We start from the raw sequence: 144,179 nt of genomic DNA, 5'->3' as shown, positions 1-144,179 counted from the left end.
GTTTCAGGTTGGAGACATTTTAGAAATATATAAAAGACTTGATTGACTTGAAAAGTGTAGTTTTTTTGGTTTTTTGTTTGTTTGTTTGTTTGTTTTCATTTTCCTGGATCTTTTCTCCTCTGCATTGGGGGGCTCCTACCTCTTTTCTTATTCTGAGGAATATCAAAAACATTAAATTGAGAAGAATAATCTAGGTATTTTCATTGGAATCACTTTGAATGTGCATCTTGCTTTTGATAATATGGACATTTTGATGATATTGACTCTGCCTATTCAGGAACATGGTAAATTTTTCCATCTTTTGAATTCATCTTCTGTTTCTTTTTTTAATGTTTTGTAATTTTCTTCATAGAAATCTTCCACATCTTTGGTTAAGTTTATTTCCAGGTATTTCATTTTCTTCTCTGTTATTTTGAATGGTACCATGCTGGTTGGTTCTTTTTCCATGTTGGTGTTGTCTGTGCACACTACGGCTGTTGATTTCTGTTCATTGATTTTGTACCCTGCCACTTTACTGAACTCTCACATAAGTTCTAGCAGTCTCTTTACTGAGTCTTTTGGTTCTCCTATGTATAGAAGCATATTATTTACAAACAGAGATAGCTTGGCTTCCTCATTTCCAATTTGAATTCCTTTGATTTTTTTTTTCCTTGTCTAATAGCACTTGAAAGTACTTCCATTACCACGTTAAATAGTAGTGCCAATAGTGGATATCCTTATCTGGTTCCAGATCTTAGTACAAAAGCTTCCATTCTTTCCCCATTCAGTGTGATGCTGGTATTGGGTTTTTCATACATTGCTTTGATTTTGTTGTTGATTGTTCCTTCTATGCCAACTTTATTTAGATTTTTTTAGCATGAAATGATGCTGAAATTTTATCAAAAGCTTTTTCTGCATCTGTTGAAAGTATCATATGATTCTTGTGTTCTTTCTTTCTCTTCCTTTTTTTAATGCAATGTATCACGTTTATAGAGTTATAAATGTTCAACTTTCCCTTCATGCTTGGAGAGAATCCCACCTGGTCTGGATGAATAATCTGTCTGATGTATTTTTATATTCTGTATGCTAGTGAAGATCTTAATGTCAATATTCATCAAAGATATCAGTCTGTAGTTTTGATTCTCTGTTGATTATCTGGTTTTGGTATTAAGGTGACATTGGCCTCATTGAACAAGTTTGGAAGGATTAGAAAGAATTGAGGCCAGCTCTGCTTGGAATGACTTGTGAAATTCAGCCATAAAAACCATTTGGGCCTTGGGGCTTTTTGTTTGGAGGGCTTTAATTACTGATTTGATATCTGCCTCTTTTATAAGTTTGTTTAGGTTTTCCATTGCGTCATGACTTGATAGCTATTGGGAGTACAGGAACCTATCCATTTAATGGATGTCTTCTAATTTTTTGGCATATGTTTGTTACCAATTCTAATTATTCTCTGTATGGCTACAGTGTCTGTTGTATGTTCCCTTTTTCATCTTTGATACTGTTAATTCTTCTCTTGCTTTTTGTCAGTTGGACCAGTGGAATGTCTATTTTGTTTATTTTCTCAAACAACCAACTTTTTGATTCATTGATTTTGTGTGTTGTTCCTTTGTGATCTATTTGGTTTATTTTTTTCTCTTATTTTAATTATTTCTTGTTTTGGGGGTTATTTTGCTATCATTTTTCTTGTTCCTTCTGTTGTGTACTTAGCTCATTTATCTGGTGTCTTTCTTGTTTATGTAGGTGCCAATTGCAATAAATTTACCTCTTAACACTGCTTTCGCAGTATCCCACAAGTTTTGGTATACTGTGTCTGTGTTTTCATTGGTTTTCGATTTCAAGAAATTTTTTGATTAATTTCTTCTCTGACATACCCGCCCCCAAAAAGACAAAGAAATCTTTTTAAAAAGTCTAAAAAAAAAATAGTACCTAGGGCCCGGCGGCGTGGCCTAGCAGCTAAAGTCCTCACCTTGAACACCCCGAGATCCCATATGGATGCCGGTTCTTATCCTGGCAGCTCCACTTCCCATCCAATTCCCTGCTTGTGGCCTGGGAAAGCAGTCAAGGATGGCCCAAAGCCTTGGGACCCTGCACCCATGTGGGATACCCGGAAGAAGTTCCTGGATCCTGGTTTCAGATCGGCATAGCATCGGCTGTTGCTCTCACTTGGGGAGTAAATCATTGGATGGAAGATCTTCCTCTCTGTCTCTCCTCCTCTCTGTATATCTGACTTTCCAATAAACAAATAAATCTTTAAAAAAAAAATTAGAACCTAAAGGCCAGAACATTTACTAACAAATGTAAAGCTATCAAAGTGGCTGGAGGCAAATGCAACTGAACCTTGCCCCTCTCACTCTCAGAACATTGGAATGCTGAACACAGATTATTAATCAATGCTTATGCTGTTGTGACGCAGGAACAAGTGTTCCTCATTTTGCAAAACAGTGGGACCAGGAAGACAGAATTGCAGTTGTCCACAATGACGCTCTGGAGTAAAATTTTGATAGTGTTAGCAAACCTTCACTTCACTGTGGTTGTTACAGTAATCCAGTAAAAAGCCTTTAAATAATCGTAACTGCACGTTACTGCATGTTCTCAATCATGGGAAAAACTGCAACACACATTGAAAGACACACACACATACATAGACAGAACTTCTAAACATCTCAAAATGATAGTGCACGTGAGGAACACAAAAAAACAAAGGAAATTGTGACTTAAATTAGAATACGACAGAGCTGCTGTTCTTGCACAGCAGCACCTTAGTAAAAGTTTATAATCATTCTATGATCTTAGAGCTTAGTGCCATGAGAGAGTTATGTTTCTCAACTCTTCAGTCTATTCATATTATTTTTTAAAAGATTTATCTATATTGCAAAATCAGGTATACAGAGAGGTAGAGAGACAGGAAGATCTTTCATCTTATGATTCACTCCCAAAGTGATCACAAAGGGCAGAGCTGTGCCAATCCAAAGGCAGGAGCCAGGAGTTTCTTCCTGGTTTCCCATGTGGGTGCAGGATCCCAAGGTGTTGTGTTGTCCCCGACTGCTTTTCCAGGCCACAAGCATGTAGCTGGATGGGAATCAGGCTGCCAGGGTTCGAACTGGCATCCATATGGGATCCCAGTGTGTTCAAGGCAAGGACTCTAACTGCTACGCCACTGGGCCAGGCCCTACTCATATTCTTACTCATTTTTTTGTGAAGTGTTCTGTGAATTCTTCCAATCCAATATATCAGAAGACATTGCTGGTGTTATTCTAGCCATGTAGAAACCAAGGGAAAGACCATTCGTATGCAATGGTATCCAAGCAAAAGAATAAGAGCTACCCACAGGGAAATCTGACCCCATGGTGTAACTGAACACAAGATTCTTACAACAATATTAAGCCCTTAGCATTAAGTTGCTCTCTGCCAAGTTCAAATCATAGATTAACTAATTTAGACTGTCAAGATCACATGATTGCTATCAAAAATACTCAACCTTGGGGTCAGTGTTGATGCTCCAGCTCCTCCACTTCTGATCCAGCCCCCTTGTCACTGCCTGGGAAAAGAAGCATAGGAAGGCCCAGGTGGTGCACCACCACTTCTATGTGACAGACTTCGAGGAAGCTCCTGACTCCTGGTTTTGGTCTCTCTTAGCCACGGCCCTTGTGGTCATTATGGGAGCAAAACAGTGGATGGAAGATCTTGTCTCTCACCTCGTTCTCCCTTTTCGCTCTCCATATCTGCCTCTCTGTAACTCTATGAAATAAGTATATCTGTCATTTAGTGGGAGAGAAGCCATAAACAATATACAGACTAGTAAGCATGGCTGTGATCCAACAGGACTTTATGATACCAAAGTTCGAATCTCAAATGATGTTCATGCATCATGAAATAGTATTCTGTGTGCTTCAATTTTTCCTACTCATTTAAAAACACAAGAACAGTTCTTAACTCACAGAACATCAAAAATTGGCAGTGACTCAATTTGGCCCATAAACCACAGTTTGCCAACTGCAGACTTAAAGGAATACAACACAGAATCTATAGTAATTATTGTCTGTGATGTAACTTTTTCAATTTATACTTCAACAGTTCCAAACAATTTTAAGCCCATTTGTGTTCAAGGCAGTCATAACTACTTTAATGATGTGGTCTGTTCGTTTTCTGGGATTGAGATCTGGTGGATAAGTCTCCCTCTGACTTTGGAGTTGCTATGAAATGATAAAATGCATAACAGAGGATAAGTTGGAGGTCTCCTCAAAGATCTACCTGGATGTCATCTCTTTCTGTTCAGCCTCTCTTAAAAGAACCCATTTAATGACAGGATAAATTAAATTAGGTTATTGCAAGCAGGAGTTACCACATTACAGGTATTTGAATTGGTCAGCAGGATATTAATTACTCATACACACTTCAACATAAAGAACTATTACATGGAACTCTAAATAGCAATCTAAAATGTTAAAATGTAAGTCATCATCTTATTTTAGTTTTATGTATTTCTTTCTCACCACTGACTCATAAGTGGAAGTGAAATGTATCTTTAGAATCTCTTGTATGTTCTTTGACCTTTGAAATGTGGGCTGTAAATGTTTCTATTCAGATTTGAAATTCTGCCAGGCACATTACTCACTGCAGATATAAAGGTGAATAAGGCACTCCTCCTCTCCTTGAGTTGGCCAGAATCTACATGCAAGACAGACACACCTTGTATTCATATCAATATCAAACGAGCCACAACTCACTGCTGGAAATATCTCCTTATCCTCTATCCTTTTCAGGTAAAGCCAAACCTTGTCCCTATATCCTCAGCATTTCCAAAGTGATCAATGAATTCCTTCTCTCTGTATCGCTTAATCACATGAATTTCTTAATCTCATGAATTCCTAAAACCCATGTTACATGGGGATTCAGGTGGACAATGTCCCACAGGACCTATGACTGGCTATAAAGTGAAGATCTTTTAACACGCACCTCCCATATCCACCCTCAGCACCAAACTAACACCCTGGTCTAGGAGGAATGAATTCTTACAGGAGCTGTTAGAAAACAAGGAGATATTATCCAGTGACAGTTTTCACAAATTGTCTAATTATGTAAATAGATTACAGTCTGGCATATGTAACTCATCAAGCATAAGGTGAATTTGAAAGATTCCAATTGAAAACATACTTAGAACTGAAACGTAAAAACAAAGGAGAAGCTCCAGGGAATTAGAGTTCTAGATATTTCTGAGTAACAACTGTATTGCAAGAGTGTTGTCAATTCAGCCGCCATTGAAGGTTCCCAGTAAGACTACAACGACTCCAAAAATGACATAGTTAGCTGTTTTTTTGCAATGAAAGTGCACAATGAGAACCTTTACACAGAAAATTCTGAACTAAAAATGGAAACAATCCATTATTTTCTAAGTCAGTTTTGGGAGGCAGCAGATGATGGTTCAAGCAGTTGAGATCCCACCACCTACGTGCAGGACCTTGGCTTGAGTTGCTGCTGCCCCACTCAACCCAGGTTCAGGTTCTGCTTTTGAGGGAATTCAGGGAGTGAAACAACAGATACTAGTTTACTTTCTCTGAATGAATCAGATGACACAGTATCACAAGTATTGGTATGGTTTATCCTTACAAATGTAACTCAAGATTAAGACAAATACACACAGTGAAATTTCACATGCTAATTTCAAGCTGTTCACATCTTTGACATATTGGTGTTTCACGTCATTTATCAATACTTATATGTGTCACAAGGTGATTGAGGAAGAAATCGCCTTAGCAGTATTAATAAGCTTTAGATTCTGAGCTTGCGTGATCTCTGAAGGAGTATTCATTCTATCTTCTATACTGCTTGGTATGTCTTAGTCATTATCTTATATTATTACTTTTCTTTATTAGTATATCTGAAATGTATACGTATTTTTATATTATTTCCATCTATCTTCTAAATAAGTAAATGGGGCTAAAAGATTGAATGTAGATTCAAAGATTTTAAATTGTTGCTGTATTTTTAAGCCAGAGATGCTGCCTAGGAACAGAACTGCTCTTACCACTTGCCTTTAAATTACAATGTTCATTTTTTTTTTCTTCACCTTTGATACTTAAAATCAGAGACAAATAAGGACGCACAAGTTTTATAGCTTTTCTCCCTACTTGCAATTACTGCAGAAAGAGACATACTTTCTAATGGGCTCCAAATGCCCCTTCTAAATTGTTTGTTCCAGCTGATCCTCCAGAATTAAGGGCATAGGAATCTAAAAGACCAAAAATTCTCTCTGCACTTTCTGGGTCCAAGCCGAACCTCTTCCTCTAATCTTTATTCCCTCACTTTCTTCCTTCCCCACCCCTCCTCTCTTCCTCCTCCTCACCCCTTCCTTTCTCTCCCTAACTCCTTACCATCTTGCTTTACATTCTCTCATTTTCTTGGGTTAGAAAAGAGAATGAAGAAATAAGCTGGGAACCCTGCTCTCACTGCGTCCTCTCCCAAGGTTTAGACATTAGCTCCCCTGCCTGGAATTTCACTGATGAATCTCTAAGAACAAGCTGCCTTTTGGATGCTTCCTGTAAGCATAAAGTCATTATCTAACCCAAAAGTGGAATCAATTCACTTTTACTCTACAGGAGTGAAAATTATTGTTTTCCCTCTCAAATATCTTAAAAGTGATGACTTTCCCCACTACAGTTTATACAAGTTATGCTTTCTTATTTTCATTCTATCTGGTTAAAATTGATTGTGTTTCAGAGGGTCATTTGGTCATTAGCAGGCTATAGCTTCAGAAGTTAATTGTATAACAAATTGCATTATAAAACAAGCCATAAACCTAATTAGTACTACTGGGGATGTAGGAATGTATAATTGCCTCATCAGATACTATTTTTCTGTGTTGATAATAGGCAGGTAACATATATTTTACCATTCTTCGCAATAAAAAAAGTCATTGGGTCAGTGTCTTACCACATTTGTTTATTATATATTTGTCAGTTAATTTAAGGAGATAGTTTATTCAGTTGGTTTTACAATCATGTTAAAATAATGAAGCTGTGTTTGCAACATTGGAAAAACTCACAGAATGTAAATATTGAAAACCAAGGCTTTATGAAGTTAAGTAGGGCATATTTAAATGATATACAATTATACTCTTATTAAAATGTTTTAAAGATAATATTTGCTGACAAGGCAGCATATATAGAAAATACCATTAAATAAAAGGCAAAAATGAAGCATGATATCTTTTATATTCAAATATAGCAATAATAGGAAGCCTGGAAGAATATACTAATAAGATGAAAATAACAGTAATTGACCTTGGACTATGCACAATAAAAATGGCTTTCATTTTCAGCATTTTACTTATCTATAACATTCAATAAGTCCATAAACACCATGTGTCATAAACTATTAAATTAAAATATTAAAGAAAAAATAAGCTTACTAATTTTTTTAAGATTTATTTATTTGTATTACAAAGTCAGATATACAGAGAGGAGGAGATACAGAGAGGAACATCTTCTGTCCAATGATTCACTCCCCAAGTGAACACAATGGCCAGTGCTGTGCCAATCCCAAGCCAGGAGCCGGGAACTTCCTACGGGTCTCCCACGTGGGTGCAGGGTCCCAAGGCTTTGAGCCGTCCTCAACTGCTTTCCCAGGTCACAAGCAGGGAATTGGATGGGAAGTGGAGCTGCTGGGATTAGAACCGGCATCCATATGGGATCCCAGCACGTCCAAGGTGAAGACTTTAGCCGCTAGGCCACGCCACCGGGCAAGCTTACTAATTTTAAATCTACTCAATTTAAAATGCAAAATGAGATTCAAATTAAGAAAAAAAAATCACTTTTTCACACTTCAGGAAAAAAATACAAAGTATTTACTACAGTAGATTCACAAAAAAATTATGATGGCCAAATAAAATCAAAATCTCAAGAAAATTTTGCATCAATCTTCTGCAAAAATGCTATCTACAGTGTAAACCAAACTAAAGACAAGACTAAGACAAATTAGTTGAACCAACCAACCACTAATTCAAAAATAAGACATAATCCATGTGTCTTACCAACTGTACAGATAAAGTGCATCCAAAGAATTCTATAAATTTGGAGTCTTGCTAACAGTCAGATTAGATATCTGGGCATAGCCAAAAGAAAGCTGGAGCTTCAAGCCTGAGAAGGAAGAATGCACTATCTCTTGGTGTCAAATTATCTTTGATGTATTTTCACTTATCTAAAGAGTACCTGGCTTTAGACAATATACTTTGATGAATGTGTAAAAGATATTTATTTAAAAATATTTTCAATCCACTCAGTTGTGTAATTCCCACTGAAAAGCTAAGAGGAATTTCTTTAAAATAGTGACTTGATGTCAAAAGAGAGGTTTAACTTTTTAAGTGTGTGTGTGTGTGTGTGTGTGTGTGTGTGTGTGTTTCAAAGGTAATTTATACAGAGACGAGAGACATGGAGAGAGAGAGAAGTCTTTCATCCACTAGTTCATTCCCCAGATGGCTGAAAAAGCCAGAGCCGAGCTGATCCAAAGTTGGGATTCAAGAGCTTCTTCCCAGTGTTTCACATGAATATAGGGGCCCATTGACCTGGATCATTCTTCATTGCTTTTCCAGGTAATAAGCAGAGAGATGGATCAGATGTAGAGCAGCCAGTAAACAAACTGGTGCCAGGTGAGATGTTGGCACTAGCTTTGGAATTCTATCAACAGGAAGGCTTTCACCAGATACAGATCTTAGATTTTGCACCTGTAGAACTGTGAAAAACACTAAATTATCCTCTTGTTTATACAGTCAGCCAGTGTCAGATCATTCATTATAGCAATAAAAACAAACCAATACAGTGATTTTTTGGAACCATTTACAAAGACCTTAGGTCATGCAGACTATATGGATGAGCCAACTAAACTCTAAATCAGAGTGTATCTGTTCTCTTAACCTACCTTCTAGCTGACAATGCAGTTTGTGGGGAAAGCAGAGAAAATAGACATCCTCAAACTGCTGGGAAGATAAGATATATATATGATTGCTGAAAACATTTCTGAGTCCTTTGGGTCCTTCGATTGTTCTGTGTCATCCAAGGACTCCTCCAGGACTCTCATAGCACTGGTAACAAAGTGTTCCTGTTTTGTCTTTACAGATTCTGTTAGCCTTCACCCCAGTGACTGGGCACACCCTGTGCCATCTCTGTTCCATGCCAGTGTCTTCAGGCCTGCCCCCTACCTCGTTCACATGGCATACACCATAATGCCTTCCCCATAACAAGCACATGCTCTGTACCCCCTCTATACCTCATTCTGTGGCAAGCAAAAGGTGCCTTAGCTCATACTGTGCACATGACAAATCAAAAGAAAAGCATGCATTAATTTTCAAGCTGGATCAAAAAAAAAATAACCTTCTCAGTCTACTCCACTGGCCTCATGTGGCAGCACATAGTTCAAGACACATAGATACCCTGTCAATGTCTTTCAAAGTTCTGCTTTTAGCCATAATTAATAAAAGGGACTAGATTCACTCTCTCATATGAAATACCACCCACAGAAATGGGCAGGACAAAATCAATGCCTTATATACAATGACAACACAGGCCTGTAAGTTTTAGGAAATTATAAAGAATTTAGGTGAGCCCTGAAATTCCAATAGTTCAGTACCAGGACAGTTTCTAGACTGTAGCACAAAGACAGTGCCAGGGTTAGAATATGTCCACTTCAAAAATTAAAGTGTTGAAACTTAATGAACTACACGACAGTTAGAAGGTGAAGTTCTGAAAAAGTGATTGGGCCCTGAAGGCTCCTTCCTCAAGAATGTGATGAAAGCACCTGCAAAAGAGACTCGGCTCTACATTCAGCACATCTGTCTTTCCACCTGCCACCAAGCATGTGAGAACATAGACTTTTCCTCCCAAGAGGAGGCCAGAGGTCCCCATGTCGATACTAAAAGCAACCCTCACCAGAAAACCAAACTGACTAGCGGCTTTATCTGGGATCTCCCAGTCACCATTACTGTGAGAAAACAAATTGCTAATTCTCACAAATTGCTCAACCTTGGGTGTTTATTATAGTAACACAAAGCTGACTGAAAGGAGCACCAGGAGACGTCTGCTGATCTCAAACGGAAGGGAGGAACTGAGGGTTCAAGGAGGCCAACGTACCTATAGTTCACAGGACAGAGATCATCCTAGGGAGGAGCTACACACGCCAGCACAGGCTTCCCACTGACCCTGCAGCTGAGTGCTGATCAGCATGTGCTCAAGAGAAGTTCTTCTGCAAAACAAGCAGAATTAACCCCTGGCACTCCTCGGAAGCTGGGAGCAGCTCACGTGCTCAAAAGTTAGGAGGGAAAACCTTGTAATTCAAGGGACATTGAATACTCCAGAGATTACGGCCTTACAAATAAGGCAATATCTTCCTTAGAAAATATTGTCCCATCTAACAAATCTTAGAAGAAAAAAAGAGGAAAGTTTAAGTAATTTAACAACATCCTAGAATGAAATTCAAGAATTTATCCGGTAATACAAAGTATGCCTCCTTTGACAAGCTAAGATTCAGATGCATGCCATCAAAACCCAGCAGACATGGGAAGAGCAGAGCTTATGAGAAGAATCCAAGAGAAAAATCACTCAAGATCCAGAAATTCACAGAACAAGACAGTAAAAACACGGCAGCAGTGAGGATATACCAAAGTCACACTGTTGCCTTCTTTTTCTTCTTCATTCTCTGAGTGCTAATCTTTAGATGTCATCTCTATTATCATCTCAGGCTGGTAGTATGTCAAAACTCCACGCAGTTTTGACTCCAAATACCATCCACGTGCTGTCCTTATAGGGAATATCACTTTACACTATTGTGTGGTTAAATGGTTAATCCCTGTGTCTATCGCTCTCCCAAACGCCATGATGATGCAAGTCATGTTGGGCTTTGTTCACTACTATCTGGTGTCTAGAGAGAGTTGACATCTGACAAAAGGGGAGCAGAGAAGGAAACGCTGAAGAGACAATCTGTGTATCGTGAGAAGCATTTAAACTCTGAAGCTCTGTACATATCAGAAAATAAATCCAAAATTGCAGGCAGCTTCAAATGTGTCACCTCAAATATCTAAATCTTAATACTTCAAACTAGGGACAGCTGTTTCTAAAAAAAGAAAATATATGTCAACAGGCCTTTTGATGTGCAAAGCCAGCAAGCTTCCCCTCTCAGACACTCCTTCTATTGAGAAAAATATGATGTTTTCACTCTTCTTTGGATGCAGGATTCAAGAGACAGGTAAAATTAGCTCTGGTTCTATAGCAGTTATGTCTACTATCTAACGCTACAAGAGAAAACTGAGACTTAAAGAAAAGAGCCAATGGTATGAAATGCCAGTACTCCCCATAGTAATGACTTGCTCTGGAAGCTTTCTGAAATATTAGATGTACTTACCTGCACTAGCCAAGCAGAAATGTCCATATTTTATGGACTATCAAAAGACAGAGTTCTGACTACTACTTTTTGAAACTTGGTTCCAGCTGATTTGGCTTCAATTTTTTACATCAGCTGTTTACTCTCAAGAAGTACAATTGTCATTTCCTTTTCTGATTTTAATTGGGACTTTAAATGGTGAACTAGAAAGGGCTACTGTTTGCAGCCATGAAAATTTGACCAGCTGTATCCCTAAATATATAATGGAGTAGATAGCTACAGTCACAGAATTTCACTACAGACAAGGAGGCTTAATTGTTCTAGGGCAAAATGAGGCAGGGCCAGTTTCTGGCTTACATTCTCCTTCATTATGTTATTGCTCCAATGAAAGAGAAATCTATTGACTCTCTTATTTATTTGAAAAGTAAAGTTACAGAGAGACACAAAGTAGAGATCCTCCATCTGCTGGTTCACTCCCCAAATGGCCAGAACAGCTGAGGCTGAGCCAGACCAAAGCCCAGAGCCTGAAACTCCACCCAGACCTTCCACAAGGACGGCAGGCACACAGGGAACTTCTGCTTTCTTGGTTGCTGTGCCACAATGCTGTCCCTGACAAAGATAATGCGAATAGGCCCGATTATTATTAAATATGTATTTTATGGAAATCATCAAATGTTTTATCAGTGACTGAATATTCAATTTGGATGAGCTTAATTAACTTTAATGTACATTTTCTTTTAAATACAATGACTTCCAAGGGTGAGTTTGCTGCTTGAAATATGTGGTTAACAAAAAGATTCAAATGTCTAAACGTTTAAACATTAAGCATTTGAACTTGAACTGAGAAATGTGTTTAAATTATTCAGAGGTGATAAATAGTCTATGTAGTTTAAAATGGTGACTCTGACTTTTTATGAGTTCAGTCACTTTGATCTACCAAGAAATTAAAGACCTCCCCAAGTAACCGAGATGGGTCAGCCTCCACCCCATTCCAAATTAGAAAAATGATAGAGATACCTGCTACGTGAAAAAATAAAGTGTGTTCTGATGTAGGTTGGATAAAATCTTTGTATTAGTTAGAGAACTTGCTCCGCTAAAATAACAAGTATTATAATATCACTTATACCCACCGGTGTTGACTTAAATATGTTGCAAGATCGTATATAATGACAAGGATACTAAGGAACACACGCAGCAATGGAATGTTAAGGGAGCTGTATTCTGTCTAACACCATTTTTAGCATTCCACTCAGCATATAAGATTTGAGAATAAGAATGTCAGAAATTAAGCATATCTGTGTATGTGTGTGACACACGTGTGATGCCAATGTGTCCCTCTAGAATCACCTTTTGCAGTGCCATAGGAATCTGGGAGAAGGTTTAATAAGAAAAGAATCACCATTGAGGCCAGCATTGTGTCACAGTGGGTAAAATTCATTACCTTGTGAGCTGGCACGATGGCTCAATGGCTAAACCCTCACCTTGCAAGTGCAAGGATTCTATATGGGCATAGATGCTTGACTTGGCCTCTCCACTTCCCATCCAGCTCCCTGCTTGTGGCCTGGGAGAGTAGTAGATGATGGTCCAAGGCCTTAGGACCTTGCAATCATGTGAGAAATATGAAAGAAGCTACTGCCTCCTGGCTTCTGATCAGCTCAGCTCTGGCTGTTGCAATCATTTGAGAAGGGAACCAACGGGGAGACCTCTATCTGTGTCTCTCCTTCTCTCTGTAAAGCTGAATCACTCCCAAAAGGTCACAAATGGTCAAAGCTGAACCATGTCAAAGCCAGGAGCCAGGAACTCCATGTGGGTCTCCCACAGGTACCTTGTAGTTGGATGTGAAATGTAGCAGCTGGGACTTGCACTTGTTCCCATATAGGACGCTGGTGTCAGCACTCCAGACAGTGGCGTATCCTGATTTGCCACATACTTATCTCTGTCTTCCTTCCTTCATTCCTTCTTTCTCTCCTTCCTTCCTTCTTCTTTCATTATTTCTTCCTGCTTTCCTCCCCCTTTATTCTTTTCTTTTAACTTTTGATACAACATGCTTTTAATTTCCATTGTAGTCAAAACTCAATGTTCCACTAAATAAGGAGTTCACCAAGTAAAAAACTAAAAATATTGTGGTTCAGGAGACATGTAGCAAGATCTGTAAACAATACTTGCATGAAAAATGTCAGCTTAAATCATATACAGTAAATTTTGAAGTAATAATCAAAGATCATTAAGAATTTCATACTTGCCAGTGTTGTGGCTTAGGGAGTAATGCCAGGGCTTGTGACATCAGCACACACTGTGTATAGTTTGTGTCCAGATGTTCCACTTCTAATCCAGCTTGCCGTTCATGCCTCTGGGAAAGGTGCTGAAGATGGCTCAAATGCTTGTGCCCCTGCACCCATGAGGGCGGCATAAATGAAGCTCCAGGTTCCTGCCTCCAGCCTGGGCCAACCACAGCCATTGCAGCATCTGAGGAGTGAACCAATGGATGAAACATCTTTATTCTCAGTTCTGCTTTCTCTGAAACTGGTTTTCAAGAAGGAAGGAAGGAAAGGAAAAAGGGAAGAAGGAAGAAAGGAAAAGCCTGCCTCGTAATATATATATATAAATATATCCTTAAAAATTTTAATTTATATCCCGCCTTCTAATGTGCACTAGGCTAATGGAATTACAAACACAAAATGGATTTTGTTGAAAAATGATTCATTGTGATATCATGATCAGACTTGTGGAATGTTTTTATTTTTTCATTCCCAGAAATAAGAGAACTGAAAGCCTGAGCTTCCCTCATAGATGTGATTGTTGGGGGTTAGTACATTCCGTGAAGTCTTCCAAAATGAGTAGGATCCTGTCTCATACTGCATTGAAACAGTTGTTTTTAATCTCCAGTTTGGGAGAGATAAGGAAGTCAATTCTTTAACCTGAGAAAACTACCTTTAACCTTTTGGGGTTTGTCCAATTTTTACCTCTTGTCACATTACTGAAAGACAACCCACTCAATAGCCATGCAAACCTGCATGTGTTAACTACTAACTTTGGTCCTTAACTTCCTTATTTATAAAACAGAAAAGATAATCATAATGCATACTTCATAAGGTATTACAGCTAGTTACAAGCTATTTTTGTAAAGATTTATTTTCATTGGAAAGGCAGATACGCAGAGAGAAGGAGATGCAAGTTAATTTTTTAATGGCTACCATACATACTAAGGTTTCTGTGTTTTCTAAATAAAAACTAAAGTGATAACATATCCAGAGGAATAAATTTAATTTTTTAGAATACTTGTAGTTGTCTTTCTCTCAGAGAATATTCAAACATAAAACATGGCCTTCTTAGTTGAAAATCAACATTTTTGTTTTTAGAAGTATTTTTGAGTGTGTTCACAGCATCATAAGATTCATAGCTCATAGCTCTTCTTCTTCTACTTTATACTTTTCCAATAGTGTTGTCAGGGGAGGAATCATACTCATCTTGGCTTGCAAAGGCAACAGAGGATCTACCAAAACTTTGGTATCTGATAAATGTTGTTTAAATTAATGAGCATTCAATTCTCTGTTGGTAATTTTTCTGAGATTTTCGGTTTGGTCAAACATCCCCTCTTCCAGACATTCCTAGTTAGTGCAGCTTCCGGTGACAATGGCAAGTAACCACAAAGTTATTGTGGGCGAACTCATGTGGCCATGACAAAGGGTGCCTGGAAGGGGCAGAGGCCAAGTTTCCAGAAAGCTTACCACTAACTCCTACACACTTCCATTAAATATTTTTAAATTAAGTTTTTATAAATGAAGTATCCCTCCGTTTGTGTTGCCATAAGCAAGTGTTTTGACTCATTCCCCACTATATCTCCCAAAAGATCATTTATAGCTTAACTGGAATTTTAAGCCAATTTGTCCAAAAAAAAAAAAGACAGTTTTCTAAAGAAGATCTGTCTAGGGAAATTCTATGTTCAAGAAAAAAAAATCATTTAGCGAAGACTTATTGAATGACCAGGAAAATGATGTCTTGTCCAGAGTCAAGTCATTTTCTATAAATCACATGAAGTATATTTTTAAAATGTTAGCATTGCTTTCAAAATATTTCCTGATATGTCTTGAATCCTTATGGGGGTACTGTGTTTGGCATATGGATATTCAATGAGTTTTAGTAATTAATATTGCCATCTTTGATATCCTCCAGTCTTCATCTCTCCAACTTCTATCATCATATACTTTCTCAGGCTCTCCACACCCATCCATCCACTAAGGGTTTTGTGGTGCTGTTCTTGATCATTTTCTCAGACCAGTGAATGGACGTAAGCAGCAAAACTGCCCCAGGAGCTTTGCTTGGCCTAAAGGTTGTTTCTTTCTCATGATTTCTTAGTCAATTCCTTTCTTTTTTTCTTCTTGACATCTTTCCTATTCTCAAAGATGTCATGCTGTTGGAGGAGACTTTTTTAAAAAGATTTGTTTATGTTACTTGGAAAGTCAGAGATATGGGGAGAGAGAAACAGAGACAGGAAGAGAGAATCTTCTGCCTGTGGGTTCACTTTCCAAATGGTTACGAGAAACACCTTGCTTCAAATGCATTTTGTACTAGTAGCTTGTGCTCCCTGCAAGGAAACTAAATCAGATGACGACCGTAAAATTTTGTTCCTTATTGAGCACTGTTCTGTTCATCCCCCAGCAGAAATTCTCTTCCATAAATAATGCTTGTGCCATATTTTTGCCCATATGGAGGCTCACTAATTCCCCTGTGAGACCAGGATATTCCTGTCAATGCGGAATAATGATAGCACTTAGCACTTTCTGGAGATATGGGTAAGCTAGGTGGCATTCACAGAGTTCCACAGTTAGCAGATACAGCTAGTATTATGGCAATTGGATCCTACAAAGCCAAAGTCTCCACATCCAGAAGACACACAGAATGGTCCGGAAGGGATATTTAATGAGGCCATTTCCCTGCGTTAGGAGATCTTCACTTCCACCCACTTCCTAATTCAAAGGGTGGTTAGTCAAGACGGGGAGGTTAGGCTTTAATGCCAACAACCTGAGTTTGAAACACTGTTCCATTTGCACCAAGCTACATGACTTTAATCACTTCACCTACCTGAATTCCAGTTTCCTCATTTATTAAAAAAAAATGGATCACATGGTTGTAAAAAATGTGCAGATGTAAAGAATATGTTATAGAACCTAGCATAGTATCAATCACATACAGTTATCAAAATGGTTTGCTATCTTTCCTCTTTGCCACTGTGCCTGATTTATACTCAATGTGGAATCCGCTAGCACAGATTATTTGTTCACAAAAATAAATGACACTTCCTATGTGTAGAGACAGTCATCTAATGCTATTTAATGACAATCAACTCTTGCATGTTGTAAATCCCTGTGTTAATATTATATTTAACTTTAAACATGGACAGTCTCTTGCTGCAGTGCTGAAAGGACTAAGAAGAACATGATGCTATTTATGAATCAGTCTTAATAGCCAGACACATTCGATGTAAAAGACAGGTCAAAATAACCAGGTTACTGCTGTGGGCATGCTGAGAGACGAAAATTCTGACTCACTATTACTATTTTAAAACATGAAATATTGAAAGTTTTCAGCAATATTAGTTCCAACAGCTCTTCCTTACAGTGCAGGAGACAAGTTTTTCCTGCCAAGACTCAGGCAATTTCTCTGAAATGTGCCGCTTTGGTGTATAATGATGCTGTGCACAGGAATCACATGGCAGCCACAATAAAATACTTAGTCTGGTGACTTTCCTGAAATTGTTTTCTTTAAAAAATCACTTAAGGATTGTTGCTGCTGAGAGATCTAGAGAGCAAGTTCAAGAAACAAAATGGAAATTCCCATCATCTGTATAAGGTCAGAGAGTTTTATTTAAACATGATGATGTGTAACAAGGAAACATTTAGAACATATTCATTTCCAAAAAGTGGCTCTTTCCAGTGAGCTTTTGGGTCAAATGCTCCGCTTGCCTGTTTGTAGTTAACTGTGTTATATTCACAGAAATCCCCCCAGAGAGCCACCTGCATCAAAGGGAGAATCTCATAAAGAGCAAACACAAAAATGCCAAAGTTAAAAGGTGCCTAAGAATCAGCACAATCAAGAGGAATAAAAAATACATTCTGTACAAGCTTTTCAAGCACCTTTAACATGGTTTTGAGAAGGAAAATTGAAGGGAGACGTGGTTTAAAATATACACCAGGAACAATTTTTAAGGACCACTGTTAATGACTGATTTTTTTTCATCAGCATCAGTATCCCAGATAATTTTCTTTAGGAAACTTTCCAATCTTGAAGTCCAAGATAATGTCTATCAGGGCTAAGGGCAAGGACTGACTGTGAAATAATCCCTGTGATTCCCACCAACAACCTGTAGTGAGTCTGGTTCGTGCAAAGCTTTTCATCTTCTGATCCAACACTCTGTGATGGCCTGAGAAAAGCTACAGAAAATGGCCCAAGTGTTTGGGAGACCCAGAAGGAGGGACTGGCTCCTGGCTTTGGCCTTCCATCAGGGAGTGACCCAGCAAATGAACGATCTCTCTCTCTCTCTCTCTCTCTCTCTCTCTCTCTCTCTCTCTCTCTCTCTCTCTTTCTCCCTCTCTCTCTCTCTCCCTCTTGTTCTCACTCTCTCTTCCTCTGTAACTCTGACTTTCAAATAAACAAATGAATCTTCGGTGACAATGGCCTACTCTTAGCAATCTAACAACACCTATTGGCATGGCTGTAGGGAAAAGGATACCCTACCCCACTGTTGAAGGGAGTGTAGACTTGGGAAGCTGCTGTAGAAGTCGGCATGGAGAGTGATAAGACAACTGAAAATTCAGCTTCTATATGACTTGGCAATCCCAGGAGTTCTAGGAATGTTCCCAAATAAATTGAAACATACATATGAGAAAGCAACGTGCAACCATAAATGTACAGCAGTACAATCCACAACAAAGAAGACATGGAAGCAATAGAGATTCCATCCAAAGAGGAATGGATAAAGAAGCTGTGCCACATCGACTCAGCCATTAAAAAGACTGAAATTCTACCATCTGCAACAAAATGGGCCCAACTAGAGATCCTTATGTTCAGTGAAAGCCAATCCCAAAAAGACAAATATCATCTATTATCTGTGATATAAGACAACCTTCATACTAAACATCACATGTGTGTGTGAACAAGTATATACATAGAGTCTCATAGATGAGCTCTATAATGAAAACTCGCATAGCAGGAAGTGAGGCCGTGCTGCAGTGAGGCCGACTCTACTCCTGAACGAAGGAGGACCGCCGGTGAAACAGTTCCGCACGCTTGGACCATATGATGCTACTTTGTCTGTACCCGCAATGCCATGATGCACTTAAACAGAAGAATGGCAATGTCGTAGCAGTTACTGAAAGACTAGATTACTATAGCATGGGAGAAAGTAGTGGCAGGAAAGGGAGGAATCTTCATACCTACAAAAATGTACAATGGAAATTAATTTTTTTAAATAATTTTAAGATTTTAATTGGTAAGGTGGAAATACAGAAAGGAGAGAAAGAGAGGAATATCTTCTCTCCGACACTTCACTCCCAAAGCGGCCGCAATGGTTGGAGCTGAGCCAATCCAAAGCCAGGAGCCTCCTCCAGGTCTCCCACACGGGTGCAGGGTCCCAAGTCTTTGGGCGTCCTTGACTGCATTCCCAGGCCACAGGCAGGGAGCTGGATGGAAAGCAGGGTTGCCGGAATTAGAACTGGCACCCATATGGGATCTCGGCACATTCAAGGCAAGGACCTTAGCCCACCATGCTATTGCACTGGACCCTAAAATAATTTTTAAAAGAAAAAACTAAGGGAAAAATAGAAAATTGATAAAAGTTTCAAGGGGAGAACAATTGTTTTTCATTTGTGATAAATTTTTATTTTTTTCCATCTTTCCCAGATTCCATATAGTTTGTAAATACAATTATAGTAACATAATTATATTCCCTTGCATCCAACCTTTTTCTTTCTGTTTTTTTCCTTTTGTTTCTTTTTTCCTTTTTCAGTAAGGAAAGTTTAATTGCTCCACCTCACCATCAATCATAGTAAGCCTCCTCATATTATTTATAAATCAACTCTATTATTGTGGATGCTCAGAATTATGGAGAAAATAAGCAGGCTTATTCTTTTAGTAAAAACTAAAACAGACATGCACAGTCCTCATAAAATTCGTTTCACTATGTATTTATAAATATAGCACTATAAAAGAAGCACTGTTACATCCCAAAATTCATTTTCATAGTAGAGAAAACAAGAATATAAATAAGAAAGCATAGATTCCTTGTCAATCAATGTAAACAGTTATTTTAATTTTTTTTTAATTTGAAAGGCAGAGCAACAGAGAAAGGAGGAGAGATAGAGAGATTTTTTATATGCTGGTTCACTCCCCCAAACACCTGCAACAGACAGAGCTGAGCCAGAAGCCAGGAACTCCTTTCTGGTCTCCCTTAACAAGGGTTGGGATCCAAGCAGTTGTGCTGTCCTCTGCTGTTTTCCAGGCACATTAGCAGGAAGCAGAGAAGCATCCAGAACACCCACCAGCATTCTGACATGGGATACCGACATTATAAGTGGCAGTTTAGGCTACTCCACCACAACATTGGCCCCACGCTCTTTAGTGTGAAACGGGCTGCTCTGCTGAGAACCTATGACATCTTAGTGACTTCTCACCCCAACTAGCACTCATAACACACAGAACTCACTGTGCACGCAGCAAAGCAGCACTAATCCAGCCTTGCTGTGCTCGTCTCATTATAGACACTGTATTGTTTCCTCATTGTCTACTTTCCACAAGATTTAGATGACATCACGGAGGCAAATTAAACTTTGAGCCATTTTATTGCAAGGATATTATAACAACTGACATTTAAAAATCTAGTTCAGTGACACGACTAGGAATAGTCAATAGACATTTTGAATGTCTGTCTCCTACAAGAGCAGTCCCAGACCTTACACAATGTTCTATTCCATGTGACATTGGGATGGTACAAAAAAACAGTGACAAATGCAAATAAATATATTTGAAACACTTGATGATCACATATTTCTGGAATGTGATGTGTTGATGAAAATAAGATGTGGAAGGAGTCATAGGATTTCTCGAACCTGGGTATTACATCCATTTATCGATTTGCCCATAGAAAAGGAGTGTTATGGAAAATCCAAATTGTATAAAGAGTCTTCTCTCATCTTTATCAAGATAAAAGACATTTATTGGGTATGTGGAAATATATTGTCATAAATATGTTGGAATTTTGTTTCTCTGCCTCATATGCTGGATTGATTTAATCTGTAAATCTAGAAGAGAAAGCCAAAGGAGGAGTTGCTGAGCTGTGTGAAATTTATGTGGTAGGGGCAGAGAAATAAAGCACTTGCTTAAATTTCTGAAAACCATTAAGATTGTAAACCAGAAAACCAAATATATCGATACAAAGCTTAATGCTAAAATCTCTCTTTCTCTAAAACTGTTAATTTTCATCTTAGCTGTTGAAGCAAGGCTTATTGTTACAAGGTTTGATCCTGTACAAGGCCCTCTGCGTGTGTATTATTTATTTAACTTACACCAACACTGGTTTTTCTCATGATCAGATTTATAGCCTAAACCTTTCCAGACACAAATAATGTCTATTATCACAAATATTTTATCTGATAGAAGCAGAACAAAATCAGTCCCTTGTTTTCTAAGTTCTTGCACAAAAACCCACAAGTGAACCAAAAAAAAAAAACAAGCTTATACTGCCACCTAGTGGACCATCTGAATTTTTACCTAGAACATTTGCTGCAGCAAGTCGTGACTAGCATTCTAAAAGGTATTTTTCCCCCTTAAATTGCTGGTATACTCTAGTCCAAAGCAGCTAATGATTAAAAAAAAACTTTTAAAATAAGCTGCACACAGCTATTATATGTACCAAGTCTTTGGCCAGGTGACCACAGGACGTCTTTTTGTTAGCTACCAAACCTTTATTACACATCTCCAATATGTAATAATCAACACATTATTATATAAGTATTATATAAGTAATTGTTATTATATAAGTAATTGTCACATTACTTTGAGGATAAGTTATCAAACAATAATTATGTAGAACACTACTTGATTTATTAGCAACCAAATATCAGTTATGACTAGTTAAGTCTGGTATAAAAAGTCAGAATTCCGGTTACAGTTGGTACCAAACTTGTCTCTTAAGATGAAATATATTCATGCTAAATCTTTTTTTAAAAAAGAGTTATTTATTTCTATTGGAAACATAGATGTACAGAGAGAAGCAGAGACAGAGAGAAAGATCTTCAGTCTGTTGGTTCACTCCACAAGTGGCCACAATGACCAGAGCTGAGCCAATCTGAAGCCAGGAGCCAGGAGCTTCTTCTAGGTTTCCCATGTGGGTGCAGAGTCCTAAGGCTTCGGGCTGTCCTTGGCCACTTTACCAGGCCATAAGCAGGGAGCTGCATGGGTAGTTGAGCAATTTGAACATGAACCAGAGCCCATATGGGAACCCAGTGCATGCAAGGCAAGGACTTTAGCCACTAGGCTATCATGCCAGGCTCCATGCTAAATCTTAAGTAATTTCCTACTCTAAGTCCATTTCCTCTTCCGTAAAGTAGAATTGCTATGAGGATGAAATAAACTAAAATATTATAAATTGTCACAGTGATCAGTAGTAAATTCTACTCTTCTGAAATTTAAAATGTGACATAATGTACCATTATCAATAAAATCAAATATTTGTAGTTCCCTCATATACGTACAGTACTATGTTCTCTGCTAGAGCTAAAAAGCAATGAAGGCCATCTTTAAACTGGATTAGGACCTGCAAAATAGAAAAAGGAGGGAAGCTCTTGCTCCCAGGGGTGTGTGTACAAGACCAACTAGTTCCAATTTTCCTTATTTTAAGTTTGAGTGCTGGAGCATTTCAACATCAGTAATTCTATGGATCCAATTTTTAAAAGACAGGCTAAAGCGTTTAGCAAATTTGTGAAATTCTCTTTGCTATCCTTAAAGAAAGAAATACATATTAAGCTAGCCTTCTACTATACAAAAAAAAATCGAGCGTGATCAATTCATTTAAGATCCCTAGGGATTGATTATTGAGATGAATAATTAGGCTAGTGATTAAGACGCCCATGTCTGCTATCAGAATACCTGGATTCAATGCCTGGTTCTGGCTCCAGTTTTCTGCTAATGCACACCCCGGGAGACCATGGTGATGGTTCAAGCGACTGTGTTCCTGCCACCAAGTGCGAGGCTTGCACTGAGCTTCCACCACCCAGCTCCAGGCTAGTCCAGGAGTGGCTGATACTCGAAAAGTGACTCCGAAAAAAGAAATAGTTATCATGTCACTTTGTGTCAGAAATAAAGGGAGAAGCAAAGAGCAAAGGAAGGAAGGAAGGGAAGAAGGATGAAAAAACCTGACAGGAATAAGAAGGGGAGAAACAAGACGGCAGAAAAAGGTAAGGATGCATTGAAACAGATGGAGACTCACAAGCCAGGGTGAAGCAGAGAGGTTGTGGTCCTGGGAAGCAAGAGGACAAGCTGACAGCAGAGCGACACCTGGAGACAGGGAGGCAGCAGGGAGAGCCGAGGGGTGTTGCAGTGACTAGATACCCCAACAGTGCTCAGTGGTCAGTGATAGGAGCTCCCCCAGGGGCCAAGTGGGAAGGGGACTCTCCCAGGAGTGCAGGAGGTGAACCCAGGCATAGAACTGCCCATCCTGCTGCTTTGCTACATTTGACCATGAGCATTGTGGCAGAGCCCCAGCAGGTGAGTGCAGCTCAGACCCCAACCAGTGCCTCATTGGTTGTCATTTTGTGTACTGGGGAAAAGGTTGTGGGGCTGGAGGGACAACAGTGAGCTGTATGTGCACTAAGTCAGGCGCAAGCTCATTTGTGGCTCAGTGCACTGCCCCCACAGGGAAAACGGTACCAACCTGGCATCCAAACAAGTCCAGATAGCCCTCACACCCAACAGCCAGCAGGTTCCAACGACACCGGCACCGCTGGTTCAGGACAGCTGTTGTCTCCCTAATCCTGCTCAGACCAGGCATTGGAGAAAGGCTGTGCAGGCAACAGTCCGGTCGCATCACAGGATTACAGGGGGTGGGCGGGGTGAGCCAGGAGCTGGGACTACAGAAACGATGATGGACGCCTCGCCCAAGAGCTAGGGACTGAAATCCACTGCAGAGAGTGGCACAGGTAACTGCAATTGAAGAACCTGGCACTGAATGTAATCAGTAAAATCGATCCGTACGTAGACCTCTGGGCAAGGCAGATTAGAAACTGGCGCTAAGCAGAGGAATCTGCTAACCAGATTTGCAAGAACAAAGAGACAGAGGCACCATAAATACTACCGCTGCCTCCCCCACAAAGGGGCAAAAGCCTTTGCCAACCTCAGAGTAAACTGAGAAAGACATTGAGAAAATGGGAGATAAAGAATTTTTAAAAATGTGTTATAAAGCTTCTTAACAACAGTGAGAAGAATATACAGAAGTCCAAGGCACTTAAGGAATGTTATACAGGAAATAGCAACAATGAATCCAATGAAAGCTGATATATTAGAAATGAAGGACACAATGGAGCAAATCAAAAATCCAGAGCAAAGCCTCAATAATAGAACAAGTCAGGCAAAAGAAAACCTCAGAATCGGAAGACATTTTCTTCAGCAATGGGGAAACAATTTAAAAGCTGGAAGTGGAACAGAGTCAAGTGAAAAAAGTATTCAAAAATTAAGGGACACTACTGAAAGGTCAAGTATCAAAGTTAAGGGAGTTCCAGAAGGCACAGAAAGAGAAGCTAGATCTTAAAATGTGTTCAGTGAAATAATAAAGGAAAACTTCCTTAATTTGGAGAAAGAATTGGGAAACAGGAGGGGCACAAAACTGCCAACAGGGTGGACCAAAAGTCATCTTGACCAGGACACGTGATAACCACGCTGTCTTCAGTGGAACACAGGGAAAAGATCCTTAAATACGCATGTGGAAGAAATCAATCTCAAAAAAAGTTCCATTCAACAAGAAGAGCTCACCTTGGTAGATTCTTATTCTGTGGGGTTTTTTTAATCTCTAATTTTACTTGTTTTTTCTATGTTGCTTTTCTTTGCTAGTTTGGCCAAAATGTTCTTTTATTCATCTTCTTAAAAAGGACTCCTGTTGCAATTTGTAGTTTTTAACTTCAAATTTATTTATTTTGCTGTGATTTTTATTATTCATTGCTTCCAGTTGATTTTCCATTTTAATAAGTCCTTGATGCATTATTAGAACACTTATTTGAGATATTTCTTGTTTTCATAAGCACCGTATATCATGAATGTCCCCCCTCCCAATACTGTGCTTAGCTATATGACTCACTTCTTCCCTCATAACATCTTATACTATCATCGTGGTTTTTTTAAATCTAACAATATTGCACTGTTTCTCCTCTTGCTGTGATTCCTTTGATGTGTAATAGTTTGAAGATAGTAACTCAGAATTTTGAAGCACACATGTTTTTTATGCCTGCATTTCTTTTTAGGATCAATTCCACCACAGTTGAGCCATCTCACCTTTTTCTTTAAGAGTTATTTATTTTTATTGAAAAGGCAGATTTACAGAGAAGGAGAAAAAAAAGATCTGCCATCATGATTTCACTCCCCAAATGCCACAATGCCAGCCATAAGCCAATGCAAAGCCAGAAGCCAGGAGCTTCGTCCTGGTCTCCCATGTGGACACAGGATCCCAGGGCTTGGGCCATCCTCCATTGCTTTCCCAGGCGATGAGCAATGAACCGGATGGGAAGTTGAGTAGCCATGATATGAATCAGCACACATTTGGGATCCTGGCACCTGTGCAGCATAGATTCAATGGAGCCATCACACCAGACCTTACCTGAGCCATTTTTAATATGAAAGTAAAAGTGAATTTTCTCTTTGGAGTAGTGCATACACTGAAACAGGGAGCTCTCTAGAACACATCTAAAGCATCTTTCTATTTCTTTCGACCACTGAGATCACGTCTCCTCCTCACAGAGAGTTGTGCTGTACCAATATGAGGAATATATGATTAGAACTAATTTGGAGGGAGATAGGATGGAATTGGGTCCAAGACCCCTATTATCCTGTGGAAACAAGTGAATGCCAACAGCTTTTGGCATTCTGAAAATAGTTTTTGGGTGTCTGTATGATGCTTTTATAATTCAAGTGCTCTCACACCAATCTAAATATGAGTAGAAAAATGCACATGTCACTAAAGTTAAACACATACTGGAATTTTTATTGTGGTTTGGTTTTATGAGAAGCTCTGGATAATTCTGTAAAATAGTATTGCCATTCTCTCAGGTAACATAAGAAATGGTGCCATGCAATGGACAACATCCCCCAATACTATCATAGCATGCTCAGATGACACTGTAGTTACATAATATTTCTTGCAATGTCACATGACTACCCACAGTAGAAGTTGCTCATTGGTAGTTTATGCTGCTGGGTGGTCTGAACAAGGACCTCTCCCACACCTCCAGAATCAGCTCCAGAGACTTACAAGGAGTCAGGAACAGGAAGAATGACTTTGGGGAGGACTCACTTGGAGAAGGAGGAATTGAAAAATTGAAATGGCCAAAATAAAAGATAGGAAACTGTTAGGGACTGGAAGAAACTTGTTTTCTGAGTTAAATTTAGCAAAACACAACACCTGACTTTGTAGTTTAATTTGAAAAGAACACAACTGTAAATTGTAACTTTTAAAATATCTGTATGAGAGACTTGTGCAAAAATATTATTATGAGGTATCTCCACTTACAAAAAATTATATCCTCATGATCCCCAAGATAATATTTTAATTTTTATTTTTTCTGTTCTGAAAATTGTGTTGGTGAGAGTAATGGATCCACTGGGATGCATTTGTTTTGTAAAAGTCAAGGTTGAAATTATACCAGTGACCAAGGCAGACCTTGGATGCTACTTAGGTTTTAATTGAAGGAATTATACTGAAGCTTTTAATTAGACCTGTAGAGGGGGAAAAAATGCAATATCTTTTCCTCACCTATTACAAGGTTTATTGTTGACATCTTCGCAATAGAACAAAAATTAACAAGAGTAAATTCATTTAACCAAATCTTTTTGTGACATAGGAGCCTTTAGAAATGCAAATTCATGACTCAGGAGAAACTGCTTATTCTTACGATTAGGTTCGATGAAAACTGCGCAGTCACGTAGAAGTATGATTGGACAAAAAGAACATAATCCAACGGTAATACACAAGGAAAAACTTGGCAGCCTGTTTGTTCAGGTTGTTTTACGAGGCTGTGTTTTCATTCTTCTCTGTGGATAGGACGGGATCTAATCCATAGCATTCTCACATCTGAAGATGGAGAGTTATTTTAATGGCTTCAAAGTAGAAAGGTAAGGAAAGGTCTGTGATCTTTGTGCTTATGCCATATTTGGAGGTATTGCATTCTGAACCCTGAAATAATCTTTTTGAAATATTGAATTTTTAAAGTTTTTAAATTATTCGAAACAACCACCTAAAACTTGTGCAGGAACAAATTGTGAAATAATGCAGTCTGGTCAGCTTAACTTGAACTGGTTAAGAGATAGTTTCTATTTGTGTTACTGAAGATCTATGCCAACCCAATCATAAGTATAACAAATTTTATTAATCATGGAAGAGGTGGGCGCTGCCCAGGTGGCAAAAGCCTGGTATTTATCTTGTCCTATCCATCAATAATCGAACAAAAGAGCTTTATTTGGGGGGTCTTAAGCATTCTAATTCCAGTTATGTAGACTCTGATGATGAAAAGAGTGTTCTGAAGAGAGAGCAGGGCGCAGGGGTGTAAGGAGGTATACATTATATTGAAAGAATTGTGATTGGTGCCAGCATGCATCAAGGCCTATGAGTTAACATCTGACTGGTGAAGGTGTAGTTACAGCTACAGGCAAGTCTGAGCCAGCCACGGTGTAGGCCATGAGGTGACCGCTAGTCTCCATTTAGAATATTTTCTCTCTGGTTAAAGTGATTCCAACTTGGGTAGAATTTTCCATAATTCAAAGTCCTGGATTATAAGTTCATTTATATCATTCACCATCAGAAGTTTCTCTCTTGGCTCTTTTTCTGTGTTTTTGCTTCTTCCCTTTTCTCCAAAGTCCTTTTCAATAGCAGAAGAATACATCCCCTCTCTCCATTCATAGCTGCTTCTTCCTTCCTCCGAAGTCCCGAGCTGACGACTCCAGCATTCATGAATGTGATTCCTGTATAGAAATGGCTCACTGAAGAAACGCTGGACCAAATATTACAATAATACTTTCTGCTGTACATTGGGATTCTGTTTAAAGAAAGCAATGATTTTGAAAATCATTGGCATGGCAAATACAACTCCCCCAAAGTGCATCTCTCTTCATCTTTAACAAGCATAGGAGGCATCTTATGCCCACTTTACAGATGATGGTTCTAAGGTAATAAAACATCAGGCAATTTCCTCAAGATGAGTCTGTGGGTAAAACCTGTAAAAGTGTCAGTTCTGTGGCCTCCTGAAGAGGCCTCCACAAGACCGTCTATGCAAACAAAATCAACATAAGTTTTCTGAGCATCGATATTGCAATTTTAAATTTGATATATCCTGTGTCATTTCTTAAAAATCTTTCTCCTTACCAAGACGATGTGTTCTTCCAGGTCCTTCAAAATCTATATGCATCTCCCCTCGGTACCCAAGATTAATAGCAAATCACCACACTTCATGCTTTCAGGATTCATATATAGTTGTGTGAATGACAGGGTAAAACCACCTTCTGTAGCTCTTAGGATAATTTAGTGAACAGAGTAAATTGATCTTGGTCCATGATCATTAACATCCAACTCCAGAGGACTTCGACACTAACCATCTAATTTCATATTTCATCAAATTTTATCAACCTGTCACCAAAAAAGTGAATCCTAATTATCTAGTAACAACTTCTCTGTGATAATCTCACTTATGTTCACACAAAGGCCATCTGTATTGGGTTATGTTAATTTACTTCAACATCTTTCCTTAGCATGCAATCCACAGAGTTAGAGTGAGACGCCTAGATTATCACACTGTGATTATCAAAATAATGCTTATGCTTTCTCTAACTAGTATGCTGTTACCAGCCAGAGGACATGTAACACAGTTGATGGAAAATAAATATGTGTTGAGCAAAAATATGAATTAACACAGAAAAGCCACAACTAGCTATAGATTTCAACATTATCACCCTGAGATACTAATAAGTATTGATTAATAATAACTAATCATTTGTTAATCTATCATTAATGATTAAATTTAAAAGTCCACCAGAAGCCAGCCAAAATCTTTGATCAGCCTTTGCAGGAGAGGAATAAATATTTCTTTGAGTAACTTTCTTAAAACAAATAACAACAATAACAAAACCCTCACAACATCTAGCTCTTAATCTGGTCACTTCTCCCAGGTTAAATTTTTAATTTTAACTGTATCTTAAAATTTTACCTCTAGGCTTCCTGTACGTGAATGTTTGTCAGTAAGTCTCTCTCTTAGGGAGATTTTAGTTATGTATTTTCTCCTTCATTCAACAGGGCAACTAACAACAGCTTGGCCACTGAGATGGACCATAACATTCATGCAAATGAGATGTCAAAAACTTATCCTTTACATCCACCTTTTAAAAACTCTCTATTTATTTGTTTCCATTTTGTTTGAAAGGCACAGAGAGACTGAGAGAGACAGAGATCAAACACCTATAAACCCACTCCCCAAATCCCTATAACAGCCAGGGCTGGACTCCGCTAAGCCTGAAACCCGACACTCGTGTCTCCCACATGGATAACAGGGTTTCAAACACTGGAGCCATCACCCGCTGTCTTCCCAGAGTGTACCTTAGCTGGTTGGAAGCAGTGCCAAATCCCAAACCACAAATTCAGACTGGGGATGCTGCACCAGATGCCCATGCTTCTATCTCATTTTCTGCTAAAATGAAAATATAAAGGAAATATCAAGTAGGCATTCATACATGCCATCTACAGCACATGCAGTAAAGCATACTCTCCAATGTCACTGCCTTCCTCCACCAGGGTGGCCAGCTCTTTCCATGGGTCTCTGAGATAGCACTCCTCTCTGAAGACAACTCAGGACAAAGCAGCCGTAGTAGGATTCTGGCCCTGATCTTGCTTATCAAGGGGTTCAATACTAGAAGAGTTTACAACCCTGGTGCAAGGATCAATTCTGCTTGCCAGCACTTCTGTGGGGAAGGCACGTGCTACCCTCTTCTTTCGCACAGAGATAACCTCTCAGTCAGCCTCATCCCTACTTCCATTTTTTTTAAGCACAGATGGAGGCCAATTGTTCTGCTGCCTCATCTCATCACAGAGTCTGCAAATACAGCACTCTAATAGGCAACACCGAGAGCAAACATTCGGATACACTCAGAGAAGGCGAATTCACAATAGCTAATTAACAACTTGTGGCCATTGGCAGAGACGAATGAGCTCAAGAGCAGGACCTTGTGGCAGGATGAAGATCTGATTGCCTTTGAAAAAGAAAGAAAGAAAATTGTTAAGAGTCTGCAAGGAAAAAAGTGTTGCATTATATGGCCTCAGTGGCCCATTACAGCAGCTCAAGACATATGGGCAACACATCAGCGCTCAAACAACTGGTCTCCAAATGTGTCCTCTTGGTAGAAACTGTGACTCAGAAAACTTCAGCTTTATGTACATCTTTGAAAATAGATTCATGTTATCATCTTAAAGTGGAACATCAGAAACGTATCAATTTTATGTCTCTCACTTACGTAGAGTTCAAAGTAGTGCAACAGTCCTGTTTCTCTGCTGTAAAAAAATTAATACAGGGTGACCCTGAGGTTTCCCTACATGAAGTAAACTTGAAGGCTAGGGGTTTAAATTTGGCTCATGAACTAGATATTCTTGTTAACTAATCATTTTGTCGAGTTGGAAATGCCTGCTTTTGGAAGATAAACTACTGCAACAGTTCAGCATGAACACTAAAATATGTCAAAAATCTGTCATTTTCAATGACAATAAAAATCACATTGAGAAGAGACTCTGCTTCTGGGTTTGCAGACAAGGTTTGCGATATAGCACATGAAACAGATCTGTGGAATTCATCAAAGAAAACCGGATATGCAGTGATAAAAGAAGAGTCATTGAAAATCATTGTTTTATTAGATGTTAATCAAAAAAGCTTCAGACCCCTGTACTGGTAGTAAAAGTATCCATTGTTTACTTTAATTTTTAAACTGTACTTATTCATTTTAAATGCAGAGAAAAGGAGAGAGATCAAGAAGCAGAGAGAGACAGACCTTGCACCTGTTAGCTCACTCTCCGGAGAGTTGCAGCAGTCAGGACTTCGGCCAGAAAGGGGCCAGGGACTCCATCCTGCTCTCCCACATGGGTGGACAGAGGCCCAGGTGCCTGGACCATTCTCAGCTGTTTTCTCCCAAGAATTAGAATGGAGCTGGTTCCAAAGCAAAACAGCCAGGACTTGTCTTGGCACTTAGATATGAGGTGCAGGTGTCACAAGCAGTAGTTTGTATCTCTGCATCACAATGCCAGCTCCTGGCTGCTTTATACTTTTTTAACACCACATATGAGAGTGGTGTGGTGGTTAAGACACCATGCTGAACACTCACACCCCATCTGGGAGTACCTGAGTTCAAGTCTCGGTTCCACTCCTAATTCCAGCTTCCTGCCAGTGTACACCCAAGAAGGTAGCAGGTGATGTCTCATGGGTTAAGTCCCAGCCACACATGTGGGAGACTCAGGATGAGTTATGGGCTCCTGGGTTTGGCTTTACCCAGCCCAGGTACTGCAAGCATGTGGAGAGTCAATCAACAGAGCTTTCTGTCCCTATCTCTTTTGCTTTCAAATGAAAAAAAAAATGAATGAAAAGGCAAAAGATTCTCTCTGTAAATGTGCAGTTTTCTGTTGAATCTGCTTTAATCTTTTAAGATAATGAATTAAATGTGGTGTTTTCGTATAGGTATTTGCTAGACAGTTCTAAACCAGGTATGGGAACCAGAAGACCTATATGCCAGGTCAACAGAAATGGCAAAGTTACCCCAATCTGATTTCTAAAAGCTCTTTCTCTCTTTTCAAAACTGAAATGCTTTCCCACTTGCAGCAAACTTGAATCTTTTTTAAATCTAATTAAATAAGAGAAAGGTGAGATGGCTATATTTTAGTGAATAAGGCTCTTAAACAGAATTCTATCTCTAATAACGTCCTTAGCTCAGTTCCTTCATCTCTTTAACAATGTTCTATTACCAAAGAATGGCAATCAGATTAAAAAAAAAAAAAAGCAAAAAACTGGAGAGGGAATTGAAATAGCTGCACTAAGGCAATAGGATTTTTAAACAGTAGAAAGGAATCACCTGGGAAATATTATATCCTTGTCAGAATCTTGGGATCACAAAGGAAGTTATATAAAAGAGCCTATAGAGACACGTGGATAAAGAATTGGAATAACATATGGTGAGTGCATGCGAGGAATCACTTGGTGTCTCAAATAACTACTGTCATTTTATGTACACAGGCAGAAAAAAAAGTAACAAGAGATTGGCTGATATGCAAAATGCCTTTATTACAAAGTTATAATATTTGGCAAACCACTTAATTACCTTTCTGGTATTGGGTTTGAGTATTTTACTTCAAAAATATTCTTCTGCTTTCTTAAATCTTTGGTGTAAAGAGAAACCGAAGAAAAAGAAAAGACAAGTAGAAATCAACAAACTAGATTAGTAACAATACAAAAATGAACAAGATCCAGTCTGTATGCCAAGGAATTTATATTTACAATGAGGAGAAAACATTACAGATGGAGACAAATTAATCATCCTAAAGACTAACAAGATATGTAAGTAAAAACAATAAAGGAGGATAACAAGTATGTCTCTTGAGGGATGCCAAAATTCTCACGGTGTTTTAGCAGTAATAGCAATTTACAAAGAAAAATGCAGATGTGGCTGTCCAGGCTGGGAGAACCATCCTAAAGCCTGCATCTGCAGGACGAGGCTGTCAAACAGAAAGGGTGTGAGGCACATTAAAAACGCTAACAAAGGAGAGGTTGCAAACGCCACAAGCAATCCTAGCTGCGCCAGTGACTTTTCCTACTTTCACATGAATCACAGTCACCTCGAGCAGAGCACATTGTTCAAGCACAGAGCACCGCACTCAAGGGTTCAATTTCTGTGAGTCTCGCTGGAGGCCCAAAAGTCAGCTTTGCAAACTAGTTTCCAGGAAATGTTGATTCTCCTCAGAAAGAAACGCCCCTGGAAAACACCCCTGGAATCCCAGGAGCAGAGATGAAAGCAAAGTCTATGGGAAAGATACCCTTCTCATTGTCTTCAAGTGAGAGCGATGGAATATGGGTAACAACAACAAAAACAAGAAAGAAAATACAATTTGCAACGAAGTGATCCCAACTAGAAACCATTATGCTCAATGAAATAAGACAATCCCAAAATTACAATTATTTTTTAGACACTGGAGTAGTTTAGAAAATAGAAAGCTTGGATTAGATTTACGATAAACCATTGTTTCTTAGTAAAAAGAGTGGCCCTCAATGGGGGAAAATAAACCTAGCTGTAATCAGAAACTGCAGGAGAGCTTGGAGGAAAAAAAAAGTGGACAAATAAAGTGTGACTGTACTCTTAAGATATATGGCAAGGAGAAAGAACTTAATGGAATGGTTGGATTAGAAGTACGGCTCCTGTGGCTCCATTGGTCTTGCAGCTCCTCTGGGCTAAGGAATCCGCTGTAAGACTGCCTGGGCCTCCGCAGTGCCCTTCATTTCCAGGCATTACCACAAAGAAGCCTGCACCAGGACTCACAATCCCTCCTCCTCCTCCCTCGGACTTGGGAACCGTCTTTGTATTCCCGAGGCACATTTGTTCCTTTATATTTTTTCAAGACACTCTATCTCTGTCTTCAAGTTACACCCCATCCTTTTCCTGTTTCCTTCAAATCCTCTACATTCTCTGAAGGCTGAGGCTTTGCAGAAATAAAAGGCAGAATGATTTATAAGCCAGTTCCACTTTTGGTCCTGCCTTTAAATTGCTTAAGATGAGAGATGGACAAAAAGAAAGCCAAAAATATGGTGGAAAGAGTAGAAATACACACACACACACACACACACACACCATATGCCAAGCACAAATACCACACATTTTACAGCTATCAACTCATTTCATCCCCCATCCAGTCATAGACAATAGTATTATCCCCATGTTATAACTAAGAAAACAGAAATGTGTCCCATGTTTATTAAAACAGTCCATGGTAGAGCTAAGAATTTAGCTAAAAATCTCACTCCAAAGTTTAATTAATGACTCTACTAACTTCCACCAAATGATGATGTTTCCAGATATTGAATGACACAGACCTTTATATACAGTAAATGAAATGTCAAAAGCCTCAGCAAGATCATTATTCCTTTTATTTATATTAATAAAAATCTTAAAGAAATGAATTAGTTTTGGTTCTCAAGAAAATAACGTACAAAATAAAATGTAATATGACATCACGGATGGGTATTTGGCTCCAGGATTCAAATGCCGCTTGCAATGCACACATCTCATTTAGGAGTAAATGGGTTCAAGTCCTGCCTCTGCTTCTGATGTTAGCCTTCTGTCAAAGCACATCCTGAGAGGCAGCAGGTGTTGCTGAAGCACTTGAGTCCCTGTCCATTGAGAGACCTGGATTCATTTCTAGGCTCCTTGCTTCTGCCTGGCCCAGCCCTGAAAAACAAATAAAGGATAGATCATTTTCTCTCTCAGTCTCTATCTTATTCTCTCTCTCTCTCTCTCTCTCTGTCTCTGTCTCTGTTTCAAATAAATTAACTAAATAAAAATAAAAAACAAATATAATATCAGCAGTTTTTTAAATAATTATCTTAAACATTTTGGTGGTTAGGTATTTACATCTCTCTAAAAATAGGTAGGGCATTGCCTCTAACTAGAAAATAATGAACAATAATTCCCACCTGTTGAGATCTTGGGATTCCTTGTTGAGTCCCACACAGTCACCCAGTCAGTGCTCAGTGGGCCAGATGGCACACAAGAGGCAAACAAACTCTGCTGGGAAAGAAGGCTTTAAACCCAGAAACATGATTATTTTGAGACATGAGTGCTATTTAATTTTAGAGACACTATAAACTTTGCTATGGATTCACAGTGTAGGAGGACAGTCTGTTAGCTTCTTCAAAAGTTAGAAGACATTGGGAAAGCAGAGTATGATGGTCTCAGAGAAAAAAATTGAAAATATACATCATTCTTTTCAACCAGCAGTGCTAGAACAACTGTACATCTACATGGAAAAATAAAATAAAATAACGTACATACAAATCATATATCCATCACAAAATAATTGAAAATATCATAGAATAAAAAGAAAGAAAATTTTAAAATTTCTAGAGAGTAACATAGGAGAAAATATATATGACCTGGCAATGACTTTTTATGCAGGCTGTCAAAGGCAGGATCTATGAAAGAATTGGTAAGCTAATCTCAAAGATTTTTATTCTGTGAAAAATATTGTCAAGAGGATCAAAAGTTAAGCCATAGACCTAGAGAGGATGCTTACAAAGCACATATCCAATAAAGATCTGTTGTACCAATTTAGGAATTATTCTTAAAATTCAAAACTATGAAAGCAAAGAAGTGAATAAAAAATAGGCAAAAAAAAAAAAAAACTTTTCGGTGTCATACAAGTAAAAGAGATTTTATAGAGTAGAACAGTTTATACCTGAGGCCGAGGATAGTGGAATGGAGCTGGTGGTTGGAGCAAAGGTGGTTGGAAAGGAGCACTATGGCCTGTATAGTAGGTTAAGCCACCACCTCTAACCAACATCAAATATGAGTACTGGTTCAAGTACCTACGGCTCTATTTCCAATACAGATTCTTGCTCATGTGCTTAACAAAACAGCATACGATAGTTTGATTCCTCAGGCACCTGCATTTATGTGAGAGGCCCAGAAGGACTACATGGCTTCTGACTCAGTTCTGGCCCAGCCCCGGCATTGTGGCTTCTTGGGAGTGAACCTGTACACAGAGATTCTCTGTCCTTCCCTGTCTCTGTGTAACTCTGACTTCCAAATAAGTTTTTAAAACTAAAAAGGAGGAATAACTTTCTTAAAGTTTTAATTATTCATTGATTTGACTGCTTATGAAGGACTATATAATTGTAATAATATGGGGAAAATCAGTCGAGACATGGGAATGTATGTGGGGGCAGGAAAACCTTATGGAATTGTGCTATATAATTCAAAAATTTTAAAAATGTAAGGAAAAAAAAGAAAGGTATAAAGACAGACACGGAAAGATCTTCTATCTGCTGGTTGATTTCCCAGTGGCCACAGCAGCTAGAGCTAAGCTAGGCTCAGCTGTTCTATACAGGTGGAACCCGATCTCCCACATAGCTGAAGGAACTGAAGTACTTGATGCCATTATCCACTGCTTCTCAGGCACATTGGCAGGAAATAGATTTAAAGCAGAGTAGTCAAGAGTCAAACTGGCACTCCCATATGAGATGCAGGCAGATGTCCCAAGCAGAGCCTTGACGGGCTGTACCGTAATGCCAATCCCAGGATATAATGCTTAATGTTCTATATCACAATAGGGTAATTGAGAGCAAAACTACCTCAGAGAGGATTTTTTATGTGCTGAATACAAGGAAACTATTTTAAATGTTTGAATTACCCTATTCTGGTCATTACACAATGTATACATGTATTAAAACATGCCATAGTCAATGAACATATACACTTAGGTGTCAATTAGAAATAACATATGTATATTTTTAGATGAACCAAAATGCCCAGATTGTATATAACGAGGAAATGCAAATTAAAATAGCATTGAGATATAGTATATGCCTATTAGAATGCCTCAAATTCAACACACTGATAACAACAAATGTTTAAAAATATGTGGATCCAGAAAGAATTGTGCAGCCACTTAAGAAGACAATTATCTTTTTTCAACAAACTGAAAACATTTTTACCATAAAATCCAGCAATTTTGCTTCTTGGCATTCAGTGAATGCAGTTCAAACTATTGCCATCTAAGAACTTACACACATGTGTTTATAAGAGCTTTATTAATGATTGTTCAAACCTGACAGCAACCAAATGCCTTTCAGTAGGTTTCTGGATAAATAAACTGTGAAATGGCCATATAAAGGGATACTATTCGGTGCTAAAAGGAAATAAGTCATCAAGCATAAAAAGACATGGAAAAATTTCAATGCATACATGAAGTTAAATAAATCAATCTGGAAATGCTTTATGCTGTATGATTCCAAATATATGTCATTTTGGAAGAGTCAAAATCAAGGAAACAGTACAAGATCAGCTCTTGACAAGGCGTAGGTGAGAGAGGGTGATGAGTGAAAGCATAGAAGATATCTAAGATGATGAAAATATCCTTTGTAATGCTGTAGTGAAAAATGCATGCCATGTGTACATACATTTACTCACAGAATGTAAAACATGGAGAGTAACTTTTACTGTAAACTAATGATGATATACCGAAGGAGACTCATCAGTTGTATACATACTACTTTGATGAAGGATGTTAATAGTCAAGGAGCTGCACATGATGCGGGGCAAAGTATGTATGTACGTATGTATTGAAATGCAAAGTGATGGAAAAAGAATGACCCAAACAGCTGGGCTTGGTCCAAACTGAAGACATGCAGCACAAATTTTGTCTTGATTTCTCAAATGGGTGACAGAGGTCCAAGTAATTAAGCCGCCTTTAAAGGGAATAATTTTGCTATCCCTCTAAAACAGCTCTTTAAAAAACTAAACTGTTTGGGTTTTTTTTAGCATTATCTTCATTGGAAAGACAGATTGATAGAGAGGAGGAGAAGCAGAAAGATAGTCCATCTTCTGGTTTATTTCATTTAAGGAATAAACAAGCAATGGCCTGAGCTGAGCTAATCCAAAGCCGGGAACCAGGGGCCTCTTCTGGGTCTCCCACATGGGTACAAGGTCTCAACAACTTGTGCCATCCTCTGCTGCTTTTCCACGTCATAAGAAAGGAGCTTGGACAGAAGTGGAGCAGCTGGGATACAAACTAGTGTCCATATGGGATTCCAGCAGTGCCTGGGTGTGAAGGATTAGGCTATTGTGCCACCATGTCAGCCCCACCAAAGGGGCTGACACAGTAACCAGATTTTTATAAAGAAAGCTTATCCCTTTTGATTAGTAATTCTGAATATTTAACTCTGACGATCTTTGATGTGTCAACTTGCTAGACTACAGTTTCTAAAACTTAAGCAAGTGTTGCTGTGACTGTGATTATGTCTGTAATCAGTTTACTCCAAGGCGGTTTTCTGAGATAGCCTGAGTGAATCTGAAGGGCTTGAATGCAGTCAGCCATGCCGGAAGGGATGCCGCCTGTGAACAGCAGTGTCAGCCTGTGCCCCCAGTGTTACGCTGCCTTTCCTGATCCCCTTCCTGCAGATGTCACACGCACCCAGTCCGCCGTCCACTCAAACCAGCCAGTTCCTTGCAATAAATCTCTTCAAACACTAGAGTGCTTGAACTCTAAAATTCTAACTAGAGGAAATAACCAGAATTGTGAAGGAGCTCCGTGTAGTATGATTCTCCATTAGAGCATTTATATAACAACTTAAGTATCCAATGTTACAACATTAACCACAGTTATTGAGGAATCGTCATTTGATGGCTCTTAAGGTTATGCTTATGTTTCTGTGTTTAATTCTAAGTTTAAAATATCTGGGATATAAACTGTCTGGAGAGTTCATAGTTACGACTCTAATGTCTCTCTCTCTTGCTTTCTCTCTCTCTCTTTCTCTCTCTCTCACACACACACTCACCAAAAAAAAAAAAAAAAATCATAGAACAAAACATGTATTAGGAGAGGTTATCTTGGGGAAATGTAACTGTTTATTATACGTTACAAATAAGTCAAACTTCATCTTTTTAAAGATTTATTTTTATTTGAAAGGCAAATTTACAGAGCACAGAGAGACAGAGCTCTTCTATCTGCTGATCACGCGCTCCCCAAATGGCCTAAACAGCTGGAGCTGGGCAGGACTAAAGCCAGGAGTCGGGAGCTTCTTCCGGGGCTACTACAGGGATGAAGGGACACAGAGACTTGGAGCATCTTCCGCTACTTCCCCAGGCATATTGGCAGGGAGCTGGACCAGAAATGAAGCATCCAGAACTCAAACTGGCACCCATATGGGATGTCAGTGCTCCCAGAGGCTCAATCTGCATTTGGGGAAATGAATCAGCAAATGACAACATGCTTTCTCACTCTCTTTCATATAAAAAAAAAATCCACAGCTTCTGTTAGTACTGCACATTCTTTGAGAGCACTCCCAAAGACATATAACTTTAAGACATCTGCTTTTAAATTCATTGCTAATCTTTTTTTCAAAGAAACTTCAAGGTTAAAGATTTTACATAGTGAGAATGTATCTCTACATAATGTCTAAACATAAATAATTCTGTAATTATAATTATATAAAAGCATATAATTTATATATTTATAATTTATGTATTTATAAGTACATAAACTAAATAGAAATCATATATCAATATATAATTATATTCTATTATATATACAATTATATTACATTATATTGTAACTGTAATAATTACAATATATAGTATAATTATAATGTAATACATTGTGATGATGTATAATACATTGTAATTATCATAATCATATACAAACATATATACAACTTTATAAACATAAGTTGTCTATTGATATATTATTATGTAATTAGATTATATAGAAATATATAATTTTATATAATTATGTATCATATGATTATGGCAAGCAAGTTTATTGAGCTACTCCAGAATAAGGACACAAATAAAATGAAGCTAAATATCACTATAAAGGGACATATGATTATTCTATTTTTATTTGGATCTAATGCCTAATTACTTGCCTTTATTCAAGCTATATATTGTAATACTTAGAGTGACTACTAAATGCTTGATATTAGCAGTACAATAACTCAGATAAATGAATACATAAAAACAAAAAAAGACAGTTAATATGATTCTGCTTGGTAGTAGCAGTAGTTATAATAGGCATATATTTTGAAACATATGTATCTTATTCTATGCAAAAAATGTTTTTCACCACCCCTTTCTCTTTCATTACAACCCATTTGTGTTCTGACAAGTCTTTGCTTATTATCGAAATATATTTCCCTCCTTTTCTAAGCTGCCTTTGATTATCAAGAGATCTTGTCAGAAATTTAGCTAGAGACAGGGAGAATAAGGACTACTTAACTTCAATCAGTGTAAGATGTTCATAAGCAAGGTACAAAATGAACTTTCTAACCTGCAGAATTTGTCCAAAAGATTAAAAACTAAATAATACTTTTTAGTTCTAGCTGCCACATTGCTTTTTTTGATAGCCACACCTTAAAGCAAATACTTCAACAACAGAAACCATTGCATTTAACAAGAATTATACTGTATCACTTTCCATATCCATGCATATGTTTATTGTCGAAGTATATCTACATATGCATTGCAATATTGAATATCCAATAGCTCTAACTGACAAACATGTATTTTAAAATCACAAGAACTTGGATGTCAGATATAGGACTGCTGTTTTATATTCGAATAATGAATTTTGTTTGTGTCTCCAGATCATGGAGTGCACGGGTTCTCAGAAATGCAAGGGGTGAAGCTGGGAAGATTTTGAGATCATGCAGCAGGGTTTGGGCTAGTCGTGCCCTGAAATGCATCTGTGCTGCTCCCTCCACCCCCCCCCTCCCCCAGCGCTCTGGGAGGGCACCAGCTCCTTTGAAGAAACATCCTGGGAAGGTGCACTCTACCCAGCACCCTTGACTCTATAAAATCGTCATTATGATTTCATACCGATTCTGGAAGAAGTCAATAAACAATGGCAATGTGCTGTGGGCCCATGAGCTAGTTAGAGAAAACATGCAGTGATCATGAAGGGTTGATGACAATTCTGGATCCTCTTCTTGAAGCCATCTGTTTCTGTTTATACTCAGTGGTTCATCTGTTATTCATTCAGGAAAGTTTATTAGTGGCCTGACATACTCAAACAGTTGGATATTTGAAACAATATAAAAAGTTAATAACATATTCAATGGTTAGCCAAGATTGAGGGACAATTTCTTATTATGTATATAATATTTATGTTATATATACGTGTGTTATACAAACATATACATACACACACACATAATAGCTATAATAACAATCACCTTACTAATTGTGGACAATTTTTTGTGTTGGATTTTACTATCAATAATAATGTTAGTGACTATTCAATTCTTGACCAGATTTCTTGTGTTCTAAAGGCATCAGTACAGTGTTTTATAATAAACATGGGTCTTTACCCTGGAGCATCAGGTAGACCCACTCATATGTAAATCATTATTATTATGTTAAAGCAATAAAGTTATTAAATAGAATGAAACATTCACATGAATTTCTGAAACAAAACAATTATACAACTTTAGGCCATATACCCTTAAGGATTTAGTGCCACACTCAGACTCTTTTTAATCACTTTTCATTTGTTCATACATTCTAAAATGGAACACCAGAAGAACAATGCATGAAAATCAAAAATTAGCAAATTGAATTTTATTAAGATAAAATGCTTTGCCCTTTCAAAATGACATTAAGAAAATTAAATAACAAGCTAAAAACTGGAAGAAAATATGCATAAATACTTACATCAGCCAAAAGGCGCATATCACAAATACATAACAATTTAATAATAAAACAAATCAAAATGTGGCAAAAAATATTTACAGACTCTTTAAAAAGGAAATAAACATTTGTTTCTTTACTTGAAAGACGGGGATACGGAAAGAAACAGGGAGAAGGGAGGGACCAAGAGATCTTCCCTCTGTTGGTTCACTGCTCAGGTGGCCACAGTGGCCGAGGCTGGGTCAGGCGGAAGCCAGGAATCCCATGCATCAAGTACCTGGGCCGTCTTCTGCTGTTTTACCAGATCATTAGCAGGGAGGCGAATTGCAACTGGAGCAGCTTGGACACAAATGAGTGCCCATAATGAATGCTGGCATCACATGCAATGGCTTTACCTGTTACAGCACAATGCCAGCCTCTGATACTCTTCAGAAATGAATAGCCTGATAGCAACTTAGCATTAATATGCAATGAAAATGTGCTCAAGATCACTAGTCATCAGAGAAATACAAATTGATACTACAATGTAAAAACACTAGTTACAGAATGTGATTAAAGTTTAAAAGACCAACCAAATTTTAAAATTTAAAAGAACTGATGAGCATTATGGTCTGAACATGTCTCCCCAACATTCATATGTTAATCTTAATCACCAAAGTGATAAAAATTAGAGTTAGGTCCCTGGGGATGTGGTCAGACCCTGAGGGTTCCACTCTTGTGAGAGGGATTAATGACTATAAAGTTGAGGAAGTGTCCTAGTCCCTTCAGACCTGCCGTCTCTTGTGTTATGTGAAGAAACAACCAGATGCACCTGAGAGAAGCAAAGAGCAAATCTTCACCAGGTACAAGGTTTCTGCACATGATGTTGGACTTCTGGGGTACTGAACTATGAGAAATAAATTTCTATTATTAAGTCCATTCTGTATTTAATAGATCAACACAAACAAACACCAAATGGCACTGAGAAGCAGGGTTCTACCATAACTGATACCTAAACATGTGGAAATGGCTGTGGAACTTGGTAATGAAAGTCTGAAAGCATCTGAGGTTCATGCCAAAGAAAGCCTGCATTACTGTGAATGCGGCTTTAGTAGCAATTCTGGCAAAAGCTAGAGGGGCTGTACAGGGACCCTGAATCTTCTTTGGAGCTTATCTGAGTGCTTAGAATGTTAGCAGAAAAATGGATAGGAAAAGGCAATTCTGATGAGACTTAATAAAAAGTGGGGTATGAGGAACACTGGAGTAGAGGTCATCCCTATTTCAGAAATGGCAAGGAACTTATTAACTACAGCTCTGCCCAGTGATTTGTGGGTGCCATAATGTGAGAGTGACAAAGTCAAATGTTTGGTGGAAAAAATATCTGGTGGCACTGAGGGTGTTGTTTAGTTTCTCTTGATTGTTTATAGTGAGATTATACAAAAGAGGTAACAGGGATAATGCTTGGATAACAGTTAAGGTGCCAGTGTGTTTCATCATAGTGTCTAGACTCTGTACTAGACGTGGGATTCAACTTACTTAGGATCTGTTTGCTCTTTCTTGTTTATTCTTTCCTCACTTTTCGGTGAGAATGTTTATCCTAAGCGTCTGCTACCACTGTATTTTGGAATCACATGACTTGTTTAGCTTTATAGGTTTGCACTGGAGTCTACTTGATGAGGTCACATTTAGATAAGATTCTGGACTTTAGACCTTTGAGTTGGTGCTGGAAGCAATCAAGATTTCTGAGGTTATTAAATTTGAACAAATGTATTTTGCAGGTGATAACGACAAGGGTTTTGGAGCACCAATATAAAATAGAGTGCTATTGTCTGAGTGAGTCTCCTAACTGTTCATGTGTTGAAACTCAATTGCTAGTAAAATAATACTAAGAAGGGAGAGCTATAGGAGCTGTTCAGGTCGTGAAGGATCCACTTTGTGATGGGATTAATTTATTCTACCCATTCCTTTTCCTTAGCCATGTAAGGATATAGTATTTGACCCTTTTGCTCTTCTACCTTTATGGACTCTTTAGAAAAACATATAAACAGGGCCCGGAATGATAGCAAAATGGCTAAAGCGTAAAGCCTTGAATGTGCCGGAATCCCATATGGGTGCCGGTTCTAATCCCAGCAGCCCTGCTTCCCATGAAGCCCCCTGCCTGTGGCCTGGGAAAGCAGTCCAGGACAGCCCAAAGCCTTGGGACCCTGCACCCACGTGAGAGACTGAAAGAGCTCCTGGCTTCGGATCAGCTCAGGCCCAGCTGTTGCGGCCACTTGGGGAGTGAATCATCGGACGGAAGATCTTCCTCTCTGTTTCTCCTCCTCTCTGTATATCTGACTTTCCAATAAAAATAAACAAATCTTTTAAAAAAACATATAAACAAACATTGCTCATACCTACACTGTCATGTCACACATAAAGAACAGAAAGCTGGAGTTGAGACTACAACTGAAGGACTTTATTATTGTAAAATACAGGGGACAACAGGGAGGGGGAAGGTTGTGGGCAGAAAAGAGAGGAAAATGGAAGAAACCCTAACCATACCTGTGTGAGGATGTGGCATCATGGCACCAGCTTTTGAGCAGAGAGAAATCCTAGTCAGGCGCTGAGTCTGCTAACACCTGAACACTGGACTTCCCCCACTTCAGAACTGTGAAAATAAATTTCTATTATTTACAAATTGCCCAACAGAAAGCATTTTGTTATAGCTGCAAGAACAAACCAAAGCTATGAGAATAGAGAGCAGCCAGGCTCTAAGGTGCTACTGAAGGAACTGTATTGCCGTTTCGGAAAACAATTTTGCAGTTTCTTTAAAAATTAAATATAAATCTATCCACTTAAATTGCACTAAAACTTAAATAAAACTATGTTAAAGAGGCAACCAACAGAATGAGAGAAAGTCTTTGCACACTGTACAACAGACAGGGACTAACATCCAGTACATGCAAAGAGCGCCAGAAACACAGCAAACCAAACCAGTTAAGAAATGGGCAAAGCAAATGAGCAGATATTTTTCAAAGGAACAAAATCAAATAGCTAAGAAACATGAGAAAATGCTCAGGCCTTCTAGCAATTAAAGAAATACAAATAAAAACAACATTGAGATTCCATTAACAACAAGAGCTACCTACAGGTACTCTACCACACAGCTAGTGGGGTTGCAGACTTGTGCAGCCACCATGGAGTTAGTATGGAGGGTGTAAAGATAATTCATCTACTATATAACTGACCAATCCCACTCCTGGCAATATATCCAAAAGTCATACCTGTATCCCTAAATTCTTAGCAGCACAATCCACAATAGCAATGACCTGAAACAATCCAGATGCCCATCAAAATATAATTGGGTAAAGAAACGGTGGTATATCTACCCTGTGCTATAGCTACTCAGCCATTAAGAAAACAAAAGAAACTACAATTTACAACGAAGTGGTCCCAATTAGAAACCATTATGCTCGGTGAAGTAAGACAATCACAAAATTACAAGTATAATAAATTTTCTGATATAAGACAACTTTTACCCCAAATATAAAATAAGCATATACTTAGGTAAGCAAGTACATAATTGTAATCTCATTCATGAATAGTGTCATGGAGACCAGAATGTTGGGAATCAAAGAACTGCAATATGCATCTCTTCTGAAAAAAAGTAGGTCCCCAATAAAACGATTAAATTTACCATGGCAACAAAACACTAGACTTTCCACCAGTGCTCATACCTACACTGTCATGACACACATAAAGAACAGAATGCTGGAGTTGAAACTACAACTATATTATTGTAAAATACAGGGGACAATAGGGATAGAGGAGGTTGTGGGCAAAATGATAGGAAAATGGAAACCCTAACCATACAAAATTATAAAATGAAAACTAAGAATTCAAAGTTTTAAAAACCCATCTAGGATAGTGGATATGTCAAGTAACTGGGCCAATACAATAAATGTAAGTTTCCTATATGTTGTAGGTTTGTACTTTTCTCATTTACAAATAAATGGCCATATTTAAAATGTTTTTAAAAAGTTATCTTGAGGGCCCAGCACAGTAGCCTAGCGGCTAAGATCCTTGCCTTGCATGTACCAGAGTCCCCTATGGGTGCAGGTTAATACCCAGCAGCCTTTGCGTCCTATCCAGCTCCTTGCTTGTGGCATGGGAAAGCAGTAGAGAACAGCTCAAAGCTTTGGGACCCTGCACCAAAGTGGGAGACCTGGAAGAGGCTCCTGGCTTCTGGCTTCGGATCAGATTGCTCCAGCAATTGTGGCCACCTGGGGAGTGAATCAGTGAATGAAAGATCTTCCTCCCTATCTCTCCTCCTATCTGTATATCTGACTTTGCAATAAAAAATAAATCTTTTTTAAAAAGTAATCTTGTGCAAAGATTTGTATACTAATATTCATAAAAGTTTCATTTCTAATAAAATTTAGTTCTAATAATCAAATGTTATCAAAGTTAAAGAATAAATAAATTATGGGACATCCATTTGTGAAATATTATTGGAAAGCAAAACAGTATTGTCCCATGAATCAACCGGTGTAAATCTCAACATCATTTTGAGTACACACTACATGATTTCATTCATATACATTTCTAGAAAACAGAAAATTAGTGCAGTAATAGGAAACATACTATTGATTGCCTGGAGCATGAAAAATGGATCTGACGTAGTAGCCTAGTGCTTTAAATCCTCACCTTGCATGCACCAGGATTCCATGTGGGCTCTGCTTCTAATCCCAGCTGCCACTTTCCCATCCAGCTCCCTACTTGTGGCCTGGGAAAACAGTCGAGGACGGCCCAAAGCCTTGGGACCCTACACCCAGGTGAAATACACAGAGGAGGGACCAGGTTCCTGGCTTCAGATTAGCTCAGCTCCGGCTATTAAGGCCACTTGGGGAGTGCAGCAGATGGAAGATCTTCCTCTCTGTTTCTCCTCCTCTTTGTATACCTGATTTTCCAATAAAAAAAAGTAAAATAAATCTCCTGAAAAAAAGCATGAAAATATGCAAGGAATCACAATTGTGGTTATGGAACCAAAACTGATCAGACTTTATACTTTAAATATCTAAAGTTGGATTATACCTAATGAAGTCATTTTTTAAAAGACTGCAAATTTAAATTCTATTGACTGAAAGAACTATAGTGCTATTTACAGGAATAAGGGGTAGGGATAGGGACAGGAGAACACTCAGTTTTCTTGGTGGAAAATTTATTTCCTATTATAAACATTATGCTTTGAGATTGATTGGTATACTCTGTTTCGGTATTGAAATATTGCATTCTACTTCATAAAATATGCAAGTATTGTAAGAGCTTAAAGTATACAATAATTTTCAAAAGCAAATTTTATAAAATATTAAAACATTTTTGAATTGGAGGTGGACATCTTCGGCATATGAAGAGAAATCCGAATCCAGAGATTTTGAAAGACTTCAGAATCTAGGCGAAGCACTTGGCACCATTCTTTGCAGAGGTTTAAAAAACATGCACAGCCGAGTGAACTTATCAGAGAGGAATTTGCAAAGATAAGTACAAATACTGGAATGTACAGTTAAGTGGGGAAAGGAAACATAGTTGTCAAGAAATTGGCACATATATAAGATCAATGGGAAAAATAAGGATAGCACATTATGTCCTGGGAGCCGTGGGGTGAGTAGGAGGCACAGAGAGCCCACGTCAGCGACACAAACCGGATGTCAGGGAAGATGAGAACGGACCAGCAGACAGCGTGTTTGCTGCTAGAAAGCCAGCAACAGTTCCCCTAGGAAATTTTTAAACAGATAAAAAGCCATTCCAAAATACAGTTAATCTCAATATTATTTATAACCCTCCCCCCCAAAAAACAAACAGTAGCAAGGTCTGAGAAGAAATATCCTTAATACATAAGGGAGGGAATAAATGGTGCCATATTTCACCATGGAATATTTTATAGCACTTAAAACATTAAGAATTTTTCATGAGATGGGATGTTAAGGTGACAAATAGGAGTATGAACCCTATGTGTGTATGTGCAAATATGAGCATGTATATTCCTGGTGTGTGTGTGTGTGTGTGTGTGTGTGTGTGCACTCACAAGTTTGCATGTGTACTCTGCATTTAATAGCACATAGAAGGGCCCATGGTAGCCTAGTGGATAAAGTCCTCTCCTTGCAAGTGCTGGGATCCCAGATGGATGCTGGTTTGTGTTCCACAGGATCTGCTCCCCATCCAGCTCCCTGTTTGTGGCCTGGGAAAGCAATGGAGGACAGTACAAGGCCTTGCATCCTTGCACCCGTGTGGAAGACCCTGAAGAAGCCCCTGGCTCCTGACTTTGGACCGGCTCATCTCTGGCTGTTGCAGCCACTTGGAGGGTGAAATCATCGGATGAGAAATCTTCCTCTCTGTCGCTCCTTCTCTCTGTATATTTACTTTTCCAATAAAAATGAATAATCTTTTAAAAAAGGAAATAATACACAGAAGAGTGAATGTGAAGGGGAAAAGAGAAAATAATACTAATGTCTGCTATTAATCATCAGCTTTCAGATGACTGTTTCATGCATCTTGATTTTTCTGTAATAAATGTTACAAAGACCTTATCTTCTTAATATACCATTAAGTCATTATTTCTAATACAAACATTTGACAGAACCACAGTTATCTAAAGTTGGTTTGATAATTTTGATCATTTTGATTTGATCATTTTCAGTCAGCAAAATGTGTTACAGCAAAGAAGTTTTTTGAAAAATATGTATAAAATATGACTTCTCACACTCGAGAGTCACTGGTAGGACACAGTTACAGGCTTTTAGAATGCGATTCTGTATAAGGCAATTCCCCATGTTGTGAATTATTTATAGACATGATCTGAACAACTACACTTTCATTACTGCTGGATAGGAAGTTTTCCTTATTTCCTTGTGATCAATAGGTCTCCAAATGCTGGCATGTCCAATTATTTCCTTCTTTTCAGAATATTTGTTATACTAGGTCAGATTTTAGTGGAATGAGCATTTTAAGCTTACAATGCAGGTGGGATCACCTCATGTTAACTTTGTGTATCTAAGAGCCATTTCTCAATGTGTAATAACCTTGACACACTACTTATCTCCTTTCCCAGAACCCAACACTTCTTCGTAGTGCCCTTCCACGAATCCAGGACTTTCACGGTTGCCTATACAAACTCAGAGAGGAATTATTCAGATCTTTCACTGGACCGTGCTCTCAACACCCTCTCTTAGATGCAACCAAATTCCAATAGACACAAGAAATGGACAATTAACTGTCGGTTTATGTTGTAAGCATATAGAAGACTATCTTTAGCCAAACAAAACATGCAAGGCTACAATGGTAAATCCCTACCACATTGTCTCATTAAATTTCTTCATAGCATTTCTTCACAACATTTATCAATATTTGGAATTAGCGGTGATTTTTCCATTATATTCCAATAAATAGTACTATGAGATTTAATGCTCATTTACGTATGAGACGTAGACTTTTTCTAACTAATCTTCTCCAGGTACTGAAACCCCAACACATAAAAAAAATATACTCCTAAAAATTACACTCTAAAAAATGTCTAAACCTATAAATGCTGCTAAACACTGACTTGTTTTAGGGTTGTTTTTTTTTTTTGCATAATTTTCAATCTTTTTTTGCAAATTTTTCTCAGCAATACATTAACTGTTACTTCGTCATGTGTTAATGCAGTTCCTGCCTTTCCCGAAAGGACTATAAAGCTGCAAGGCTTTTAGATTTAAGACATGAATATAAATATTCGTCCCAGGTGTTTCTAAATCACCTTCCACAATCTCAAACAACGCAATGCTTGAATAGCTCTGACAAAATGTTCTAAATTGTACTCTGTGTTTGTACCAAGTTATGTTACATTCAGAATAAATGTATAAAATAAAGCAAAGCCTGCTGACATATTTATTTTCTGGATAGTTCGGTCATATGAACTTTATAATCGTATTTGAAAATCCAGCTGCAAAAATGTACGCATACCAGATAAATGACCATTGAGTATTTGCCAAACCACAAAACTGAAGTCTATATGGTAAAGAAAAATTCTACCAATGTCATTGAAGTTCATTCTTTTATATTAAAAACCCCAATTAACCACCTAATTTTTGTCAGTATCAAGATACCAATCTTTTTCGTACTCATTAGAAAAGATGTTACATTTTTCTGAAAATATGCCCTAAGTATGATTTATTTTCTTTTAAAAAAAAAGTCTTAAGTGTTTCTATAAAAACAAATGTCATCTGTGCCCAATGTAATTGGTTTTCCATTTTCAGTATATTCAAAGAACTCTGTCCTCCGCTGGAAATGTAGACTAAATGTCCTACTTACCGTTAGCACACAGGTTAGTTAGAATGAACTGTCTCCATGTGTTCCAGACCTCAGTTCCGGGAAGGAAGTATGTTCAATTATCAGCATTATACCCCCTCAAGCAGGAACAAAATTGAGTTGATTACTCTAAAATGCATTGCTTGCTCCAGAGTCTATGGATACATTCAATCTGAAGGCTCACTGTGATTTCATATGTCCTTGAACAAACATCCGAACCAGAAGAGTCCCTAGTCATGATTAATGCATACCTTGCTTGCTATCTTTGGCAGTTCAAATGGGAAGTATATAAAATATCTGCTGCTCTGAGTCACAAACCATTCAGAAGGCTGCTTTCCTCTTTAGCCATGCTCATTAAAACATTAAAATAAACGTTATTTGATGAAAATGATACGAAAAAAAAACTGTATGCTAGCAACTGAGGAATAAGAATGGAGCCAACACATAGAGGCCTATCACATGTGGCCCATAGAAATGCATTTTACAAGATGTCGTTGATGTAATTAACAGAAGACATGTAGCATTTTGTCAGTGTTTCAAATTCAAATAAGTGAATGCTAACCCTATTCTTTCCCCCTTGTTTCCAATGCCACTGCTCCCCTTACTTTATTTAAAGGATTTAACTTAGAATATATCATCAACACAGGCAAAGGGATTTTTAGGTACCAGGAGCTTACTGTCTTCATGTTTGCATCCAACTTTACCTTACCCAGGATTTTCCTATTGGTTTCAGTGCTTGAACATAGGTTAATTCCTCCCTCCCTTGGCAAATGTTTATCTTTTTCATCATAATGAATTATAACATATGACATATGTGTAGACTAGTACTTTTATAATGAATTTTTCTCATATAGAAAATCGGTGAGTTTCTGGACTAAGTGGATGAACTCCACTAAAACATCAGAGTAAAGCAAGACTGGGAAGCTATGGAGTTCAAGAATAAAAAAAAAAAAATCAATGCAGGAGAGAGACTAGGGGAAACTCAATAGTGAAAGGAATGGAAGCTTGAGAGCTGCCAAGACTGGAACAAGAGTTCTCCGTGTGAAATTATTCTTACAATAAAGTACAGTGCAAACGTATTTTCAGGATAAGAAACTAGGAATTCTAGCAGTGCCACAGTGATATTTCTTCTTCTTCCGTAATACATAGTCCACGCACAATGCCTAGACTAAACTAAGGGAACAAAAAAGTCTATATTTTACTGAGAAATATCAGAATACTTTAAAATGTTTATGGGAAAACAGAATTTAAAAGAACAAAGCTTTCCCCTAGTGGAAAAAATTCTGACCTTTAAGCATTTTTTAATTTATAACATGCATTTCCCACAACTTTTTAAAATACCTATGCATGTAGGTCCTAGCACAAATTACTAAAATGCCCAGTATTTTTCCTATGTGGTAAGAAGCTATGAGGATAAGAAATATATGTAAGAGTCTTACATTAATTAAAAAAATACAACAATCAAATAGAGTGATTTATGTACTAAATTAGCAGAGACTTAACCACAAAAATATTCCATTGTGATCAATATACATCTAAAGAAAAACTCATAAAAGAGTATGATTTTTATGGATATAAATTCACCAACAGAAAATAAGTGCCTTAACCATTATGTGACCTAAACATCTATCATCATATGTTAATACATATCATAAAACATTTATATAGAGAAATGCTTATTGTGGCAATTTTTATACTAAGAAACTTTACAGCCAGGAAAATACACAATAGTGAAATGATTCAAAAATTATGATTCTATGGGTGGCACACTGAAAATAAAATTTTTGTTAAACTTCTAGGAGACAATATTGTGTAGCTATTGAATTCCTAATATTGTATCTAAAACCACATTTAATAGTGTGGAAATTGGTCATGTTTCCCTTAAAAGAAATAAAAACTACATTATAACATCCACTTACAATAATCTTACAACCCATATAAGAGCCACTTACATAGAGAGAAAAGCTAAAAATAAGTTACACCAAATTGTTAACAAAGATTATTTCTGGAACAACTTGCTCTTCACACTTTACAAATGTTTTCAAATGAAGATGAGCATGTTACTTTGAATATATTGACATTGCTTGCATTACAAATTATAAACATTTTCATAATAAAAATTTTAAATGTTGTACATTCTTAGTTGTTTTAACAGAAATATGAGAGCTGAAATTATAATAAGTATTCTTATCTTAAAAATGTGGGTTTACATTTTCTTTTCCAAATTCATCTCTAAAAAATACAACCAGACAGTTCAGTAGTCTATTTTTACCATAAATCTATCTTGAGTAAGAATGATGATAACCTGAGGGTTACATATTCATTAGTTAAAAAAAGAAAAAAACCTGAATCAGAGAACAGCAAATTCAAACAGTCTTATCCTTTCTCTAAAGCTAAAAAAAAAGTCTTGGACTACCTTTTGAACTTTTTCCTTTGGTTTCTCAGAACATAACATTTCTAGTTCTCTAAGTAAACCACGTTCTTAAAGCTATAAAGTGTGAGAACTTTGTTCTGGAAGCAAAACATTATCGCTAAACTACCAAATATATTTTAGCATTGACTATTTTATAACTTCTATGGCTTTGAAGATATATCAAAACAATGTTAAAACATATGTCTCCTTTGGTTTTTACAACTTAAAATAACTAAAACTATACTAAGAGGAGAAAGGCTAACAACTTGTGAAAATACTTAATGACTAACTCGTGGTAAAATGTGTGAATTTTTTTTATGTGTGTGTGTTTTAGCAAAGTGCTGCCCTGTAATATTTTCCCTAGTCATTCTGATTCATCTTCCTAATAAAATGAGAAGGTAGATCAGCATAACTCTGTACCTTAGACCTGGATGCTAATGGTTTGTTGTAACATTCTCTGTGTAAACTTAGATTAAAAATATTTCAGTTTACATTACTAAATTATGGTTTTCGACTGGAAAAGTTAAAAGTGATTGTTATACCTCTTTATTTTCAGGAGAAACAAAGTAAAAGACAATTCTAGCATGAGCGTTGTGGCATGGTAAGTTAAGCTGCCACTTCTAATGCTGGCATTTTCCTGACAGAGTGCTGGTTAGAGACCCAACTTTTGTCAGATCCAGCATTGAGAAGGCACAGAAAAGTGGCTTTAGAGTTCCTGATGTGGTTCCTGGCTCCTGGCTCCGGCCTGACCCAGTTGTGGCTATTACAGGTATTTGAAAGTTAATCAGTGGATGAAAACTCTCTCCACTACCTCCCTTTCAAATAAATAAATAAATAAATAAATGTTAAAAAAAAAAAAAACTAATTTTCTAACCCTCAATTCTCTGGCTAAAATGAACCAGGTGACACGGCTTTGAAAAGAAGTCCAAAACTGAAAAGGAAAGACAGAGATGATCCCATTAGATATCAGAGACCATAGTAGGTAGTGTGAAAAATAATGCTATTTACCTTGAGTCTCCCTTTCCCTCCAGACATGCTAATGGTTCCTTAACAAATGCCCATGCTTCTACACTCAGCTTTAAGGTTTACTTATTTGAAAGGCAGAGTTACAGACAGAAAGAGAATCTTCTATCCACTGGTTCACTCCATTAATGGCCACAATGGCTGGACTGGGGATGGAGCTAGCAGAAGCCAGGAGTCTGAAATTCCTCCCAGGTACCCGTATGGTTGACAGGGGCCCAAGTACTTGGGCCAGCTTCCGCTGCTCTTCCAATCACATTGCAGGGAGTTGATTTGGAAGTGAGCATCCAGAACTGGGACCAGCATTCATAGAGGATGCTGGTGCTACAGATAGTACCTTAACTTACTCTTCCACAATGCTGGGCCCCTTCTCATCCTTTTCTAATTCCCTCTAAATGCCAGTAGAGCAATCTATACGAAGTGAAATTGTCTCCACCAAAGCATACCACTGTCACAAGGCCAATGCTAACCTAAGAAGCAAGACTACATTCTCAGTATCATTCCTCAGCGTGCACTGTGAACCGTGTCTAACAGAATCGCAAGGTCAGCGGCTGTCTAAAACGTGAGCCATCTCTTCCACACTTACACGCTGGCTTCCACACTGGTGTTCGCGCACAGGTATGACTACAATACACTTCCTCATCAGATTGATGAACCAATAAATTCCCTTCTCTGTTTAAGCTAACTCAAAATTTCTGCCACCTATTTGGCAACAGACGCAGATTGTTATATATGCCGAGTATCTGTCAGCCAAAAATATTTTCAGAGCTGCTGTCAGTGAAAAAACAGTTCATAAGATTGTTCTCTTTTTAACCTGCAATTGAAGCATTTAAAGTAAAAACCACTTTCCTTTTATAATTTATGCATTCATAAAACTATATCCCCATCCAAGTGTTATAATTGTTTCTACCGATGATTCTGCAATTTCATATAATCATCCGAAAATAGTTTAGAAATGTATACCAAGTTTGCAGGTGCATTGTTATTGCTGCTCATGGATCTTGTTTTCATTTCTATTTTCATATTTATGTCTTTAATCCACCTGAAACTGCGAATAACATAAAACAAGACTCTAAAAGTCATTTTTCTGCATATGAACAATTCCCAGAACCATTTGCCGAATAATCCACCCTTTCTCTAATTAGCAATACAATATTCATCATGTATCATTTATTTATGAGAATGTTGATTTATTTGCAATGCAGAGAGAGAGGTGGGGGAGGGGGGCATAATTTATTCCCAAAATGCCCACCCGGGCCAGGAAACGGCCAGGTTGGAGCCAGTGGAGTCTGAAAGCGTCTCCTTTGTGGGTGGCAGAGATTCAGCCACTTGAGCCATCAACAGGGACGGTCGTTTTAACACCCAACACCAGACACATCAGAGAGATGATGGTGCTTTAGTTCAATGTACCTGCAGCGCACTCAGCATGTAGGACAACCATCTGGTGGTCTTGGGAACAATAAACTGGAGAGGGTGGAAGGCAGACTTTTTAAGATCTATTTACTTAATTTTTCTGTTGGAAAGGCAGCTCGGCAGAAAGATCTTCCATCTGCTGGTTCACTCCCCATGTGGCCACAACAACTGGAGCAAAGCCCATCTGAAGCCAGTAGATTCTTCCGGGTCTCCCAGGAAGTTGCAGGGTCCCAAGACTGGCCCAACCTCTACTGCTTTCCCAGGCCACGAGAAGGCAGTTGGATGGAAATGCAGCAGCCAGGATATGAATCAGGGCCCATATGGGATCCCAGCACACGCAAGGTAAAGATTTAGCTTTTGGGCTACCCCGTCGGGCTGAAGGCAGACTTTCAATTATTAGAGTGTGGGGCACCCCTGTTCCAGTAAAATGACTTGATTTTTCTAATTGTGCGTAGAACTAAAATCCTTCAGGATTGAATATTTGATTCTTCCTGTTAAGGCAGGGTCATTTGGCTATAACCTTATGCATGGAAGTAGACTGGAAAGGAAATTTTGTGATTAGGCCATTTGAGGCCTTCCCAATTCTACCAGGTGTCAAAGCAGCAGAGAGTACTGAACCATTACATTTGGCTTTACATCATAGATAGCTACTAAAATATTGATGAGATCAAGTGTTGGGTAGGGCACAGCAATAGAAATCTCCATACATTGATAATTACTAAAGCAAAATTACTTTTTACTTTGGAAAAAGTTTGGCAGTTGGTCATAAAGGTATACATATCACCAACTGACCCAGCCTCCTCACTCCAAGAAATTTACCCAGAAGAGTGAAAATGTGTATTCAAAATCTATTTTTCTTTTTTTTTTTTTAATTGTTGCTTACATTGTATTATGTAGTACAGTTTTATAGGCGCTGGGGATTCCCCCCACCCCTCCCATACCCCTCCCCCCATGGTGGATTCCTCCACCTTGTTGCATAACCATAGTTCAAGTTCAGTTGAGATTCATTGCTTGCAAACACATGCCTAGCATAAAGTTCAGCGTCTTATTGTCCAGATAAGTTCAGTGGCCTCTTGGGGACAAAATCTATTTTTCAAAACATCTAATTTTCACTTGAATGGAACAGCAACAGCATGAAAAGGATAGGAGTAAGAGGGGAGAGAAACAGGGATAGACAGAAAACTTTTATTCTGCACTGACTCCCTCTGCCCCCAGTGGCCACAACAGCCAAGCCTGGGCCAAGATGAAGCCAGGAGCCCGGGGTCTCAGAGGCCCAAGCATTTAGAACACCTTCCATGATCATCTCAAGCAAGCTGGCAGGAAGTTGAAAATAAAGCATAACAGCTGGAACTTGTACTGGTGCTGAAATATGGGATATTGGCATCACCAGCAGCTGCCTAACTTGCCACATGGCAACACTGCTTCTTTCCAAAGTCTTGTATTCCCTCTTTGTTTTATGCAAGATAGATAAACAGAGAAAGACTGACAGAAAACACCAAGATTTCCCATCTGCTGGTTTAGTCCCCAAAAGCCCAGAAGCTGGGAACTCGTCCAGGTCTCCTGTGTGAGAGGCAAGGACCCAGGAGCTACTGGAGTTATCTCCTGACGGTTTTAAGAGTGCCCAGTAGCAGGAAACTGCAAGCAGGGGCAGAAACAGGATTAGAATGCAGGGTTGCCGGAATCCCGAAGGGTATCTTAACTGCTTCACCAAAAGCCCGTCGCCAAAGCCTTGTATTCCAGGGTTCAAGCCGCTTTTATTCATGATACCCCCAAGCTAGAAATGACCAACCCAAGAAGCAATAAATTGTGGCATAGTAACACAACGCAGTACTACTCACACACACACACACACACACACACACACAAAACCCGACTGCATCCAACAGCAGATATGACTCTCATAAGCACTATACTACATGGAAACCAGACACAAAAAACTAAACACATGTTAATATTAAATTCTGCAAATGGTGGGGTTAAAATGACAGGCTGCAAGCCAGCACTTCTGGAGGCCAAGGACAGAGGAAGACAATTGACTAAAAAGACCATCCTCCATATCTTCAAAATGTCATGGGCTCATGAATCTATACCTCAAACTGGTGACTTTTATTCTGTGTGTTATACCACAATAAAGGTGAGAAAAAAAGTGAGGGAAAACAATCCCTGAAGGCCTCAGGTTCCTAACATTAGCAATTGCTGCTACTTCAGGCAGTGCAGCACTCTAAATTTGTTCCCCTGTATTTTGTTAATTCCATGTGATTACCATGATAAATACTTATTGGATTTTCTCTAATATTTGATGGTTTGTTGCAGGAGGGTTATTTTTTACATTTAGTAGTATCTTTTCTACTAAGTTGCGGCAACCGAAATATCATTTTCTCTTTAAAAATCACTGTATTAAATAAGGTCTAGGTGTATATTTGAGAAACATTTTAAAACTGCAGCTCATGATGTTTTTAATTGAGAAAAACTTACCATATTTAGGACCTAAGAATACCAACACATTAAATATCTAGAGACCATTTATTAAGTTTCCAACATGAGAACTAATACTAAAATATATAGTCTGCTTTTTGATTACCAGATAAATGCATAACATCTGGAATTAAATGTAACATAACATCTGATATTAATTTAAGATGCTGAATTTAGAAATCAGTAATAGCTTTCCACAAAAGTTGAATTGTATAATAACATCAGGGCTTGGGAGGAAACTAAAATGCTTGTTTGTCAAGACACAGAATGACTCACGAACATCCTAAGCGTCCCTTTCTCTTGGAAGCCCTCAACCACTGATCAGCCACATGCATCACTGCTTCCCAATCACAGTTACTGTTACTCAGTCCTCATCTCTGCCCAGCCGTATCTGAGAACAGTGCCACACCCGACTTGTTCTCTGGGGTTCAGTGCCTGGCGCAGTGACGGGACTAAGCTGAACATCTCACTCAACTTTTACAAGCACATTAACACACTGAGCTACTCACTTTCGGATGGTCTGTTAAGAACTTACGGCCATCCTTCTATCAATACATTTTCTTCCCATTAAAAAAAATACAGCATCACTGACCTGGCCCCAGTTTTCAGGTTGATAAAACCTTACTTAGGAAAGCCTTCATTATAATTCATTTGGTATTCATCCGACCAATAAGCACTAGTAATATTATTTTAATAAATAAACACAGGTAAGCCACTAGGGAAGGAAGATATAAACCAAAAATCAAGTCCAATGTAGATTAAAATTACATAATTAATGGTGATGAGATAGGAAGAGAATTGAGAGTATAAAAAAAGCACCAGAGCAATCCGGAGCAGCACATCGCATGACTTCTGCTGTTTGAGAAAAATCCTTCCAGGAAATGGACAGTATTTTCAAGGAAAAGAAGAAATTTTTTTTTTTTTAAGATTTTTATTTTTTTTTTATTGGAAAGGCGGATATACAGAGAGGAGAGACAGAGAGGAAGATCTTCCGTCCGATGATTCACTCCCCAAGTGAGCGCAACGGCAGATACTATGCCGATCCGAAGCCAGGAGCCTCTTCCAGGTCTCCCACACGGGTGCAGGGTCCCAAAGCTTTGGGCCGTCCTCGACTGCTTTCCCAGGCCACAGGCAGGGAGCTGGAAGGGAAGCGGGGCTGCCGGGATCAGAACCGGCGCCCATATGGGATCCCGGGCGTGCGAGGCGAGGACCTTTAACCACTTGCGCCACCGCGCCGAGCCCAGAAGAAATTTTTAGATGGAATTCATTCTATTTAAAAGATACTGTGCAAAAAAAAAAACCAGACTAAGAGTTTCTTACGTGGCTAGATTCCTGTACAATTGTTAGAGGTGATCTGGGAAGGTAGGCAAGACTTCAGTAAGTCTTCTGTCAAGTGTATGCAGCTTGGGGTTCACACGGCAGGAAGAATAAACACATTTTTAGCAGTAATATAGTATCATCCAAGAACATTTTAAAAAGCACCCTTTAGGGCCTGGTGTGGTAGCCTAGGGGCAAAAGTCCTCCCCTTGCATGTGCCAGGACCAAATATGGGCACCAGTTCTAATCCTGGCTGATTCACTTCCCATCCAGCTCCCTGCCTGTGGCCTGGGAAAGCGTGGAGGACAGCCCAAACTCTTGGGACCCTGCACCCACATGGGAGACCCAGAAAAAGTTCCTGGCTCCTTGCTTCGGATCAGCTCAGTTCCAACCGCTGTGGCCACTTGCGTAGTGAACCAGTGAACAGATCTTTGTCTCTCCTTCTCTCTGTATATCTACCTTTCCGATAAAAATAAACCTTTTTTTTTTAAAGCACCCTTTAGTTATATACTGTGGATACTCCGAAGGAAGCAAGTTGTAAGGAAGGAAATAAGTGCTAAAGTAGAGACTGAGAATATTTTGAAAACAAAAACAATTGATGAGAAAGGGCATAAACAGAGGAAATGGCAAAAGCTAGGTAACGCATGCTAACTAACAGGATTCGGGCAGGGGGTTAGCAGCAGCAGTTACCTCTGGCTGAGAGAGGGACAGAATGCTTCCACCACAAAACACGCCGCTGTGGCCTAAGGATTACTTTGGGCCAAAGGCACTTACAAACAGAAAATGTAAAAGGCACCCTATAAGGCCAGTGCTGTGGCATAGCAAGTTAATCCTCCACCTGCAGCACGGGAATCCTGTAAGGGTACCAGTTCAAGTCCTGGATGCTCAACTCCGGATCCAGCTCCCTGCGAATGCACTTGACAAAGCAGTGGAAGATGACCTGGGTCCTTGAAGCCACATGGGAGACTCAAATAAAGCCCCTGGCTTCTGGCTCTGTCCTGTCTTAGACCCAGCTGATGTAGTCATCTGAGCAATGAACCAGCAGATAAAGTCCTCCCTCTGCCTTTCCCTGTCTTTAATTCTGCCTTTCAAAGAAATAAATAAATCTTGAAAGAGACTTTCAAGTAGAGAACAAACATTTTGTCACCAGAGGGAAGAGTACAGGCCGATCAAAATCGGTGCTGTCCTTGTTAAAACAATCCCTAGCTTCCTTCAGCCTCCCTGTACATCTTGCTTACTCCCCACAATTTCCTGTCTGTGTTCAACCACCAGATAAACATTTAGGTTTGTTTTTTCCAAACATTCATTTACTTGAAAGACAGTGACAAAGAACGTCCATTCTCTGGTTCGTTCCCAAATGCCTGCGATGGCCAGGGCAGGGTCTGGAACTCCAGCCAAGCCCGTCACGGGGGTGCTAGGGGCCCATGTGCTTGAGCTGTCTTCCACCGCTTTCCCACACACAGCGGCAGGGAGCTGGGTGACGAGAGCAGCGACTGGGTCACGCGGCATGCAGGCATCCCAGGGCAGCGCAACTACTCCACACGACCACCACACTAACTTCATTGTTACTTCTGTCATTCACCTGGGAGTTTTACCCTCAATGATCCTTTCTTTCTTTCTCCTCAGTAAATAAAGATTCTTCAGAAAGTTCATGGAAATGCGCATTGTGGAAAAAGTGTGTGCATTTACAGGTTTTTAAGTCTTTTGGAAATGACGGCTCTCCCTCTCTCCTCCCTCATAATCCTTTCATATTAATTATGGTTAAAAATATAAGTTGTGTAAATGAGGGAGCTCCTGGAGAACAAGTCAATAATTCTGCTGCATTCCCAAAAATATCTCAAAAATATCTCTCTCGGGATTTGAACACTAAATGAGCTGAAGAGCTCTATCAAATTAATTAACTCCACTCCAAGTACAAAACAGCACCGCTAAAAGGATGGACCTACAAGCTCGGACCTAGTCCAAAATATTTAGCCTTCTCATCGCTCTAACTCCCAAGGCTTTCCAACTTTCCTGCCTGAATGAAATTGTGATTCTCTTTTTAAAAACCTATCTTTAATACAAAATTTAAACCCGCTGAATAATCCCTCTGTTCTTAATTTTAAAACACTGCATTTAACATTTTACAGTTTAGTATTAAAAAACAAAAGAAAATGAATGTTTTATTAGTGACTGAGTGGACTTCAAAAGGAAAAAAACATACAGGCTCCACTCCTACAAGTCTTAGAAATAAATGGAAATCATGGTAAAGTCAACATGGAATTTTTTTAAATGTCCTAATAAGAAAAAAAAGTTTGCACACTCTCATGACGCTGCTACTCAGTACTGTAGTGATTTTCCAGAATTTTTTTTGAGCAGTACAAAATATATGTCATTTTCATTACGTATGTTAACACTTAAGTGATAGAAAAAGGAAAGTTTTAATTTTGTGCTTTAAAGTTCCTCCAATCTCCTGCTACATCTGTCAGTTTCAAAGGAAGGGACTAGACAAACCCGGGGACCGTTAAAAATAAATAAAATTAAAGCTATGAAGTTACCTGAACTCCGAAAGGGCTGCAGTCTATAAAACTGACAAGGTTCTTTAGTCTGTAACGTTTCCCCGGTGCCTATCAGTTATATAAAGCCGTGAGTAATAAACGGCAGGAAACACAGCTCCAGAGCCTCTAAAGTCTCATTTTTAAGGAATATGCTGTATGTTGAAGACGTCACATTCAAAACGGTAAAAAACAAACTACTCTTTCCAACTTCACAGTCCTTCGCGCTTTGCCTCCAATGTTCATGCTGTTAATGTTAAATTTTTTTCCATCTTTTCTTAGCAATTTCCCCCTGCATCTTTTACAGTGTTCTGTTACGATCTCAATCCATTCTGACTCAGATAATAATACAGCCAGGACAACACCCTCTAGCTGGTATATAACATTTTACATCCAGCTGATGCAAGAATTACGTGACAGAGTTAGTGAAAATTCCAGTCAAGTAAGGATCAATTATTCCGCTACAGATCACCTCTGGCTTCCCTGCCTGACCTATTCAAGGTTTTCAAGCTAATTTACTGTCACAAATTACAAAATTAGCTGAAAAAATTTTTGTACGGTTTCTAGAAGACAGAATAATCAGAATAATCTAAAAGACAGAATAATTTGGCCATCCCTCCAATGACTTTAATCAAATCAAACTTGCTTTATTTTTACAAAGACTATCTTGTCAAAATAGCACAGGGTAATTCTTGGTAAGTATAAATGTGTGTGTGTGTGTGTGTGTGTAGTATTTTGAGTGATTTTATTCCCTTCCCTTTTAAAGTTACAGATGCAAGAAAATGTGGATTTTAATTTTCCACTTTGCAACATACATATGAAATGCTTTATTTCCAATAAATTAGTATTGCTGGCAATGTAAATTACACTAGAAATGTTTAAAAATCACATTTTACATATATTTACACTAGATAGAGAGGGAGAAAGAGACAAAGAGACTTACCTTATCTTCTTTCTTCTATAATAAAACTTCAAAAAAATGTTTTCAAGATGTGCAATATGTTTCACAGGAAATCACTTTACCAGAAGAGAGAAAAACTGGCATGTGAACCACCAGGTGGCGCTATCATCCTATGCCAGCCCTGGAGCTAACACTGGCAGTTCTGCCACTGTATCCTCTTGAAGTTTCCACATATGTATTTCTCTGATATTTTGAAATCAAAGCTAAAAGGATTCATTAATTTTGGAACTATTTAATGAAACTTTTAAATCCACGATTCTATCATTCTGTTTGCCAACGCAAAGTCCAATTTCTGAACATCTATTAGCATACCAAAAATGCTTTCCTAACAGTTAATACTTCTCATAATTGTAACTTAAAGCTTTACACTTGTCATTGAAAACTTACATAATATATATTATAAATAAAAGAATAAATAGGGTAGAATCGATGACTTATACACTAAAAAAATCTTTCCTTATAATAATAAAATACTCAGCAGATTTTTCACAGTGAGATCTTCCAATCTACTTTGAAATACAAGAAAAAAAAAATCACATCCTTAACTTTCTGAGTTAACTGGAAAAAAAAAAGTTACTGCCGTTTACTGAGCATAAAATGCTATATTTTGTTTTATTTAATTTTCAGTGAACATTTTTAACTTCTCATTACAACTTATTCGCAGTACAGATGGCAAGACAGTACGCATGAGAGCCTCCTGGGTACAATATGCAAGTCTGTTGGAGTGTTTCCAACAGGATGTAAACCACGGTCCTCAAGCCTGTACTTTAAAAAACATATTACTTAGCACACCGCCAACAAATGTCAACATAAAAATACAGGGCTGTAATGATTTCACTCTGTAAAAGAAATGTACCAGGGTGTAAGCTTTTTCTAAGAAAGGTGAGACAGAAAATAGCAATGTAATCACAGCTCAAAAAAAGTGAAACTATTTATTCATTAAGAAATGAAGAAACTCTAAGAAAAGGAACTCAAATTATTAATCAAACAGTATATTAAAAATTTAAAGGGAATTCTTAAATATACAACATGTACAACAGCAAAATTTTAAAAGTTCATGCAGAAAATACTATAGCTAGTGATTTGGGCATTTCAGCAACTCTGCAGTCTCTTCAAACCTGAAACAGAATAAATGAATACTGTATCAAGAAAATAATCATACTGAATCATAAGATCTGTTGCTGAAATTATATTCTTGGATATCTTATTTGTGGGTAAAATTATGATTACTAAACATAAGCACAGTATGGCCAGGGAGGAGGACCAATGAAAGCCAAACCCAAGTTTTTAATTCTTGCAGTGCAAAGTATTTTAGCATGTTTAAAACTTCAAAGAAAGATACTGTAATTTTTGAAAGTTTGTGTAACAGTCTTAAGTGATTTTATTTTGGGCTTCCTTTGAGTCTCTCTTTTAAAAATCATGTACAATGTTATTTGTCCTAGATAAAAATATCACTTTTAGTACTATCAATAACTCAGTGAAAAGACAAGCAATGTTTTAATAATACTGAAAATTTCTTCAAATCACCCATCTACATTATTTGACATTTTGATATACCAATTATGAAATTCTACAATAGTCCTGATTAACTATCAACCAACATATCTTTGCACTCTTTAATTCACAATTAATTCCATTAACAATATTTTACATCACTTGTTGGAAATCAAACCAGTGACTCATCTTACAAACATATAACTGTAGGTGGATTTATTATGCACTGGAGTCCTAAAGGAAATTCCACACGTGAGTGAGAGCCCTTTCAGGTCTGAAACACACATGCGCATTTTATATATGCTGCAATCCAACACAATTCCCTGCAGAGAAATGAAGTTCTGTTGCCCCTTTCTGTTACTTACATTTTTTTCATCCTTTCCATTTTCTGGATTGTTGTTTCCTTTAATTTAAAAAGCAACAAATTTAGGAGATTTCTTAAAGTAAACCATCATCAAAGATGGACCATGAATACAAAAATAGTCTGAAACATTGCATTAATTACTGTTCACTTATCACTAACGATTTCCAAGAGATTAAAATTTATACAGTTGTGCTATTTCTCTGGCCAATGTGCGGACAGCTAAAACCAACACTTGCTTATTTTCCTGACCTCAGAGAGGAAGTTATCTCAGCAGCTGACCTTTTCTTACCTCTGGGAAGTCTTTTAAACCGCAGTAGGTCACAGTAGAGGCTCTGGGAGTCGAATCTGATGATGCTGTACTGTAGCCAGAGGACAGAGGGACATGTGCTTGCCCCTCCATCTTATTCTTTTTATCTGTGAAGAAATGGTTAGGTTAGCTTTTCCATTCACAGCAATGACAACCACCTAAAACTTGTTCACAAATGGAAGAAAAGTATTATTTTAATATGACTACTAACATACATAAAGCATGAGATTCTGGCACTTTTTAAAGAGACCACAAAAACATTATAAAAAGCCTCATAATTGTTAGATAACAATCACTGAATAAATAGGAAAGGCAATAAGGTGGATATATTCAAATAATAAATGTCAATTAATTTGTCATGATGCTTTTATTTAGTAATGTTTAAACATTTCACAATTGGTTTAACTATTGTTCTATGGCAAATGGCAGCTATTATTAGAACTGCCTATGTAAGCATTTTCAAAGGAAACAGCCCTTTCTAAGTTGCCACATATAGAAAGAAAAAACAAAAACAAAATTTAAAACCCACACAGACTTATCTAAGGAAATGAAAGCCACATTTTAGGTATCCTGGTATACTAATTTAACAAAATGACAGTCCACCTTGCCTGTTAGATACAGGACCTCATGCATAAGATGCGTTCTTGTCAAATTGCTCTAAGTTCTACACTTCAGTTAGAGTAACGAAGAAAAGAAGACTGAATTTTCTTGCTCACACTTTGTATCTAAGCACTGGATTTAAAAAAAAATATATAGCCATTCTCTCAAAGGAAAGTGGTTTTGTCATCACATTCATTTGATTCACATATACTTGATTCATTGGAATATTTCTCATTTTCTGCATGTTTCAAAAATCTGTGAAATACAGGATTTGATAAGCATTTTCAAGGCAGGAAAAACCTAAGTTGTTCTTTGCGAGTTATAACTTTTAGATGTAGAAAAATTACCATTTGAAAATTTGACAAGTTTGATTTTTACTAATATGGCTAAAAACTGATAAAAGGTATTAAATATAGAGGGAAAAAAAAAGAGAAGTGGCAGATAAAACAAGGTATACAGGGGCCAGTCGTGTCTCAACCAGCTAATCCTCTGCCTCAAAGTGCTAGCATCCGATTTGGGCACCGGTTCGTGTGGTGGCTGCTCCACTCCCATCCAGCTTACTCAATTTCACTCAACTAGGGAACAAAGTAAAAGAGCACAGCAAGAAGCTCATGAAAAAGTGGAATTAAGCTATATGTTTAAGACTGTTCGAAATCCATGCATGGCTGTATCATAATTTATACTTCCATGAACCTTTTTTAAAGACCCCTCATTTTAATACACATGGACTGAACCAATAGAAAATTTATCCCAAGGAGCCACACACTGTCTTCTGTCTAGTTTTCTTTCCATCTGCTCCATGCCTGTTTTTCTGTACAGGACTGTTTTCTTTCCTTTATTATTAGCGTGATTTTGAGCAATCCGATTGGTCAATCTCAAGCCTGAACATTCAAGTCAAAATATCAAAAGGCCAAGTTTTGCCAATCCTAGGCATTCAGAGTTGTTTTTCCCAGTGTGTAAATATCTGAGCCTTACTACCACCAGACACTGGATATAGGAACAGAGGCATACTGTTCCTCTGCTGGGCAGACCATAAGACAAAGCCTTTTCTCTCCAGGCTCTTGGGGTTGACCTTTGTTGAACACACGCATGAATGATACATAGAAAAAAGTCAACATCCTATCAATTTCTCAATTTGCAATCCGTAGTAAGTTTAGTACATGAGGCAACACCTCAAATACTTCAAATAAGTCACTGAAAGTGTTTCATGTACAATACCAACACGTACACTATGACAAACCATCAGAGCCAGTTTCCTGAATTCAAATCTACTGCAGCAACACCAACAGCCCATTTTGGAGTGCCGGTTTGTGTCCCATTGGTTCCACTTTTATTCATCTCCTTGCCAAAGGACCTGCAAAAGCAGTGCAAAATAGCCCAAGTGCTTGGAACCCTGCCATGCACGCAGGAGACCTGAATGGTGCTGCACACTCCTGGCTTTGAACTGGCCCAAGCCCAGACTGTTTTGGTCATGTACGGGGTGACTCAGCAGACAGATTTCTGTCTTTCCATCTTGTCACTCTGTGTTTCAAATGAAATATACATATATATATATATATATACATATATATAATTTACTATACTGTTCAATAACTGAGTGAAGTTGATATTATTGCTTAATCTCATTGTTCCTTCTTTCCTCATTTGTAACACAGGGATAACAATAGTACTTACCACTCGTGGTTGCTGTGAGAACAAAATGAGTTAACACAGCAGTTAGAACAGTGCCAGATACACAGTGAGTACTATACTGCATTGTTATTATTACTGCTGCAATGCAAGTAAAACCTGAAAAATTTAATGATGTTCAGTGTCCACAGATATTTAACTTCATGGTGAATCCTCAATTGGACATATGATTTAATGTACATGGGACAAACTGTAGCCCTTTTCTTTCACAAAAATGCAAGAATCCAAAGAACAAAAACTGGTTCACTCTCAAAACAGCCTCAATGTTGGGCTGGGCCAGGATGAAACCAGGTTTTCCAGATGGTGGCAGGGGCCCACGAACTTGTGCCATCCTCACCGCTTTCCTACCCCAAAAAGTAGGGAGCTAAATTAAAAGTGAAGCAGTTGGAATTCAAACTGGCACCTGTACACGATACTGGAGCTGCACATGGCAGCAGCCAGTCCTGCAAGTCAGCAATTTGGAACTGCAGAAATTATTCACCTTAAATAAAACACAAACTCATTCCTTACCAAGCCTTGGCTTTAGTAATCTGTAGGTTCAACATTTTCTTTGCACTAGGAGGAAAGTAACTTACTTCTAAAAATAAAGTCTTGAGTATCAAAACAACCAAGTACCTTTACAAACGTTTTTTAATAACGTTGCATTTTGTATCCCATACTAGTGCCATTAAGAACTTACCAGGATTCATTAGCATCATGCTACTGGTAGAAGCATGGTCCTCATTTACTTCATTAAGGTCTATGTAGTTATCATTCTGGAATAATACAGTTAAATATTTAGAATGATATAAAAAAAATCTTATTTCCTGTGCTTATCACCAAGAAAAACAAAAACATTTAAATATTTTACTCATGTAGTCAATGCAGTAATACATACAAAAATTAGTATGTATAAGAAATATTTTTATGATACTAATACACTACCTACTGTGCTAATGAGGCACATTAAGAAATAATCCATTAAATATAGAAACAGACAATAGACTTCCTGAAACCAACATTTTCACTCTCCAGTAGGACAGACCACAAATAGAAATTCTGAATGCATGAAACACATTTCCAAAATTTGAATAAGATAATAGCGAATTTATTATTTTTATGAATTAAGAATAGATTGAAGGAAATGAATAATAAGTGAAAGGAAGGGTCGTTATTTTGATTGTTTTTCCCTTCTGCAAAATTTTCACTTTTCCACTTTGTGAAAATAGATGCCATTTGTATTTTTAAAAACATACATAATAATAGGGGCAGATATCCAGTCTTGCATTGAAGACACTAATTAAGACATTCAGTTCCCAAGTCAGTACCTGGGTTTGAACCTCGGCTTTGTTCCTGCTTTTAGCTTCCTGCTAATCTAGACCCTCAGACACAGAGGTCTCCCAAGCAACTGGGATCCTGCCACATTCCTATGAGATCAGATTCCCTGCTCCCAGCTTCACATGTCAGGCACTGCCTACACAGGACACTGGGGGAGTGAGTGAAATGATGGGGCTTTCTCAATCTGTGTGTGTGTGTGTGTGTGTGTGTGTGTGTGTGTGTGTGTGTGTGTGTGTGTGTCTTTACCTGTCAAATAAATATACAAATACTTAGTAAATCATATAAAAATCAAAATAAGCAAAATCAAACATATTCCTATTTCACTTGGCGTGCTACCAAGCAGTATCAACAGCTCTAAAATCTCAATCTATAACAGTACATAAATATTCTTATATGTAAGAAAATATCTTTTAAATATGGAAGCAGAGAGTAAGTTGTTTGAATCTACCAACCTCACTCGCTGAGAAGACTATCTTTTCAGGCTACTTTATTTGATGAACAGAAAATACTCATAAAACAATCTATATTTATACAAGATTCCATTCTAACAAAATATTTCCTACCCAATTATTCTCAATATTGGTATTCCCAAGAGAATAAAAAGAAATGTTTTATTTTATATTATATAAATGTCAAGGAAAGAAAAATACCTTTTTTGATAAAAGCATTTCTGTTTCCAGAAGAGTGACACGACTTAGGAGGTTAATCCAGGTCTTTTCATTTACCATTACTTTTCCTTTCATTTTTTCTTCTAAATAGTCTAACCTGTTCTCCAAGAAAGTAAGTTTCTTAAGCTTTTCTTGGCATTCAGCAAGCATAGTCTGTAGTACAGTAATCTCAGGAGTAATATTTATATCCTAAAATTATCAGAGAGATTAGAAATATTATTACACAAACCAAAACTCTAAAATCAATGTGTACTGTGTTATTTCGAACTGGGGGCGTCAGGATGAGAAGTGCTGTCCGAGGAGGAGGACTGCCTGCACCCCTAAACCAGTTCATCTGTATAGCGCACAGTCATCATGTCTCCATTTCTTCAACAAAGACACAACAAGTGGTAACAGAATTACCTACTTCACACTGCTTTATAGAGTAATTTAAAGCATGCTTTTTAATAATTCTAGGTAATACAATAAAATTGCCATTAACTAGATTCTTGTAATACCAGCCAGCACAAAGCTAAGACCAAAATGATATTCATTTAACAGTGAGATTGCTCAATGGGCCTTCCAACAGCTAGCTGGGCTTTTTATAAATGCACAGGACTCACAAGACAGTGAGAGGCTAGGAAAAGAAGGTTTAGTAGAAACAGTGTAGGTCTGACATAGAAGTATTAGAGTCCAACTAAATAAGGAATAGCACAAATCACATTCTGATAAGAAAGGATAACATGAAAGGCTGTGAAGTACTAATCCTTTTCATTCCCTGTTCAGGATGGGTGGTAGCGAACATTCACTACACACAGCCATTTATTTGCCAATTACTGCTGGTAACTTATCCAATGCCTTAGACAAAAGCAGCAAATGGTATCTTCTCAACTATATTAAGTAAGACTCACTGATTCTTTTGTAATAACATAGATAATACATCATGGCTAGTGTCTCTAAAGGCTAGAAATATTCCAAAGACTCTATGATGAAATAATCATGTATATCAAAGTAAGTCCAAATTCTTACTTGCTGCTCAGCCTTGACTTCAGGGTCCTTTGCTTCAGGAATGTCTATTTCAGTAATATTTACATCATTCACATCAAATGTTTCTTTAACCTCTGTCACTGTACTTGATGTATCTTCAGGAATTTCAACATTATCTTCGTCATACAGATGACGGATCACCACCACTTTTTTCTGCATAGAGGAAAAAAAAATGTATCAAGTACTCAAATGCCTTCATGTTTTTATTTTAAAGACACACAGAAATTTTGAAAAGGAGCATCGGGGCCAGGCCAGACCAAAACCAGGAGCCAGGTGCTTTACTCATTTCTGTTGTTGGCAGTCCAAGAACTTGGGGCATCTCCTGCTGCTTTTCCCAATGCATGAGCCAGGAGGAGGATGGGAAGAGGAGCAGGCAGAATTGCAACTAGAAATCATATGGGATTTCTGCATTGAAGGCAATAGTTTAATGTATTATGTCGCAATGCCAGCCCCCATAAACTATTAATAGTAAAACCACTTATATATTACTATAGCTTGTGGTTATGATTTTAAAACATTTTTTTAAAGATTTCTTTTATTTTTATTGGAAAGGCGGATATACAGAGAGGAGAGACAGAGAGGAAGATCTTCCGTCTGATGATTCACTCCCCAAGTGAGCGCAACAGCCCATGCTATGCCGGTCCGAAGCCAGGAGCCTCTTCCAGGTCTCCACGTGGGTGCAGGGTCCCAAAGCTTTGGGCCGTCCTTGACTGCTTTCCCAGGCCACAGGCAGGGAGCTGGAAGGGAAGTGGGGCTGCTGGGATAGAACCGGCGCCCATATGGGATCCCGGGTGTGCAAGGCGGGGACCTTAACCACTGCGCCACAGCACTGGGCCCCTAAAACATTTTTATATTTTAAAAAATATTGCTTTATTTGTTTAACGATGTCTGAGATTTGTTTCAAAATACTCTAGTCTATAAAGGAAAAGATGTAGGCAAAAGTGGTTGTAATGAAGGTGAAATCAGATCAGCAGAGCTGATAAATTGCTCAATATGCATGTAAGATTTTTTAAATGAAATATTTTATAATCAAAAGTTATTTTTAAAAAAAATTGGGTCATAATTCACATATAGATCATCAAGAACAGGCTTTATGAGTAGCACTCATTATAATTTTTCTTTATTAAACAAACCACAACATATTAGACCTTCAACTAACAATTAAACTTAACAATAACAAGAGGAAAGTCATGGGGAAAAGGTACTAGACTGTTTAATTAGGTACTAATCCTAATAAGCTGTGAACTTATATAAGTCTCTTCTGCTTATTTCCTTTTGTAGAAGCAGTATGCATACACAGTTTCTAGAAAAAAAAAATGACTTGTTTATTTGTAAGATAGTTAAACAAGGTGGGAGAAGACACAGAAGGAAATCGTCAGTCTATTGATTCATTTTCTAAAATGTCCGCAACAGCCAGAACTGGGCCACCTCAAAGGCAAAATCTGGGAGCTTCTTCCTGTTCTCCCACGTGGGAGATATGAACCCAAGCAGTGGACCATCCTCTGCTGCCTTCCCAGGTACATTAGCAAAGAGCTAGATTAGAAGTGGAGCAACCAGAACTCGAGCTGGTGCCCACATGAGATGCTGGCATTGCAGGCACAATGCTGATTCTGCATAATTACATCCTAATTATTCAGTATTTCATTCTTTAATCTTAAAGTATTTTCCTCAGATGGAAGACAGCTGAAATACATTTATCATTATAAAATAACATTTGGCTCAAACCACTCTGGGAGTTGAAAAATCTGTACCTATAACTTTACTAGACCCATTTAACCACAGGTGCTCAGAGCACACAAAAGAAGTAGAGAAGATATCTATGAACAGATGATATTCAAAACATTAACCCAAAATGAGATTCCACATTTAGGAACTAGCAGTCATTATGTAACTTATATTACTGACTATGGCAATATGAACATATATAAATGGAGCATCGTTAGCTTACTACTAATAGTATACTCCTCACATGTCCCAAGGCTTAGAACACCAGATATATATTAGGAATAAATATAGATGACTTTAGAATAATCTTAAATTACCACTATTTTAGCTGGGAAATGAGCCAAAATTAGAAATCATAAACAAAAAGAGAAAGCTTATTCAATTTCAAAATTCTATTTTCTTCTTAGAACTTTATGAATGTTCCCCAAAATCTATGTAGTATATACTATTAGAAATCTCAATATGTTAATGTCTGGCTAGAAAGTTTTACCACTTACTAGAGTGAAATTATATATTGGATTAACTAAATAGATAACTTTAAAAAATATGTAATTCACATTCACTTTTACATTCATACCTTTCCTGATGTCAGAATCTTGCCAGTAACATCAACACCAACAGGTTCTTCAGATGTTTTCTCACTGCTTGAAGAAGGTTCTGACTTAAAAACAATTTTCTCCCTTTGTTGCGATGGAGTCTAAAAAAAAAGTTGCTAGACATAGTTTTGAGTAAAAGCATCATGTGTATTTAAATATTTGATTATCATCAAATATTTTGAGATATAATGCGTAAATAATGAAGCTATCTTTTAAAAAAAAGATTTACTTGTTTTTTATTGGAATGTCAGATTTACAGAGAGAGACAGAAAGAATCATCCATCTGCTGTTTCACTTCCTGAAGCCGAGCCAATCTGAAGTCAGGAGTCAGGAGTTTCTTCTGGGTCTTCATGAGGGTGCAGGGTCCCAAGGCTTTGGGTCATGCTTGGCTACTTTCCCAGGCCACAGGCAATGAAATGGATGGGAAATGGAGCAGTCGGGATACGATCTGGTGCCCACATGGGATCCAGATGTGTGTAAGGGGAGGACTTTAGCCACTAAGCTACCGTGCTGGGCTGGAAGTTATCTTTTAAAAAAAAAAATGATTTAGTTTTATTAAAAGAGACAGGGAAAGAGTCAGTGAAAGAAAGAGATCATCCATTTGCATTCACTCTCCAAATGCCTGTTATCTCTTCAGGACTGGGCCAGGCTAAAATCCAGTGCTTAGTACTCAACCTAAGGGAGCAGGGACCCACGAACTTGAATTTACCTGCTGCTTCCCACGGTGAAATCAGAAACTGAGCCAAGACTTGAACCCAGAATCCTGATACAGAATGCAGGTGACTTACATGGCATCCTAACCACAACACCAAATATCCTCCCAAGTGGTAATTTTTAAAAACTAACAAGTAGTAAAAATTTACTAGGTTTGAACTGTTAGTTTAGGACTGGCATTCTGAAGTCATAGTTACATAAAGTTAAGTAACTAGATCAACATCAATCTTTGTAAGATTATCCAAACATGAATAATTCAGCAATTGTACTATGCAAATAATTTACAATCTAGGGCACTGATTTTACACACACACACAAATAATAAGTTAGCAAAAACCTATCCATTTTGGGCCCAGTGTGGCAACATAGTGACTAAAGTCCTCACTTTGCATGCCTGGGTAAGATACCATATGGGCACCCGTCATGTCCCAGCTGCTCCACTTCCCTTCCAGCTCCCTGTCTGCAGCCTGGGAAAGATGAGGAAAGTCCAAAGCCTTGGGACCCTGCACCCATGTGGGAGACCTGGAAGAAGCTCCCAGCTCCTGGCTTTGAATCAGCTCAGCTCTGGGCATTGCAGTCACTTGGGGAGTGAATCAGCAGGCGGAAGATCTTCCTCTGTCTCCCCTCCCATCTACATATATGACTTTGCAATAAAAATAAAACTTTAAAAAACAAACCATTATGTCTTTCCCTTCTCTCTATTGTAACTGTCTTTCAAATAAAGAAAATAAATATCTAAAAAAAATTCATAAAAGTACCTTCTGCTGACCACTCAACTCCTTGTGCTTTTTCATAACAAAATTCAAAATATCACAAGTTATTTGGATTTTCCATTCAGCAAATCCACACTGGATGAATTGCTTTTTTGTCAGAATTGGTTTATAGTTAAATTGATCACGAAGAAGCTGTAATGAGGAAAGGGACAGATGTAATAATTAGGAGCATTTTCTTCCTAAAATCCAGGACAATAAGTAGTCGTCTGGTCAGGAGGGCAATGGCTACCTTTGAGAGGAGAATCGAGCCATTAGCTAAAGGACAGTGCTGGTTTGAGACATAACCAGGTAGGAGAGGTATCCAGGTAGAAACAAGGAGCTAGGGACGTTCCACAGAAGAGACAGCTGTCCAGAGAGACGAAAACATAATAGTCAATGATCACAGAAAAATCTAATATCCTCAGTTACTAGAAAAACTCATTTGCTCTGCAAAATATGCCATGTGTTCAGAAAAATCATAATTTATTCTTCCTGCATTACATGAATTTTAGACAAGTCAGTCAGCTCCTCAATCACTTCTCACTTGAAAACAGAAACACTAGCTTCTGCTGGTTTCAGAACTTTCCTGTTTCTAACCCTGTAATTTCTGAGCAGTGCCTCTTCAACTTCCACAGACACTTTCTACGATTAGAGGTAAAATACAGGAATATCTAATACAGAAACCACATTGAACAGTCTCTCTCAACACACGTACTTAGATTAGATAAGTAGTCTTTATCATTTAAAAAAAGAAAATGGTACAAATTAATATTGCTTTCCTGAACTATACCATTTTAAAGACAAAGACTCTTCTTTCCCTACATTGTCACAAATCCCATATTTTAGTGATATCCCTATCCCTATTTTTAAGAAAAAGAGTTTATATATGTATATATATGAATGTGTCAAAATGATAAAAACTCTAAATGTTAAAGACACAGTTATGAAAAAAGCTGTAGTTCACAGCAAAAATTGATGATTTTTTAAAAATTAAATAAAATTACATTCAATACTCACATACACACACATACATACATACATGCGAACCACAAATGGTAGACAAATGACAGTCTGAGACCTCAACCAACACAATACCTCAAAGTTTCAGTTACTTCTTAAAACGTAGTTAACTCATAACTCAATGAACTACAATTTGCATTAAATCTAATCACATTTATTCCCAATTTCTATCAACATACCGAATTTACTACATTTGATAGAAAAGGAACAAATGACAGCCATTGACAAATATTTACCAGCTATTTTTAGAGTAAGAAACACTCAGTACACAAAGCTGAACTGCATCTTGATTTCAACAGGATCACATTTAAATGGCATAACAGCATATGAACACACTCTGTTGATTTACCTCTGCTGCATTATAGTCACGCACTGCACAAGGCTGTACTGATGAAGACCATATATGTGATAGATTGCATATATGATGAAAGTCTCAAAAGATAGTAATGAAGCAGAAAAATGTCTGTTGCCTCTTATTTCCACTGTATCATTTTTACGGTTAGACACTTTGTTTTATAAATGCTATAGTACTGAGTCCAGTAACATGTTATACAGGTGTGCAGCCTAGAAGCAAACAAATATACTATACAGCCCAGGCTGGTCATACTTAAAGCTCCTAGGTTTACATAAGCACACTGCATCATGTGTACCCAATGAGAAAACGGCCAATGATCCATTTCTCAAAAATGTTAAGTAACGTATAACTATATATAAGGAGTGATTACTAAAACATTATCTTTTTAAAATCACAGTAACTTCTAAAATATTTGTGTCATAAACTCCAAATACCTTATAGACAGTGTCTACAAAGCGCACGTCATTCTTTGCTATGAGTTCTACATTGGAATCCACCAGGAGTTCTGTTACATAAGGTGAGTACGAGGTAAGAGAATAGCTGATGATGGGCAAAGAAGCTGCTGCATCTCCTTTTATTAAACTGTGAGGGAAAAAGAAAAAGACTTACTAAGTATAATTCCACAAAGCTGGAACATGAAGGAAGTACTGGAAATAACATAACTTACAACTAAGCACTACAGCTATAGTAACTAGGAGATACACGACCTTCTAGATTTCATCTCCCACCCAGAAGCCAGCCTAATCAAATTATGAAATACTGTTGCATATCTGTTCTACGACTTCTCATAATTCTCTAACACCAACAGTCTATTTACCATAATATTAACAATATTAACTGATTTTCTAAAGTTTAACCTCTCATCTTTTAATAAAACAAATGCTTTGCTTTTCAAAAAACTGCTCTCTCTGTTGTTTTCCAGCACATATTGGTAGAGGTAAAAATAACACATTTACATTACACATGAGCAAAGCCAGGATGGAAAAAGCACGTATTGTCACGAAGGTAAGTCATCAATTCCAAGTGTCTTTCACTTACATTTAAAGGCTGCACCTTCTTTGCTAAATGGGTTTCTTGCATTGGAAACGTATCTGCATCATTTCTATTGAACTACTATTAATGTTTCCGGAAGCACTGGCACAGCTCAAGCCTTCAAGGAAGCCCTTGTGATCTTTCCAATCCATAGTTCTCTCTCAGGGGACTCAATATGTGTTGTTTCACACTTTGTTTGAAAGCTTTACTTTTATTTACTTGAAATTAGTTACAGGAAAAGGAGGAGCCACACACACAAAAGGAAACAACCTACATATGGGCTTCAGTGCAGGGGCACGGTACGTGCACACATATGTACATGACAGGTAGAAGAAAATGCGAGTCTTTGTGGAAGAAGCAGTAGACCCAGCAGATGATACTCCATTACAGAATACTCTGAACTCGACTGTTCTTGATGGTATTTGAGTATCATTAGAAAATTAGATGTTTAAACACCATACTCAGAAAACAGGAGAATATTGGCTACTGCAAGCTATTCAAAACATCTTGTTAAAATGTGCAACAAAAAGCATATTGTTAAACCTTAAAATGTGTTAAAAAGTAGTAAGCAGAAAACGTGGCTGCCTAAACTATGTAAATCTTTATAAGTTCTACATAATCAAGATGTTCATGTTTTGGGGAAATAGGACAATTAGCTTATACAACAGGGTACATTTGTTTCCCTCCTTCTGCTTTTCATGTATAATCTCGTAAATAATAATAACAAGAAATAAATTTTGTCCTTACTGTGTGAATTATCCTTCTATCTTTAGCGCTCTCTTGAGGGCACTTCTTCCTAGTGTATTATTAGATTAACTCACGCTTACATGTAAAGACTATTATTTGAGGATTTACTTGGGAGTTGGTTTATTACTTTCACTCTACTTGAATGTAACCTACACATGTCCCTTCTAAGTCATTCATTTAATAAATGTTTCATCAGCTCTTAATATGTGCCAGGCACAACTTTCGATTTGGGAATAATGTTTACATGTATAAATAGCCAATCAATTGAATATCTTTGAAAGGGTAGTAATTTTTTTTAAAAAGAATTATTTATTTATTGGAAAGTCAGATATACAGAGGAGGAGGAGAGACAGAGAGGAAGATCTTCTATCCAATGATTCACTCCCCAAGTGAGCACAACGGATGGTGCTGTGCTGGTCCGAAGCCAGGAGCCAGGAACTTCTTCCAGGTCTCCCATGCAGGTGGCAGGGTCCTAAAGCTTTGGGCTATCCTTGACTGCTTTCCCAGGCCACAAGCAGGTAGTTGTTTGGGAAGTGGAGCTGCCAGGATTAGAACCAGCGCCCATATGGGATCCCGGGGTGTTCAAGGCAAGGACTTTCTTGGTAGGCCATGCCGCTGGGCCCAAGGGTAGTAATTTATATAACTAATGAAAGCAATTTTGTATCCAGTTTAAAAGTTATACAAAGATGGTGCCTTGTATCAATATATGCTATGCTTTTATGAAATTGTTTTACATCTCTTTAGTTGAAATAGTTCATTGATTCATATTTAGAAACAAACTCCTATAATTCCCTCTTTCACAAATAGCTGAATCATTTCAAAGTAAACTTAAGTATGACCTAAATAAAACCTGTATTTTTCTCTATGTACTTTTCTTATGTCAAATGTTATTTTAAACCATTAACAAAAATTTTGATGTTATAACTTACCCTGCAGAATCCACCTCATTTGGATAATTTAGTGTGCGTAACACTTGCTCTAGGTTCCGTAAGCTTCTTTTTAAGTCACCTGGTGCCATTTTAACATTGGATGCAGCTCCAACTCTTTAAATATTCTAGCTTTTCACCTAAAAATAAAAATCCATAAAACTGATATGTTCATGTATTTTCTTATTTTTGTGAGATCTACTTATTTGAAAGGTATCTACACAGTGAGCAAGAGAAAGACAGCAAGGGAGAGAATCATCCATCTAGTGGTTTACACTTCCTAAACGGCTGCAGTGGCCATTCTCTTAGGCCTTTCCCCTAAATTATATTTTCTACTGGCCAAGGACCGCATTGTACCTACTACAGATCCCGGAATGTGAGGTGAGGTTCTCCTTGCAAAAGAATTTGCTTCATAGTCCTATTCTTACAATGTGTCTCAACAACATGCTCATAAATACTTTATTTTTCAAAAGTTAAATAAAACTTTGGGAAAACAACACGTTGAATAAATTTGAATAAAGACTATTTTGAATGCTTGTCAAGGCTACAATCATGGAGGAAAACAAAAAAACAGATTTGGCAAAGATTCACTCATAATTTCCAGGACTCTCATCTCAGTTACTAGTCACATACTTTTACTTAAAAATAAAAATGGACAAGTTATAAAATGAAGGATCCACCAACTCAAATATGACAAATAAATCTATGCATTACCATCATTTCTATTTTTCTAAACATGACTATAATTAAATAATTAAAACTCATTCATGCCAACTAGAAGAAAGAGACCTGGAATAGATTCCACATGACATAAGAGGTACTAAGAAATTTTAGAAAATGAAAAATGAAAGAGTGATAACTAAGACAGTAGAACTTAAACAGATCAATCCCATCTTTGTATGTGAGAGGAAATCAGCAGAAACAAGATAGTTCACAAAATCAGCAGAAACAAGAGAGGTTCACAAATGAGGAACAATTGATTTCTTCTGAAAGGAAGAAACAGGTAAGTAAGGCTAGAAAGAATGAAATGGCTTGATTACTTAGAAGTCTACCAAAGGGGTTGCAAATGGGCAGGGAAATGCAGAGGAAATTGGTGCAAGTTTTTTAAATACATAAATAAACCTTTAATAAAATCTATATCAGGGGCTGGCATGGTGACACAGCAAGCTAAGCCTCCACCTGTAATGCTGGCATCCCATACTGGCACCAGTTCTAGGTTCCAGTCCCAGCTGCTCCACATCCAATCCAGTTCCCAGTTGGAGGCCTGGGAAAGCAGTGGAGGATGGCCCAAGGTCTTTGCCCCCTGCACTCACATGGCAGACCCAGAAGAAGTTTCTATTTTCTGGCTTCAGCCGAAATCTGGCCACTGTGTCTATTTGGGAAGTGAACCAGTAGATAAAAGCTGTCTCTCTTTTTCTCCCTTTCTTTCTGTCTCTCTCTGTCTATTACTCTTCCTTTCCAATAAAAATAAACCTATGGGGGAAAAAAATCACAGGCATCAATACCAACAACAAAAAAGCTATATTAGTATGAAAAGCAGAGATAAATACAAATTTTAAATTTAAAATTTGGTAGTTCTATGATTAAGGCATAAAACAGAGTAAAATCTCAAGATGAATTATATACTACAGATGCTCTTATAGTTGAGAGTTATGTCCAGATACACCTATTATGAATTGAAAATGTATTTAATGGAAAATGCACTTTACACTCCAATAAACCCACCCTGATCTTGGAAACTCTTAAGTCAAATACCATGTATCCATATGCTCTTTGACATATATTACAAATTCTCAGGGCAAAGAGCATTACATGTGATAAAGGAGTTGACTTTACATAAAAAAGTAACAATTGTTAACATATGTATTAACATTGTATTGCTTTTAATCTAGCTCCCTGCAAATGCACTTGAGAAAACAGCATGAGGTGGGCCAGTGCCACAGGGGAGAGGCAGAAGGAATCCTGGGCTTCTAGCTTCAGCTTTGTCCGGTCCTGACAACGGTAGCTATTTGGGGAAGGAAGGAGCTGATGGAAAAGCTCTTGCTCTCTCTCTCCTCTTTGTCACCCTGCATTTCAAAATGTTACATGAGTTAGAAGTTCGATAAAGTAATTACGTTTTTTTTCTTTTTCTAACATCTATGTAATTTTATTTGAAAGGCAGATTTCACAAAGAGGAGAGACAGAGGTCTTCTATCCAAATGTCCACAATGGCTGAAGAAGAGCTGATCTGAAGCTGGGAGCCAGAAGCTTCTTCCTTGTCTCCCACATGGCTGCAGGGGCCCATGGTCATCCTCCACTTCTTTTCTGTGCCATAAGCTGAGAGCTGGATCTGAGATAGAGCAGCCAGGAAACAAACCAGCACCTATACAGAGGCTGACTCTAGCAGGTGGAGGATTGGCCGTGCACATCACTATGATACCCCCCTTAATTAGAGTTTTACAAAGGATAAAAAGATATAAGAATAAAGAGAAGGTTTAAGAAAACTAGAGCATAAAGCCAACATACCCAACTGACAAGGAGGAATTTCAGAAACATGCTGGAGAAACAAAAGAAGGAAATTGTGAAATAATGTAAAACATCTTTTAGAACTGAACACTATGATTTCCTAGATTAAAAGAGCATACTGAGTGATCAACACAAGAACTATGGTGGTCTGGCAGGTTCAGCCAAGGCATGAAAAGCAGGGTCAAAGCTGTTCTACTTTCTTTTTTTTTTTTTTTTTTAAGATTTATTTTTATTATTTTTTTTTATTGGAAAGGCGGATATACAGAGAGGAGAGACAGAGAGGAAGATCTTCCGTCCGATGATTCACTCCCCAAGTGAGCGCAACGGGTCGATACTATGCCCATCCGAAGCCAGGAGCCTCTTCCGGGTCTCCCACACGGGTGCAGGTTTCCAAAGCTTTGGGCCGTCCTTGACTGCCTTCCCAGGCCACATGCAGGGAGCTGGAAGGGAAGCGGGGCTGCCGGGATTAGAACCGGCGCCCATATGGGATCCCGGGCGTGCAAGGCGAGGACCTTTAACCACTTGCGCCACCACGCCGGGCCCAGCTGTTCTACTTTCAATCCAACTCCTTGCTGATCCATAATGGAAAGCAGCAGCAAATGGCCCACAAGTAGGAGATCCCAATGGACTTTCAGGCCCTCGACTCCGGCCTGCACAGGGTTCAGCTGTTGCCACAATTTGGGAAGTGAGCCTAAATACAGAAAATATGACTGCCATTCTGACTCTAATAAATAAAATAAATGTTTATTAATAAGACACATCTCTATAAAATATCTTAAAACAGATTTCTTAAAATGCTTCCAAAGAAGACTAAGTAAATAGCTTCAAACCTTTAAGCAACAATTCTGTAAGATTTAAAAAACAAAAAGGAAAGAAACAGTTGAGGTAAGAAAATATATTCTTAAATGACATTATTTGCAATTTATAATTATTTTAAAAAATCATTTATTCAGGGGCCAGCTCCATGGCATATCAAGTAAAGCCTTCACTGATGGTGCCAGTATCTCATATGGGCACTGGTTCAAGTACAGGCTGCTCCACTTCTGACCCAACTCCCTCCTGAAGGCCCAGAAAAGCAGTGGAGGATGGCTCCTTGGCCTCTACAATGGTGTGAGAGACCTGCAAAGAGCTCCTAGCTTCAGACCAGCCCAGCTCTCTCAACCTCTGTAGCTCTCTTTCTTCAATAAATAAATAAATAAATAAATAAATAACCGCCTTTTAACTCGTTAAAAATTTCCTAATGCCCTCAGTTGTCAGGACAGGGCAAATGCCAAAGTTGGGAGCTGAGAACACAAGTGAGACTCTCCAGAATATGAAACACTACGGCCCCATAGAGTTACTCCAGACACATACAGGGAATTCAACTTTCTACAAATTACTATAAGGTGCCACATAAGCAGGCCAAAAATATTAACAACAGATGCAGAAAAAGTAATTGACAAAATGTAACACTCACTTTAATAATAAGTCTCAGAAAACTAGTAATAGAGGGAAACCCTCCCAACTTAACAGAAAACATAATCATAAAAAACAGGATTTAAAAAAAAAAAACTTGGCAAACTATTTTACATATATCTCACCAAAGAGGTTAGACTGATGGCAAATGAGGATATGAAAAGACACTCTCATCACTTCTCAGCATTTTGTATAACATCAAGTATAACAGATACTCAATTTCATTTTCATTAGATATTTTCAAGTTAGAAGCACTATTTAATACTTCTTAGCATGGCTAAAGCAGCTAAAACCAGTGCCCATGTGGGATTGGTGTAGCTTTACTGGCTACACTACAGTGTATTAGAAATTTCACCTCTTCCCACAGACTTCCTTTAGTCTTTCCAGATGTATAATCCATCTACCCAGTACATGTACTTTAGTTTTATGCACTTCATTGTGGTAGGTTTTTCTATGTCCTGAAACACAGTTCAGTGTCTCTTACATTATTTCTATTCTGGTAAGGGAGTTTCCGACAAACACGTTCCTAAAACATATCTTTTTCAGTATCACCAGAACACACATTTCGAAGAATAACATGCACCTGCTAGTGATTCCGAGAGCTAGAATGGGTGTAGGACAGGTCATATTAGGCCGCAGCCCCAGCAGGTCACACAGCGGCCTGGCGTGGGGGTAGGCCAGGTCGGGCTAGACTGTAGCACCAATCAGCTGAAATGAGTGCAGGCCAACTGGGCTGGACCACGGTCCACATTGGCGAGTGCCAGGACTGGGGAATGGCCATGCCAGTCTGGCAGCAGCACCCATCAGCACAGGAGCAATCTGGGGCTGCGAGCAGGCCTGATAGGGGAACCTGGGGAATTCCCAAGCTGGATGCAGCTCCCACTGGTGAGAACAAACCAGGACTGGGAGCAGGCTAGATGAGTCTGAGCTGCAGCCTCTGTTGTAGGATCTGGGAGCAGGCTAGCAGGGTCAGTCCCCAACACACACTGGCACAAGCTGAGAGCCAGGACAGGGTACATGCTAGGCCAGGAGGGACTGTAACACCTACCAGTTCACAGGAGGGCTGGGGTTAGCCAGGCTGGGCTAGGCTGCTAAACCCACAGCTGAAAGCTGAGACTAGGGGGGGCAGACTGGGCTAAGCCAGGCTGTAGCACCTGCTAGCAAATGCTGAGACTAGGGATGGGTCACCTCAGATTGGGCCACAGTACTTGCTGGCACATGAAAGACCTGGGGCTGGCAGTAGGCATGGTACAGGAATTTCAGGGACTCCCTTGCTGGACAGCTGCCTCCACTGGTGAGCAAAAGAGCTGGGACTGAGGGCAGGCCAGGCTGAGCTAGGCTGCTGCACCCACTGGTGAGCACAAAAGCCACAATGGGTCAGGGCCAGCTGGGCTGAGCCACAATATCAGCTGGCAAGTACTGGGACTGGCTGTGAGCTATGTCAGGCTGGACCACAATAACCCTTTGCAAGCACAAGATCAAAGGCTGAGAACATGTCTGGAGTGGAATCGTGGGCATTCCCCTGCTAGGCTGTACCTACTGTTGGTGAGTACAAGAACCAGGGCTGGGGTCAGGCCAAGCTGGGCATGGTGACAGCATGTGTCAGCACACTTGTGGGCCAGGTCTAGGGTGGGTTGGGCTGAAATAAGCTGCAGTACCCATAAATCTGATCTGTGTTTCCAACAAAAATAAATATTTTTAAAAAATGAATATTGGGGAAATAATCCACTGCTCTACACTTTCACTGAAGACTTCAATAAGTCCATTACAAAGTTGAAAAACACTAAAAGCAGGATATTAAAAGAAACAAACAATGGGGAGGGGCTGAATAAAGGCAAGTATAGAGCTCAGTAGGACTGCTACGCTCACTTATAAAACGATTGAAAGGTCTGAAGCCAACTTTAGAACAATCTGCAGTAGCTTTAATTCCTGAACTTGCACAGGAGAAAAGTCTGCAGACCTTGGGAAAAAGACGTGGAACACTGTGAAGACGTAAGCTCAGAAATCCGCTAGGAACCCGTCCGTCTGTGATTTCCCAATCCTATCACAATCCGATGCCGAGGACACTGCTACAACTCTTCCTCCTTCATCCTTATTAACAGCATAGGCCAGAGAGGCACCTGTCGGGCTCCCCCGCCCTCTGCCTCTCTACTTGCAAGAGGATAAAAGACCCACATTCTGGTTCCCACCTGCCAGGGGCCTCACCAAGGGCAGCGGGTGGAGGAGACTCTGCCCAGGCCCCGCCTCACCTGCTCCCCGGGCTCCCTCACCTGCTCCCCGGGCTCCCTCACCTGCTCCCCGGGCTCCCCGCCGGCTCCCTCACCTGCTCCCCGGGCTCCGAAGCCCGCAGCCGCCCGCTGCTCTGGAGCCCGGGCCCCGGCCGGCGTCCCCGCCGTTGGGAGCCCGCGCGCAGCCCGGCCGCTCGCGCCGACCGTTTGTAAAGGGAACCTTGCGAGCTCCGGAGCGCTCCGGGATTCCTCGCCGCAGATTCCACACCACGCTCCTCCCGAATCCTGAGGCCAGTGAGACCAAGCAGAGAATCATCTCAATGGTTCTTCAATGCTACTTTGATTTTTAGAGATGGACGCGATATGGATGTTCAGAATGTCTCGGGCGGCAAGGATAAGCGTGAAGAATCTGTAGCGAATCGTCCACGTCGGGAACAAAAAATGCTTCCTTGGCCACGGCCAGAACCCGGACGTCACTTCCGGCAACAATAGGAAACGTCAAAGCCGGGGGAGTCGGAGTCCGCGGCTTCCAGGGCTGTGGGCGCCGAGGCTCGAGCGCGGTTCTCGCCGGCTGGCCGCCCCATCGCAGCGGGGCAGTGCGCGCAGGCTCCTCTATGGCCCAGGCTCCAGTTCCCGGCTGAGCCGCTTTCTCCTTCGGCGCCAGGCTCCCTCGCAGAGGCCGGTTCGTCGCGGCGGCGGTGGAGGTCGCAGGTCGCTCAGGTACGAACCTCAGCCCAGCGCTTCCAGAACTCTTAGCTGCTTTGCGGGTGCGGACCCCCGACTTTCCCACTGGGAAAACAGAAATGCACAGCCCGCGGCTTTCCGCAGTGTGACCCCGATGGCGGCGCCGAGCGTCCGGAGTGGCTGCAGGGCCGGCATGGCGGGGCGGGAAGGGGTCTTGTCTCTCCCTTATCTGGCCCGTTGCAGTTGGATGGAAGTCACTCTGGGATCCCAGGCTGGGACCCGGGGTCACCCTCAAAGAAGGCGGCCAGAGGCTTGTCTTTCAGGTAGCCGGGCAGGCGGGTGCTCAGGCTCATGGGTCTCTGCTTCTTGCCAGTAATCCCGAATGTGAAAGTTCAAGGTTGGAAGCCTGGCAGACTGCCGGTTGCTGCACTGGGCTTTGGGGGGAGGCACTTTGCGTCTGTCTGATTGCTGTGACGTCAGTAAGCTCTTACATAGCAGGTGCTCCTGTTGTTCATGTGCACGGCCACTTCTGACATGGGCGGGGGAGGGCTGCTCTCCACCGTGGAAATGGTTCGTAAAAATAGAGCAAGTCTACAAATAGATTTAAGTTTTGTATTTCTCGAGTTGAGTCAAACTTTGTCGTTTTCAACCTACAAAACTGTTTGTTGAGACACTTCTGGGCTGATGGATCCTCTGCCGCTTCCCAAAGGCACGTTAGCAGGGAGCTGGTGGGAAGAGAGGGTTAGCCCGGACCCCAGCAGGCTCCCAGCGGGGGGGACCCCCAACCCCCGGCCTCCGTGTTTGAGACTACTAAGCACAAGTTAATGGCTGCGTTAACTAAAAAAAAAAAAATTGAAAAATACATCCATGAAAAGTACAGTCAGACAATAAAACATGCCAGATTGTTTTAAAAAAAACAACTTATACTAGCATTGTCTCTTCCAGAAGTAGTTTTTGTCTTACTGATTATCAGAAGAGGGAGTTATTTCTAATGTTTCCTGGAAAGCGATGTCTGTAAGAGAAATGGTTCTATCTTTTGGGTTTCCCTAGTAAGAGCCTGTCACATCTGGTGATTGTGTTTGTCTTGCTTGCCCACTGCTGTGCTGTGTTTGGAACTGGATCAAAAAAATAATTACAGGTGAAGCGGCTTTTAAAGGAGAACAGTAGGGCAGTGGCTGCAGATCTTGGGTGGTTCAGCAGGTGTGTTTTGGAAGTGTATCTTGGCTGTCTCCTGACCACTATGAGGGGCAGGTCGTGCCTTATTCCTGTCTCAACACACTTGACATTGTTACCACGGCTTTTGACAGCAAAGCGTATATAACCTTATTGGAAACTCAACGTGCAAGCGTCAGCCTTGTGACACTGTTTGGCTGTGACCCAGTGCTTGCCTGAGCTGCTTTCAGGTTTGAAAGATGTTGTAAATCCTTATCTGTGGTTTAAAGGTTCAGATTTCCCTCTCGTTCCTCCAGTACTTAGCACCAACCTGCATTCTGAAATTGTAGATTTAACTCTCAGATGGGGACTCTGTCAGATTTACATACGTCATGGACAATGCATTACAGCCAACTGACTAATAACAGTTTGGTGCCTTTAAATGTATATAAACACTAAAAAAGGTGTTGGAGAAAATAACACAGTTGAAGTGCTCACATTTGCAAAACGTTTCATGGTAGTAACTTACAGATTAAGCTGAAATGTTAGTCATTGTATTTAGCTCGGACTTGATGAAAAACATTTTGTGTTTAGAGTGTTTGTCCTACCTGCCTTCCTCATTTCACAACATAAAAACCTAAGGTCATCACAGCATAATGAATTAGTCATCCAGACTTGTGCCTTTACAGTCCATTGCGTAAGCAACTGTTAATGTACATCTATCATTTTTTAATATCTTGGTTCATATTTGGAAACTGTGACTATCTCATTAACTGTCATGTAATCACCCAAAATCATTTCTGCTAGAAAGTGTACGTATAACTCACTGCTTTTGCATTAAATTATGTTACCTAAGCAGTGCTTTTATACATTTTCATGGAAGATACCTATTTCCAGAAATTATCTTCCCTCCTTTCCTATTTTGTTTCTTGAAAATTTGCTATAGATTCTGTAAGAAGCTGGAATGTGCGTTGCTGAATTCAGTAAGTTTATATGATATTTCAGGAAAGTACCTTAGTGATGCAGAGGTAATATTGTTTGTAGTGCCCAGTTTAGGCAGTGGGCTTAGAGAGTTTAACTCTGTGTGTGTGTTTATTATTCAAGAATACTACACTGGCTCTTATAAGTTGTGTTATGAGGGAAACGACCTGATCTAATAAAGCCAAGCTTGGAGAGACTCCAGCAGTTCATTCTGGGTAGTGAATTATGCAGATCATGATCTTGGTAGGAGAGGAGATGGCAAAATAGGAAAAGCAGATTGTAGATGCATGTATACACACAGCCCTATCTGCATCGCCAATTTGGTATTTTTATTGTTGTTGTGTAGGATTCACCCCCTCTTTTATTTTTATGAAAATGTAGAATTGTTTCTCCATTTTTAAAAAGGTGTATTTATTTATTTGAAAGGCAGAGTTACAGAGGAGAGAATTGTTTTCTACTTGCTGATTTGCTCTCCATATGATGTCAACAGCCTGAATCCAAGAACCTGGAGCTCCATCTTTGTATGCTTTTGTGGTTGGCGTCTGTGCAGGCCCTTGCTGGGTTCATTGCTTCTTAGTGCCTTAGCAGGGAGCTGGACTATCTAATGTGGAGAGGAATGAGAGGGCTTCCGCCTTAAAAAGTGATGCTGACATTCCAGGCCACAGATTGAGCCACTATGCCACAATCCTAGCCCACCAACCAGTCACTTACGTAACTGAAACTCTATACCTGTTGAACAATAACACCCTTCACCCGATCTCCATCCCAGTCCACTGTCCCTGGTAGTTATCACCATTCTGCGTCCAGTCTGTGATTTAGAAGACTTTGATATCAAATTTCAGTGGGATCATATATTATTTGTTGTGTTGCAAATTGTTGTTGTCTTGTAATGTCCTTAGGATTCATCCAAGTCACATGCTGTTTATGTACCACATTATGCTCATCAATTCATCCGTTCATGAATACTTGCTGCATGACTTTAGCTATTGTAATACTCCTATAAAACTTCAGTCTACAAATATCTCTTCCAGACCATGCTTCAATTCTTTTGGATATATACCAAGAAGTAGGAATTTTCTAGATAATATGGTATTTGACTTTTTTTTAAAAAACACGTTTTTGTTCTTGTTTTTTTTTCGGAGTGACCATTTCATTTTGCATTCCCACAAACAGTAGACAGAAGTTGTAAAAGCTCAGGGTCAGTGTTGGGGCATCGTGGGTTGAGCTACCAATTGCAACACTTCACATCACAATGGTGATTCAAGTCTGGCTGTTCCAGACTCAGATCCAGCTTCCTGCTGATGCATCCTGGAGGCGGGAGATAATGGCCCAAGTGCCTGTGCCCCTGCCAGCCGCAGGAGAGACCGATGGAATTCTTGGCTGCTGCCTTCCGTCTGCCTCAGCCCTGGCTTTGCAGCCATTTGAGGAGTGAATCAGAAGACAGAAGAGTTCACTTTCTCTGTCTGCCTCCAGCTTTCCCTTTCTTGTCATTCTACCTTTCAGATGAATAAATCTCAGGAAGAGTTCTAAGTTCTCCACTTCCTCATCAATACTTGTTTCTCTCTCTCTCTCTCTCTCTCTCTCTCCCTCTCCCCTTCCTTCTCTCTCACTCTTTCTCTGTCCCTCCCCCTTCTTTATTAGATGCCACCATAGTGAGTGAGAGATTGTAACACTGTAGTTTTGTTTTATATTTCACCAATCTTTAGTATTGATAGTAATGTACAATAGAATTTAGATTTTTGATAGCTCTTTAATTTTAAATTAGTATTTCACAAATTGAATACTATTTGCATATGTAATTCTAAGAAGGCAAGGATATTCCTTGGGATTGAGATTTTTGTGCACTACTTGGATGGTGCTGAAATAGTAATAGCGAATTTTCCAGTTGGTGAATATGTGTTGTATTTGTTTATTTTCCTTAATTCATTACTTTGAGCACTACTTTTTACCTTTCTTTTGTCTCCTTGATTAATTCATTAATTGATTAATTCATACGTTTTATTTTTTGGATGCTATTGTGAGTGGAACTGTTTTCTTAATTTCCTTTGCAGATGGCTCTGTTGATTTGTGACTTGCTGTTTTGTTGAGTTCATTTATTAGTTCTAAGGACTTTTTTGTGGAATCTCTAAGGGTTTCTTTCCATAAAATCACAGCATCTGTGAACAGAGATCATTTTATTTGTTCCTAATTTGGATATCCTTTCTTTTCCTTTCTCTTAACTACATATTCTTGGAACTGTTGCAGATTATAACTTAAAAGAGACCCTGAAGATCCTACGCCCTTGTTTTATAAGTCAGGAAGCTACAACATCAAAATGTAAATGGTTTGCTCAGTGCGCTTAAGTAGCTAAAGCAGTCTGAGTCAAATTTCTATATTCTGTTGATCTCTTTTGACCACCAGCTGTCATCTCATTATTTCTTTTATTTGTTTATTTCTTTTATTTCTTCAATTCAGTAAGCTTTATCCTTTTTGTTTTGTTTTTGCTTCTGCAGTGCTCATGGAATGGCCATTTCAGTTGGTGGCCATGGAAGCATGATGAGAGCATTAGTTGCCACATGCTGCCATGGCAGCTGCTGTTTAAAGTCATGCTGAGTGACTAGTAGACCAGTGGAACTAGAAATAATGCTGAAAAAGTATGTTAACTATATTCTATATATAAATCATAATAGGCTGCATATCTTGCAAAATAAATGCAAACAAGCCTGAAATTCTCAGTTTGTTTCCTGTGTTTAAATAGTGCATCTTAATTTTTGTATTTATGTAGATAGCATTTTAGTGATACTCATTATAATATGAAATAAAAGAGCAGGGAAAAACCCTGCCGAAAACAAAGTAAAATTCTAAGTCTTTTTGAATTAAAGGAAGAGAGAGAGAGAAAGGGACAACTCTAAAGGGTATGCCTTTTAGTAGCAAAACTGCTCTTGCAGGACCAGATCTTTAAATTTAATGAGTAGGTGCTTTTTTTTATGTGTTTAAGTGTACCTTGTGACCTCTGAGTACTTAGCTATTTCCCTTTCTTCTAGAAAGACCTCGTTGTGGACTCACCCTTCTTTCATTTTCCTATAATTGTTGCCTTTAAATTTTAGGAGTGTGATTGGTTATCACATTTTTTTTCCCTTTTCTTTTTAAAATTTCTGTATGCAGCCTGTTCTAAACTACTTTGGTGGTCTTTTCTTTTGGAAGAGGAGAAATAAAAGCTGCCCTGCCACTCTGATTCTAAATCTCTCATGGAGCATGTTTTCTCCCAGACTCTTCCACTTTCTTTAGGAACAGAATAATATTATGAAAGATCTGAAATGGAACAAAAACCTAGTTGTTGTTCTCTACTTGAAAAACATTGAATATTTCTAAAAATATATAAGTAAGTGAATATCCTTAAGTCTTAATAGAATTTCTGTTGTAGGATAAACTATTTTGTACATTTAGACCTTTATTTAAGATAGAACATTTATTTATAAATTCCATCCTTTGGAGTTTGGGCAAGATAAACATTAAAGGAAGCCATTTATAATGAGTATTTAAATGAGGGCATTCATGTATCTCTTTCATACAGTTTATTTTTTTTTTAAAGATTTATTTTTATTATTTTTCATTGGAAAGGCGGATATACAGAGAGGAGAGACAGAGAGGAAGATCTTCCATCCGATGATTCACTCCCCAAGTGAGCGCAACGGGCCGATACTATGCCCATCCGAAGCCAGGAGCCTCTTCCGGGTCTCCCACGCGGGTGCAGGGTCCCAAAGTTTTGGGCCGTCCTCGGCTGCCTTCCCGGGCCACAGGCAGGGAGCTGGAAGGGAAGCAGGGCTGCCGGGATTAGAACCGGCGGCCATATGGGATCCCGGGCGTGCAAGGCGAGGACTTAACCACTTGCGCCACCGCGCCGGGCCCTTCATACAGTTTATTTAACATTGTATGCTCACAAAGAACTTTGTAGATTTGATTTGCTTCGAACAAAAGTAGTTAAAAACCTCTATACTTCTCTATTTCCCATATATAGTTTCTGTAAACCTTAATGGTGTAGAGATAATTGATTATTATATGAATACATGACTGTATGTTAGAATTAAAAGATGTTTATTTTGGTGTGTAAACATTTTGAAATCTATGCAGGGTTATTTTTGAGTGCTTACTACTATGAAAGTACTGAAAGTTTTAATAAAGCTGCTCTTTTATTATACAAATATTTTACTGTTTAACTAGTTACATATGGACATTTTGATTAAACTGCTTAATATTTTATTAATAGGCTACATGTTTGATATAGCAACAACTATTAATAATTTCTATCTTTTGTGGAAATGTATCCTTTTCTAAAAAGGAAACAAAACATTACAAATATAGTAAAACTAATATCATTTCTGCAAAATTAGCCAGCCATGCAATTACATAGTACAGATGCCACTTCATTCTAATAAGCCTTAATAAATTATTAACTTCTATAATTGTTCTGATTAATTTTTATGGTGTTTTCTAGATAATAGTTTCTTTTTACTGTGCTTCAACATATTTGTTTAGACAAAACTGAGAAGCAGGACCTCAGAATACTATTTGAAATACCTTAATATCACAGCGAGGGATCACAAGGTGAGAGCTATAGAGATCATACACTGCAAGTGCGGAGAAATTGCTGTGTGTTTCAGACAGACAGCATAGCACTTACTATGTAGGAAATTGGGCATTTTTTCAGCATAGTAAGATCAGAGTTATTTGAAAATATTTTTGAAAAATAAATCATTGCATCTAAATATTAGAACTATAATATTTATGCAATCCAAATTAGTGCACGTTAGTTTATGCATTTGTTTAAGGTGTAATTATGCCAATTTTCTAATTAATTCACTTAGTATTATATTTTTAGACCAAGTAAGAGACACAAGGATATCAGTATTCTTTGCACTTCAACCTAATCCAGTGATCTGTACATTCTCTATAGTCAAAGCAGCATTCTGGGATCCATATTGATGCCTGTTTGTGTTCCTTGATTGTGTCTTTTGATTTTTTTGGTTAAATCTGAGAAGTCAGAGATCATTTATAGGTGGCATGTTTTTAACCGTTCTTTGAATTTCTAAAATTTAAAGTAGCTGCTATTTGTCTAGTGACACTAGATTTGCTTTGTCTTTAGTCATCCTCCAGAGCCTCGTTAAAACCGTTCTCCAATTCTTTTAATAAAAAAATAACCTTTTTATATACTTTTATACCATAAAAAGCACCTATTTTAAATGTACAGTTCCCTTTTTTTTTTCTTAGATCATTGTAGATTCACATTGAGTTGAACAAAATTTACACAGGGATCTCTGCTGTGGTTTGCCTGTTTCCCCCGTGACCTTCTCCAGAACAGTAGTATAATATCACGGCCAGAAGGCTGACCTTGGTGCAGTACGCTCATCTCACCTAGCTGGCCGCAGTGTTCTTTTTACATAGCATGCATGTACATGCGAATGCAGTTCCGTGCAGGTTTCCACATCCAGCTCCACAGTCAGGATACTGACCAGGTGTGACCGATTATTACTGCCCTTTTGTAACTTCACTTCCCTCTGTCCTGGTTAATGTGGAATATCTGACAGTGTGCATATTTGTCATTCGTATATCTTTACTCTTGAAGTAGCTTTTGCTCCTTTTTTTAAAAATTGTATTGCTTGGTTTCTTATTGTTACGTTTGAAGAATTACTTGTATCTTTTAGATGCTAACCCTTTGCAAGATGAGTGCTGTCAAGGTAATTCTCTCACAGTCTGCTATCTGCTTTAATCAGCTAAATTTTTCATTTTGATGAGGTCTACTCAAGTTTCACTTAATTTAGTTTTTTTTTATTGATGATTGCCATTTATTCAGTCAAAAAATATTTACTAAGCAATTTATGTCTTCAAGGTACTATGTTTGATATAGGATTGTTCATTTAACCTATTGAGTGGAATTAATTCCTTGTGTTTTTACAGTTAGTGTAGTAAGCTCCAAAATCATCATTATTATCTTAATAATTGGGTGAATGGAAATTTTTTTCTTATTAATTGTCAGATACTTTTTGTGATACTTCAAAAGACCTTTTACTTGTTTAATCATGCCATGAACTTCTGGATTTATTTCTAGAAATATGTTACTAATGATTAAAAATTGTAATACAGTGATAATACTTAACTGCCTAAAAAGTATCTCTGTTATCAGTAACTGTTGACTAAATACTTACCTTATACTTACTATAAATGTATCCTACATTTATAGTATAACAAAATTACTCATTGATATTTTTGTCTGCTAGAAAAATATAAATGGCATATCTAAAAATGTATAGGTCTTAAGGTTTTTTGTTTTTGGGTTTTTTTTTTTTTTTTAGTATTTTTTATTGATTACATTGCATTATGTGACACTGTCTCATAGGCTCTGCGATTCCTCCAACCCCTCCCCATACCGTCCCCCCATGGTGGAGTCCTCCACCTTGTTGCAGTATTACAGTTCAAATTCAGTCAAGATTCTTTCATTGCAGGCATAGAGTCCAGCATCTTATTGTCCAGATAAATTCAACGGTTTCTTGGGTAGACCATCTGAAAACAGAGCTGGCAGAATATCATCCTGATCAATTAAAAGCCACAACATAACATCAACATCAATTTACAACATTATGGTATTAATTGACATGGTATTGAGTAACAAATATGTTTAAAAATGCAAGTTCTTAACCACATCCTGTGACTACTTCATTGAAATTTCAATTTTAATTTATACACAGAACCGGCTGCTATACACCTTAAAATGGCTGTAGGGTACTATTCAGCTGTCTCATAACTGTTTTCATTTTAGCATTGAGCAGTTTATAGTGTTGAAGCTTAATTTTGCTGAACTTGGCAGATTTGGGGATAGTCTAAACTGGCTTATAACTCTAACAAGTTTTAGGAGGGGTGTGCAGAGAAATCTTCAATACCTTAGTGAGCAGTAATTAATCTTTGTGTCTACCTAGTAAGGCATATGTGAGTCTACACTGACCATTTCCTGTCTGGTTCCAAGTTTTCCTTGTTCACTGTCTATTCCAATTTGTGTGTGTGTGCGTGCATGTGTGTGTGTGTTTTGGGATGGGGTGCTCCGGAGCAACCCTGATGGTCATTGCAAGATAGGGTGGGGATCCAAAGTTGGAACTAAGTGAGGACCAGGGAAAGCTCCTCTCCCTAGTCCTGAAGAAAGCTTACTGTTCCAATGACCATGGATCCTGCAAGGAAGGGTTTGGGCTTCTTCCATCCCATGTAGTAGATCCAAAAGGGGGTGGATGACCTCAGAGTTCTCGGCCTCCGAGGCATTCCAGTTCCCCGTGGTCTCCTTGGCAGTTGGGATGTAGTCCTTGGTGCCCGTAGTGATAGTCCTTGGTGAGGATCCGGAAGTCCCCAAGGTTGGGATACAAGCCTCCTCCTGTCCACCTGCTCCACCCCAGGGTCCCCCCCCCCCCAACTTTCTGCATATGTATAGGTCTTAAATTAGTGAAGTTTGAGACTAGGATTATAATTCCTCAGGTAATTGAGTCCATAATAATCAGGTGCACATTGAAACAGAAGAACCAAATAAGAGCTATCATTTGAAGGTGGTAGGACAGATACAGCGCTACCTTTTATTGTAAACTACCTACTAAGGAAAGCTAGATCATGTTAGCTCTTCTAAGTCCAGTGGGTCATCATTACATGTTACCTAACTAATGAGAAAAAGGATTTTAATCCAGATCTTATTTCAAATTGGTGCGCTTTCCACAAGAACAGTGCCCGAAAGAGCAGCTATGCCGCAGAGCCACAGTGGAGGTTGTAAAAGGTGACAGATCAAAAAAAAAATTTTTTTTTGCTGATTCTCACTGGTGATAAAGAAACATTCATAAACTCTGACAATTCTGAGCATATAGTTTGGTTTGAACTCAGATAGATCTGAGCTTGACTTCTGATTCTGTTTACTACATATGTGGTCGCAATCAAATTTGCTTACCCTCCCTGGACCACTCCTCTCAGCTAGAAAGAAAAAAAATGCTTACCTTCTAGGGCTATTGTATGGATTAAAAAGTGATAAAATACAAGTGTAAATATGTGTTGATATTATGAACAAAAGGAAGGAAACATGGCAGAATTCAAGAGAGTAAATCTACACACACACTAAGTTCAAGGGGTGTTTCAACTCTTGAGAAAGAATTTCTCTTTTAAAATAAAATATCCTTATTAAAAATCACACACAATGAAATTTTTTGAGTATTTTGACATTGACAGGATTCCCTACATTTTTTTCCTTAAGATTTGCTTATTTGTTTGAAGACAGAGTTGCATACAGAGAAGGAGAGATCTTCCATCTATCCACTAACGTACTCCCTGAATGGCCACATCCACCAGCACTTGGCTAGCCTGAATCCAGGAGCCAAGAGCTTCAGCTGAATCTCCCACATGGGTGCGGAAGCCCCAAAGACTTGAACCATTTTCTACTGCTTTTCCATGGAGATTAGCAGAGAAGTGGAACAGCTGGTGCTTGTGTCCATTTGGGTATTGGCATGGCAGACTGCAGCCTAACTAGCTGCACCACCGAGCCAATGCCTCCTCCTACTATTATGCAATAATGTTGAATATTTGTCTCCTTGTTCTGTGTTATATGAACTCTAGGGCAGTAAGTCTTAAACTGAATACATAAACTTAGATATAATATTTTATATTTTAGTCTCTTTGAGCCTTGAACTGTTGCTCAGTTTACTTTCCCAGCATTGGTACTTTGGAATTAATAAGTATGTTTGGGAGACACTTTGAGAATCAGTGAACACTACATTCTTTTGCATTCTCAAAATTGAGCATCCACTAGTAATAATTATTGTTTTCTGCTGATCCTCCAAATTATTTGTTTTCTGGTTCTGTTGTCCTTTAGTTGGAATTCCTGTTTTGAAAGGCTTATTTACAATTTGAAGAACAGAGTTACAGAGAGATGGAGAGAGAGAAGAACAAGATGTTCCCTCCACTGTGGCAGCAGCAGCTAGAGCTGCTCCAGGTACAAGCTAGCAGCCGTTAGTAGTGCAGGGGAAGGGAAGTAGAGCAAGCAGAAATCAAACCAGCAATCCAGTATGGCATAGAGGCATCTCAGGCAGTGATGGAATCCACTGTGCAGCAACTCTGGCTCCGCATTCTTCTCTCAATTCATCTATTTACGCATAACTTTAAATTTTTTCATTTGCCTGAAAAGCAAATACAGAGGGAAGTCAAAGATCTTCAGCTGCTAGTTCACTCCAGCAGTGCTCACAACAGCCTGGGATGGACCAGGTAAAGCTAGGAGCCCAGAACGCAATCTGGATATGCAGGTGGAGAACAGGAACCCAAGTAATTAAATGCTCACTGTGGCTTCCTGACTTGCATATCTGCAGGGAGCAGGAATTGCAAGCAGAACTGAGACTTGAACCTAGGGATTCCTATAGAGGGTAGAGGTGCCCCAAGAGTTATCCTAATGTGCCAGTCACTTGCCCCCAGAGAGGTTACTTAATAGGCAACAACTGAAGCATAAGTAGATCAAAAGATGCACTTTATTCAAATACAGAAAAGCTTCAGAGGCTACCTGGCACAAACTCAAAAAAATATGCACATATAGAACATTATTTCTATTGGAATAAAGATTAAAATTACTTTTTAACTTTTATTGGAGAGTCATTGAATTAAATCATGATAAAATCAAGTGGTTGTTATGTGGCTGTTTTACCCACGCTTTAATGATTGAACATTGGACCTTTGAGGCAATAAAAAGTTGATTTATGAATGCATTCATGCTATACAGCTGGGGACTTTTGCTTTGAAACGATTGGTTTGGTAGACATTTTGCTGGACAACTTAGGAAAGTTAGGAAAGTGGTGGAGTGCAGTCTTTTCTTGAGGGTCATTCAGTTTCTTGACAGATGCTACTTCATTTTGCCTGCAAGAGGGAAGTAGCTTGATGTAAAGTGTCAGCTTTCTGTACATGTGATGTGTTTGGGGGAAGGGAAGTGGAAGGTTGTGATCTTGCTGCATATACACATTATTTTGTGTAGAGAAGGAAACATGACTCACTGATGTTACAGCCCTGTTTTTTATTGCTCATTTTGTTCCCAGGGGTAAGTGTTAAAATCCAGAACCTGTTCAAGGTTCTACCAGGTACCTAAGTTTCTGCACTATTCTAATACTGTCCTTTTCCCTCTGCTTAGCTCTTTAGTACCTTTTATTCTTGGTGTTGTACTCCACACCCTGGGTTTGTTTTTTTGGATTTTGTTGTTGTTGTTGTTTGCTTTTGGTTTTTTGTCTTTTAAGTAGAGTTTCTACCTTTTTATTCCTTTTCTGTCATTTTAATAGGAGGAAATGATAGTAATATATATGCTCCACCTCACAAGAAGTCAAAAGTTGACTATAAAAGATATTTTTGAAATTGAGTCAGAACATTGTTCTTTTTGCCTATCAACCTGATGTGTTGCAAATCACAAATCATGTTAATGAAACAGTATCCTACCATTTATACTTACCCAATCCTGTCTTAAAACCTATTCCTAAAAATATTGTAGCAAACATGAATCAAAGTAGTTTTAAACTATAGAATAAACGGTTTTTAAGCAGGAATAGTACTACATAGACATGGTAACATCATAAAAAAGTAATTCTTTAGACCTATTCATCTACCTGTAAAAAGACTTCTAAGATCTGTTTTATTTTATGCTTATCATTCCTACTAGGAGTACATTTAAATTTACTAAATATTATCCAAATCTTTAGTTATGCATATTAATTTTAATACTCCTCTGACAATGAGAAAATACAATATACAAATCACCTTCGTTTTCTCCCCATAGTCAATGTCCATGTATCTGTGTAGTCCACAGTAGATGTACAGAGCCAGCAAACATTTGGGTATACAAGCCAGATGAGGTTGAGGTCTACCTTTTTGTTTGAATTCTTTTATGCAAGTGGGCTCCTGAGTGCCACATTTTTCACATTTTTTTGCTTTTTATTGACAGTTCTAAAATTTAGTAGGACCTCAGTCATAAAGTGATGTCAAATGTTCCTAAGTTGTGGGTCCTACAGGGAAAAGGAGTGTGTTAAGATAAGCTTCCATCAGTGTTTTAAGTATTAATTTTACTGCTATTCTAAGTAATATGCTACTGACCATGAGCTTAATGTTAGTTAATTAATTAATAATACACATTGGATGAGGTGTCTTTCAACAAAAAATGAGCATAAAACAAGACTGTGTATTAACTGGTTCTCAAAACCATTCTAAAAAGGCCTGACAGGAACTTACCCTTTATTTTTCCTATGGTTTGGTATTCACTGTGTGCTGTGTATAGCAACTTTACAGAACATATCTGCTATGAATAAAAAGAATCAATGGATTTATATTTGTGCATGAAAAGGACTAACTGTGCTTTTACAAAAGTTTTTTATTGTTATTATTTTTCATGATATGGTTTTATAGATATAGGGGACTAACTCCTCCACCTCTCCCACCCATTCTCCCTACCACCACCATTGTCCCCCGTATTATTACAGCAGTGTAGTCCTCCAGCAGTAGTTGTGACCCTAGCATTCTGCTATCTAAGTGCATCATGGCATTGTAGGTATTGGCCGTGGTGGAAAATCTAGTGTGCTATTGTCAAGATGTGTCTGACAGTTTCACTGGGAGTCCTCCTTTCATTTGGGAGTGGAGATAGGTACTGCAACATATCTTCACTTCCCAGTATAAACAAATACTATAAACACCTTGATTGTTAAGTGTTCCAAACACCACACTTACCACATTTGATTACTTTAGTTACAAGGATAAAAATAAGAATAAATGTAATTATTTGACATGACTAGGTTAGCTCAGCAGTTAATATTATTACTAGGCATTTTCTTACTTGGCTAAACAAATACCCATAAGGAAAATCGAGTTGTATTTATTTTGTAATGTGCCATGGCATAGTAAAACACTAAGCAGTGTTAAGACTCCTCAGACTTTTGCTGACATTTTTTTTGTGTGTTAAAGATTTTTACTATTTCCAGAGGTTTGCCTTTTCCAGAATGTCACATAATTGGCATAATATGCAGTCTTTCAGATTGGCTGCAGTTGATGATATGCACTTGAGTTTCCCTATATCTTTTCATGGTTCAATAGCTCTTTTTTTTTAAGTATTAAGTAATAATCCATAATATGGATTATCCCAGTTCATGGTCATTTACCTACTGAAATACATCTTAGTTGCCTACAGATCTTGGTAATTATAGTTGAAACTTTTATAAACTTTAAATTATAGTTGAAACTTTTATTTTGGTAATTATAGTTGAAACATTCATCTGTATTTTTGAGTGAACCTACATTTTCAGCTTATTTAAATAAATACTAAGGAGTGTGGATACTAAATCATATTAAGAATATGTTTAATTTTAAAGATGTGTTTGTTTGAAGTGTAAATTTAGTAAGAGACACAGAGAGAAAAGGAGATATGTTGGGAAGGAAGGGGAAATGTCTGCTAGCTCACTCCCCAAATGTCTACAACAGCCAGGGTTGGATGAGGCCAAAGCCAGGACCTACTTCTGGATCTCCCATATGGGTACAGGGGCCCAACCAGTTGGCTCTCTTCCTCTACTTTGCCAGGCTTTTTAACAGGGAGCTGGATGCAAGTAGAGAGCAACTGTAACAGTCACACATTTGGAATGTCAGCCTTGCAGGTACTAGCTTAACGTGCTGCACCACAGTTCAGCCCTCAGTATGTTTAATTTTACAAGAAACTGATGAACTACTAAGTGACTGTATCCTTTTGAATTCCTACATCCTTGCCAGCATTTGGTGTTGTAGATGTCTGTTCCATACTTAAGTATGTACTAGAACCTCTTTGTTCTCCATTTGCAATGGCTTAAGATACTTGGCATTTTCCCATATGCTCATTTGCTATATCTCTACATTTTGAAGGCGTCTTCCAGCTTTTGCCCATTTTATAGTTTTTTTTTTCTTACTGTTGAACTTTGAGAACTCCTTGTTATTTTTGGATAGCAGTTATTTATGATAGCGTGTTTTGCAAAGATTTTTCTCCTGGTCTATGGCTTGTCTCTTCATTTTATTAATATGCTGTACTCATTATTATTTTTAGTGGTCAACCTCTAATTTAGGAATTGATCCCATTGTTGCAGTGTGTGTCATAGGGAGTAGTGAAAGGTTATCTTTTGTATCTTCTTTGCAGAAGACATTGAAATAGCCCTGCCTTTGCACTGCCTCCTCTCTCCACCACATTACACCCTGCACCTTTGTTTTTATACCTTAAATTACTTCTGTTTCAAGCACTGAAGTATAAAGAGGGACTAAGAATTGTCCTGAAGTTTTTTCTATTGTGATCAATGAATGACTTAATATAGCAGCCATCATACAGACAACAAACTAATTCAGCAAATGTGCATGTGGATCACTCCTGTTTCAATATTGAGAAGTCTGTGACATGGGCACTGGTGGGTATCCTGGCAGAATATGGTCCAATGTTTGGGCTCCTGCCACTCAGATTGCAGACCCAGTGAATCAGCCGTGGCCACTGTGGCCTTTTAAGAAGTGAACCAGCTCATGGAAATCTGTCTCCCTCCCTCTCTCTGTAATTCTGATTTTCAAAATAAATAAATAAATCTAAAAAATGTTATGAGACCCTTTGAAGTTCAGTGCCGTTTCAGGATTACTCTCAGTACTTTTCAAAATTTCTGGTCACCACTTCTTGTTTCTTCATTTTCATTTTTGTTAGTCATATTGTTAAATTAAGACAGTATATTTCTAGTTCTGACTATGCTGTAAAAAGGTGTTTTTTCTTTTCACTGTTTTAATAACTTTCAATGAAAACAGAGTAATTTTTGCAAAATGTTTGAAACACAAGTAGTCAAACTGGGTTAATAAAATGAAACTTTTAAGGTGATCATAGATGTACTTTTATTTATATTACTTTAAAATTCTTCCCTCATTTACTTTTGCTTCAGTGAATTTATTTGCTCAAGAAAAGCTACTTATTCTAACGGCAAAAATGAAACATCAGGCCAGTTTTTTTCCCTAAATATATTTTTTGTGATCTTCCAGTATGTATGAGACTTCCAGTCTGTAAAGTATATAAACATATTGCTACTTTGATTGAATGTCAGATACAAGTGGGGGAAGGCTGGAGTACCCCTGCTTCTTGTGCCTCTCTTCCTGTACCTCTGAGGAATCCATTGACTAAATAGACAAGAATTGGAAAATTAGTCTGAATTATGATGTTTAATTTAAAGCAACCACAAAACCAAATAGTCAGCTATTACGGAGGTATTTATTGTGGAGTTGAAGGTGTCTAATTTATAAGGTTTCTGAATTAGACTTCAGGGCCTATGTTACATTTTATTACAGTCTACAACGTAAGTGTAGACTGGCAAGAATTAAACTAAAAGCCTGTTTCACAGCTGTTATGCATCTGGGAGTTTGGTTAAAAGGGGCTAGCTTAGTTTAGCCTGAATTGTGATAAAAAGCAGGGTCTGGAGGCCTTTTAACTGAAGTCTGTGCTCTGATCAGAGCTGTGTTTGATACAGCGCTCTAAGTCCACATAATTATAATTTGTAAGAGTCTTTAGGATATCAATAACTTTTAAACCTCACCATGTGAAAAATGATTATGTCACCTTTGGATTTCAGAAGTAGTTAGCAAGTTGGAATAAAGGTGAGGATAAAGGTGATATTTCTGAACTGCCCAGAATTTTTCCTTTCACAATGTTCTGCTTTTTTTTAATCGTTATGTTACTGTCTCTAATAGCCTTTAATGAGGAATTTTAATTCTGATAAATGAATGTTTCATGTCAGATTTGTTTTACCACTGGGAAAGATGGGTTGCATTTTTAATGTCTCCCTTGTTACATTCTTGGATTTTTCCCAGGCTTGCAGATGGGTCAGGGGCTGTGGAGAGTGGCCAGAAACCAGCAGCTCCAACAGGAAGGCTACAGTGAGCAGGGCTACCTCAGCAGAGAGCAGAGCAGGAGAACGGCTGCAAGCAGCATTTCTAACGCCAGCCACCGTAAGCAAGTCCAAGGAGGGATCGATATATATCATCTGTTGAAGGCAAGGAAATCTAAAGAACAGGAAGGATTCATTAATTTGGAAATGTTGCCTCCTGAACTAAGCTTCACCATCTTGTCCTACCTGAATGCAACTGACCTCTGCTTGGCTTCATGTGTCTGGCAGGACCTCGCTAATGATGAGCTCCTCTGGCAAGGGTAAGTTAAACCCACTAATACTTCATTCAGATATCTGCAAACATAATCGTAGCGTTTTATAATGTGTGTGTTAGGAAGTATGTTTAACTTGGGCTTGTACTTTTGTTGCTATTGAAACCTAGAAAAATTTAAAAATGCAAAAAGTTTTTTCTTTTTAATTTTAGAAACAAAAGTAAAAATGCAGTTATCACAAGTCAGATTTGATACTGGGAAAAGAAGAAACAGAACTATGGTAATGATTTTGCAGTTAAAACAGGTTACAAATTGAAATGTGTTATCTTATGATAAATAAGGAACTGCCAACTTATTCTAAAAATGAGACAAAGTTGTAATGTGATAATTCACTGTCCAAAACTTGTATTTTTACTTTCCTGGCATAGTTTGTTCCTCCCATGGTTATCCCTTTTAAAGAATAATCGTAACTTTAAAGTCATTAAGTGGTCTTGAAATGTTTTTTTAGTTGCAAAAGTACATCAGTGTAGATTTATAATAAACTTGATGCCACAAATCTCTTAAACAAAAAAAACTACCTTTTAACCACCTATCTATTCTTCCACCCAGCGCCTCCCTTCATCAGCCACCCAGGAGGCCAACAATCGCAAGCCACCAGGAGATTAACACTCCCAAATCTTGCCTCTAACATCCGCCTAAGACCATTCTAGCAGTTCTACCAGTTTTAACACCAGAAACTACCTGTCAAACCACCCCCCACAGTCCAGACAGGATTCCCCACACCGTATCACATATTTCCATCCACTATAAAAAAATCTACCTCATCCAAATCCATACTATTCCACCTTTAACCCACACCCTAATAATACTAAACAAGACAACCTCATCCTTCAACTCAAACCCACCCCCATACCAATTCCTACAATCTAAAATAACTCTCCCACCTCCAATATAATAACTATATCTCCAAAAATCCAAAATATCCACATAACTACAATACATTCTACTTTCACTATCATATCATCACATATCACAAACTACCACACATAACCCACTACACATTATATGCCCGTAATAAATCATAACCCAACCAGTCACATCACATTCAAGTACCATCAAAACTATACCCTAACACAACACCTTCACACATACGACAAACTTAAACAAACTATCTTCGTTTCCTAACTCATCCCACCGATTACCAAACTACCATTTCACACCTTCCATCTACAATTACTTCCTATAGTCATTCAACTCAAATACAATAAAATTCAAACTATCGACAATGTGCGATCTCCTTCAATAGCTTAAAATTTGCTCATGCTTTATCATCTTTTTTCTATACTTTGGTAGTCCGCGCCAAATTAGTTTGTTTTCATGAACTTATTATACAAAAATACTTATTTCTAAACTTTACTTTATTCAGTAAAAACCTGTTTTCACTTGAAGTTTAAATCTAGATTTTACATCTCTGAAAGAAATGTTTTCTCCATTATTTATCACATAATTATGCTCCTTTTTTATGATACTTGGATTTTTTTCTTGATGTTAAATTGCTTATATTTGAAATTGTGGCTGGGTTTTTGTATAATAATTTTGGATATATTGATTACCTACTGATATCTAGAGAATGTAACTTTCACAGCACTTAGCAGTATAGCTGAAAACTTCTAAAATACTAATTTCAAATAATAATTACCAACTATTACCCCTGTACAAAATTACAAACCACTATCCCAATCTCCAGAGAATAATATTTAAAATATGAACTGTTAACATTTAACTATTTTTTAGAATTTTTATTTTTTCAAACTCGCCTTCTGTGGTTTTAATTTTTTAAAACTTACTTGTTTGAGAGGCAAAGAAAGAAACAGAAAGAGCTCCCATCCACTGGTTCAGTAACCAGAGGCTGACAGTGGCTGTGACGAAGCTGTGCAGCAGGCTCTCCATCGAGGTCTCTGACGTGGGTAGCAGGAACCAATTTGCGTGGCTCCCAATGTTGCCTCCAGAGGTCTGCGTCAGTGGGAAGTTGGAATCAGTAGACAGAGATGGTTGGGGTTTTGTTTGTTTGTCTTTCTTTATTTTTAAGATTTATTTACTTTTATTAGAAAGCCAGATTTGCAGAGAGAAGGAGAGACAGAAAAATCTTACATCTGCTAATTCATTCCCCAAGTGGCCACAAATGGCCAGAGCTAAGCTGATCTGAAGCCAGGATCCAGGAGCCTCTTCCAGGTCTCTCACGTGGTTACAAGGTCCCAGGCCTTGGGCCATCTTCTTCTGCTTTCCCAGACCACAAGCAGGGAGTTAGTGGGGTAGCAGGACAGGAAACAATACCCATACAGGATTCTGGCGCATGTAAGGCAAAGACGTTAGCTGCTAGACTACGGTGCTGGGCCCATAGATGGCTTTAAGCCTGAATACTGTGAGGCATGCCTGTCCCTGAAGCAGAGGCTTAAAAACGACCTTCCCTAACGTCACAGCCTTTGATCCACGTATTCAGGTTGTGGCATTACAATTTCTTTTTATTTTTTCTGTAAATAAATGTTTTATGAAAAAGATTGCTCCCAACCAGCAAATATTTTTTCCCAGTTTAGTTTTATCTCACAATACTTAACAGATCCAATTGTAAGCTCTGGAGTTAAGGTTATTCATTGGGTTCAAATCCTGATTCTAGCACCAACATCAGAGAACCACTGAAGAGTAAACAAGTTAATACAATCAAAATGCTTAAAGTGATACCTATGATCTAGTTAGCATTCAGTAACTGTTAGCTTTTTTTTCCCTGTGGCTTTTAACTTTGTATGGCAGTAACCTTGACATACATGTAATCCTCTGCTGACCTCATTGAGGTAACTGTTGATTACATTGTATAAGTGAAGAGTACAAATTTTTGATAAACACATACGTTATCGTGTTTTAACTTTATGTCATACTCATAAATATATATAGTATTTGCAACCATTAATTAAATGTTATCAATGTTTTCCTGTTTCTTTGCTTTTTGTTTTACAGGTTGTGCAAATCCACTTGGGGTCACTGTTCCATATACAATAAGAACCCACCTCTAGGATTTTCATTTAGAAAATTATATATGCAGCTGGATGAAGGCAGTCTCACCTTTAATGCTAACCCAGAAGAGGTAGGTGAAGAATTTGAATGTTTTTATCAGTTAGGCTTTATTATTTTACTGCAGCTTTCCAACATAATAAACTTGAAAGCATAAGTGCAAAACCATTAAAAATGCCTTTTCCGTTGCTGAGAAGCCCAGTCTATTTTATTTTTGCTATGTGTCACTTCATCATTGTTTTCAGCCTTCTTATGTCGTAGTCTGATCTTTTGTATGCTCACTTTGTATAGCAGCCTCCGTGACACAGGTGCAGTCCTTTACTGACCTGATACATCCTAGAACATCATTAAGTGGAGAACACAAAATTTTTGAGAACCCAGAATATTTCCATTAAATTTTATATGAGGTGTTTTCTTACTATATATTGCTTCTGTTTTTAGTGAGACTTATTTTGCCACAGATGATCACATACACCTGACACATCAAATAATGTCTTTAACAATATACTTCTGTTATGAAATTGAATGATTTTTTAATTTAATTTTTTCTTTACTTAATAAGTGAAAATGATCTAAATGGCAAGATAATTCTTTCACAGACTTTCTAGTCTCATTTGTCCTGGAAAAATTTAGATTTTCAGAAACATTTAAATATCGGGTAGACTTATTCTTGGAAATCTAAGTAGAAATTATGCAACACCTAGAATTACACTTTCTGGGTATATTTTATGGTAGAACTTCCTGGCAGGATTATTTTAATTTACTTAATTTTCAGAAACCAACTTTTTATTTATTATAGATGTATAAAGGAATGTTTAAATCATGAAGACAGACTTTTTAAAGTTATGGTCCCTTTTGTTATAATCCAGTAAATCCGTATAAAATATTTGCATCTTAAGCACAAACACTGATTTTATAAATATGCATGTAATACCAGTGGCATTTTTTAAATTGCTATCCACTTTTATATAATGAATGAAAAATCATTAAAAAGTATTACTGAGAAACACATAAGTTAACTCATTCCCACAACATGAGAATAAGCCTTATAAACTGTGATATACATAAATTCCGAGATTTTTATCTGTACTGAACATGTTACCGGTGAAACACCAAAACTTCGTATTCCTAACTTGGATCCCATTAATCAACCTTTCCTTACAAAAATGATTTGTAAGTGTTAAATATAAAAACCAGTTTGTTATTCCATTTCAGAATCTAAAGATCATTTTTTAAAATGCAAATGAATGTATTAAACTATCATAAATTTAGTTTCATCATCTGTCCATTTCTAAATTCCAAAGAATGGCCTGATCTCAGAAACTTCTTTATTTTTAATTCATCATTACTTGATGCTAACTGATAAACATTATCAACGAGGTCGTTAAATGATGATGACTTGAGAAGAACTGGAGTCGAGTACAGCATAGTGTTTGACTTCAAGTGTGTGAGAATCAGGAAGGGCAGCTGTTGCCAGATTGGTGTCAACTATGCCCATTTAAAAGGCATAGTGGCCTTTGGCCTCTCATGAATTATACTGAGTATAACAGTCATCTTCAATTCACCTTTCTTGAAAATATTGCATTGTAAGGAAGATGTAACTTGGTGAGTACTAAATTACAGATTTAAAAAATCAGGAAAGTTGAATAACTGCAAGTATCAGTTATATTAACTGGTAATTCTTATTTTAAAATATTGATTTTTAAAGAAAATTAAATCATCCTTCTTTTGCAAAAATAAACATATATGGATGTAGGCCTTTACATAGCAGAATATGATATGAATAGTTTTAAGTTGTAGAAACTAGATTTGAAAATGTTTCTATCGGGCCCAGCGTGATAGCATAGCAGTTAAAAATCCTTGCCTTGAACACGCCAGGATCCCATCTGGGCACCGGTTCTAACCCAGGCAGCCCTGCTTCCCATCCAGCTCCATGCCTGTGACCAAGAAATGCAGTTGAGGATGACCCAAAGCCTTGGGACCCTGTACCCACGTGGGAGACCCAGAGAAAGCTCCTGGCTACTGGCTTCGGATTGGCTCAGCTCCAACCGATGCGGTCACTTTGGGAATGAATCATCAGACAAAAATATTCCTCTCTGTCTCTCCTCCTCTCTGTGTATCTGACTTTCCAACAAAAATAAATAAATGTTAAAAATAAATAAAAAAGAAAATGTTTCTATCTTTGCAACCATATGTATTACTAGACTTTAAACTTCTTGTTAGTTTTTCTAAATGTTTGGAGAGACAGATGGAAAGGGGAAAAATGTACAATTGAAGTCTTTTATATAATTTGCCCAGAAATCTCATTTCCTAATCAATTGTTTGCTAAGAGGGGAGATTTGAGTTATTAATAGAAATGAGATTTTTAGATCTTCAGAATTTAACTTATCCATCCTACCTTCATTGTTGTTGAGAGTTGGCTGTATCTTTTGTTTTGTTCACTGGCCTGATTTTAAATATATACTGGATCATTCTAGAAGTATTGATTCTCATCAATCTGAAAAGGACAGATAGTGCTGCCAAAGAGCTGAACTGCTCAACACGTCTGTGGTTCTAGAATTCTGTTTTATGAGTAGTTTGGCAAGTATCACCTAGAGTGAAATTCTATCTTTACCAAAATTTGGGTGATAAATTAGACCAAAAATAATGTATTTAACAGTTTTGGGATTATTTTTATGACTATAGATATGCTTTCTTTTATTGACAACATGAATAATGTCCATTTGGTTACTTACCAAATCATTTCTTCAAAACTGAAACCATATTGGTGGAAGAGTTCTAGATGTTCTTATGGAAATGATCTGTATGAGCCACACTGTAGCCAGCTCATTAGAATGACTCTTGCCAGGTTTTTGGAGTATTAGAAATTAGGAGTAATTCTTAGAAGTTGATTTTTTCCCCCCACTCACTGGAACACTGTCATCAGACATTATTTTAGGTTCATTCAATTTGAAGCAATAAAATAGTTTGGATGATATGTTTAAATGTAAGTGGTATTTATACAGATGCCTGAGATAAGATGTATGTAATTGTTCAGTGTAACATTTTAATAGTAAGCATCATTAAAACATTATAAAAATAAGAATACTTACAGCCACAGGGAACAAGATTCTCCAAAGGACACCGTTGATGTCAAGGATATGAGTCACCAAACTCCACAGCAACTGCTGGCAGTGGCTCATGGGGTGGGGGAGAACATCTGCACAGTTTGTGGTACGGTTACCAGCACGCTATTGTTGTATGCATGATGTTGTAGTTTCAGCTGTATGTAACGTCTTGATTTTGTGCATGAGCTTGTGTATTTTGTGGAAGGTGACCACAGTCTAGTAAAGGAATGTGCTGAAAACCATCTGTTTATATTAAGTTACATTTCCCTTGCATGTAATATTTGTGTGTATCAATTTTAGTTTACCAGCAGTATTACAGTAAAGTAATATTACCTACCAACTAGTAAGCTGCATTGCTTAACTCTGCTTCATATAAAATCATTTTCTTGACATAATTTTTCTTAAATTTAGAATTCTAAAAATTGGTAGTAAACATGGTTTAACCTCAATGTATTATTGGCTTATTTTTGGTTGTATAAATATGCTTTTAAATATAGTATCTTCACTGGTGCCAGGTAATAAAACAATTGGATTAAAGGCACAACTTTTGTATTCATACAGAAACACCACATGCATATACCTTTTATGCATTTTACTAGATTGATTTTAGATAAAAATCCTTTATAAAAATATTTTAAGTTTAACAAATATAAATTATTTATTTGAGAGAAGGGAGAGAAAGAGGTTGTTAGAAAAGAGAGGAGTCAATGCAGTGAACCACTTTGTAAAAGCCTGCCTTGGCTGGAACTGAACCATCCCAAGTTGGGTGCTTGGTCCAGATCTCCCATGAGAGTGGCAGAGACTCAACTACTTAAGCAATCACCACTGCCTGCCTAGATCTGCAGTAGCAGAAAGAAGGAATCAGGAACGAGAGCTGAGTATCAAACAAAGGTTCTCCAACTTGGCCCATGGACATGTTAACCTGTTCCAAATGCTCACCCCTGTACACATTGTGTTAGAGGGAGATGCGTGTTATTGGACCAACTGAAGTGTAACTAAGAAATTTTTAACTGGAGTTCATGCTCAGTTCTTTTATTAATGGTACCCCAAGTATTGATTTTGCTGTTATTTTTATTAATTTATTTTATTATTTGATGATACAGTTCCATAGATCTGGGATTTCTCTTCCTCCCTTTCCACTCCCCCCCCACAGACACAGACACACACACACACACACACACACACATTGATTTCTCTTATATCATTGCAGTAGTATTTACCTGCTTGAACGTCATAAGTCCATCATTCAGCTATGTAAGTGCGTTCTGACATCGTAGATACGGACAATGCCAGAGTTATTTTTACTCCAATATAAGGCAAAAAAGTGTTTATTACTTCTACTTCATTATATAACTACAGTGGTGATTATCTTATATGCTTTTCACTTAATTTTTCAAATTATAATAATGTTTGTTCATACAATAATGTTTATTAATATATTGATGCAGATTGAATTTCTAACAGGGAATGTTACATATAGTATTACTCACATTTTTTCACATTGTGCTCCTCCATCTTTTTATGGCAAAAGAACATTACAGAGAAAATGGTTGAGCAATATACTAATTTTTTATATATTTATAATTTTAGCATGTATAAATAAATGTTAGAATGAACTAGATGCCCCGTTACTCTTTCGTAAGTTTTTTAAGACTTTTTTTGTGTGTGGGGGGGAAGACACATTACAGAGGGAGAGACAGAAGGATATTCCATCCTTTGATTCACTCCCCAAATGGCTGCAATTGCTAGAACTAGACTAGTCCAAAACCAGGAGCCAGGTGTCTTCCAGGTCTCCCATGTGGGTGCAGGGGCCCGAGGACTTGATGCATCCTCCACTGCTTTCCCAGGTCACAAGCAGGGAGCTGAAGTGGAAGTGAAGGAGCTGGAACTCGAAGTGGCACTCCTATCAGATGCTGGTAGTACAGAGGCTTACCGTGCTAGGCCGCACACAGCCCCTTTCACAAGTTTGCTGATGTTGCTTCTCTTCTAAAAGTCAGTAAATGTGTGATTGCTTTCCCTCCCCTCACCCCTGACCCCTTTAGTACTTGTTACCAAAAAAATCTGAGTGAAATTGATTGTTTACAAGCTGGATAGATTTTGCCAAGCTCAGTGTTTTTATTGCTATACAAAGTGTTAAAACGGTTTTCTAACAAAAACAAATAATAAGTATAGGACAGTAAAAGTGTAGCCAATGTTGATTTCAGATAGCTGCATATGGATATTGGTGTGTCTGTGCCAAATAATTTGGACCTTATAGAATATACATAATTATCTTTAGTATCTCATTTTCTCCACAGACTATTAGGTCTTATTGTTTCCTACATTACAGCATTCTCAGTGAAGAATGACAAACTACTTATATGCTGCTTATTTTGGAAAATGTACTGTCTTTTGAGTTTTTTTCCTGAAAAAAAGATTTAACTTTGTGTTTCTTTTGAAAATGGATTAGTCAGCAACAAACAAGTTACAAGTTACAGAATGCAGATTTTGAGCCAAATTGATGGATACATTTTTTTTAACAATGCCTTATAGCATAAAGAAAAAGATAAATTCAGGTCCCTATTTCTTGGTTGTGATTGGACAAATCTGTCTAGGAATAAGTGAGATCGCAGGTCCCTTAGTTACTCTGTTCAGTTCCACATGCTGAGGTCTGCTTCTTGGAATACCCACTCTTCCTCCATGTATCAGGTATTGGGTCTACCAGCTATTATTTTACAGCTGTGAAGGATTTAGCAGCACATTGAGGACAGTAAATGAAAGAAAAATGAGCCTGTAATTTCATTGGTAAGGCCAACCATCCTGGAGCCATATTAATTTGGAATTCATTATACAAGAAGATTTCATAAAGTAAATTCGTCTCCCTATTATGGAATTTCTGTTATTCACAACCAAACCATCTTGATGTCACTCTCCAAGTGGGCAAAATGGCAAGAGCTGAGCTGATGCAAAGCATCTTTCAGATCTCCCACACAGGTGCAGGACCCATGACTTTAGTCAGTCCTCCACTGCTGTCCCAGGCCACAAACTGGAAGCTGGATGGGAAGTGGAGCAGCCAGGATATGAACTGGCGCCCATATGGGATCTTGGCACATGCAAGGTGAGGACTTTAGCCTAGACTACTGTGCTGTTTTCCCCCTCCCCTTTTTTTTCTTGTGTAAGACGAATGTGCTTGAAAGAGTGACAGAGAGAGGGGAGACAAAGGGCTCTTTTATTTCCTGGTATTTGACCCCAAATAGACATATTGTCCAGAGGTGGGCCAAGCCAAAACCAGGAGCTTGGAACTCCAACTGAATTTCCTACATGGGTGCAGGGCCCAGGAACTTGGACCGTATTCCTCTACTTTCCCTGTTGTATTAGCAGGAAACTGGTGCTGAAATGGAGCATCTGGGACTTGAACAAGTGCTTACATGAGATGCCACTGTCACAGAGAGAGGCTTATCCCACACTCCCAGTTTCAGTAACCAATATATTCTTTGTGAATACTTTTTCATGTGATTTTTCATGCCTAGTTTTCTGTGACTGTTCTCAAACATACATTTACTTGTTCTGAGCACATATATGATAGGTTTTTCTGAACTTTATCATGAAATAAAATAAATGAGCAGTATCTTCACCAGGGTTCTTGTCACCTCTTGACTGCTTTAATTCATTCCTAGTAGTTTGCAGTTACATCTGCACCAGTTCTGACAGAAAGCTTCCACTTCACCTGGGCATCCAACTCAACACCCTTCCCTGCCAAGTCTAGTAGAGTCTTCCCCAAGGGGGAAGCCAGCGTGTGCTTTGGTTTCTACTCTTCACTGTGCTTCATGGACATCTGATCCAGTACTATTTTTGTGCTTCATTTTTATGTGTTTAATGCTTTTGCAGTGAAATCCTTCTCCATTATTTCAGCATTTCCTCTTTCTGTTCAGACTCTTTTCCCTTATTTCTGACATAGCATAGTTCAAAATTATCTTAGAAGATTTCCATTTTCTCTCTGTACCCCTTAATTTTACCATTTGTGCTTTCTTGCTCTCTCTCTCTCCTAATAAATTTTTCAGGTTTTATTACCTTGAGCTCATTCCTTAACTTTCTACTTGGAATTGAACCTCCACTACTCTTGTCAAAACAGATCTTTTGAAAGTCACAAGTTTGATTACTGCCAGTCACCAAAACCTGTTTTGATATTTCAGGCCTCGTGAGCTATTGAAAAGGGAATGGAAACTAGTGATGTTCCTTTTGCTATGCACTTTCATATCTTCAAAATAACTAACCAAACTTTTTACTGATTAAGAAATTGAAGCTCAGAAAGTTTGAATAAATTATGTTCACATCATCATTAAGTGGCACAGCCATAGTTTATTCCATCCTTTGAATGTGCTATTTCAACTGTGCTGGATAGTGTGTTCTCCAAGTTTCAAAGACTCTTCTACTTTTAACTTAATGGTGCACTTAAACTTCTTAGTTAAAAGATGCATTTTTATTGCTTCTCTTGGGAATTTCAGAATTTTATCATTACTCTTTTTCCTTTGGGGCCATTAATAAATAGGATAAAAGTTACTTGAACACAAGCACCGTGATACTGCAGCAGTCAACCTGTTTGCTAAGATGACTGTCAAGTAATTTTTAGATCCTGTCACACAGTGTGGTTCTGGGACAGGATGGTGGAAGATTTTGTTATGCTACTCAGAATGGCACTCAATTTTAGACTTACCGAGGCTTTGTTTTGTTTTTGTTCTTTACAGTTTATTAGTTCCCATGAAATTTCACAAATCTCTGTGTACAAAGTCGCTGCAGAATCTTTATTCCTTCAGCTTTTTGCCAGCTCTCGTGTTGGCCCTAGCAGTTCCCCGGGCCTTCTTCATTCTGTTCTTATGCTCCTTTCACTGTTTTCTTGAGATCTTATTTTCTCATACAGGCCATGTCTTGCAATTCGGTTTGGATTCATTTTTCTTAGTGTAATTCAAGGAATTGTCTTGTAACCACCAAAGTGAGTTAGGAATCTAAACACAATGTTGACATTGGGAGTGATTTTGCACATTTTGGCTAACTTTTCGAGAACATCTTTCACATGGTTGCTTTCCCAGGTTAGAGAACATCAGTGACCATTTGTTTCCTCTGAAATACTCAGTCAGTGAGGAACTTCCTGATTTGGATAGTCACTGTGTCATTCATGATGGGGTTGACCCTCACCCTGTAAGGCAGGAAAAAAGCAAGGTTTTTGTTTTTGTTTTCATTTTCTGCAATTTTGCATTACATATGTTCATACCTTGTTTGATTGATGGTGATTGAAACTGTAGCAAACAAAATTTCAGGTACAGAGAATGCTGCTACTGTGCCATCAATTAGGTTGTATGCCATGGTTTCATCATTTTCAAAAACCTTTACAGGCTTCCAGGTATAAATGAGTACAAAATAAAAGTATTGCTTCAAAATTCATCACTCTTTCTGCTATAATCTGGTGTTCGATTTTACTCTCAGAATCAAGAGTTTTTTCACCCTTTCTTGAACATAGCTTAGAGCCCCATGTGACTGCTCAATGGCTAAATCTTCACCTTGCAAGCACCATGAATCCTAATGGACATTGGCTCATGTCCTGGCTGTTTCACTTCCCATCTAGCTCCCTGCTTTTGGCCTAGGAAATCAGTAGAGGATAGCTCAAAACCTTGGGTCCCTGCACCCACATGGGAGACCCAGAAGCTCCTGATTCCTCATTTCTGTTCTGCTCAGCTCCAGCCATTGCAGCCTTTTGGAGAGTGAACCAGCTAATGGGGGATCTTTATCTCTCCTTCTCTCTGTAAATCTTTCTACCTTTCCAATAAAAAATAATAAATCATAAAAAAAGGAATTAGCCCAAAATTTTATTTTATATTGCTTTTGCTTAGTAATGTAATAGTCACTGATTCTTTCTCAGTGTTCACCACATTCAACAGTAACTAAACCTCTACCATTCCTCTGACCTTTCAGATATTCTGTTCTGTGGTAATTTTCTCCTTCATTAAATAATGAAATGCTTATTTGTATACAGTTATTTAGGTCTTAGCTTTACTTTATGTCAGTAATGTGTCACATGTGTATGTTCTAACTACTTGTATACTTGTCTCTCACCACAGAGAAACGTTACATTTTTTTAGGAAAAAACTCTTGCTCAGTATCTATCTCTAAATACCATGTATATTTACATAGTGTTCATATGAATGTATGTATCTGCATATATGTATGTAGGTTTTAATTTTAATGGAAGGCAAAAAGATAGAACTCTTCATTCTGCTAGGTGACTCCTCAAGTGTGCTTAGCTGCCAGGACTGGTGGGAACTCAATCCAGATCTCTGTCTGTGACAAGGAGACAAGTATTTGAGTATCACCTATTGCCTCTCAGGGACCTCATTAGCAACAATCTGAATGGAGAGCAGAGCTGAGACGCAAACCCAGGCACTCCCATGAGGGATAAAGAGGTCCAAAGCCAGCACCCTAACCACTGCTCTTTTTAAATGTGTTCAGTATATTTTGAATGAAGCTTGAGACCATCTTAAAGTATTTGTTTCAGTTTAATCAGAGAACTTTAAATGGTAGAGGACTTCAAAAACTTCGTGGAAAATGAAATTAAGATTGGTGCAAAAAAACAAATGTTAGAATACATACTATTTGTCTTAATGCACATTTTCCACAAACTTTTTGAAGACTTTAGATGAATCCATTTCAGGACTTCTTGCACAAAGTAAACTTCATTTCATTTCTGGGATATACATATATCTGTGGCATAAAATAATGTTTATCCTTACTAGCATCTTCCAGCAGTTGATAGAAAATGTGCATTTTAAAAAAACTGTGGGGTCAGCATTGAGGCCAAGAACATAAACCTGCTGCCTGTGATGGCTGCCGTCCCATCTGAGTGTCAGTTCAGTTCCTTGCTGCTTCACTTTTGGTACAGCTCCTGCTAATGGCCTGAGAAAAGTAGAGGACGATTTGCTGAGATTGCTAAGAAATTTAGGATTTACTGCAATTGCAGAACATTTTTCACCCAGTTTTGTTGTTTCCAAAGATATATAAGATGTAATATTATTTTCTTTTTTTGGTAATATTTATTTTCACAATTGAAACCTTATTTACTGCTCTTTCACTTTTCAATAAACTTTTTTTCGGTCTCTTTTGGCCAATAGGTTTTTTTTTTCTTTTTCAGCTGACAAAAGTGTATCATACTATGGAACTAGGTAGTTATAGGACTGACAGCATCATGATTTATCCGTTATTGGCAAAACTGCCTTGGCATTAGGACCACATGAGGAAAAGGAACTGTGCTATAATTCTAACAGTTCAGTTTAAAAAATAGATTTTGTGTAACAGAATTGACATTTATAGAATAATCAAATAGTGATCTCTTTGAAGCTTAAACTTGTTTCAAAATATTAAAACTTAAATCAAGCAAATGACAATCTATCTGAAAACGCAACTGTTATTGCAGGCATGCCCTATATTCTGTGCTTCGTTGCATATAATTGACTTCCAGTGACTATATTCCTTCAGTCATGTGAAATAAGGATTCCTAAACTGCAGTCCTTAGTTAGACTTCAGATACACAATTTCTGTTTTGAAAATATGAGTCTATATTGTCCTTAGAAGAAGTTCTGTGGATTTCATTATCCTCAAGAGAGTCTAAGACCCTAGAAGAGCTAAAGATCTTCACTAGAATTACACACAAAATAAATCTTTCTTTGGCCTAAAAAACCTATACTCCTAAACTCTTGCTTACATAATGTGAGTTCTGCACCCTTCAGCAGTCTCACCATATCCTGATTTCCTTTATTAAGATCAAATCTGACTTGTCAATATTCTTTATATAAAACAGGATATCCAAAATTGACTACTTTTAGAATGACTGGCATACAGTATCCCAAGCTACAATTCTCCTCTTCTTGGAAACTATGTAATGTAGGCTATGAATGCTCCTGACTTATTTCCCATGAGAGACACCCACAGCCCAGTGTGTGTATGTAGTATGCGCGCATGCATACCCCTCAGAGCTTTAGTTCTGGCAGGTTAACAACAGCTATGTAGAATAGGGATTCCTCTGTACCATTATTATTCAAAATTTTATTGAAATTCAGAACTATTTGTGCCACATTTTAAGAAATTTCTATTTACCCAACAGGTGCTATGCTGTGATTTTATTTTATCAATAGGTTTTAAAAAAAAAGGAATTCAGGTGTTTTCTATTCCCTTATTTGAGGCTATAATAATCAGATCCAGTGCCTTTTTCTGATAACTCTCCCCTTGACATTCACTCTGGTAGCCTTCTCAAGTATTATTCCTCTCCAGAGGAATCCTCTGTTTAATACACTCCTCATAAAACCAACAGAGTTAGCTTATTTCAGGCTGTGTTTCCTGTGTAAAATGAGATTACAATAATTTGTATACATGTATTCTTCTGTGTATTTCATTGATTTTGGAGAGCGCAAATTGAATTAGATATAAAATTCTCAAAATATATTTTCTTTTAAATGAAATTAATCAACAGTGCATTTTACCATGTTTATATGAGGCAAATGCTAGTTTCGTTTTGTAAATAGAGGCAACAAATGATGTTCAAAGGACATGCATCATGTATTTAAGGAATTATATATAATGTACCATGTTAGTGGGTTTGTTTAGTTGCATAATTTTTAAGATCAATTTTTATGTCTTAAATATTGACTTAGGTATGAGTAACTATTAGATAATGTTTAATTGATATTCCTTTGTCTTTAAATAATTTCGATTAAAATTAGACACTGGAAATTGTTTTGGAATATTTTTATTCTTTTAAACCAAGGAAGTTTGGAAATAGTTGAATCTGGCTTAACTTTTGCCAAGCAGATTAAATTTACAGTCAACTCTCGATTATTCTAACTAATGGAGGAGAGGATGGAAAAAATACTAATACTTCTCTAATTCTCCCCAGACAATTGCTAAGATACTCACTTGAAATTTTTGGAACTTTCTATCTTTTTAACATAATTGTTAGGTTTTCTAGTCTTTGAATACAGCACTCAGTCTAAAATATTGCTTATAGTTGACCAAAAAAAGTTTTATATTAACACACTGTGCACTGACTGTATTTAAGATCAGTGCCTTGGTATTGCTTTTGCGATTTTCAAATCTGCATGAAAATTTGATAACTTGGATATTATCCTGATGGCTCATAAAAATAAATTTTACATAAAAAGCTTTACCTTTGTATTGTAACGTATACATAATTAGAACTCTTCAAAAGCATTACCTCATGGTACCAAATTGCTTTTAAATTTTTTAATGTAAAATTTTATGAGAAAGTTTTATCTCTGAGAGTCCCTTATGGAAATCATTCCAAATTCCAAGTTCTTAATATGTGCAGTATTTCTAAGTACTATGTAAGTATTTATAAAGTGAAGAAATGCTGAAGGAATTTATGTGTGAAAACACTATGTTGCATGTATATAATACATCATTTTCTCTACCAATTAGTGGCACACAATGTGCTAGTATCCAGACACACACATCGTGGGAATGCCTGTGTCTGGATAACTGCAAGTTGAAATCAACACACCTGCCTTTTATTTCACTAACTGCACATTCAAATCCACCTGAAACAATTATTTGAGTGACCCCCTTAGGCATGAGTGAACCCTGGTTTTGGTATTTGATTTTGTATTGTGTTGTCGTTGATTTAAATCGCTACAGACCGATGCATAAAGTTTCTCTGGAAAATCTGCATGCAAAGAAAAGGAAATTCAAAGATAAGTCCTATTAAAAAATTGAAACTATTTTTGCATTACTATGTTTTGCCTTCGGGTGTGTTATAGTTAAATTCTTCAAGAATATAACAGTTCATAAAGCCAAAGTAATATTCATAAACTGACCTGGAGTTGGCTATACCTTCTACTAAATTAAATAATTTTCTTTCCAAAATAAAATTGCTAGTTGAGTATTTTGTTTTGTTATAACATTTTTTTTCCATCAAGAAGCTGCTTCCTTTAAAAGTATATTATTGTATGTATTTTAGCCATAAAAATCATGCTTCTGTTAAGCAGAGGAAATGATTGTTATGAGGTTTATTTAAAGTCTATATTGTGATTTTTTTTCCTCCCATCCTTCTTATGCTGTATTTCTTTAGATTTAGTTTTGCCTAATATGAGCCAGAAAATTAGATTACGATTTCTTTAAGAGTATTGGCTTTGAATTTCCTACTTTTTGTTGCATGCAAGCTATCAACTACAAGTAATAGTTTCAGTTCAAGTTCTAGCTTGTATTTTGCATGATAAAGCTATAAAAAGTCTATTAATGCTGGAAAGAATTTACAGCTGCTGCTCTGCTATTGCCTAATTGTTAAAATTTATAAATAAAGGCTGATTTTATTTATGTAGACTTGTCTTTCTGCTTCAGGGAGTGAACTACTTTATGTCAAAGGGTATCCTAGATGATTCACCAAAGGAAATAGCGAAGTTTATCTTCTGTACAAGAACATTAAATTGGAAAAAGCTGAGAATCTATCTTGATGAAAGGTAAAACAATTTTTTTAAGTTTTCATCAGTAGTGAGTTGTACTTTTGATAAATTAGTTTTTACTTTAAAACATTTGTTTTAGCAAGCATTTAGATACAAAGTTGAGTAAAAATAGGAAAGCAATTACTGTATCTTATGCCTTTGTTTAGACTCTAACTTGCTGATAAGGGAGTTGCCATTGTGACAGTTAACTACAGACACACATACACACACAATGGTAACACACTAACACCTATGTAATAGCAAACAATAATTAAATATTTTTGAGAAACTGGGCAGTCCTGCAATATCTAGTAAGACAAATTTATTTATAAGGCCTACAAATCCTAGGAATATAAAATATGTATATATTTGCAGATAAATATCATTCGGAAATGTCATGTGCAAGTTTAAAAATTCTGAAAATGTGACATTTAGTGATTTGTGGTACACAAATAGAGAAGATGACTAACACGCTGTTCTGGTAAATGATTTCTCAGGATTTAATAATCTGCAAATGTTCATTATATTCTTCCAAAATTTACCAGCTAGTATGGGAACATAGATAAAATGTAATCTCTGAGAAGTTTAAAGTTCAGAAAACTGGTCATTAAAGAAATGTCTTACATAATGAAGTTATCATTAACTGTTTTTGGCTTTATACCAGTTACTCCCAGCTTTTTCTTTTTTAGGCTTTGCCTACTCAATAATCACTGTAACATCTACTCAAAATTCTGCCATTGAATCATGACTACAGACAGGCTAAATGTAAACGAATTAATGTGGGATTTTTAAAAAAGCTGAATTTGTCTTGTCATAAGTAATTGGTAGACAGTAAATGTTATAATAGTTTAAGCATGATTGAGTTCAGTAAGGAATTGAGGGTATTGTATCGGAAATTGTAAGTATACACGTATAGCAGTAGAGTTGCTACATCCATAAGCTAGGATACCAGCAAGCCATTTAAAGAATGAGGTACATCTATGTGAGATAATATAGAAAATTGTTCCCAATATACTATGTGAAAAAAAGCAAATTCTAAAACAATATATACTCTTTGTGTGCACTTTTGAAAGTCCACATAAATATTACCTTTGGAGATGTAAATTTGTGTATTAGAGAGACTCATTATTGTCATGATATTCAAGTGCTTTTTGGATTTAGCAAAAAGGAAAAAAAAAACTAGAAAAGAAATTGTCCATGGTAAAACTGAAACCTCTTTTTTACTTTTTTTATAAGTACAATTATTTATCTTGTATGGTTCATTGTAACCTATTTGTGAAAAACTTGGAGAATTGGTAAACTTCTGAAGTAATTATGCATAGAGTTTTTAAAGCACAATTATGTGTATTTTTATAAGGTTAGCTAATACAGTAATTAGTAATTCAGAATCTTATCCAAAAAATAGAAGTGTATGGGCTTTTTTTCTTAACAGAGAAGTTACCTAAAGCTGTATCTTTTTCTGTTTCTCTAGGAGAGATGTCTTGGATGACCTTGTGACACTGCATAATTTTAGAAATCAGTTCTTACCAAATGCACTGAGAGAATTTTTTCGTCACATCCATGCCCCTGAAGAGCGAGGGGAGTATCTTGAAACTCTGATAACAAAGTTCTCACACAGGTTCTGTGCCTGTAACCCTGATCTAATGAGAGAGCTCGGCCTTAGTCCTGGTAAGAGTATGTCACTGCATCCACCTTGTCCCCTGCTCACCCCAAAGTAAAATAGTAGTATTTGAGACTTTTTTTCCTAATGCAGTGAGGGGGGGAATGTTTAAATTTTAAATATATATAAGATGTTTTTAAAATGTTATCTTGTCATAGGCACTGTTTGTGTACAGTAAATTCACTATTAGGGAGAAAAATTAATACATAAAATCTTTAAAATGATTTTTGTTCAATTTTCAAATAGTTTTACTAGTCTACTTGAAAATTCAGATACTAAAAAAGTTCTAATAATTCACATATTGCATGGATATCCCCATTTTCTAATAGACTGTATTTTGTGTGTAGGTTCTTTATTTACTTAATTACTTTGATAGGTCTTCCAAAATGCTCATTCTCTTCCTAGTTAGCCACAGCAGCCACTGCTTCTTCAGGCCAAAGACAGGAATCAGAAGACAGGAGCTGCATCCATCCAGGTCTCCAACCTGGGTGCCAAAGCCAAGAACTTGTGACATCTGACCCACTGTTCCGCAGTCCATTATCAGGGAACTACATCAGGAGTAGAATACTGACAAACCAGCACAGCAGTGGGATGCCAGTATCACAGGCAGCAGCTTTCCCCACTATGCTACTACACTGGCCCTCTTTTATCTCCCTTTATTTGTTTGATAGACTGACAGACAGACAGACAGAGGGAGGTCTTCCATCTACTTATCTCGAAAAGGCTGCAGCAACCAGGGCTAGACCAAGCCAAATCTCAAAGCATGAAATTTGAAATTCCAAATTATTTGAACCCTCAACCTGCTTTCTCCCGGGGTACATGTATATTCAGGAGGCTGGATCGTAGCTGTGTGAGGACTCAAACCAAGACATTCCATATGCAATTCTCATTCTCTAAGCAACACCCAAATCTGCCCCAAATGCCTGCTCCTAAAATATATTTTTGTTTTAAAAATGTATTTATTTGTTTATTTGAATGCAAAGAGATAGAGAAAGATGGAGAGGCAGAGAGATCGTCTGTTCATTCATTCGCAGCCAGCACTGGGCCAGACTAAAGGAACATCATCTGACTCTGCCACGTGGGTCAAACACTGAAGCCATCTTTGGCTACTATTCACAGGCCATTAAATAGGGGCTGGATCGGAAGCAGAATAGCTAGGATATGAACCAGTGCGTGCATGTGTAAAGAAAAAATTTACTTTGTTGAATAGTGCGCAGGGTAGCATTATTTTTAGTAAAGATTTACTTTTGAAATTAGTAAATGGAATTTCAGAGGTCTTTAAATTATGTGTTTAATAAATATTAATTTTGTGTTAGAATTTTTGCATTTTTTTTGTTAGTACCAGGATAACACAATTTTGTCATTAAAAATCGTTTAAAATTAAATTAGGTATTTTTAAAGCATTTTAAAAATAATTTTTTTAATTTAATTAATTACATTGCATTATGTGACACAGTTTTATAGGCACTGGGATTCCCCCCATCCCTCCCCTAATCCTCCCCCCATGGTGGATTCCTCCACCTTGTTGCATAGCCACAGTGCAAATTCAGTTGAGATTCCTTCATTGCAAGCATACACCAAGTATAAAGTCCAGCATCTTATTGTCCAGATAAGTTCAACGGCTTCTTGGGGAGACCTTCTCTGGTCTGAAAGTAGAGCCAGCAGAGTATCATCCTAATCTATTAAAAGCTCCAGCATGACATCAGCAACAATTTATAACGTTATGGAATTAATTGACATAGTATTGAGTAACCAATATGTTAAAAAAAAATGCAAGCTCTTAACCATATCCTGTGTCTACCTCATTGACATTTCAATTTTAGTTTATATGCAACAGGTTCTATACATCTTAAAATAGCTATAGATTACTGTTCAGCTGTCTTGTTTCTATTTTCATTATGATATTTAGCCTTTTATAGCACTGAAGCATAATTTTGCTGAACCTGGCTATTTTTTCGGGTAGTCTAGACTGACTTATAACTCCAACAAGACATATGTCGACAGTTTAGTTGCAGAACAGTTTTAGGAGGGGTGTGCAGAGAAATCCTCAATGCCCTAGTGAGGAGTAACTAATATTTCACATCTTCCTCACACCTGCTAGGGTGATGGAAGATTTCTCCACTCTCCCACCCCATTATGGAATAACATAGAGAATTAAAAGTATATTAGGTTGTACAATTCTTTGATGTAGATCATAAGCAGTCTGACTCACATTGATTGTTGGTTCGTTGGTTACTTCACAATATCTGATTGCATGTGAGATAGGCTGTTTGAGGTTGAGATAATATTACATTTTACAGGTACTATTTTTCATATTGACATCATTTCATCTTAAATTAAGGCAAACATTTGGTGTCTAACCTTTTGGGATTGGCTCATTTTCCTTAGCATTATGGTTTCCAGTTGGGCCCATTTGGCCACAAAGAACTGCATTTCGTTTTTTTTAATAGCTGAGTAGTATTCCATGGAGTAGATGAACCATAGCTTTCTTATCCAGTCTTCTGCTGATGGGCATTTCGGTTGCTTCCATGTTTTTGCAATTACTGATTGTGCTGCTGTGAACATAGGGGTGCATGTTGGTTTCTTGTGTAGCAGGTGTTTTGGATATATTCCTAGGAGTGTAAAGCATTCTTTGTAAATATTGTGTGCTGCTTTGATTTTTTTTTTAATTGTAAAGGTAAATATGCTTAGTGTAAATTTTACTTTTTGCAAAGTTGAGTAAAAATACCACATTTGAAACAAATATGAAAATAAAAACTTTTAAATCTAAAGTGACTTTAAGCTATAAACTATAAACTATTGTGAAGTTCCTTAGAATGATGAATTAGCTAAGCTGATGATCAGTTAAGGTAATGGTAGTTGCATGTTACCCAGAGCTGGGTAGTTTCTGAGAATGCACAGGAGTCCAGGCCGACTGCAATGATTTTCTTAGTTTATCTGTGAGGTGGTCTTGAGCTCCTGGAATTATGACTTTTTGCCTTATACTTTTGGGATCACATCTTCTAAATTGGTTAATAATGTAATGCTTCTTCTTCCTTCCAGATGCTGTCTATGTACTGTGCTACTCTTTGATTCTACTTTCCATTGACCTCACTAGCCCTCATGTGAAGAATAAAATGTCAAAAAGAGAATTTATTCGAAATACCCGCCATGCTGCTCAAAACATTAGTGAAGATTTTGTGGGGCATCTTTACGACAACATCTACCTTATTGGCCATGTGGCTGCATAAAAGCACAATTGCTAGGACTTCCACTTTTTACTTCAGACTAAAGCTATCAGTGACTTACCTAGCCGATATGGAGGTTACAGCAGCACTGTCATTCTAGCCACTCTATACAATCAAGCTTGATTGATTGTACACTTTTTTTCCTTTTACTATTTTCTTTTTTAGTAATTTTCCTGGGAAACTAAATAATTTTGCAGATTTTTCCTTAATTTTGCTTATCATGTTTTGCACCAAGCAGAGCCATTGTCTGACACAGCTGTTAGAGATTTTTGAACTGACATATGTTACTTTGGAAGGTGGTATTTTGTGCATTAGATTTGCCTTAGAGAGGTTCTTCATTTCCATTCTTTTTTAAAATTAATGTTGTGTGTATATATTTAACTACAGAGATTTATAATCATAATTATTTTATTGTAAAATTTTTGACTAAAGTTTTTCCTTTTCTCTCAAACTGAGTTCTGAAATTTGAGTTTGATCTGAGATTTATTTTCTTCTTCACAAAAATTGGATTTGACTTCGGAAAAAAACAATACTTGCTTTCCATTGCTTTCAGTTTCAAAAAGAATGTTGATTTATTGCCATATTACTATGCAAGACTTGCAGTTATTTTTATAATATAAATTTATCATTTGATCCATTTTTAATAAGTTCTTTAAACCATTTAGGATACAAAAAGTGTCGAAATTTAAGATTTACCTGTAGAGGAACAGAATAAAATGTTTTTGAAACTCTGTTAAATCTTTGTTTTCTTTGTATATGAATTAATTAAGTGAAATGACTGTTTCTCTACTTTTGATGATCTCTTTTCAGAACCCAATTATGAAGAAATATTATGTTGGAAGTGAACTCTCTTCAATGATTTCAGTAAATATTATCAAGGTCCTTCCATTTAAGAACTCTGTTAAGCATTAGTACTAGAATGAATAACAAGAAGAAAAGTACTACTTCAGGGAAAATTAACATATGAAGTATATTTTAATTAACAATTATTTAACAATTAAAATAGAACAATGTGTTTATGCCTGGAGTTAAAATTAGCCTTAGTGTAGGGATCAGCACCTCGACATAACAAGTTAACCCTTGCATGCACTGGGAAAGCAGTGGAAGATGGCCCAAGCCCTCGGACACCTGCACCCACTTGGGAGACCCAGAAAAAATGTATATGGCTTCTGGCTTCAGAACCAGTGGACATGAAATTTGTCTGTCCTCTCTCTCTATTTCATTCTGCGTCTATTACTCTGCCTTTCAAATAAAAATAAATCTTTTTTAAAAAGCCATAGTAAAAAGCATAAGTTTTGCAATGATACAGTATATGATGGTGGAGCTGGAAGTTTACCAATGAATTGGTGAAGTAGAAACTTCTGAATAGAGTTGGGACACTAATTTTCTTCAAAATCTGACACTTCAGTCAATAGTGATCATTAATACTTCAACTGGAGTAGATACTAAAGGTTTTACTTCAAGGACAAAGCATAGATCCTTGAACAGTTTTGCAATGCCAATACACATTTAAGTTGATAGTAAATTTTAGATTGTGAAGCAGATATCTAAATCATTTTCTCATGTGTAACTCCGAATTCTGTGGCAAAGTGATTATTATTTTGTTAAGGCCGTGACATATTAGTAATATTTCTATTTTCCAATGAATGACTCCTTCCTGAATTTATTTTCTATGCCTCTATTTTTTTAAGTTGTTTTAAGTTTAAGTTGTGATCTGCCATCTGGATTGTTCACACTCCCAAAATGGCCACAACAACCAGTTCTGGGCCAGGTTGAAGCCAGGGACCAGGGACTCCAGGCTCTTCTGCAGAGGCCTAAATACTCAGGCCTTCCTCCATTGCCTTCCCAGCCGTGTTAGCAGGAAGTTGTGTGGGAAATGGAGTAGTTACAACTTGAATCAGTACTTAAATGTGGAATGATGCCATTGCGAATTGTGGCTTTAACCCTCTAACATGAAGCTGGGCCTTAATACCTTTCTCTTTATTTTCGGTCACGTCTTTGTTTTTATTTGATTGTCTCTTTGTTTTTTTAATCTTTTATTTCTCAGTATTATTTTATTTTTCCTATTTTCTTTTTCTATCCTGATTGTATATATGACATGTACGTATGGTTTGACAATATTATTCTTCCAACATTTCCTTTTGGAACATTTCAAATATGTGGAAAAACAAATACTTTACAGAGAATTCCTGCATACATATGTGGATTCTCCAATTTAAATTTTATTGTCTTCCCTCGCCACATATTTCTGGCCTTGTATCTTTCAACCCATTTTATCGGCTTGATACATCTCATAATATGTACCAGACCTGACTACATTTATACTTCATATTGTTAACTGAAGGTTTCTTATTATTAGCCATTTTTTTAATGTGAGGTAAAAGTTACATTCAAATAATGCATGAATCATAGACTTACTAATCACTAAGTCTTCACAAATCTATACACTACAGACTGTACCCCTATCAAGAAATACAACTTCACATGGTCTATTTACAATTAATACTGTAAAAGTTCACATGCAACATGAAAGTTTTAAAACTATATAGGCTGATGTTCCCCATACTCTCATCCATTTTCTTACAAATTTATATATATATATTACATATAGCTTATGTTCTGAGGTTCACAGTAAAAATATTATTTAGTATTTACCCCAATTATTATTGCTTGATACTTAGTCCTTCCTTAAGATTCAACTTTCCTTATAGTATTTTTTTCAAAAGGAAAAGATTTGTTTAACAATTAATTATTGCAGTTCAGGTCTTCTGGAAACTAATGAATTACTGTGATTTTCTTTTATCTGAAAATGTCCTTATTCTGTTTGCCTTCCTGAATAATGTTTTCCCTGAGAATATAATTCTGGGTTGTGAAGAATGTTTTTCCTCCACGGGTGCTTTGAAGACGTCATCCCAGTGTCTGTCAGTCTCCTGTTTTAGATGTAAAGTTAGTAGTGGTCAAATCGGTGTTCCCCGGCTGTGATGTCAGCTTCCTCTGCAAGTTTTATTTCATCACATGTTTTATTTAACCTTTTTCCTTTTGTGGGGCTCCATTTACATGTATATTAGTTTTCTGATATTTTCTTACAGACTTTTGTGGCTCAATTTTTCTTGTTGTTTTTGCTTTGACTAGATTTTTTTTCTAGATCTGTATTCCAGTTCACTCTTCTGTAGTCACTCTTTTTTTTTTTTAAGATGTATTTATCTATTGGAAAGGAGTATAGAGAGAGGAGGAGAGACAGAGAGGAAGATCTCCTGTCCAACGAATCACTCCCCAAGCAGTTGCAGCAGCTGGAGCTGAGCCAGTCTGAAACCCAGCAGCCAGGAGCCTCTTCTGGATGTCCCACAGGGCAGGGTCCCAAGGTTTTTTTGGGCTGTGCTTGACTGCTTTCCCAGGCCACAAACAGGGAGCTGGATGGAAAGCAGGGCTGCTGGGACTAGAACCGGCACCCACATGGGATCCCAGCATTTCAAGGTGAGGACCCTAGCTGCGAGGCTATTGCAGTGGGCCCATCTTTTTTTTAATCCCACTGAATGAACTGATTTGATTTCTATTATTGCAATTCTATGGTGTCATTTTTTTGCAAGTTATACTTCTGTGCTGAACTTGTCTACCTTTTCGTTCATTGCAAGTACGTGTTCTCTTACATCCTTGAGCAGTTATAAAAATTGCACTCGGCTCCTTGTCTGCTCTTCCCACTATGCTGGATCAGCTTGGCATCAGTTTTCTGGATGATGTACTGGACATTGGGAATGAAATGTTATAGCAACACACAATTCCAAGGGTTTGGGTTCTTTGCTTTTTTTTTTTCAAGCAGTTAGTTGATTTGAATGAACTCCAGTAGCTCTGGCTCCCCTGCAGTTAATGGCAGATCAAATTTCAATTCAGTTAAGTTATTTATCCTGGCTGCTCTGCTGAGATCCTTTTCACTGAGTGGACCAGAGTTTGGAACAGAGTTCATATCCAGAATCAGAGTACTTCGCCAACATTTCCCTCGGTGTTTCTCGGAAGCTGTAATTGCCCTAAATTCTGTCCCAGATTCTTCAAGACACGAAAAGGGTAGTCTCCAAACAAGAGTGAGAACTGCCCTTGGGCCAAGAGCAGTCTATAAATAAACGGGGACACTCGACCAGTCCGATTATCTGCTTCCAAGTGCGCTCTCCGTGAAGGAGCAGCCTACTCTTGACTGCTTTCCTTTTCTTTCAAGAATGTGATGTTTAAACGTTTGCACAGACCCTGGACATGTATCTTTTGTAGGATTGAAGTTTTGACATGTTTTGTCATATATCTTAATAATGATTTACTTAATAATTTACTGAATTATTAATTCACTGTTGCCTGGTAGAGATTCAATTGCCCTTGGCAGAAAGATGTTCAATGTGAGGAACTCCTGCACGTGGTATAGGTCAACATACACTTGGCTTTTGTTTGTTGGATACCAGTAGCCTGCCCCCGTCGTCGTGATGTACAAGTTATGTTCCCAAGTTTCCAAGTGCCAGCTCAAGGGGCAACCCTAAATTTGAAGACTACAGCTTCTTTGAGATCTTACAGTTTCATCTTTTTAAAAACCTGGTGACATACACCTTTTCATCTAAAGGTTTTCAGTGTTTCCCTTTGTTCTACAAAAAGAAGGTAGCCTCCTTTAGGATGCCACAGAAAGGCCAGTCTGGCCTCAGGTTACGTTTGGAGCTTTCCCTGTTCTGGCCTGTATGTTTTTCAAAAATTGCTTTCCTTCTCTGATCCCTTTTGCTCTGTTTCTACAGTTCCCCTGTTCATCTAAGGCTTACTGGAAATGTAAACCAATCAGAACTTCCAGACTGCCTCTGTCACACATACCACCACTGTATTTGTTCCTTCTTCTTTACATAAAATGTTGTGTGTGTCTTTATTATACCATGCTTTTCTACATGTCAAACTTTTTTACTTATCAAACATAATATGGTTGCGGACCGTTCTCAGCTTGTTGGGTCTTTAAGTCCTGAACTAGGGAAGCATGGAAGGTTCAGAAGAAGGAGTGAATGTTTAAAAACTGTGGAATATAATAGAATTAGTTATTTTTATCAGGATCATGTCTAATAATTTGAGTCTAGTTGTCCTATTTAGGAACTGCAACTGATAGACTGAAATGGGGGGGAAAAAGTGGTTCTGATTTTTGTTTATCTGGAACTTGAAAGTCTTAGAAACATTAACTGCAACTAGTGAATAGACCAGAATTTTAAAGGAATGAGAGCGAGGTGTCTAAATCTTGGTCAATTGGTATTTAAAGCATAGTTAGTGAAACAATAGAAAAGGCAACTATTAGGAAACATGTGAAGTAAAAAGAAATGAAAAACAGCGTTTTAGGTTTGGGGAGAGAAAAATTCAGAAAAAAAAAAAAATTCATGAAAACTTGAGAAGCTCCAGAATCAAAAGTGCTGAAAAGGGAAAGTATCTGGAAGGATGCTAAGCTTTACATTTTTTTTGCAGATTAAGTATTTTTTTTCCTTATCTATGAGGGCACATCACAAATTAATGGAAAAATGGAATCAAATGTAAGCTTTCTTGCTGCAAAAAGTTTGGAATCCAAGCATAGTTTTTGTGTAGTGCCCTTTGTTTTTTGTTTTGGTTTACTTGTTAATGATGCACCTTTGACATGAGCTTTTTGGGCACTCCTTGTATACTTAACCATTTTGAATCTATCTTTTCCACTTGGAGCTCAGTTGTGTTTTTTTCTTGTTCTTTCCCTCAAAATACAAAAAAAAAAAAAAATCTTTTTTAATTTCTATAAGGGGATGGGATTGAGTTATTTGAGGCCAGAAAAGTCACAAAACTGTTATTGGTCTTTATATTGTCATTAATCAAATAACTCATTTACCCTGGGGGGTCATCTGAGCTCTGCTGAAAACACCAGAGGGTTTTTGATCCATTGCGTTTCAGATCTGTCTACGTATCCCCACCCCCTCCCCAAAGGGCTGTGTTGTTTTGAACCCAGAATATAACATACGATGTAGATATTGCTGGTGAATCTTTCCACAGGCAGCAGAAATGTATTCTAAGACAGGTTATTTTACAATCTGAAAGAGAAAGAGAACAGAAAAGAATAAGGCAAGAACATAGGGCAGGGAGGAGAAGAGAGAGAACAGGAAAGAATAAATGCTTGGAGTTCTCTAAATGTGTCATCAACAGGATTTTTGCCTGAGCATTCTGTTAAAAGCAATACTAATTTTCATGAACTCCTCATTGTTTCATTTGTTTTTTCTCTTTTCGATAAAACTGCATATATGCCCTCCCCGTATTTGTTGATTGAAATGCTATCTATTCTTCAAACTTTCTCACATCCTTTCTCCTCCAGGACAAGGTCTTAATTGTTTTAGTTGGGAATTTTGTTCACTCATACCTCATTTGGTACATCTTCCATACATTGCCCAGAGCAGCTTCTTGTTAAAATCAATTAAGTCATTTGAACTCTTACTCAGTTTCTATGAAAAGCATGTAGAGAAATTGACTATTTCCATTGTTAGTACATACAAGAATCATATTCCTGTGCTTCTTAGACACAGAATGTGTATGTTCTTTTAAAAAAAATTCACAACTTACAGGTGTGCAAATCTTACAAACAGAATACACTAACCTATTAAAACATTAGTATGTCTTCAACCTATGTATTATCCTACACATAAATTTTTCCTTTCGGGACTTCTACACTTATCAGAATGTAATTTGCTACTTCAAGATTATATGCTATTTTTTTTTTAACTTCGAGAATTTAGGTCATTAATCTTGTCCTATTATTATGCTTTTCAAACTTCTGACAATATTATGAATATGGTCTCAATGAGAATAATTTGAAAGTCTTAACGTTTAAAAATAACCTGTTCCAATTGGCCTTCATTTTCCTTCGTGTAATGTGAATTTTCTTTTAAATAGCACCGATAATAGCAAAATTACCTACGGTTTCTATCCAAGCATTCATAATAAGATCTCCTTTGCTAGAAAGTCAGTTTTGGGAAATGAACCAAAATAGGGGAAAGGCAGTATGCACACTCTCAATCACGCTCTTGTTTGTGAAGAAATGAGCAGATGGCAATACCTGGAGTGCCCTCAAATTCAAGCAATCATAACAAATAACTAGCAAATACAGGACTGTGTATCACATCTCAGACACAGTGTTAGACACGAGCCAAGTATCCAACTGCATCCTGAGCATGTGTTAGCAAGCCATGCTATTTATTAACAACATAGGAAATTACTCATAAATACTAAAAAGAACATAAAATTGTATGTAGATATAAAGCAAAAACCTGTAAACAGAGAATAAACTGGAATATACCCAAACTATATGGGTAAGTTTTTTATTTCTTTAAAAATATTAAAGATCCTATCATCTAGAACAAAATAAATGCCTAACTATTCAGAAAATAAGGGTAAATAATCTCCCTAATTCCCTTGTAGTTTTTACAGTTTCCTCTCAGAATGTTTTTATTCAAAAATACTTTGTTTTTAAAGACACTCGGTTAATCTGTTAAATCATATCTGGACAAATGTTTTGTTTTCAAGCTTAGACACATGGATTGTTTTATTTTTGTCTAAATGAATTAAAGATCAACCAGGAAAGGATCCCAAATCTTTACTGAGGAAATTTTCATTTGTTTAAAAAAAAAAAAAAAAGAAAGGTTTTCTTGGCATAGTTGGACAGGAAGGTTGGATTTAATTTAAAATGATTAATGAGATTTTGTCAGGCTCCCTGACTTTACCACCACTGCAGTTTGTCAGCACAACAACCTGGGAAGCCCGGACGCCACTCTGTCGCCCAAAACCACTCTCCAGGGGGAAAATTAGCTGGAAGGACTGGTGCCAGGTACACGTCAGTGGCATTGTCTCTCAGTCGTGACAGTTTAAAAGTCTAAATCAGAAATATGTATGCATGGGAGCACACATACCCAAGACATTGTTTTCAGTTTCCTTGTAAGTAGTTAATCACTTTAAAAATATTTAAGTTGTTAACCTTTTCCAAAGGAAACTATTTAAGGACCCAATTTTAACTAATGATCCTCCCTTCTCTCTAATTTGCTTGAAGAAATAAATGAAAAATTTCAGATCTCAGGTTACCGTTTGTCTTACTGAACTAAAATGTATTTTTAAAGATTGAATTTTTTTTTAACTTTTGAAAACTTTTTTAGATGAAAGCTTACAAAATTTTCTAATAAAAAATAATCCATAAAAAATTAGCTGAAGCCAGATCACTGAAAGCACCTAGTAATTAGGTGAAAAATGTGTTATACTTTTAAACTTTTACCTTATTTTGTCCTATACATTTATTCTATTTGATACTCGGATTTAATAGTCAAACCAATGTGCATATATTAAGTGTATACAGAGTATGAACAACTAATACTACCTGTGATGTCAATAGCAAATTATAGTAAAATTGTACAAATTCTCATTTGTGTTTGTGGAAATTATCAATACCAATATTTAGCAACTTATTGATTATTTTTACCCTTTTATGATCTTATTTTAAAATCTTTGCAAAACAGTTCAAGCAAGAGAAAATTGTTAAAAATTACCACAGTACAGGTCTTCAGGGTATGATAGATACACAAATACAATTTCTGTAGAAACTTAAAATCCTGGCTCTGACAACTTATCCACACACAGTGAACAGTGTGCCTTGATGCTGACCGATTTCAGGGAGGAGGTCTCCTTAAAGTTGCGTGACTGTTGGCTGAGAGGACTTTTCCAGATCAGCCTTCCTGTGGATACCTGCTTGAGTTACCTGCAACAACGAGCCTGATAAAAAAGCCATGAAAAGTGGGGCTGGGGCAACATAAGAAAGATTACCAAGGCTGTTGTTCTTTTTGACAGAACATTAACACTATATATATAGACAAAGAGCATATATATATGTGCTCTAAAGTTTCCTTAAAACAAGTATTTCCATTCTTGTTGGTGTCAAATCATTTATTGCATTTCTAAAATTCTGAAAAAAGTTTATGCCCTATTTTCAAGGTGTATGGATTTTAGTGTTATTAGAATATAGCTACTGTATTACGTACTCTCTCCCCTTAAAAAGGTATTACAAAACTTAGTGTAGATAATCATGTTTTCAAAATATTCAGAGATACTCCTTTCCCTATAGCTATTTTTGTTATATACCCCTAAATTATAATTTCTCCCTCCCTTAATCATGCAAAGGTATAATAGTATACACTTTCTCATAATTCCTTCTTAGGAAAAAAAATAAAAAGATTGCGGCCACAATGAGCATTCAGTCAGAAATACGGTGCTCTCACAGGGTGGTGTTGGCAAAGTAACGGAGCTGTGTTAGTTCTGGGTCTGGTTCTCAGCCTCAGAAATTCAGTTACCAACACACCTCATGTCTGCATGTGTTTTAAAGATATTTATTTGGAACATGCAGCAACAGATCAAGTTAGAAAGTCTTCAGGCCACTGATGCATTCCCTAAATGCACACAGCAGCCAGGGCTTCACTGGACTGAGACGAGGGAGCACAGCTCATATTCCTTCGTGGGTGCCAGGGACCCAAGCAGATGGGCTGTCATTTGCTGCTAGGTAGGAAACAGAGAAGCCCTAGATTTCGAAGTGGATATTTAACCCACTGTGCCACAAAGTCCATGCATGTGCGTTTTTCATGGCCTTGATTTTCAATCTAAAACTAATGTTAATGTTAGTGGTTGCTTACCAACTGGGATCAGCACCTTCTCTCTTTACCAGGTTATGCTAAGTTGATGATCATGGAAATCTGAGAAAGACATTATTTATGCATTACAGTGAAGTTTTAATTTAAATATTCAAATACATGCTTACAAATGACCTCTTTTGTATAAAGAAGGCGTTTACTAGGTGCTGTGACAAAGGAGAAAACTAAACCCTGTCGTCTCAGGCTTCAGTGGAGGAAAGAGCCATGAACACACTTCTAAATGCTGTGTGTACATTAGAGCAAGGTTTGCAGAGGTCTGGAGCAGTGATGTGACGGAGAATCACACCACCATTTAGATTCTACAAAACACTCTTGCAAATGAGTAACCTGTTGCACAGCTGAAGAAAACGGCCTTTTAAGATGTAATGGTTTTTTTTTTTTTCAAAAAAGAGTAGATGATACCAAGTGAATGTGTGTGAATGGATGTACTGTTGCAATGCATGTGCCACCAGCTGAGGGAATCGCATGATCAAAGGCTGAGACACACCTGGGCAGGGGAGAAGGGGAGAGGAACGGCACCTAGAGTTTGACCCAGTTAGGATATCCATGTGCCATGGCTGAGCATTTGGGTTCAAAACTCATGTCGCCGACTAAGCAGACCCTGGGAAGCAATAGTGATGCTTCAGTTGGATGGTCCTACCACACAGGTGGAAGAGCTGGATTGAGTTCCAGCTCCCACTTTACAGGAGTTTAGGGTGTGAACCAGTGGACTGTTCCATTTTCTGTGTCTTCTCTCTCACTCCCTTTCAAATTATTACTGTTATTATTTTAGTATATGTATGTCTTGGAATAATGAATAGAGCTTAAGCGATGGTTTAAGTAATGATTTACTGGGGGGAAAAAGTGTGGAAAGTAAAGCTGTATGGCAAGTTGAAATAGAGTTGGCACTTTATTTTGTAGGCAACTAGATATTTTCAACCAGAAAGATGCAATTTCTGACTTCTGTTTTTTAAAGATTTATTTGAAAGGCAGATTTACAGAGAAAAAAGAGAGAAAGATCTTCCATCCACTGGCTCACTACCCAAATGGCCACAATGGCAGTAGCTGAGCTGATCTGAAGCCAGGGGCCAGGACACTTTTCTAGGTCTTTCACACAGATTCAGGGTCCCAAGGCTTTGGGCTACTGTCTAGTGCTTTTCCAGGCCTCAAGAAGAGAGCTGGATAGAAAGTGGAGCAGGCAGAACATAGAGCAGAGTGTATATAGTATGCTGGCATTGCAGGCAGAGGTCTAGCCTGCTGTGCCACAAGTCCATCCCAATACCCAAATTTTAACACTCTAACATAACAATGGGAGTAGTAGAGGAATTTACGAGAAATGTTCTTTCTTTTTCAAAGAAAAATGGATCAACCTGCTATATCCCTTTGTGGATTACAAATTTTACATTCCAACACATACATGTAGCGTAATCTGATCAAATCAGGCAATCACCAGCCTCACCTTCCCAAAACATTCTCAATGTCTTGAGTTTACCAGTTCCTTTCCTTTAGCTGTTTACACAGAACGCAATGCGTGTTCATTGTCTGTGGTGGCTCACCGTGCGTGGATCACTAGACGCTATTATTTTACTTGTATTTCAGTATCCTTTATCTACCTTCCTTACCCCACCCTTCTCGGTCTCTAATAACCTATATTCCAAGTTTGGAACCACATACGGAATAGGACATGCAGTAGTATTCTTTCCTCAACTGGCTTATTTTTTTTTATAGCAATGTTATCTTCATTTTTATTCATTTTACTAAAAAATTCTAAATTTAATTCACTTTATGGTGGAATAATTCATGTGTGTGCGCATACACACGCAGAGAGAGATCACATTCTATTTTTTCATTCATTCATCCATGAACATCTAAGTTGGTTCTGCTCTTGGCCAATATGAATAGTGGCACAGTGACCCCGGGGCTGCAGGTATCTCTTGAGTTCATTTCCTTTGGCCATATGCCCAGAAGTAGCTACGATAGATTTCTTTTTTAGTGTTTTGGGCAACCTCCATATTGTTGTCCATATTAATTTGTATTCTACCCAAGAAGTACCTAAGGGTTCTTTTTTCAAAGACATTTTCAAAGCAGACCATCTTAGTAATCACACAATTTTAGCCATAAAAAATGGAAAAATTGAACATTACTCCAAATGATAAGAATGCATGTCCTGAGAGAGGGAACATAGGTCTATGGCAAACTTTCTTGGACTGAAAGGATGGTGTCAGGGAGAATATAAACTGAAATGAACAAATTCACTTTTGCCTAGCTGAAGTTCAGCACAGGACAATTATGTGAAGTATTCAGCTGTTAGTTTGGAACTGTACTTTGAGCTGATATGGAAGACACAGCATAAGTTAACATTTTGGGAAAGCTTTCAGTATTGAAATGATAGAAGAGGGCCTAGCGCAATGGCCTAGAAGCTAAGTCTTTGCCTTGCATGCACCAAGATCCCATATGGGCACCGTTTCTATCCCAGCTGCTTTGCTTCCCACTCAGCCCCCTGCTTGTGTCCTAGGAAGGCAGTAGAGGATGCTCCAAAGCTTTGGGATCCTGCACACATGTGGGAGACCTGGAAGAAGTTCCTGGCTCCTCTCTTGCAATGAGCTCATCTCCAGCCGTTGTGACCACTTGGAGAGCGAACCAATGTACCAAATATCCTTATCGCTATCTGTCCTCTTCTCTGTAAACTTGCCTTTTCAATAGAAAAATTTTAAAATTTAATGTTTAAAAAAAAGAAAGAAATGTTAGAATAGATCATAGAAATAGACATATTGACATTGTAATGAGCATTTAGTACAATGCATGTTACTCATAGGGGCTAAATCAGTATTTGTTGAATGAAGAAATTCATCTTGACAGGTATTCTGAAGCCAAACATTTTAAAATATCAATATATTTTGATAGCAAAACTTGGATATAAAATGTAACATCCTAATTCAATTAAAATAATTTTCATAATAAAAATTTTAATTACATAAGAAAAGCATTTTGCTTAGAAAGAATTCCTCTTGCTAGTGCATTTCCTTGCCAAAACAAGAAGTGTTCTACCTAACACATGTCTTTTTTAGCTGATAAACTTTAGCTGACTCTATCATTGGAATATTCAAAGCTAAAACTACAGTAAATCAAATTAAATCTTAGACTGATGATTAAAATGATTGCAGATACAATCCCCTCTTTACAAGTATTTCTCAGGGTGCCTGGAAACACTTGCTCTCACTCTTCACTGAGGTTTATGGTTTCAGAGTATCTGCAGGGATGTGTTTCCGTGTCCCTGCATTCCTTTACCAGGGCTGCTTCTCATAACAACCTCACAACCTCAGTCCTAAAACAGCCAACACGGTGCTATTCTCCCCAGTCCTCGCTGTAGGATACACGGCATTCTGAGTAGAAATGGACAAAACTCTCTCTCTGCAAGGCTCAGCCAGCCTGTTCTCTTCTCTACCATCCATCCTTAGCCCTCCGTGTCTAAGTTTCTCCTCAAAGTAACTTTCTGCATTCCGACCAACCAGCTGGCTGTGGACCATCAATGCTACCAATTTATTCCACTGGCCACACTCAGCGTAGGACCACCCTCATGCTCCTCAGCCTTTTCCAACAGGCACCTGCCTCTAATTGGGGGATTATAGACTTTACTGTCTAACCTGTGACATTTTTGAGAGTGCTAAAATGATAAACCAGATGGTACCTCAGAGCAACAGGCATAAACCAAAGATGTAGAGTCAACCCAGTCGTGGCTATAGTACAAAGTGATCTTGTAAGAATAAAAGTTTAAACACTGCAATGGAACATGTTGAATGTAACAAACCTAGGTGTCAAGTTTTGTTTCTAATGTGAAATATTTCTAAATTTATTTCCCAACTGCCATCCATTCTCTTAGGCTGGGGGAAATATTTTATCATGCTCCACAGTCTTCTTTATCATCTTAGAAATGTATTTTATAACTCAGGATTTCTATAAAGGATCCCATTTTGAAGTTAGTTCAACCATTAAAGAATTGCGTCTGAGATATCTCTTTAAAAATATGGAAACATGTAATTGGTAAAAATCACGATAATATGGACATAGAAAATGTAGATCTTATTCTTTTACTAAAGTTATTATAGTAAGGGTTGTGTATTCCCTAATTCACTTAACCTGTACAAGTGTATTGTATGTGGATAACTGGTTTACTTATTCATAATGTAAAGGCCTTAGTGAATGACCAAAAGCCCTTCGTCAAACCAAATATTTACCAGTTTCTTGTTCTGTGAAATCGTGGCAAAATAACATTTTCTCTTAAGTGAATTGCCTTCATATTTGATATATTTATCGAAATTGTGATTTGTTGTTAATCGTAGCTGCACTATCAGTGTTGTGAATAAGAAATCATTAAATAGGAAAAACAAAGCAAAAAAAAGCAGATTTCATACGTCAGCTGGCATTCAGGAGCAGTTAAGATGTCCCTTAGTTAATGAACTACTAATTACTTCCTGAAGAAAAGAACAGAGATCAGAGGTTGCACATTACTGAAAAGAAATATTGGTCTCTAACTACTCATTTTTAGAATTAAAGAACATTGAGCTGGCAACAAAGATCCTAATTTCACATGATAAATAAGTACAGGACAACCTCACGTTCTACAATTAAACAACTATACAAGCTTTTCTACATCCTGTGGAAACCATTTATCAAACAAGAGAGAAAGGAGTGTTCTGAATTTCTTCAGTAGTAGATGGTGGAGTCCCTGTTCTCCTGTTGGAGGGATATCCGCAGCTCATGAAGAACAGATGTCATTCTTCTCTATGTGGATAGATAATAAAGCTACTTTAATGTTGATAGTAACAGTTCTCTCTCTCTCTCTCTTCCCTAATGCCCCAAGTAAAATTAAAGCTTCCCTAGAAAGTGCTTTCTCCCGTATTAAAATAAAAAGCCATTACAAGGAGCTGGTGTTGCAGGCTTGCTGCCAAAGCCACGTGCAACACCGGGGTTACATATGAGCCCCAGTCCATGACCTGGCTGCTTCACAACTGATCCATGATTCTGACAATAGCCTAGGCAGGCAATGGAATATGGGTCCTGCTACCGGTGTGGGAGACACGGATAAACAGTTCCTGGTTCCTCATTCCCAGCTTCCACTTGGCTCAGCCCTGACTGGTTCATCTACTTGGGAAGTGAACCAGTGGATGAAAAATCTCTGTCTTTCCTTTTCGTTCTTTCTCTGTATAAATATTACTTTAATATAAATGAATAAATCATTAATTTGTTTTACTTTCTGTATTTTGTTTGTTTATTTGACGGGGTAGAGAAAAGAAGAAAGCTACACAGCCACAGAGAGAAAATTCTGATGCCTTGATTTACTTCCCTGAATACCTGTCATGGTGGGACTGGGTCCAGCTAAAACCAGGAGCCCAAACTCAATGCACATCCCTGACACATGAGGCAGGGACCTATTTGCTTGAGCTATTGCCTGCTGCCTCTCAGGTCTTCATTAGCAGGAAACTAGAAGTAGAACTGGGTGTCGAACCCCAGCACTTGTGTACAGTGTACTGGCATCTTTCTGCTAATTAACCACCAGGCCAACTGCCCACACCCTTTATCAGTTTTATTATTACCTTGAAATTTTCTTTTTGGGCCTGGCGGCATGGCCTAGCAGCTAAAGTCCTCGCCTTGAACGCTCCGGGATCCCATATGGGCACAGGTTCTAATCCCAGCAGCTCCATTTCCCAACCAGCTCCCTGCTCGTGACCCGGGAAAGCAGTCGAGGATGGCTCAAAGCTTTGGGACCCTGCACCCCGTGTGGGATACCCGGAAGAAGTTCCTGGATCCTGGCTTTGGATCAGCATAGCATCGGCAGTTGCGCTCACTTGGGGAGTGAATCATCGGACGGAAGATCTTCCTCTCTGTCTCTCCTGTCTGTATATCTGACTTTATAATGAAAATAAAATAAATCTATTTTTAAAAAAGCATCTGTACTATATATAAAAAAGAAATGTTCTTTTTGTGCTAGTCAGAATCACGAAACGCTTTGGATCTATTTTTTAAAGAGTATACATAAACTTAAGCATGAAATGTTTTTCTTTCTTATTTTTTTTTCTTTTTCAAAATAGCATTCATGTTTTTACTTTAAAGGGTCTAAAGGTGTTAACAACATTAAACAATATTTTTCCTGGGGCTGGCATTTTATTATAGCAGGTTAAGTTGGGTCAAGACTCTAACTGTGATGTGGATACTGGCATCCTGTCTGGGTGCTGGTTGCAGAGTTGGATGTTCCACTTATGATCCAGCCCCCTGCTAATTGTGCCTGGGAAAGCACTGGAAGATAGCTCTAGTGCAGTGCAGCCACTGCACTCCTGTGGGAGACCCTAAAGTCTTGACTCCTCACTTCTTCCTGGCCTAACTCCAGCCCTTGTGGTCATTTAGAGAGTGAGCCAGCAGATGGAAGATTCTCTCTTTGTCTCTCTTTCCTCCTCTCCTCTTTTTGTAATTCTGCCCTTCAAATAAATAAAAAATAAATCTTGAAAAAAAAAAAACATTTTCCTAGCTTTAAGCATGTTAACGAAGCAGATTAATGATCTTAATTTCTAATTTTCTTTTGAAAATGGTATTTTAAGGAGCAAAACACAGGACCGTGTCAGCGCCCCAAAACTTAGGCCGGAAAAACTCACTAATAATCCAACTCAAACAACCTTTGTCAGAATTACTTTATGTCATGAAATATGTAGTTCATTGAAACAACTTATCCTTGTTTCCACATCAAGCCAATCTTTGAGAATATTCGAACATATTTTAGTATTTGTGAGGGCTAAATTTTATATTTTATTAGCTAAACATTCACCTACTAGTTATACACAACTGATTTATGTTGCATAGAATTAAACTTTGTCCCAGGGCTCATCACTTTCAACAAACATGCACACAAATCTAAACAAATATCACATTCAAAATAAAATGAATTTATGAAGATACAGTCAATGAGAAATGTACCTTTCCATTATACTCTACAAAACTAAAATTTTAAAAATCCCAGCCATGAGGAAGCCAAAAGATTTTATGGCTGAGGAGGATCTAATACGCAATAAAAAATCCAATCCTCAAAGAGTTTGAAAATGGGAGTTGAAATGTAAATGCTTTCTGTAATTTTTGCCTGGCTGAAATTATGAGGTTTAAGGAAGCTTTTTATAAATATAATCCTTTCACATTTATCTTTGTTACTGGATATAGAATGAATGTGCACATATAAAGTAATAAATTCCCAAATATCAAAGTTTAGGATAACATTTTGATTACACTTTAGGATGTAAGAAATAATTTTCCCTCAAATTTATGGCAGAAAGTCCACAGAATTCATTTGAATAAGTGATATATCTCAATTTCATAAGGGTCCCAGGAGTCCAGAGTCAGACAGTGTTACTGCAGCCTTCGCAGAGGCAATGTAATACAGAACCCTGTCCTGGAACAGGCAACACAGAGCAGGCACAGCTTCAGTCCCTATTACATTGACAAGGCTTTCAGGTAAGGGATTAAAGCATTTCTTTAGTTTTATAAGGATCATGACCATTTTGATGGAATAAATGGATTATTGCTGCCACACTGGGGATACTGAAAGTCTGGGCTGTGCACGTGTGGGAGAGATCTTCCTCCTCCGAAGTGTGTAATGTTCAGAAGCTCACTCTCATTGAAAGAAACCAACTTTGCATTCTCAGTGTTATTTCTGAGGGGACTTCCAAAGTTTCTGGAAAAATGCAATGAAAATATAATGCAAATTTCCCATGAGTTTTTGGATTTCTCATCAGACCATAAAAGCTATTAAGAACACACATTAAACATAGAGCCTTATCAGAGAATTCAACACACATCTTTTCAAAAGTCAAGACTGGTAGATGGTCATCTTCGGCTACAAGGTTGGCCCTTTAACATTAATAACACCAAATGACGTATTTATTTCCTCTATCACCATAACTAAAAAATTAACCACATTTGCATCCTTTAACACAATGTGTTCTATCACTTTAAAAATAAATAGGAATTTTCAAATTATTTTTTCTTGCCTCATATGCATGATTTGGGTGGGAAAAGATACTGAAGACCACTTAAATATTTACATATGTAAATTGAGAAGGTAAGAGAAAACTCAGCAAATATAATCTCTGAAGTTGCAAAGACTTTTAAATGGTTAGTATCTTTAGATTTTAAATTAGTATACTCTTTAAAAAAACTATCTCACTTAAAAGAAAAAATTAAGGTAAGTGATCTTACACTTTTCTATTTTGCTATAAAATGTAAAATGTCCAAGTGAATGTTTTGAACATAACTGAATTTTGATTCAAAAAGTGCAATATTTATAAATGTCAGTTCTAAACTATTAGATTAAATATGAAATGTATGCATAGTGTTTACTAGGAAAATCATGCAACATTTTATCTTGATGTTTAACGATTTCTGAGCAGTGTGTATTTATTACTTTGCAATCTGTACCTGGAACTAAGAATAAAAAGTTACCTAACCAAGAGTTAGTTAGTCTTTACAGCTCAATTGGATTGTTATATCAAAGGGATGAATGCGTTAAAACTTCCAAAAAGTAAGGTTTTTTTTTTAAACCGTGTGTATTGCCACGCGGTTAACATTTTGTTTCAGAATAACTGTAAATTTTGAAAACAGACACACCATTCACCTCCTTGCTGTAATAATTTAATAGGGATACCTTATTTTCTTCTATAAGGTACATTTTTTATAAGCAAATGTCCTCGGTTTAGAAGAACGACAAATGATCAAGAGAATTAAATTTTATGATATGGAAATGTAATTTCTTAGTTGTAAATGCTCTAATAAAAGTTGTGGGGGGTATTTTGGATGCGGTTATCCTAAAGTGTTAAGCCTGTTCTACACACACTCGGTTCCTTCTCCTTTCACTTTCTCAATGCTCTGGGGCTGCGTCCTGGTGTCTGAAGCGCAGCCAGGGCTTCCAGGTGAATGAAAACCAGCTAGTCTTGAGCAACGCCTGTGCTCAATGGAAGCTTCTACTCTTCCAGCTTGATTCCGTCGGACTACTGATACATTTTCTCCGTAAGTCTGCTGTGGCTTTCACCAGAACTAAATGTATCCCGCGGCTTTAGAAGGGCCTGTTCCTGGGGGAGGATTTGGGAGAAGCGTCTTCCCCAAGCACCTGCTGCACTGGCTCTCCCACCAGGTGAGTCAAAAGTGAGCAGGGTGCGGATGTAAATATAAGCCGGCAGCTGCAGTAGGAAAACCAGTTAAATTCCTTCAAAACACCTCATCTCCAAGAAGCGCTCAAGGCCTTTACTATCTCAGTCTTCACTGATGCCCGGAGTTGGGTGACTTTTCCTGCATCTCAGTAACGCTGGAGTGAGGGGCATGGGCATGGGGAGGTGGGGAAGGGCGAGAGTGGAGAATTGGAAGGAAAGGAGTCGCGCTTCCAGGCTCTGTCCCACATCCCTGTCTGCGCTCTCTGGAACCTAGTGAGCGCTGGAGGAAGACGCCTGTGGATTGGAACGGGTATGGGAGTACCATCCTCCCCAAGTCTCCAGGGAAAACCTTTCCAAAGTTTAAGGATCTGCCCATCTGTGTGTACTTTCTTTTAGACTTGGATTTTGGTCTGGACACGGGCGGTGCTATTAGTTGTGGAACTGCTGAACTGAGAGATGAACTCGGAAGGGACCTGTAAAAGTCAAGTCAGGTCCGCGGACCAAATGAAAGCCTAAGCAGCAGTTAAGGTCCCACCTGAGGTCTGCCGGGAGGAGGCATTTGCTTGGAAGAGCTGGTGATGCTCAGGTGAGCTCCGACAGGCAGCCAGCCACGAACTGTGAAGGGAGAGAAAAGGACTTCTAAGCCTGATTATTTAAAAACAAACAAACAAGCCAAAGAAAGAAACAAGTAACGGGATGGAACCCGTTTCTAGGGAATCTTGGTGGATTAGCAGGCGCTCAGGCTACTGCTGGAGCCCCGCTGGTTTCTGAGGATTCCGTTCTTAAAACAATCCTGGCCATCTTTCCGCCTGCCAGCAGCCCGTCCCATCCCACCCCCACGTCATGGCAATCCACGTTCAACTGTGGGGCGTATGGTTCCCAAGCTCTGCTCGCGGGGACTGGTCACGCTGGTGGCTTTGAGGGCCTTGGTGATCCGCGCCACACTCACCCAAGCGCCCCTGGGGGCTTGGAGTTTAGCTAAGAAGGGATTGGTGTTTAGCATCATGCAGAGGGCACGCTGGGCATCCCTGTCCCCAGGAGCGATAGAGCGTGGGCGGGTAGCAGCATCGGGACGCGCCCGGGGAGCGGGGTGGTCCTGCGGGGTGAGCGGGCTGGTCCTGCCTGGACCCTGCAGTGTGGCCATCAGTCGGCTAGCTCCGCGCGAGGCACCTGGCTCACCCTGACCACGCCACCCCAGCGGGTGCGGCGCCGTATTTCCCGTTCCGAAATCTTTCCCACACGCCTCGGAACGAGGGGTGGGGCGCCTCCAGAAAGGGAGTGCATCAGCCCCTGATGGCCTCAGCACTGTGCAAGCAGAGACCGCACCGCGTCCGACCTCGTTCGCCCTGCGCCCAGCCGTGGCTGACGCGGCAAGTCTACAAGAACTCTGGAACAAGCTTGTCGCTTCCACGGCCCTGCTTTCCTCTCTGCCTCTCTGCACCGGTCGCACCGGGATCTGAGGATGGCCACCCGGCATTCAATATCGGCTCTTTGCCTCACTTCTCGCCAAAATACTCAATATCTCCTTCCTGGACATGTGTTTGACTCATTCGACCTCACAAAGCCAGTCGGAGGCAGACGCACGAGTCTTAGACAACCAGCAGCTAGCCGGTTGGTTACCTGCGCCTAATCCAGCCGGGGAAGGGAGCCGGGCGCTCAGCCCCGGCGCGGAGAGACAGGGTGCCGGCTCCCAGCGCTGCGGTAGCCAGCCCAGCGGTCAGGGGAGCAACTTTCACCTTCCCTAAAGCTCTCAGGAAAGGGACTGCTTTTTGTCCAGCGGATTCCCCCTTGGGGTTTCAGGGCGTGATGGTATGGTGGTTGGTTGTGTAGGATGTTCATGCTGTTTCAGCGCAGCGCGTGTACACACACGTTAGGGGCGACCCAGAGTTGGTCCCAGCGGTTCCTTGTGTTTAAATCTGGGGTATAAAATTGGCAAACCCCAAAACACTGATTTCCAAAGTGGGAAGGCCCCAGAATGCTCTCCTTTCCTTTGAAATGATATTCTCTCTCTCTCTCTCTCTCTCTCTCTCTCTCTCTCTCTCTCTCTCTCTCTCACATGCCTCTCTCCCTCCTTCCCTCCCTCCCTCCAGAGAAACCTCAACCTTCAACTGTCAACTCTTTTCAAAACACCAGACCAATGTTCCCCAGGACCCGGTAGTCACGTGCCCTTTCTGTTTTCAGCCGTTCTTTCCAACATGTAATCGCTTGTTTGTTATGTCTCTCAGTTAAGGAACAGGAAAGCCGAGGGAGGGGGGCTCGCGTGTTGCTGCACGGAGAAAAAAAAAATAGATGTGGAGACTGATTCGTTGTCTCTTCCAAAGCCTCAAAGCATTTTGTTTATAATTTCAAGAAAATGCCACCCAGGGAGAAAACCCACCAAGGCAGCACTGAAAAGAAACCCAACATAGAAGCAACTGTCCAAATATCAACATCCCCAATAAAAAACATTAGATGATTAAAAAAAAAATCTTCTGCAGTTGAGCGGCTGGGGATGTGGGGCAACTGGTTGTTCCTCATGCAGGCAACTAACTGAACGACGTGCATTATTTTTCATAATTTGTCAAACCTTTCCGTTATGATTTATACCTCTTTCCCAAATTGTTACAAATAGGAACTTGTAAAACGAAAGGCAAGTTCTGAAGTACGTGTAGCTCGCCATCACCCAAAACTGCTATAATACAATTTCAAACCAGTGTTATCAGTTACACTGCCTTGAGAATTGCAGCGCCAACTTGCCTTCTGCAGGAGCAGGTCCTAAATCCAATGGAAAGACAGTAAAATGACAAACACGTCAAAAGATTTCAAAGGTTGCTTTAAACAATACCCGAAGAAACAACTATTTGA

General features: G+C 38.1%; 2 protein-coding genes and 1 pseudogene across 6 annotated transcripts; 1 reads left to right on the top strand and 2 right to left on the bottom strand.

Annotated features, from left to right (window-relative positions):
* Positions 1 to 62,041: 62,041 nt before the first annotated feature.
* Positions 62,042 to 83,156, bottom strand: CEP44 (centrosomal protein 44). Of its 2 annotated transcripts, none has more exons than XM_040965728.1 (11): positions 83,069 to 83,156; positions 76,789 to 76,925; positions 74,515 to 74,662; positions 72,712 to 72,858; positions 71,221 to 71,340; positions 68,901 to 69,071; positions 67,875 to 68,081; positions 66,587 to 66,662; positions 63,601 to 63,725; positions 63,313 to 63,350; positions 62,042 to 62,571 (listed from the first exon to the last, which is right to left on the bottom strand). In XM_040965728.1, exons 2-11 carry the CDS (start codon positions 76,875 to 76,877, stop codon positions 62,529 to 62,531), a joined length of 1,164 nt encoding a protein of 387 aa, XP_040821662.1. In that variant the 5' UTR covers positions 76,878 to 76,925; positions 83,069 to 83,156; the 3' UTR covers positions 62,042 to 62,528. The 2 variants fall into 2 exon arrangements, with proteins under 2 accessions (XP_040821662.1, XP_040821661.1); XM_040965727.1 differs by lacking the exon at positions 83,069 to 83,156 and adding an exon at positions 83,037 to 83,063.
* A 449-nt stretch (positions 83,157 to 83,605) lies between these two features.
* FBXO8 (F-box protein 8) lies at positions 83,606 to 123,211 on the top strand. Of its 4 annotated transcripts, XM_040965732.1 has the most exons (7): positions 99,200 to 99,217; positions 100,647 to 100,828; positions 100,952 to 100,983; positions 103,948 to 104,074; positions 117,486 to 117,604; positions 119,058 to 119,254; positions 122,289 to 123,211. In XM_040965732.1, the coding sequence occupies exons 1-7, from the start codon at positions 99,208 to 99,210 to the stop codon at positions 122,474 to 122,476; spliced, it is 855 nt and encodes a 284-aa protein (XP_040821666.1). In that variant the 5' UTR covers positions 99,200 to 99,207; the 3' UTR covers positions 122,477 to 123,211. The 4 variants fall into 4 exon arrangements, with proteins under 4 accessions (XP_040821664.1, XP_040821665.1, XP_040821666.1 ...); XM_040965730.1 differs by lacking the exon at positions 99,200 to 99,217 and adding an exon at positions 83,606 to 83,693 and having other exon boundaries at positions 100,647 to 100,983; XM_040965731.1 differs by lacking the exon at positions 99,200 to 99,217 and adding an exon at positions 88,403 to 88,423 and having other exon boundaries at positions 100,647 to 100,983.
* Positions 111,890 to 112,262, bottom strand: LOC121146361 (annotated as a pseudogene).
* Positions 123,212 to 144,179: the final 20,968 nt, after the last annotated feature.

This window comes from Ochotona curzoniae, unplaced genomic scaffold, assembly GCF_017591425.1.
Source record: "Ochotona curzoniae isolate NIBS_2020 unplaced genomic scaffold, NIBS_Ocur_1.0 scaffold_4505, whole genome shotgun sequence".
Lineage (NCBI taxonomy): Eukaryota > Metazoa > Chordata > Mammalia > Lagomorpha > Ochotonidae > Ochotona > Ochotona curzoniae.
Note: the sequence above shows the minus strand (reverse complement) of the source record. Positions and strands in the feature narration are given on the sequence as shown.

Bases quoted from the DNA above. Each gene is read 5' to 3' on its own strand.
- CEP44 (XM_040965728.1), bottom strand. From the start codon at position 76,877: ATGGCACCAGGTGACTTAAAAAGAAGCTTACGGAACCTAGAGCAAGTG. The intron at 74,663-76,788 runs GTAAGTTATAAC...TTTCCCTCACAG, and splicing joins AATGAGGTGGATTCTGCAGG to TTTAATAAAAGGAGATGCAG. The intron at 63,351-63,600 runs GTAAGAAAAGGT...TTTAAATTAAAG, and splicing joins GTTTAAAAGACTTCCCAGAG to GAAACAACAATCCAGAAAAT.
- FBXO8 (XM_040965729.1), top strand. The intron at 100,984-103,947 runs GTAAGTTAAACC...TTTGTTTTACAG, and splicing joins GATGAGCTCCTCTGGCAAGG to GTTGTGCAAATCCACTTGGG. The intron at 117,605-119,057 runs GTAAAACAATTT...CTGTTTCTCTAG, and splicing joins AGAATCTATCTTGATGAAAG to GAGAGATGTCTTGGATGACC.